The sequence below is a fragment of the Phyllobates terribilis genome, unplaced genomic scaffold, assembly GCF_046119375.1.
Source record: "Phyllobates terribilis strain yellow unplaced genomic scaffold, ASM4611937v1 Scaffold_7__3_contigs__length_470593459, whole genome shotgun sequence".
Lineage (NCBI taxonomy): Eukaryota > Metazoa > Chordata > Amphibia > Anura > Dendrobatidae > Phyllobates > Phyllobates terribilis.
This window is the reverse complement of record NW_027362767.1, coordinates 288,020,999-288,165,177: the sequence shown is the minus strand read 5'-3', so window position 1 is coordinate 288,165,177 and position 144,179 is coordinate 288,020,999. Positions and strand designations below refer to the sequence as shown.

Sequence of the window (144,179 nt, the reverse complement as noted above, 5' to 3'; positions counted from 1 at the left end):
TTCTTTAAATGTTTCTTTTAACAATAATTTGGATCAAAGAAATAGAAGAGATTAAAGAAGACATTACGGATATACAGTGCTCAAAAAATAAAGGGAACACTCAAATACCACATCCTAGATCTGAATGAATGAAATATTCTCATTGAATACTTTGTTCTGTACAAAGTTGAATGTGCTGACAACAAAATCACACAAAAATAATCAATGGAAATCAAATTTATTAACCAATGGAGGCCTGGATTTGGAGTCACCCCCAAAATTAAAGTGGAAAAACACACTACAGGCTGATCCAACCATGATGTAATGTCCTTAAAACAAGTCAAAATGAGTCTCAGTATTGTGTGTGGCCTCCACGTGCCTGTATGACCTCCCTACAACGCCTGGGCATGCTCCTGATGAGGTTGCGGATGGTCTCCTGTGGGATCTCCTCCCAGACCTGGACTAAAGCATCCGCCAACTCCTGGACAGTTTGTGGTGCAACGTGACGTTGGTGGATGGAGCGAGACATGATGTCCCAGATGTGCTCAATCGGATTCAGGTCTGGGGAACTGGCGGGCCAGTCCATAGCTTCAATGCCTTCATCTTGCAGGAACTGCTGACACACTCCAGCCACATGAGGTCTGGCATTGTCCTGCATTAGGAAGAACCCAGGGCCAACTGCACCAGCATATGGTCTCACAAGGGGTTTGAGGATCTCACCTCGGTACCTAATGGCAGTCAGGCTACCTCTGGTGAGCACATGGAGGGCTGCGCGGCCCTCCAAAGAAATTCCACCTCAGACTATTACTGACCCACTGCCAAACCGGTCATGCTGAAGGATGTTGCAGGCAGCAGTTCGCTCTCCACGGCATCCCCAGACTCTGTCACGTCTGTCACATGTGCTCAGTGTGAACCTGTTTTCATCTGTGAAGAGCACAGGGCGCCAGTGGCAACTTTGCCAATCCTGGTGTTCAGTGGCAAATGCCAAGTGTTCTGCATGGTGTTGGGCTGTGAGCACGACCCCCATCTGTGGACGTCGGGCCCTCATACCACCCTCATGGAGTCGGTTTCTAACCGTTTATGCAGACACATGCACATTTGTGGCCTGCTGGAGGTCATTTTCCAGGGCTCTGGCAGTGCTCCTCCTGTTCCTCCTTGCACAAAGGCGGAGGTAGCAGTCCTGCTGCTGGGTTGTTACCCTCCTACGGCCCCCTCCACGTCTCCTGGTGTACTGGCCTGTCTCCTGGTAGCGCCCCCAGCCTCTGGACACTACGCTGACAGACACAGTAAACCTTCTTGCCACAGCTCGCATTGATGTGCCATCCAGGATGAGCTGAACTTCCTGAGCAACTTCTGTGGGTTGTAGAGTCCGTCTCATGCTACCACGAGTGTGAAAGCACAACCAACATTCAAAAGTGACCAAAACATCAGCCAGAAAGCATTGATACTGAGATGTGGTCTGTGGTCCCCACCTGCAGAAACACTCCTTTATTGAGGGTGTCTTGATAATTGCCAATAATTTCCATCTATTGTCTATTCCATTTGCACAACAGCATGTGAAATTGATTGTCAATCAGTGTTGCTTCCTAAGTGGACAGTTTGATTTCACAGAAGTTTAATTTACTTGGAGTTATATTCTGTTGTTTAAGTGTTCCCTTTATTTTTTTGAGCAGTGTATTTTCACTTTTTTTTCCATTTTATGTGCTTACTGTTTTTTTAAAGATACAGAGTTTTCTACTATTTATATTTCTTGAAAAATGCTGTTCCTGAATTATCATTTACATTTTGTTTTATTAAGTGACTATTTTGTCTTGTGGCATTTATTGCAGTTTCTTTTGTGACATTCTTAAAAATGGTTCACACGGGTTCAGAAATGTTGCCCTACAATCAAACATGCTTTATCTTTTTTTTGTCTTTTTACCTTTCTTGCTTCTGTTTAGAGCAAAAAGTCGCATGATCCTTTAAAACGTCACAATAGACTCAAATATGCAAAATAAAATTTGACAGATTTTGTACTACTACTAAAAATGTTGTAACATTTCACAAAGTCAGAAATGATGAATTAGGCTAAAATATCTGGATAACGAAAAGCAAGCCCACGCTATTGAAGAAAAAAAAAAACACAAACAAAACCATGTAAAATTAACTTAAATTAAATAATGAAACGGCTCAAACACAAAAGTCACTATTAGAGCCATTTTAACTCCAGGGAAAAAAAAAACACAAAGACAATGATGAATCGCGGCTTCTGTTTTGCATAGAAATAACAGTAAAGATCATCAACATGTTTCACCTTCTTAAAATCCCTATATTATTAATAAAAGCAAGGTCCCCTAAACTTTCTGCCTCTCATACATTTTTATTATTCAGTTTATATAACTTTATAGACCGCATAAACCTCAACATACACCTCTCCCTCTCTTCCCCTTGACATTGACTAAATCCAATGATAACAGAGCTGTCATTGTGTTCTTCCTTCAAACACACATTTACAAAGAACAAGAACAACGTGCATCTTTGTTAATACCTATTAAAGGATCAATTCCTCAATGACACATAGTCAATAATTATACATTCAGAGGCAACCTAAACAGTGGAAGTCAATCTCATCCCCCTCTGAAGAATGCCCTTTGCTCTTCTTGTAGCATAACTTGTACTGCGGAGAGTGGTTGTAATTTCTGCAGTACGAAGCAGCGGTTACAAAATCATCTCGTTGACCTTTCCAAACAGTGAAACTTGAAAGTGCTCAACAATAATTGGGACACCGCTAAACACAACATTAGCATAATTGGGAAAAGTAACACAGAAAATTGTCTTATTAATGCTTCATTGTTCTCTGAAGAAAACAGCTTCTTATTAATGTGAACATCTTTACATAAGAAAATAACATCTAAGAGGAAGTCTCCTGACGAAGAAGTGGCGAAACGCAGATTGGGGAGCTGAGACAGTGTCTTTTAGCTTGTGCGGTGAGATGATCTTAGTTACATTTATCAGATGTGATTGCAGTTGGCTGAGAACATTTATACTATCTTATGTTATTCAGCTTGTTCTATTTGGAAACTACTGACAGGTTTATTCCTCTCCACTCCATGCGCCTTTTTACTTGAGTCATTAGCACCTATAGTCTTTATATTTAAGCTGTTACATGTGTATAGCTCTATGGTACATTTCTGAACCTCCCTGCTACTAACCTATCCTATTTTTTCTGGATTCATGTTGTCCACCATTTTTAATGAATATATCACATTTTGCTATGGTTTTTATATATTTAATATAATAAAATTATATGATTTATATGACTCAGTACCTCCATTTTTTGTTGGGTATATTTCGTAGGAGTGGTCTCCATTATATGTGTAATGTTTATGCTGACAACCCTTTTGTTTTTTTATTTTACTCGCTTATATAGCGCCATTAATTCCACAGCACTTTACAGACATTATCATCACTGTCCCCATTGGGGCTCACAATCTATATTCCCTACCATTATGTCTTTGGAGTGTGGGAGGAAACCGGAGAACCCGGAGGAAACCCACACAAACACGGGGAGAACATACAAACTCCTTGCAGATGTTGTCCTTGGTGGGATTTGAAGCTAGGACCCAGCGCTGCAAGCCTGTAGTGCTAACCACTGAGCCACCATGCTATATTATTAATGTGAGTAACCTGACATATGTAAAAAACACACTACGAGGAAGAAGTGTTCAGAATACAATAAAAAATATGATGAGAAGATGGGCCATGAGGTCAGACTATAAGCAATAGGTGACAAATCTACCAACACAAAGGCAGAATTGTGAGTCAAAGCGACGGTCACCTCAGAGTCAGGTGCTCACACACCTAAAGTGAATCAACTAAAAGTACCTAAATAAGCAGGCGATGGTGTCAGGCTAGAGAACTCTTTTAATAGGCCAACATATGCAGGTTGCTAGGACAGCCCCAACATGACTGTTGGTTGGGTAGAAGTTGGAGATCAATGCTAAAATGGGGAAAGGCAAGTAACACATTAAGTCATTGATGTTTGATCTGAATTGTAAGGTCTCCACTAATTGTATCACTGAATGGTCAAGGTCTGAGATATCAGACACAGCCACTACTACAAATGAGCAGCTGAACAGCTGTTAAAGGGGATGTGCTGCTTTTGGTAAAATGTATTTAAAGGGAACCTGCCACCAGGTTTGACCGATATGAGATATGGCCACCACCTTTCAGGCCTCATATATGGATATTCTATAATGCTGTATTTAAGCCCCCGATCCAACCTGCAAGCCAAGAAAAAGAGCTTTTATTATACTCATCTGGGGGGCGGTCCGGTCTGAGGAAGTGTCGCTGGTCCGGCACCTAATTTCGTCTTGCAATGCCATCCTCCTTCTGTGCTTCATGGTGGATGATGCGTCCCTACATCATCCACACAGTATCCCCAGGCTTTTGACCCTTTTCTGCACATGCGCACCTGCAGTACTTTACTCTGCCATCTTCACGGCAGAGAAGTACGCCTGTGCAGGAGCGCGATCCTGGGGAGACTGTGTGGATGGCGTAGGGAAGTGTCACTCATATGAAGCAAAAAGAAGGACGGCATCGCAAGAGGAAGGGAGGTACCAGCGACAACCCTTGGACTGGACCGCCCCCCAGGTGAGTATAATAAAAGCTCTTTTTCTTGTCTTGCAGGTCAGGTTGGGGGCAGATACATCATTATAGAATGCCGTATGTGAGGCCTGCAAGGTGCTGGCTGTATCTCATATGGGACAAACCTGATGAAAGGTTCGCTTTAAGGCCGCCTGTTGCTTGATTAAACATTGGGGTGAGACAATTGCCATGTACATAGAAATGAAGATGGCAGCAGTTACATGACTGCTTACCTTGCAGTCTCCTTGCTCCATCCACTCCTCAATACAAACAGGGCATTGTGGTGCTTGTATCTGCACATGAGTTGAAAGAGTTAAGCACAGAAGAGAACAGAGCATGGAGACGTCCAGAGAAGCAGTCAAGTGGTCATATCACATGAGTGCCACCATCACTATTACTATGGTCGGAGAGCGCCACATCCAATGTTTACACAGGCAGTATAGGGCCTTGAAATAAAGAGCTGGAGTAAGCACTGGTCGCATAGAGTTTCCTTGCATGAAGCCTAATTTATGGTAGTATACAAGTTTGAAAAAAAGTGGCCAAAAATTTGCGCAATGTTACCGCACCTTTGGCCCTGACTGACACTGGCTCTGCATTGGGGTCGGGGATGCAGCTACAGCCGCTATTCTGTATTCTCAGAGCGGTGACTGAATCTGCACCGGCGCCGACCCCGTGACTGAAACCTGCACGTTGCCAGGGGAATAAAGTTAATTTTCTCCCAGCATGGTTCAGCTAAGTGCAGGCGCCGGGCAGGTTAGTAACGCAATTAACCTGCAGATTAACCTCAAATCTGCAGGTTACTAGCGTTTTTATGGTGACAGGTTTCCTTTAAGAATAGTGTAATTTAAATAGCATCAACAAGAATATAGCAGAAAGTATATGTGAAAAATGTTCTGTTATCTTCGATATACATTATCCTGGAGCAGTATAATCTTGTTAACACAGCTGTGTCTGTACAAAGCGAGCAAGTAGATTCATGAGCCTGGGCGATTAACATTCATACTACAGCTACATGTGCAAGGTTAGTGAAAAGGTAAAGTCAAGTCGCATAGTAATGTATGTACAGACAAATTCTGTAATATTAGTGTATCGAAAAATTAAAATATGTGTGCCCCCCCCGATCAGTATAACTAATATGTACTATATGGACAAAATTATTGGGATTACCTACAGGGGATTTTATGATCTCCCATTCTAAATCCACAGGAATTAATAAGTAGTTGGTCCCTTTGCATTTAAAACAGCTTCCACTGTTCTGGAAAGGATTTCTACAATATTTTGGGGTGTATCTGTGGGAATTTCTGTCCAATCATCCAGAAGAGCATTTGTGAGGTCAGACACTGATGTTGGACGAGAGGGCCGAGCTCACAATCTCCATTCTAGTTCATCCCAAAGATGCTGGGATGGGACTGAGCTCAGGGCTCTGTGAGGACAGTCAACTTCTTCCACACCAAACTCACCCAACTCACCCAACTATGCCTTTATGGACCTTGCTTTGCGCACTGGAGACAGTCATGCTTTTTGATATAAAGTTGGAAGTATACAACTGTCAAAAAATATCTTGGTATGCAGCAGCATTAAAGAGGTTGTCCACTACTTTATCATTAGTGATCTATCCTTAGGATAGGCCATCAATGTCTGATTGGTCGGAGTCCGGCACCCGGCACCCTTGCCAATCATCTGCTCTCGGTGCCGGTGGCCGCTGGCTGGAAATGCTCAATTGTGGAGCTGCTCCATCTTCTGATAGTGGACAGAGCTGGGTACTGCACACCCGCCCCTAATGATTTAAATAGAAGGCGAAAGTGCAGTACCCAGCCACAGCCACTATCTGAAGACGGAGCACTCAACAGTTGAGTGGTGGGGGTGCTGGGTATCAGACCACAACCGATAAGACATTGAGGACCTACCCTAAGGATAGATCATAAGTGATAAAGTAGTGGGTGGACAACCCCTTTAAGATTTCCTTTGACTGGAACTTTGTTGTCTAGACCAACATCTGAAAAACATCCCCATAGAAATATCCCCCTTCTAAAATTTAAAGCGGGCACAATGCAGTCAGTCTTGGCATTTGCTAAACCCAAACAAGTCCATCAGGCTGCCAGACAGAGAAGTGTGATCCGTTGCTCCACAGAACACATTTTCACCGCTACAGAGTCTACTGGTGGCTTCACACCACTCCATCTGGCATTGTCCTTGACGATGTAAGGCTTGCATGCAGCTGGTCAGCCATGGAAACCCATAACATGAAGCTTCCGATGCACACAGTTTGTATGCTGATTAGCGTTGTGCGAACGTGCACTGATAAGGTTTTATCGGAGCACACTTGGGTGCTAACCGAGTATCTTCGGTGTGCTTGCAAAATATGTTTGCTGCATGATTCGTGGCTGTCTGACAGCAGCGAGACATGCAGGGATTGCCTGACAAACAGGCAATCCCTGCATGTGTTGCAGCTGTCTAACAGCCGGGAGACATGCAGCCGTGACGACGCAAACCTATTTTGAGAGCACGCCGAAGATACTCAGTTAGCACGCAAGCTAACACCTTATCCGAGCACGTTCGTGCAACACTAATGCTGATGTTAATACCAATGGAGGTCTGGACTCTGAAGTAGTTAACTGGTCCCATCGCATTCCTCTACATCCACTGATTTTTTATCTCTGGTCCTTCTTCCATGGGTAATAGTAATTTCCATACTCCCTCTCTGGATCCTTAGACAGCTCAGCGATTCCATCCCTTCATATCTGTATGAGTGGATTTTTCCTTTTTTAAGTCCCAGAGTGACATCCGGCACATATCCCATTCAAACCTGATGAAAGCTACATCAACCGAAACATTGCTATACTTCACCTTGTGGTGTAATTTTTTATTTATTTTTTTAAAACAAGGGAAGTAAAAAAAAAAAAACATTCAAGAAACATTCTTCTGTGTGCTTACTTTTGGTGTGCTATTCCTTTATACACTATTTCTTTTTTGAAGTGATTAAGCAGGCAGATTGTTGGTGACTGCACTTCAGCACTCGGTGACTTCGCTACATAACTTTATGTGGCTGCCACTTTATTGTTTGGTTGCTGTAGTTCCTAAATGCTTCCACTTTTCAGTAATGATACTGAATAGAGTTGATTGTGGAATATTTAAGTAGAGAAGAAATTTCCAAAACTGACTTGCCACATGGTGACATTATCGTACAGGACCACGCTCAAAAACAGAACAACCCACTGTTTCACAAATGTTAGTAAAGGCAGACTGCACGGCAAGGGGCTGGATTTTACAGTATATATCTGTGGCAATGGGACTGAATGAAAAACATTGATTGAATGATTAAAGGTCTGTCATGATACTTTTGTTCATATAGAGCAGGGATGTCAAATTTAAACACACAGAGGGCCAAATGAAAGACCAGAACAATGGGCCCCACATAGTCCTCCATACAGGATAATGGGCCCCACATAGTCCTCCATACAGAACAATGGGCCCCACATAGTCCTCCATACAGAATAATGGGCCCCACATAGTCCTCCATACAGAATAATGGCCCCACATAGTCCTCCACACAGAATAATGGGCCCCACATAGTCCCCCATACAGAATAATGGGCCCCACATAGTCCTCCATACAGAATAATGGGCCCCACATAGCCCTCCACACAGGAGAATGGGCCCCACATAGCCCTCCACACAGGAGAATGGGCCCCACATAGCCCTCCACACACAACAATGGGCCCCACATAGCCCTCCACACAGGAGAATGGGCCCCACATAGCCCTCCACACACAACAATGGGCCCCACATAGCCCTCCACACACAACAATGGGCCCCACATAGCCCTCCACACACAACAATGGGCCCCACATAGCCCTCCACACACAACAATGGGCCCCACATAGCCCTCCACACACAACAATGGGCCCCACATAGCCCTCCACACACAACAATGGGCCCCACATAGCCCTCCACACACAACAATGGGCCCCACATAGCCCTCCACACACAACAATGGGCCCCACATAGCCCTCCACACACAACAATGGGCCCCACATAGCCCTCCACACACAACAATGGGCCCCACATAGCCCTCCACACACAACAATGGGCCCCACATAGCCCTCCACACACAACAATGGGCCCCACATAGCCCTCCACACACAACAATGGGCCCCACATAGCCCTCCACACACAACAATGGGCCCCACATAGCCCTCCACACACAACAATGGGCCCCCCATAGCCCTCCACACAGAACAATGGGCCTCACATAGCCCTCCACACAGAACAATGGCCCCCATATAGCCCTCCACACAGAACAATGGGCCCAACATAGCCCTCCACACACAACAATGGGCCCCACATAGCCCTCCACACACAACAATGGGCCCCACATAGCCCTCCACACACAACAATGGGCCCCACATAGCCCTCCACACACAACAATGGGCCCCACATAGCCCTCCACACACAACAATGGGCCCCACATAGCCCTCCACACACAACAATGGGCCCCACATAGCCCTCCACACAGAACAATGGGCTCCACACAGAACAATGGGCCCCACACAGAACAATGGGCCCCACACAGAACAATGGGCCCCACATAGCCCTCCACACAGAACAATGGGCCCCACATAGCCCTCCACACAGAACAATGGGCCCCACATAGCCCTCCACACAGAACAATGGGCCCCACATAGCCCTCCACACAGAACAATGGGCCCCACATAGCCCTCCACACAGAACAATGGGCCCCACATAGCCCTCCACACAGAACAATGGGCCCCACATAGCCCTCCACACAGAACAATGGGCCTCACATAGCCCTCCACACAGAACAATGGCCCCCATATAGCCCTCCACACAGAACAATGGGCCCAACATAGCCCTCCACACAGAACAATGGGCCCCACATAGTCCTCTACACAGAATAATGGGCCTCACATAGTCCTCCATACAGAATAATGGACCCCACATAGTCCTCCATACAGAATAATGGGCCCCTCATAGTCCTCCATACAGAATAATGGGCCCCAGAGGATCCTTCCCATGATTTTCCTTCAAAGATTCATTTATAGAGTACCAGATCACAGTAATATTATTAACTGTCATTCTCCCTCAATTTGACGGAAGAATACTTGTGCGATCTATGGTCATGTAGTGAGACCCCTGCCCAGTCCTTCACTCTGCTGGGAATATTCATATTCATACAGTTCTCGGGTTGGGCCACCTCACATCCCACAACATAAAATCAGTGCCGCTATACATCAAAGATGAAGGGCAGCAATCCCCTCTCCCCCGTGCTCATGCGCAATTTTTGGCTCGGTCCGACAAATAAAAAAAATAAATCACTGAATGCACGAATTAGATCAAATTATCGGATGGCACGTGGCCATACAAGTCAACGAGTCCGTGGAAAACATTGGACTGCACTCAAATGTCATCCAGGTGCAGTCCAATGTTTTCCACAGACTCGTTGACTTGTATGGCCACGAGCGATGACCGAATGGAGAAGCGGGAGAATTTTTTTTTCCCCATCTCCTTCTCTTCCGAAAAAATTGGATCACACTCTGATCAGAGTTCGATCAACGTAATCAGCCCAATTCTCTTGGATGAGAGAATTTACGCTGGTGTAACCCTAGCCCTAAGCATTTAACTAGGTGTCTAGAAACAATTTATGTTATGGAGCCTCTTTTTTGTATTTGAGATATGTAGATGTCCATTATATGTCCAGATTTCCTAGAGGGGGTATCATTAACGTAGAAATGTGAGCAATATGTTACAGTAGATACAAAATTAAGGAAAAGTAACAGATGAAAGGCTTTTCTGAGATTATACATAATGACTATTATAAAAGAATCATGACTTAGGTCCACATGTGGGCCAGAGAACAGAGTCCACCACACCAACCGAACAGCACGAGAGTGATGGGTAATGAATTGGGATGGGGTGCTGTTGTATGTCAGCTCCGGCAGACTATGGCAGTTTAGGATCTGTGCAGCTCGCCTCCTTTCAGATGTCGCGGCTGTAATAGATTATGATCAGTCAGAGACACCCGTTCAGAGGGAAGCCGTTGGCAGATAAAAGGGCCACATTGGTAACAAGGGAGCTCTGTTTGTAAGTAAATGGGGTGTCTTACGAGAAACTCTAAGGATATGCAGGATAAGAGGTCAATACAAGAAAAATGGTTAACTGCGCACTTGGACAGCGTTCTTACTATAATGAGGTGACAGGATGGAAAATGGAGGTCCAAGATAAGAACCAAAGCCGAGCTTAGGAGACTTAGCTACATTCAGGTCATTCATTCTGGAGGAAATAATTCTAAACATAAACTAGAGATAAAGGTAAACTGATAACAGTAACCTGGAAAAAGAAATCTGCACTCCGGTATGTTACTGATTTCATCTCAGATTGCAATTATTACAGAGACGTGATTATGAGACGGGATTTATACATACAGGAAATGCCAATCACAGGCCAATATCAAAGAGCTTTCTTACCAAGTTTACCTCCCCGGCCTGAACGAAATTACTGTATGCTCCAGCCGTATTATCAAGGGTTGGAATAATGACGCTCGGCAACTGTAATTTTTGTCCAAAGCATTAGTAACTGTCAATACATTATGTAACACAACAGAAAAGTACATAAAAGTAAGCAGAATGAGTTGGCTTAAGGGAAAATTTGTAAAACGACATGATGTAAAATGTAATTCATATATAAAAAAATCTTTTAAAGGGGATATCTGGGACTTTATGGAAAAACCAAAAATGAGCCTAAGCACTAATAGTCAGGTAATTGCAACTTACCTGGCCTGTTGCCCACAGCGCTGTTCTTTCCCGGCACAGATTGGTCACAGAAGGTTCCTGCCGGGGATTCAGCTGCCCCTGCTGATGTGACGGGGCGTGATTTGCGATGTCATTCTGATTGACAGGTGGCTCCCCCAGTTAGGCAGCAGGAATCAGGCTGTTAATCAGAATGACGTCAGAAGTCCCAGCCTGTCAACAGGGCGAAAAGGAAAAGAAGCCTCCGCTCTGTCGACATGATGTAAGCAGAGGCAGTTGAACCCCTAGCAGGAGGCGTCTGTGACCACTCTGTGCCGGGAAAGAAAGGCGCCGTATACAACAGACGGGTAGGCACTAGGTAGCAACTACCTGCCTGTTGGTGCTTAGAAACATTTTTTGTTTTTCATAAAGTCCCGGATATCCTCTTTAATGGCCCAGTTCTTAAATACAAACTTAGCACCAGTAGCATTTATTTATTTTGTGATTATAAGCTTTTTACTAAATAAATCTCAGCGATTGCAGAGCAGTATGATATCCTTTGAGATTCTCTGCCATAAAATAATTTTTGATCCAGGTGGATAAATCACGGTGTGTGGGCTACGCTACTGGAACAAACGAATCTTCACCAGTAAAGAGTAAGGTTTTGCATTTCTACGCTTCTTTTTAGTGCCAGACTGGTGCCTTCTTCAAGGATAAAAAAAAAATAAAAACAATGTACAAATAAGTTTTGCCATAAAGTAGTATTCTAATAGTTAATAATTTACAATATACCCAATCCCAAGATTAGCTATGTTTTCATGCCATGGCCTTCTTTATTAACCTTCCTGCGCAATTACATTACATAAAAGAGCATTTTGTGTACAAATGTGTTGCAAAATTATATTTTTCTTAAAATATCTCTACATTTTTCCACTCAAAAAGCAAAGCAATTGAGAGGTTTTTGGCCTAAAATCAGTTTACATATAAACAATGATATGCCTCAAGATAAAATGGGCCATCTATAAGCTCAATTATTGTCTTACAGCTGTTTCAAATAAGTTCTGAATAGCCCACATATAAGCATGCTGAGCCGCTATAGTTTCAGAGATACAACTAGATGTTTAAGAATATCCCAAATTCCCCATTTAAAAAAATAATTAAACGATAAACCAATATTACTCAATGATCGTGATTTTATTAATACAAAAAAGAGGCTAAAAACAACACAACACGAAGACATTATTAATAATGTGGATGGCAAAGGGGAGCAAGAGGTCACCAAGTGATTGCAGGAAAATGAATACAACAATTATTATTATTATTATTATTATTAATAGTAATAACTGCATAAACCTGGATACGTCTGTGTGTGGTGACTCTTGAAGCAATGACTCCAGCAGCAGTCCACTCCTTGTGAATCTCACCCAAATTTTTGAATGGCCTTTCCTTAACAATCGTTTCAAGGCTGTGGTTATCCCGGTTGCTTGTGCACCTTTTTCTACCACACTTTTTCCTTCCACTCAACTTTCCATTAATATGCTTGGATACAGCACTCTGTGAACAACCAGCTTCTTTAGCAATGACCTTTTGTGGCTTACCCTCCTTGTGGAGTGTGTCAATGACGGCCTTCTGGACATCTGTCAAGTCCAGAATCTTCCCCATGATTGTGGAGAAAGGACTTTTTAAACAGACTAAGGGACCTTTTTAAATGCTTAGGAAGCCTTTGCAGGTGTTTTTTGTTAATTATTCTAATTTACTGAGATAATGCTCGTTGTGTTTTCATTGGCTGTAAGCCATAATCATCAACATTAACAGAAATAAACACTTGAAATAGATCACTCTGTTTGTAATGACTCTATATAATATATGAGTTTCACTTTTGGTATTGAAGAACTGAAGTAAATTAACTTTTTGATGATATTCTAATTTTGTGAGAAACACCTGTAGATGTTTGACTATTTCCCATGGATAGTGCTGGCCTGTATGTTAGAGTATATAACTCCTGGACTACTAACTTAAAGTAGATCTGTCACGACATTTTATAATACGACTGCATGCAATATTAAATTGATATCTTAGACCTGATGAGGCTGCTGTACTCAGTTTGAAAATCAATGTCAAAATGGCTGTATAATCCGGATAGTAAAATGAGCATTTTATGATTCAAATTGGACCTCCAGACTCATCAGATATCTTTATAAGAACGTATGCAGCTTGTACTGTATAATCTGGTGACATATTTCATTGTGCATGGAGTAAAAGTAGCCCCCCATACATGCCAATAATCCTCTTAAAATTTAGAATATTGTTGAAAAGCCTTGAAAATGCTCAAAGAACATGTTGCGACATAATTGCCAAAATACCCTTGGATATCTACAGGGATGACCATGAGTTTTCCATCCAACCTGGTCCTACTCAATAAGGCTGCGTGCCCACTATGCGTTTTTCAAGCGTTTTTGCCGCGGAATTTCCCCAGCGAAAACGTTTAAAAAACGCTTGGTAATATGTGCCCCATGGTCCCGAATGATAATCCGCATGTGCTGCGCACATGCTACGGAAGTTTCCGCTGCGGATTATCGTTGCGGAAAAATACGCAGCATGTCCATTAATTTTGCGAACACGCAGCGTAATTGCCGCCATTGACTTGCATTGAAACGCTTAATATCCATGTCAGCACATTATATAAGCGATTCTATGTGCGGATGGTACCTGGGTTTGGAGAAGATGAGACTCTCCTCAAGACCCGGGTACCATAGAACCTGTAAAAAAAAGAATTTAAAATAAAAAATAAAGATTATACTTACCTTCCGATGGCCCCCGTTGTTTTCTCCGCTCCGTCTGGTCTGCTGTATGGGTCGCGGTGTTGTGAAGGACCTGCCATGACGTCATTGAGTCATGTGACCTGACACATGACTCAATGACGTCACCGCAGGTCCTTCACACCACCGCGAGCCGCCCAAGACACCGGACAGAGCGGAGAAAACACCGGGAGGACATCGGAAGATAAGTATAATCTTTATTTTTTACCATTCTTTCTTATTCTTTTTTTTTAACTAACTTGGTCACACTATATAAATCCATGCCGGTTGCATGGATTTATATAGTGTGAACAAGTTGTCAAGCACTTTTCCAAGTGATGCTAAAATGGCTTGGAAAAGCACTTGATAACCCGCATGCAGAAATGCATGTGAAGAACGCTTGACAAACGCTTCTACCTGGCGGGAAAAACGCATGTAAAATCCGCATGCGTTTTTCCTGCCAGGAAGAAGCGGAAAAAATATGCAGCATTTCTGCATCGTGGGCACATAGCCTTAAGGAAAAGAAAATGAACAAAGAAACAATAAACTGTTAATTGAATATTCTGGAATCACTATCTGTAGGAGTATTTCAATTATACTGCAGGTGTCTGGGGGATAGAAATCTCCTGCAGCTTTACTATCAGTAGACTGCATGTTATTTGCATTCAGATGCCATTATATGGTGTCACATTCACAGGCTACGGGATGACAATACGATCAGCGTGCAGTCGGCCGGTGGATTTCCAGGGCAACAATGAAGAATTTGCAATTGCCTGCAACCCTACTTACTGAGGAAACCTGGAGAAAAAGGACTGGTCCTATTCATAGAAGTGTCATACTACATATCTGGGGTTTCCCCAACTTTTCAGCTATTCGCGCAATAGATAAGATTCTGATTGCTGGGGGTGTATGCAAACTATGCAAACTACTGCTTGATTTGCATAAAGGACTGGTGATCACCCTGCATGTGATCAATGGGGACAATTGGACCCTCAGGACTCAAACACTTATTACTTATTCTGTGGATAGGTGAAAATTGTGATTTTGGGAGGACTCCTTAATGAGAATCTCTAAGGAATTTATGTAGGTTGTACCAATGTTTCAAACCACTATTTTATGGATGTCTTATGATGGCTGTGCAAATATTCATGCAATGTGCATTTTTTATACTTTGTCTCAGATTTTAATTGCATTTTGATGTATCTTTAGTTTTTTTTTTATGTTGGAACACTTCTCTTCATATGAAATACAATTGCATGCAAAAAACTGAATCACTGTCAACTTTTCCCTAGAGATTTGGCGATACGATAAACTCCCGTAACGTGGAATAACACACACCACAGTGACTTCAAATTCAATAAGTTCTTGTGAATGTGGCCAGCCTTCCATATCACTGGGCAGCATACTGCCCGGGTCACTGGCTGCTCCCTGACCTCCCAAATGTGTCATTCACAAAACATGCCCCACAAGCGGCAACCACTGACGTGACTCTTTACTCCCCTCCCAAAGACCTGACCAACGAACTAGAACAGCAGTCCTGGCATACAATAGGTCCGAGAGAGTCGGGTAACGTAATGATTCAGGTGTCAGGAACCAAAGGCTCAAATGAGTGACATTCACAGATGGAAGACGATGGACTGAGTGATCCTCGCTGTCATAGATCGTACATCTTGATGTAATTAGGACTTGTGTCAATCCACTGAGATTTTAGAGACATCAGTGTGGAAGATCCATTGAAAGACTAATCCTGCCACCATCATATTCAAAGTATGTGTGAAGCTAAAGTGGATGAGATCTGGCATCTGTGACATCACCACGAGGCTTATTTCTGCAGTCTGACAAGGACTACGTGAATTTGTGATCGTGCACAAGAGACTAAAGGCCAGTATGCCCTTGCCAACAATGGCTGCTAAAGAAACGCTGATCGGTTGTGTACAAGTAGTGGTTGTTTAATGGTCTGATTAGACCGGCCGTCCAGAAGTCTCCGTGCACAGAACACTAGTTAATTCGATTCTCTGTGCTCACAGAAAATCACCATTATCAGCAATACATAATGATTTTATTTACACAGGATGATGTTAATGCTGGCATGAGTGGTTCAATCACCAGATGAAAGAGTGTTTTGCTTGTTCATCTGGTGATTGCCGACATGTTTATAATCCACAAACGCTCGTTTTTAATTCTCAGCATGTCTAAATGGGCCTATACTGCTAAATCATGCAGGGTATAATGATTAATCTCTTGTGATATAGTGTCAATTGTGCCTATAATAGTAAAATACTTTGGAAACTATAGATAAGTGGATTGATCCGCAGAAGTTAGAGTCAAATTTCCAGAAACTTGCTGTTTCACGCAAATTTAAACAATTCAAAATTCAATTAGCGGAAAAAAAAAAAAATCTTGCCTGGCACCATTCCCACACTGCTGAACCATCAGAGAGCAGGCTAACATAATTTTGCATCGTGCGCCTCCCCATAATGTCCTGCAGCCATGTCATCTTACAGATTATCACATCTTGTACAAAGGTGGTCACTACCTGGACCATAGTCGTAGAGCAGACAGCTCCAGTGCTGCCCCCAGACTACTCTTCCCAGTGATGCTGCAGCCAATTGCCACGTCTTTCCCTATGTACACGTGAGATAGAGAGCTGTCAATCAGCTGCTGTGGTGCTAGGAAAAGGTGGAGCCGGACTAGTCTGCTCCCCGTCTATGGTCTCCAGCCAGATCTTCAAACTAGATTTTGTGTCTGAAACACCGGAGCATTTCAGAGTGTAATATACCTGGCTACAATCGTGCTGCCAGGTTTTGATTCATGATGTCCACGTTTTGGGCAGCATGAACTGCCTGATAGGTTTCCTTTAAGAACATGACCACTAGTTTAATTGAATGCTAAACCATCTGCTTCTTGGTTTAAACCCTGGGCAAAGATAAGTGGCATATAGGCATGAAGTGGCAGGAGGCAGAAGAGCTTAGAGCAATTTTTAGATCTGTAGTTGCCAATGACAGATGATAGCAAAAGTCACACCAACAGGTTAAAGTTTGGTCAAATTTCTGCATACCCATAATGCTCTGTTTATGTTAACCCTAAGTGGCGAGGATCTCCCCATATATACCTCCATTGAAAGGCTGCCAAGTGTATCCTACTGTGTGCACTGGGATTAGTCACTAATAACCTCTCATTGCAAAAAATGTATACAGCCTAATATTTTTTTTTTCCAGTATACCTTTACATACTGGCTACATGAAAGCCTACAAGACATCTTTTTGACCTCTGTTGGATAAATGGAGCCCAGAAGATATATTTGGTGAATACGTCAGGAGCCTTTCCAAGCAAATGCGCCCAACCTGATATGAACAGAGTCTAACGCTATTTGTTTACTACATTTTCTTCAGTTTAGTTTAATGACAAGAAGTTTAATTGTATAAGACGATAAAGAAAAGTGTCAAGTTTGTATAGAGCAGTACACAGTAACTTTTGTATTAGAAGGAGTTAGGGAAGAGGGTGGAGGGTTAGATCTGTTCACAATGGCAACATATATGAATCTGTTGCTGTGATTAGAAACCCGTGGGTGCCGTACCTGATGGGGATTGCAGCTGACAGATAAAAACAAGGGTAGTTTCCTACCCAACCGACTGGATGAAAAGTGTAAGTTTATGGAAACATGTTAAAAGTCATTAAAAGTTAAAAAAAACGACGAGTTTCTGGCATACTAGGATGCCCTATGACTGAGGGCGTCCTAGTACGCCAGAAACGCGTCAGGTGTTGAGGTTTTTTAACTTTTAATGACTTTAAACTTGTTTCAATAAACTTACATTTTTTATCCAGTCGGTTGGGTCAGAAACTACCCTTGTTTTTCTCTCTAACTTTTGTATCACTGGAGATGAAGATCAGTGGATCAACTTCCTGGTATATGCCCTTATTATTAGTAAATGTATAAGCTGCATATTGTAAGGCATTTTTTTAGGTCCTATTATCTATACTTACACCACAGGATTTCTTTTAACCTAGTAGATAGCCAGTAGTGTTCAGTCGTACACCTACATCTAAGTGGGGTACCACAGGGGTCAGTATTGGGCCCCCTTCTTTATAACATATTTATTAATGACCTTGTAGGGGGCATACAGAGTAATATTTCAATATTTGCAGATGACACTAAACTCTGCAGGGTAATCAATACAGAGGAGGACAGTTTTATATTACAGGAAGATCTATGTAAAGTAGAAGCTTGGGCTGATAAATGGCAAATGAGCTTTAATGGGGATAAATGTAAGGTAATTCACTTGGGCAGAGGAAATAAAATGTATAATTATATGCTTAATTGTAAGACACTGGGCAAAACTGTAACTGAAAAAGACCTGGGTATATTGGTGGACGACAAGCTCACGTTTAGTGGCCAGTGTCAGGCTGCTGCTGCAAAGGCAAATAAAATAATGGGATGCATTAAAAGAGGCATAGATGCTCATGAGGAGAACATAATTTTACCTCTATACAAGTCATTAGTGCGACCACACTTAGAATACTGTGTACAGTTCTGGTCTCCGGTGTATAAGAAAGACATAGCTGAACTAGAGCGGGTGCAGAGAAGAGCGACCAAGGTTATTAGAGGACTGGGGGGTCTGCAATACCAAGACAGGTTATTACACTGTGGAAAAAAAGAAGGCTTAGGGGTGATCTTATTACTATGTACAAGTATATGAGGGGACAGTACAAAGACCTTTCTACTGATCTTTTTACTCTGAGGCCTGAGACGGGGACAAGGGGGCATCTTCTACGTCTGGAGGAAAGAAGGTTTAAACATAATCACAGACGGGGATTCTTTACTGTAAGAGCAGTGAGACTATGGAACTCTCTGCCGCATGATGTTGTAATGAGTGATTCACTGTTAAAAGTTAAGAAGGGCATGGATGCCTTTCTTGAAAAGTATAATATTACAGGTTATATATACTAGATTCCTTGATAGGGCGTTGATCCAGGGAACTAGTCTGATTGTCGTATGGAGTCGGGAAGGAATTTTTTTCCCCAATGTGGAGCTTAGTGTTTGCCACATGGGTTTTTTTGCCTTCCTCTGGATCAACAAGTTAGGCTATGGGTTGAACTAGATGGACTTAGTCTTCCTTCAACCTTAAAAACTATGTTACTATGTTACTATGTAATGGAAGATTAACAGAACAGTTACTATTTGTCATGTCCAAAAACTTTGTTCAACATCCTCAATTTCCAGTGGATACAAACCAAGGTATCAATATTGTTCCTACTGCCATTATGGCAAATTTCTATCACCACTTAAAAAAAAAGAAGCAAAGAAAAAATGCAGCTGAAAGCTCATAAAAGAAGCAAAATATGGTTAATGGGTAAGATGCGGTCTAAAAATAATAGACATTCTCTGGGAACTTTTATATAGAAGAGCAAAATCATTAGGAGCCTGTTCAGCTCAATCTATACTTCCATTGTCTTGGATCAGGGTGCTGTATCCAATATTGGATCTCCGTGACTTTTCCCCTTTGTTTTACATAGATGTTCTAAATGCTTTCACATTAGGAGACACATTAGTTTAATGGCAAACATTGTGGTTTTGGCTCAGTACACACACCAGCTGAAGACAGAGACAGAAAGAGGAGGAGGATACACATTAACTGCAAAGAATAAAAAAAGGGACGCTACACCAAAAACTATGGAATATAGGCGCACACACGGACTCCTGATCAAATATCACAGAGGCATCCATGGTGCTAAACTTCCTCTCCACGCCTCATCTCTCCCTCCCTTCTCAGGTGTCCTTTATTCTAGCAAATAACATGGTTTTAGGTTTCCTTGTCCTCTTTTTCTCTTTTCTTCAACCCCCACAGCTTCTGTCTGGCTATTCTGTTTGGTCCTGAGGGATAATCTGGATTTGAGTTAAGAAATGTAAATACCTTAATCTGGTTTGATGTGCCAGTAGGTAGGAGAACCATGGGATTCCTAGGTGTCAACTGGACATACCAGTAGCCATACATGTAATAGTATATCCAGCCATGGACAAAAAGCTTTTAGAAGTGTGGAGGGAAATGTGAAAGAACTTGTTGTTCAGAGGCATAAACAAGTAAAAAACAGGTCACAGTTACCTAATAAAAGGTGAACATGGGAACATTTACAGGAGCGAGGTCAAAGGGGTGTTCAAGGCAAAATATGGACCTTCAGACAAGTCAGAAATGAAGAGAGCAGAGGTCAGCAGTGGTGCCTACGAGGTCCCATTTATAGGTTAAAAAAGATACATAAAACCTTACGAGTAGAAGATGATAAACTCATCAATGTTGACGCCCCCGTGTTCACCAGCTGCACAAATTCTTGAAGATTATTGGTCATTTGGGCTTCTTTAACAGCAGCTATAAAGTCTATAGCTCCTGAGATCTTTAGCTTTATCTTAAAACGTGGCATAAATCAATGTATGCTATTGGCTTTTCAGACCAAATGTTATATTACATATACAGTTAGGTCCATATATATTTGGACAGAGACAACATTTTTCTAATTTTGGTTCTAGACATTACCACAATGAATTTTAAACAAAACAATTCAGATGCAGTTGAAGTTCAGACTTTCAGCTTTCATTTGAGGGTATCCACATTAAAATTGGATGAAGGGTTTAGGAGTTTCAGCTCCTTAACATGTGCCACCCTGTTTTTAAAGGGACCAAAAGTAATTGGACAGATTAAATAATTGTAAATAAAATGTTCATTTCTAGTACTTGGTTGAAAACCCTTTGCTGGCAATGACTGCCTGAAGTCTTGAACTCATGGACATCACCAGACGCTGCGTTTCCTCCATTTTGATGCTCTGCCAGGCCTTCACTGCGGTGGTTTTCAGTTGCTGTTTGTTTGTGGGCCTTTCTGTCTGAAGTTTAGTCTTTAACAAGTGAAATGCATGCTCAATTGGGTTGCGATCAGGTGACTGACTTGGCCATTCAAGAATATTCCACTTCTTTGCTTTAATAAACTCCTGGGTTGCTTTGGCTTTATGTTTTGGGTCATTGTCCATCTGTATTATGAAACGACCAATCAGTTTGGCTGCATTTGGCTGGATCTGAGCACACAGTATGGCTCTGAATACATCAGAATTCATTTGGCTGCTTCTGTCCTGTGTCACATCATCAATAAACACTAGTGACCCAGTGCCACTGGCAGTCATGCATGCCCAAGCCATCACACTGCCTCCGCCGTGTTTTACAGATGATGTGCTATGCTTTGGATCATGAGCTGTATCATGCCTTCGCCATACTTTTCTCTTTCCATCATTCTGGTAGAGGTTGATCTTGGTTTCATCTGTCCAAAGAATGTTCTTCCAGAACTGTGCTGGCTTTTTTAGATGTTTTTTTTTAGCAAAGTCCAGTCTAGCCTTTTTCTTCTTGATGCTTATGAGTGGCTTGCACCGTGCCGTGAACCCTCTGTATTTACTTTCATGCAGTCTTCTCTTTATGGTAGATTTGGATATTGATACGCCTACCTCCTGGAGAGTGTTGTTCACTTGGTTGGCTGTTGTGAAGGGGTTTCTCTTCACCATGGAGATTATTCTGCGATCATCCACCACTGTTGTCTTCTGTGGGCGCCCAGCTCTTTTTGCATTGATGAGTTTACCAGTGCTTTCTTTCTTTCTCAGGATGTAACAAAATGTAGATTTTGCCACTCCTAATATTGTAGCAATTTCTCGGATGGTTTTTTTCTGTTTTTGCAGCTTAAGGATGGCTTGTTTCACCTGCATGGAGAGCTCCTTTGACCGCATGTTTACTTCACAGCAAAACCTTCTAAATGCAAGCACCACACCTCAAATCAACTCCAGGCCTTTTATCTGCTTAATTGAGAATGACATAACGAAGGGATTGCCCACACCTGTCCAAGAAATAGCCTTGGAGTCAATTGTCCAATTACTTTTGGTCCCTTTAAAAACAGGGTGGCACATGTTAAGGAGCTGAAACTCCTAAACACTTCATCCAATTTTAATGTGGATACCCTCAAATGAAAGCTGAAAGTCTGAACTTCAACTGCATCTGAATTGTTTTGTTTAAAATTCATTGTGGTAATGTCTAGAACCAAAATTAGAAAAATGTTGTCTCTGTCCAAATATATATGGACCTAACTGTATATGACCTATTGTATTAGATATAACAGAACATAGTGACAAAACTTTCTCTGTGCCTGAATGAGAAAGCTGAACCTATGACATGCAGACTATGATAGGACTTCAATTGTGACCATAAAATAATGACAGACAGAAATGTGGAATATACGTGATCATAGTGTACTGATTCAAAAAGTGAAATAACTCCAATTGATGGCAGCAAATCTCTGATGTGCCTGTCTGAGGACATGCAATTCTTTTGGCAAGGTGGCCAATTGGGAATGCAGCCATTAGGTCCAGCTTCCAGTGCTACCCTTGCAGCTAATACACTGACATAATATCTTATATTTTCTGATTATATGGATACACAATATCTTTGATCTTCTTGCTCTATCCGGTGAACCATTTCTTAGTACTACTAGCACCGCAGCAGTACAGTACTTCAGCACTGTTTACCACCACTATGTACAGAAAAGTAGTACCGTAGGGTTTTATATTGTGACTTTCTTTGGTAATGTACATTGTGTTTTATTAAAGGGGTTGTTAAGTCATACAATATGGACGACCTATCCAGAGGACTTTGTGAGGATCCCAAACACGTGCACCCACCAATTAGCTGTTATTTGCTCAAGCAGCAGCTCCATTCAATGTGTAGTGTCCGCTATCATGTACTGCAGAACAGCTCCTAGATTTTGAGCTGTTCTGCTGTATCAAGATGCGACTGATACACATTGAATGAAGTGGGCTCCAAGGAGGTAGAATGGGGCAGCCATAACTATGCATGTAATCAAAAAGTATGAGTTACAATCTGTATGATTATGTAAAGCTGCTGTCACAATTCTACAGGATTCTGAGCTAAAATCTTCAAACATTTCTTGCTTTGTGAATTGCATTTGCAGGGTGCCCATACACCTTTAATTGTTGCCGGTTCAGCCACTAGCTATTCTTTTAGTGTCAACCACACACACACACGATCAGTTAGGCTGAGCGTGCATGTATTTTCAACAGAGAGAGGAGTAAGTAACGGCTAGATGCCTCTGGTGGTGGCTTATCTACCCTAAGAGCCAAAAAATTGGGTGTTGGAGTTCAACACATTCCATCCTTTTTTTGATGTTGGGGAGGGTAGATTGGTCCTGGCAAAATCAGCAACTTCGGACATCTTTTTATTGAAGTGTACAGGCATCCTTCTATTTTCATTAGCATTGTAGTAATTTTAGAAAGAAAAAAGGCTACTTTTTAAGAAGGGGATGTCCAGATAGAAAACCCCCTAAGGCAGTTTCCTAATATATTTGCTAAATTACCGAAGCAATAGAGGTCCTATTTAACATAAACCTAGTTTTCTAAAATCGATTTATAAAAATTCATAAAAAAATGGCACATGGTTGTAATGGTGATGTGTTCATATCATGGAAGTCACCTCTTTGGCCAGCGATTGCCTGCAGCAGTCACATGTCAAGACAACACAACACAGCTGAAGCTCGGTGAACTGAGACGTCGGCAAAGTAACAGCAAGGGGGTTGAGACAGTGAGATTTACTTATTATGAAATTTACATCCTTGGCTGTTTGTAAAATATGTATCAGGGATGAAAAATACTGATAACAGATGAATCCATTGCTGGATTAGGAACCAGTGGGTGCCGTACCTGCTGGTGATTGCGGCTGACAGAGAAAAACGAGGGTAGTTTCCGGCACAACCAACTGGATAAAGGGTATTTATCCAGTCGGTTGTGCAGGAAACAGCCCTCTCTAGATGCAGGTTACATAGATGGGAACCACGTCTAAAATTGGACGACCCCTCTAATCTACTTTATTTTATGATTTCCACTGACTGCATGCAGTACATACCCTGGTTCTTGTTTTGCACACACAGGGGCAGCACTCACGTAATAACTTTATTATAGACTCCATATCTTAGAGGAGTACAGGTGAAATATATATGCAGCTTAGTGCCGGTTTGCATTACAATCTCCCTGTGTTGTCCAGCTCTGCGTTCTCATTTCATGCTATCACATTAATATAAGTGTATTGGTTTGGGGTCATTAATTATTCATTTCTCATGTATCCCTTTTGTTTGCACATCTGTGCAGATTTCTTCTATTGAGCAAACTTGGCAAAGCAGTTAACATTGCACAATCTTATCTAGAAGCCCAGTAGCAGCATTTATCTTTTATTTAGAAATACCTGGGTATTCATGCATGAAGCCATTATTCCACATTAAAATAAAGATATTTAAGACTGACATTCCTGCAAGCTAAGACTGGTTACATATAATGTATGTCATCTGGGCATTTGGTGCGGAGTAAGTCAAATATGTGCACTCAGACCTCTTACATTTGGGATGTATGATGTCTAGTCAGCACTTCATTACTATGCCATCCGTTCACTTTCATTGAGAGGTCCCATGTCCTAACCTGTGTTGCCCTCCCCCTAACTCTTAATGGGTTGTTTTTCTGTTCAAAAGCACAAAATCCTGGGGACATGAAAACCCTGAAATTCATCACACATCTCTCTGGTTTCAACACCATTAATCAAGTCCTGATGAAGAAGTCACAGGTCTTGACCTACGACCCTGCAGAAAACTTTACAATGCCCAAGGTGTGGCAGGACTACTTCATGCCACCAAAACATTCCTCTGGTGTAATCTTGTTGGACTGTGGAAAAAGTGATCACTTTGTGTAGTTTATTTCCATCTATTCGTAATTTAGGATTTTAAACCTGAAACCAGAAGATCATGCGCTGATAATGCTGTGCTCAATTATAGTGCTTTCTCTATAATGCCAAAAATCACCAAGAAGTACAAATCAATAAAGTCTTCTTCTGCAGCTGCTTGTGAGAACTGATATCCCCCATTAAGGCTCATAGAGGGGCTGTCACTCAGCTTTCTCAGACTCCTGCCAAAATATGCAGTGATAAATCTTCTGCTCCAATATCACTGGATACATTGGACGCACCTCTTCCGACAAGCCTACAACCTGCAGTAACCAACGCTCCACCATACCGCTACACAACCAGCTCTACCCTCACCTACTGTACCCTCACCCATCCCTTGTAGATTGTGAGCCCTCGCGGGCAGGGTCCTCTCTCTTCCTGTACCAGTCGCTGACTTGTTCAAGATTATTGTAATTCTTTATTATTATGTATATCCCTTTTCCCATGTAAAGCGCCATGGAATAAATGGTGCTATAATAATAAATAATAATAATATTCATAAACTAATCAGAAGCATACTCAGAAAGCGACTCCAGTGGTCAGTGACTGCTCCAAAAGTGGTGGCTGTGCGATCTAGATGTCTCAGGACTGCTTGGGATTGGCTGCAGCAGGCAGGTGACTGGAACAATTCGTTTTTAGAGAAACATCTTAAGGCAAGCTATTCCATTAATCTGGCATCTGCACTATCTATAGGCTTAATTGGTCCTGTGACATGTAGAGGGTTCCGTCATTCCTTCTAGAGACAGCACCACCAGAGCGGCTTGTGCTGGATCCATCGGGGTACAGCAGGTGAGTATCCCTTTGTTTTCTATTGTTTCAATAATCCATGCACACACACACTGTATTTTTCAGACTATAAGACGCACTTCTTTCCTCCAAAATTTTTGAGGAAAGTGGGGGGTGCGTCTTATAGTCCGAACATATGTTCTGTGGCTGTGGGTCGTGGGGTGTGTGGGGGGAGGGGATCGGCAGCGGCGCACAGGAGGCAGCCGCCGCCTGCTGATAAAGAAAATGAATATTCCCTGCTCCCCATGCCCATGGGCGTGGAGAGCAATGAATATTAATTTTCCTTAATAGCACACACACAATATCCGCAATGCGGCTCCTGCGGCGGCCGGCAGTCAGTGTGCCTGCTATTAAAGCTCATGAATATTCGCTGCAACCCACTCCCATGGGTGCATTGCATACCAGGATGGGGGAATCAAGGGGTGCCATGCATACCAGGATCAAGGGGTGCCATGCATACTGGAAGAGAAAAGGTTTCAGCACCAGCATAGGAAGGGGTTCTTTACGGTAAGAGCAGTGAGAATATGGAATTCACTGAGTGAGGAGACGGTAATGTCGGATTCACTACACCAGTTCAAGCGGGGACTGGATGCATTTCTAGATACCAGGCAGATTTCAGCATATACTTAAAAATAGAACAAAATAGTAGGTTGATACAGGGATTTATTCTGACTGCTGGTTTCAGAGTCGGGAGGGAATTTTTCCTCAGGTGAGGATTGGCTAAATCATTTGGGGTTTTTGCCCTCCTCTGGATCAACTTTAGCAATTACAGAACTAATACGTCAAACTTGATGGACGCAAGTCTTTATTCGGCTTTACAAACTATGTTACTATGTTACCAGGATCAAGGGGTGTGCCATGCTTACCAGGATCAAGGGAGGTGCATGCATACCAGGATCAAGGGGTGCCATGCATACCAGGATCAAGGGGTGCCATGCATACCAGGATCAAGGGGTGCCATGCATACCAGGATGGGGATGAGGGCCACATATACCAGGATGGGATGAGGGCCACATATACCAGGATGGGGATGAGGGCCACATATACCAGGATGGGGATGAGGGCCACATATACCAGGATGGGGATGAGGGCCACGTATACCAGGATGGGGATGAGGGCCACGTATACAGGATGGGGGGCCATACATACCAGGATGGAAGGATATTAACAGAATTGGGGGACATTACCCCTATACCAGTGTCAGCAGCAGACCCCCTCCTCCATAACAGTGCATCATGACCACATTTTTTGCTTACATTTTTTTTCTATTTTCCTCCTCTAAAACCTAGGTGCGTCTTATGGTCCGGTGCATCTTATAGTCCGAAAAATACGGTATATATATTTTAACATTGGACAACCCATTTAAGCCAGTGAAATGAATAAGACATGGATATACTTCTTATAAATTGATTTGTTTATTAAAGGGGTTTTCTCACAAAGTTTTAATCAAATGTTCCTCTGCTGAGATAATGTTATGAATGTCCCCGGTATCTCGCTCCTGCGCAGGCGTACTTTTCTGCCCTATCGAGGGCAGGGTAAAGCACTGCAGTGCACTGCGCTGGCACTCTTTGGCCTTTTCCTGCACATGCGCACTGCAGTACTTTGCTCTGCCCTAGACAGGGTAGAAAAGTACGCCTGCACAGGAGTAAGAAGGGAAACAATGTGTGGATGACATAGGATGTGTCATCCACACGAAGCACAGAAGGAGGTCGGCGATCGCAAGAAGAGAGGAGGCGCCGGATCAATATTAGCAACACCCATTGGACTGGACCGCGCCGTTGGTGAGTATAATAAAAGGTCTTTTTCTTTTCTTGCAGGACGGATTCGGGGCATATATACATCATTATAAAATGCTGTATATGAGAGCTTACAGCTACTGGCTTTACCTCATATGGGAAAAACCTGGTGACAGGTTCGCTTTAACACCTTTACCCCCTTTAATCCGTTGACGACCTATGATGTATGTATATGTCATAGGTTGCCTCCCCCTTTTTGATGCAGTCTCCGGTGATGAGCCCGCAGTTTTTCAGGCACGACAGCTGATTTCATCAGCTGACACAAGCTCTAATCGCAGCTTCAAGTCTCATATGGAGACTATTGAAACATGTAAAAAGTAAAGAAAAAGTTTTTAAAAATATGAAAAAAATATATAAAAGTTCAAAACAATAAAAAAAAATACACATATTTGGTATCACTGCGTTCAGAATCGCCCGATCTATCAATATATAAAAAAATTAATCTGATCGGCGTAACAAGAAAAAAAATAAAAAGCCAGATTTACGTTTTTTTGGTCACCGCAACATTACAATAAAATGCAATAACGGGAGAGCTAAACATCATATCTATCTCAAAATGGTATCAATAAAAACGTCGGCGCGCAAAAAATAAGCTCTCACTCAGCCCCAGAAAAATGGAAACGCTACAGGTCTCAGAAAATGGTGCTTTTTTTTTTTTTTTTACAAACTTTGGATTTTTTTTTACCACATACTGTAAGTAAAAAAGAACCTATACATGTTTGGTATCTATGACCTGGAGAATCATAATGGCAGGTCAGTTTTAGCATTCAGTGAACGTGGTAAATAAAAAACATAGAAAACAGTTGTGTAATTATTTTGCAATTTCACCGCACTTGGAATTTTTTTCCAGTTATCCAGTACACGATATGGTAAAACCATGGCAATATTGATGGAAAAATAAAAAAGTTATGGCTCTGGGAAGAAGGGGAGCAAAAAGTGAAAACACAAAAATGGAAAAACACAAGGTGGTGAAGGGGTTAAGGCACTAGAATCCTTTGAAATCCTGTGATCTCTTTTAAGAAATTATTCTCTGGCTTAATTGACAGATCCCTATAAGGCCAAGGCCCCACTATCAGTATTCGGTCAGTATTTTTTTTCTCAGGAGTGGGAGCCAAAACCAAGAGTGGGTGATAAATGCAGAATTGGTGACTTGTTTCTATTATACCTTTTCTCTGATTGTTCCTCACCTGGTTTTGTCTCCCACTCCTGAGAAAAAATACTGACTGAATACGGATAGTGGGGCCGTGGCCTCATCCCTAATTTTGCAGCAGGATGTCAACTGTATATTGTAATTTTGTGGTGCGTTTGGAGTTTGTGGCATTTTTTTCATAATTCAGCATGCCCAGGATAAGGTGTTTTCCACAAATACTTTGATATAGGAACCGAAATTAAAAAAAGCAACAACCCCCTCCTATAGAAAACATTTCATGGTGCTTTTTTTTAATATGTTTAACAAAGCATAAAAAAATGATGTGTGTAAATGAGTCCGTATAATCCAGAGCTGTATTCATGATTCTGCAGGATTTCTGTAGAAATATCACAGCACATCTTTGCTGGCCACACAGAGCTTGCCAAACTGATTTGCATTCTGTAATTGTAATCTTTACACCAGGTTGTACAGTAATCCTTTAGAAAAGCTTACTGTCTTACAGCATTTATAGTAAATGAACACTAATAGGGAGTAGAGATGAGTGTTGTTCGACTAGAACTGTTCGTCAATCTCAAATTCGAGCTGTTTTGGGCGGTGTTAGAGTCGTTCGACGAACGCGAACGATTTGCAAAAAATTAGGCTGTTCGAGGTTATGTTCGATAACTGTTCGTGCACCAAAAGCGTAACTGGATTTTTTCACATCATGCAGGGATTGTCTGCCACTCACTGTAATGTCACAGCCATGGTGGTTGTGGCATTACAGTGATTGCCCAAATAGATGGGAACAGTGCTCACAGTGAAACATGAAAAGCCGGAAATTCAGCAGCGGCATACACCGGTACCCGACAATTTAGAACAGAAAGAATAGAGTATCACACATAGATTAAATAGATAGAAACATGTCAGTCACATATATATGAAGTACAGTGACAGTGTTGATTACTGTACTTGTCATTTAGTGTTAAAATAAAGGATTTATTAAAAAAAAATTGGCGTGGGGTTCCCCGTAATTTTAGTCTCTAGCGGAGGTTAAGCAGACAGCTGGGGCAGATGTTTGAAGCCTGGGAAGGGGGTAATACCCACGGAGCTTCCCAGGCTACTAATATCAGCCCCCAGCTGAATACCTAGCCTTTACTAGCTATTAAAATGGGGGACCCAAAAAAAAATGATGTGGGGTCCCCCCTATTTTAATAGCTAGCAAAGGCTAGGCAGACAGCTGGGAGCTGATATTAATAGCCCAGGAAGGGTGCCATGAATATTGGCCCCCTCCCAGGCTAGAAACACCAGCCGTCAGCCGCCCCAGAAATGGAGCATCCATAGGATGCGCCAATTCAGGCACTTAGCCTCACTCTTCCCACTGCCCTGTAGCGGTGGCAGTGGGGTAATAGGGCTGGGGTTGATGTCAGCTTATAATGCCAGCTGACATGAAGCCCAGGTTAGTAATGGAGAGGCGTCTATAAGACACCCCCATTACTAACCCCATAGTCAAAGTTAAACAAAAACAAAAACACCCAGAATAAAGTCCTTTAATTGAAATAAACACACAATTCTTTATTGTTCTAAATTAAACCATACTTACCGTCACACCCATTCCAGCTGAAGCCAATGTCTTCTGCAATAAAAGTAAAATAATAAACCAACCTCATCCTTACCTTTCCATGGTTCCCAGGACGGCTTCAGCTCTGCTACATCGAGATGACAGGCTGGACCGCAGCAGAACGCTGCCATCCAGCTTGCCATGCCGCAGACACTGAGAAGCTCCTCAGTGTCTCGCTGTGACAGCATCCAGATGAGTCGAGTTCATGTCCAATGAACTCAGCTCACCTCATGCACGTCACTGACAGTGTGGGAGAATTTTCCTGTGCATGCGGTGAGTGTAAGAGAATTCTCCTGCGCAGGAGAATTCTCTCATGCTCACCGCATGCGCAGGAAAATTCTCCCACGCTGTCAGTGACGTGCATGAGGTGAGCTGAGTTCATTGGACATGAACTCGGCTCATCTGGATGCCGTCACAGCGAGACACTGAAGAGCGCAAGCATGCCTGCGCTTCTCAGTGTCTGCGGCATGGCAAGCTGGATGGCAGCTTTCTGCTGCGATCCAGCCTGTCATGTGAAAGTAGCAGAGCTGGAGCCGTGCTGGGAACCATGGAAAGGTAAGGATGAGGTTGGTTTATTATTTTACTTTTATTGCAGAAGACATTGGCTTCAGCTGGAATGGGCGATACGGTAAGTATGGTTTAATTTAGAACATTAAAGAAAGGTGTCTTTATTTTAATTAAAGGACTTTATTCTGGGTGATTGTGTTTTTTTTAACTTTGACTATGGGATTAGTAATGGGGGTGTCTTATAGACGCCTCTCCATTACTAACCTGGGCTTGATGTTAGCTGGCATTATAAGCTGACATCAACCCCAGCCCTATTACCCCACTGCCACTGCTACAGGGTAGTGGGAAGAGCTAGGCTATGTGCCAGAATTGGTGCATCCTATGGATGCGCCATTTCTGGGGCGGCTGACGGCTGGTGTTTCAAGCCTGGGAGGGGGCCAGTATTCATGGCACCCTTCCTGGGCTATTAATATCAGCCCCCAGCTGTCTTCCTAGCCTTTGCTAGCTATTAAAATAGGGGGACCCCATGTCATTTTTTTTTGGGGTCCCCCATTTTAATATCTAGTAAAGGTTAGGTATTCAGCTGGGGCTGATATTAGTAGCCTGGGAAACTCCGTGGGTATTACCCCCTTCCCAGGCTTCAAACATCTGCCCCAGCCGTCTGCTTAACCTCCGCTAGAGACTAAAATTACAGAGAACCCCACGCCAATTTTTGTTTGAAATAAATCCTTTATTTTAACACTAAATGACAAGTACAGTAATCAACACTATCACTGTACTTATTATATATGTGACTGACATGTTTCTATCTATCTAATCTATGTGTGATGCTCTATTCTTTCTGTTCTAAATTGTCGGGTACCGATAATGAATTGCCGGCCGGCTTTTTTTAAAGAGAGTGTCTTCTGAGCAGTTTGTCAGCTTTTGGACACCTTTGAAGGTGTTTTCTATGTGTTTTTGTTTGCCTGCCATTGGTTTTAACGGTGTTCGACGGTGTTCTAAGGTGTTTGACGAACAGTTCCATGAACATCCCGGTGTTCGACGAACCGAACCGAACCCAAACACTACGGGGGTGGCTCAACACTAATAGGAAGCTTCACATTAATGCCAATTGAACTGTGAATGTAGCGCTGAACCATCAATCCATGTTCACATGTAGCCTAAATGCTGCTTTTTATTCTTCTGCTTTTGACAGCACGAGTCACCACCATATTACGCAATAGCAATCTTCTCTGATTATTGTGTTTTGGCTACGGGGAAGGTGGGAGATGTTTAGGTCTCCCCCTTATTTGAGGTATTTTTGATGCAGATCTGAAGCAGTGTTTTAATGCATTTTTTTAGTACAGAAAAGCATTGATTCTGCACTGTGTTTTTTTCAGACTCCTCAAAAAAGCCTATAGTGAAAAAATACACAGTTCAACAGCGTCTTTAAACACATAGTGGGTATGAGTTGTCATACAATCAAATCCACTTTTTCTTTAAAGCACCACTCCAGTCGGGTTTTTTCAGTGCTGGAGTGGCTCTTTAAATGTAAGCTCCCTGCACCCGTTCTTATACTAACCTTCTGGCAGCTTCAAATTTTACAGATGCCGCTCCGGTCCCGCAGCACCATCTTGTGCCCATAACCTCTGACTGGCCGGAAGTCGGAAGTTACATCACAAGAGCTCAATGCAAGTCTATGAGGCCAGTACGAGGCTCTCAGACTTGTATTGAAAAGTGACCTCCGCACAGCTCCATGAAACACTGGAGCTGCTGGCAAGTCACTTTTCGACAGAGACCGATGGGAGAGACACTAGAAAAGGATGAAGGCGGCGGCAGGTGAGTATGTGATCGGGGGCAGGGGAAAACTACATTTAAAGAAGCTGTCCTCTACTAGGACAACCCCTTCTGATACCCCAGATAAAATAAAGCTTATACTCACCTCCCGTGTAAGCGCCATTCCAGTGATGTTGGCACTCGCGGTCCCTTGGCTCTCGGTGTTATGATCCATGACCCCGGCGCCCAATTAGCACTGGTGTCACTGTCCCAGCCTTCGTGTGAATTCAACATGAAGAGGAAGAGGAAGTCAGAGATCAGCTGCAGCCCGGACTCCTCTTCATATTCGAAGGCGGGGACAGTGACGCCAGCTCTGATTGGGCGCTGAGGTCACATGTTACAACAACTGCACTAGAGCCCCGGGACCATGAGTGACAACACCGCAGGAAGGGCGCCAGCACGGGAGGGGAGCATAAACTTTATTTTATCGTCACCAAACATTTAGTTCAAAAAGGGGTTGGCCAAGTAGTTGACAACCAATTCAAAGCACCACTCCAACAGTGCAATAAAAAAAACGCTGGAGTGGTGCATTAATTGATGAAAGTAGCAGATTTTCTGCATCAAAAGACGCAGCAGAAGAAACACGACATTTATGCTACGTGGGAACATGGCCTAAATCCAGCTACAAGTGCTACATGTGTCTTCAATAGATGTAAGTTTATTATACCATACAAAAAAATCTAAAGTATTTACAAAGTCATGTGACTATTATATTGATTATAGCTATGTAAAAATTAAAATGGTTAGAAAATGTGGACATAAGATCCAGGATTAGAGGAACATTCTTATTTATGGGCAGAAAACAAAAACTGCCTTTTGTAATAAATTTTTCACAACCATTAACCCCTTTAAAGCCCATGATGTACTAATACACGTCTGTACCCTGGGACTTAAGAGCCTGACCCGTATTAGTACGTCATCGCGATCACGTGCGCACACAGGCTGTGCGGGCGTGATCGCCGCCGGGTGTCAGCTGATAGTACCGGGTGTCAGCTGTGACAATGTGCAGGGAGCGGTCCCACACCGCTCCCGGCACATTAACCCCCGCAATGCTCCGATCGAAGTCGATCGCAGCATTGCGGTGGCTAAGGGGAGGTGATCGGTATACTCACCTCCTCTTCCGGCCTTCAGCGCTGTCTGCCGCGGCTTCCCGGGTGTTGCCATGACGACCCGATGTCATCATGACAACATCCGGGTCACCAGACAGCAGGAAGATTTTTTGGTCATGCGCAGTGCATGACCAAACAATCTTCTCACTGTGCAGCGCTGACTGCCAGCATAGCACAGGGATGGTGCTCCATCCCTATGCTATGCAGGCGATCAGAGTAAAAAAAGTGAAAGTCTCATAGTGGGACAAAGTATAAAAGTAAAAAAACTCTCAGAAAGTGAAAAAAAAATTGTAAAAATATTAAAAAAATAAATAAATAATCCACCAAAAATAAAAATATAATGTACCGATCAATAAATATTATTATGAAAAAAAAACAAAAACCAATAAAAGTACACATATTTGGTATCGCCGCATCCGGAACGACCTGACCTATAAAACTGTCCCACTAGTTAACCCCTTCAGTGAACACGGTAAAAAATAAAAATAAAAAACGAAGCAAAAAACAATGCTTTATCATCATACCGCCAAACAAAAAATGGAAGAACACGCGATCAAAAAGACGAATATAAATAAAAATGGTACAGCTGAAAACGTCATCTTGTCCCGCAAAAAACAAGCCACCATACAACTCCATCATCCGAAAAATCAAAAAGTTATAGCTCTCAGAATAAAGCGATGCAAAAATTTTTTTTCTATAAAATAGCTTTTATTGTGTAAAAGAAACAAAACATAGAAAAACGATACAAATGTGGCACCGCTGTAAACATACTGACCCGAAGAATAAAGCTGCATTATCAATTTTACCACACGCAGAGCACAATAAAAAATATTTAAAAAAAAAAACAATTCCTGAATTGTTGTTTTTTGTTTATTCTGCCTCCTAAAAGCTGGAATAGAAAGCGATCAAAAAATGTCACGTGCCTGAAAATGGCACCAATAAAAACGTCAACTCATCCCGCAAAAAACAAGCCGTCACATGACTGTCGGCCAAAATATGGAAAAATTATAGCTGTCAAAATATGGCGAGGCAAAAACTAGATTTTGCGTTCAAAAAGTCACACAAGGCTCCTTCCCTTCTGAACTCTGCCGTGCGCCCAAACACTGTATTTTCCCCACATATGGGGTATTGGCATACTCAGGAGAAATTGCACAAAAGTTTTTGGGGTCCCAAAACATTGGGGCTAAAACATCATTTTTGTGGAAAAAGTTTGATTTTTTTATTTTCACGGCTCCATGTTATAAACTTCTGTAAAGGACTTGGGGGTTCAAGGTGCTTACCACACATCTAGATAAGTTCCCTGAGGGGTCTAGTTTCCAAAATGGTGTCACTTGTGGGGGGTTTCCACTGTTTAGGCACATCAGGGGCTCCCCAAATGCAACATGGCGTCCGCTAATTATTCAAGCAAATTTTACATTCAAAAAGTCAAATGGCGCTCCTTCCCTTCCGAACCCTGCCGTGCGCCCAAACAGTGGTTTTCCCCCACATATGGGGTATCTGCTAACTCAGGAGAAATTGCACAACAAACTGCATAGTGCAATTTCTTCTGTTACCCTTATGAAAATGCAAAAGTGGGGGCTGAAAAACATTTTTGTGGGAAAAATGTGAAAATTTTATTTTTACAGCTCAATGTTATAAACTTCTGTGAAGCACCTGGGGGTTCAAGGTGCTCACCACACATCTAGATAAGTTCCCTGAGGGGTCTAGTTTCCAAAATGGTGTCACATGTGGGGGGTTTCCACTGTTTAGGCACATCAGGGGCTCCCCAAATGCAACATGGCGTCCGCTAATTATTCAAGCAAATTTTACATTCAAAAAGTCAAATGGCGCTCCTTCCCTTCCGAACCCTGCCGTGCGCCCAAACAGTGGTTTTCCCCCACATATGGGGTATCGGCTTACTCAGGAGAAATTGCACAACAAATTTTGGGGTCCATTTTTTCCTGTTACCCCAGCGAAAATAAAAAAATTGGGTCTAAAGTAACATTTTTGTGAAAAAAGTTAAATGTTAATTTTTTTCTTCCACATTCCAAAAATTCCTGTGAAGCACCTGAAGGGTTAATAAAGTTCTTGAATGTGGTTTTTAGCACCTTGAGGGGTTCAGTTTTTTAGAATGGTGTCACTTTTGGGTATTTTCTGTCATAAAGACCCCTCAAAGTGACTTTAAATATGATGTGGTCCCTAAAAAAATGGTTTTGTAAATTTTGTTGGAAAAATGAGAAATCACTGGTCAACTTTTAACCCTTATAGCTCCCCAATAAAAAAAAAAATTTGGTTCTAAAATTGTGCTGATGTAAAGTAGACATGTGGGAAATGTTATTTTTTATTAACTATTTTGTGTGACATATCTGTCTGATTTAAGGGCATAAAAATTCAAATTTTGAAAATTGCAAAATTTTCACCAAATTTCCATTTTTTTCACAAATAAACGCAAGTGATATCGAAGAAATTTTACCACAATCATGAAGTACAATATGTCACGAAAAAACAGTCTCAGAATCAGGGGGATCCGTTGAAGCGTTCCAGAGTAATTAACTCATAAAGTGACAATGGTCAGAATTGTAAAAATTGGCCTGGTCATTAACGTGCAAACCACCTTGGGTTGTAAAGGGGTTAACATTCACACTGGCTATTGTAATGAACTTGATGATTATGATGATGCCTGTAAAGCGTGGAGGGTTTTGTACTCACTTGGCTGTGGTTGAGATAGGCACAGAAGCGTTTTCAGCGAAATCCAGGCCGGTTTATTAAACACCATAAACCGCTCAGCAAGCAAAACAAAAACAGCCTTTTTCGGCACAAAGTGGAAACACAAAGTAAAATGTCCATACAACGTTGTGGGTTCGCGCGCTCAGGTTAGTGTCCAGTCCTTAGGTTCTAACAGACCAACACTCTGGAGATCCACACATCTACAGACACAGACTGAGACATTTGGTCTCCATTTTATTTACACAAACCCCCGCCCCAGGGTGGGGATATGTGAGCAGTCATTCCCACCCATCTCTTATGACTGCTCATAAAAACCGGCCCTGAAACGCCCTATTAACCCTCTCAGCACTAAACGTGCTGGAGCATGCTATCCCGGTTTTACATCACCGAAGTTACCAACCTCGGTGACACATATCTCCCCTCAAGGACCTGTCCGGCAGCCATCTTACAAGAGCTATGGAACTAATGGTTTTATATAAATGAGTAAATGATAAAAAATAAAAAAACTTTTTCGATATTATTTTACTGACTTACATGCATAGTACAATTAGCCCTAAATTCTGTCACTAATGGTCATTAATTATGCGACAAATCAAAAATCATACTATTTTAAAGTTAAATGCACAAAGATACTAAAATATTGATAAATGTAGGCCAAAGTCTCTTTCACACAGTTTGTCACCACAGTAAAGACAAATGTTTCTCAAAGGAATCCAAACAGGTCATGTTTTGAGGATGTCCTATGAAGACCAATTTTCTGCCAAAGGCCTCACTCAGACATCAGTTTCTCTCACGCACGAGAAAAAAGGACCGATTATTTTGATCTGACTCTGATCAGAAGTTGATAAGAGTGTGGTCCAAGTGTCAACGGTTTTTCTTGTATGTGGAAAAAAACAAAAAGTTTCTCCACCTTCTCCTGTCAGAGACGGTCCTTTTGAGCATCAAAACTGGATTGCACTTGGATGTCATCGGAGTGAGGTCCGATTTCTTCACAGACCCATAGACTAGCATTACCAATTTTAATCTGAATGGCCCCATAGACTTTCACAGGTACAAGTGGTATACGAGAACACCACGGATGGCACACGTACATGACAATCAGATGTCTGAGTGAGGCCAAAGACTGATAACCAAACGGCTTTCCTGAAATTATCTGTCTCTAATGGGTGACCAATATTAATGATTACATGTCATTAAAAGTTCCCATGTTCTACCTCTGTGCCCCCCACATTGGAGCCTCAGCTCAGCCTCTACATTGCCTCCTTCCATACAATATATAGAAATGTATGTATAGAGCCTTACGTACAACGGCCACATGATGTAACGTCTTCTGTTCCCATTACTTATGATGAGCCCTTTTTAACAGATGATACGAAGACAGCATTGTGGGAATAGAAGTGCCCATACACATTAGTTGGGCGAAATCTAACAATAAACAATCATTTTAGGTGATTGATGACAGACTGTCATCACCTGGAAAGAAGTGAGACTTGAAATTCTCATTCGATGGTCCAATAAAGATCTTTCCATGACAGAATGTTTCTAGAACATTTCTAGAAAGCCAGCTTGTCCTTTGCCCGGTGGGACTAAAGAGACGAATTGATCGTTTACCAGATGACTGTTCATTCAATGATTGTTCCCCATCACCCTCCTCCTATCTAATGTGTATGGCCATCTTTGGGCCTTACCCTGTCACATTTGGCCCTGGGCTTTAAAATCTAATATATACTTATTTATTTTACAACTTCCTTTAACAGTTCTGCTCTCTGGCCGTTTCCCAGGGAGTGGCAGGACTTTCTCTGCTCTAATTGGCTGTGATTAATGATGGACCCAGTGATAAGTAGCAACTGGCAGACGGTGACACTGACAGATGGACTCCTTCTGGCCATTCAAGAGGGCAGGGCAAGCAAAGGGTCATAAATAACCAAAGACAAGAACCTAATATTAAATTAAATATCACAAAATTGTAAGTTCACAAAGTGCAGTTGGCCATGTGACAAGACAACAGAAGACTATAATGAAGTGATGACCATGACTAAAAAGATGATGATGGTCTTCAGCTTTTTTTTACTTTTCCTTCTGTTGCACATGTGTGATTATTATTATTTTACAGCATCATTGTTTCCATGTAAATGTGATAAGGGTTTACATACAAAATACAAATTACATTGAACAAAATAACAGTGCCGACTGGTACAGAGGTGAGAGGACCCTGCCCTCACAGGTTTACAGTCTACAGGATAATGGGGATAGAGACAGTGGGTTGGGGGGTTGCAGCATCTCTGGTGGTAGAGAGGTTACAGCGGGGCTATTGCAGGCTGGAAGCTTTCATGGAGATGGGTTTTCAAGTTCTGTCTGAAGGTTCCGAATGTTGGAGACAATCGGACATGTTTGATCATGGAATTCCAGAGGATGGGGGATGATCGGGAGAACTCTTGAAGGCGATTGGGTGAAGAACATACAAGATTTGAGGAGAGAAGGAGGTCTTGTGAAGGTCGGAGATTAATTGTGGGACGATATTGGGAAATTAGTTCAGAGATGTATGGAGGAAACATATTTGGGACGGCCTTGTAGGGTTAATCTGAGGAAGCAGACTTGTGATACAGAGGAAAGTGTGATGTCATTTATAATGACAGAAAGATCTGGTAGGGGAGATAAGTGAGATGGAGGAAAGATAATTTGTTTGGGCTTTGTCCACATTAAGTTTAAAGAAGCAGGATGAGAAGAAGAGGATTTGGCTGATAGACACTCTGGGATTATGTTCAGCAGAGAGGTGACATCTTGGCCAGAGAAAGAGATTTGAGTGTCATCGGCATATAGATGATACTGGAAGCCCAGGCCAAAGGTATAAATGGAAAAGAGTAGGAGTCCCAGTCCCTACACCTGGTGCTAATGTACCAAGCTGGCAGACAGCCGCGAGCCACACAACATGGGCCCACGAGCCACATATGGCTCAAGCTACAGGTTGATGACACCTGCTTTAAAGGAAGACCATAATGAATGAATTTTCAGCTATGCACAATCATTGCCTGCCATTCTAGAATAGACTGGTAACATGTAGTACAGAACAGTAAAAATCAGAGAGTTAACTGTTGGATTTGGGACTATCATTCTCTAACAACCTTGGAGGTCCAGTGATATCATCCAGGGCCCTTGCAGATTATGCTGGGTAGCATAGGTCCTTAATGCGGTTACCTGCATTTGTAAAGGAATTCGCTGATGCTATCTACCTTTCTTTATCAGGATAAAGGCCTTCACAGAGGAGATATAGAAAAAAAAAACATTCAAGAGTTTATTTCAAACATGATGAAAAGATAAAACACAACTAACTTCATAAGCAGTTGTCTATGACATTTCACCTACCGTACTACTCCAGTTATAAGGAAAATATGTTGTGTAAAAAAAAAATTATGTACCCTAAAACTCTTTCTGATCTTCTAGGGAAGAAGATAAATCATAAAAAGTAACAATAATCCAAAAATCTAAAAGACAAATTAAAAATAATAAACAATTAAAAAAATTGATCCCTTGATTCAAAGGCAATTCCACAAAGTAAGTCATGGTATATAGCAAATGAAAACATTGGCTGCTAGTGGACAAAATTATTTTTTAATATTTCTCTATGAGATTAAAAAAATGTTTTCAGTTCATTGTTTGTCAAATTGCAAACACCCAATAGTAAAAAAAATACAAAATGGAGGGAATTTATTGCAATATTATTGCAAACGTTTCAGAGTTGTTAAAAAAACTGAAAAAGAAAAGTCTGTCTCTCTCTCTCTCCTGGACTTCCCCAGGATCTCCAAACATTGCAATGGATTTCCAGGAGACACGAACTGTCCGGTATGAACCACGAACTTTTAAGTTCGGGTTCGCTCATCTCCGGTCATGAAGGAAATGCTGCAGATGCCGGACGCTGGAAGAAGCTGTAGATGCCAGGTGCCAGAAGATGATAAAGATGGCCCCGAGAAGACCACACCTATGACTGGACCAAAGAAGAAGACTGGACTGGAGAAGAGCTGCGCAGCCGGAAAGATGAGAGCTGGGTGAGTATAATGTTTTTTATTTAATCACTTTTTTTTTACATGTTTATTATGTTCTGGGGCCTGGAGAAACCTCAGCGTATAATAATTTACATGTAATTTGCATCAAACAAATATGGCGTATATTCATTTTCCTGTACAAATTAAAGTGAAGAACCAAATTTGAATTTCAGCAGATACGTCCATCACTACTTATTGTTTACAACAGGATGCTGGTTTATAATTGGTAATTAGACAGTATTATAGATATGTCTATGGCTCATTATTATTTAAAGAGGACCTGTCACTTAGGTCAAAAGTGGCTGTTACGGGTCCGGGAAGTGGAACCTCTGAGCTGCAATACAAGGGGGAAGTCCTTGTAAGGAAGCGGGTGACTCCCAGGGAGGGCAAGCAGGTAGTCACAGCAAGTGACGGGGGACAGTCTCTGGGAAGACAGGCAGGTGGTCACGGCAAGTGATGGGGGCAGTCTCTGGGTAGATAGGCAGGTGGTCACGGCAAGTGACCAGGGCAGTCTCTGGGTAGATAGGCAGGTGGTCACGGCAAGTGACCGGGGCAGTCTCTGGGTAGACAGGCGAGGCGGGTACCTGACAGGTAGCTGGCGGGCGCTCCCAGGTGAGCGGGCAGACTGAGACAGCAGGAAACAGTCAGGTAACTGGTGGACGCTCCCAGGTGAGCAGTCTGACAGACGAGGCAGGAGACAGGCAGGTGACTGGTGGGCGCTCCCAGGTGAGCAGTCAGCAGACAAGGCAGGTAACAGGCAAGTAACTGGTGTACGCTCCCAGGTGAGCGGTCTGACAGACGAGGCAGGTAACAGGCAGGTAACTGAAGGACGCTCCCAGGTGAGCAGACTGGCAGACAAGGCAGGTAAGTAGAAGATGCTCCCAGGTGAGCGGTCTGACGGACTAGGCAAGTAACAGGCTGGCATGCAGGACGGGAAGTCAGGCTAGCAGCGGAACCTGAGGGCTGAAGCACAGGTGAGACACAGTGCAAACAACATAGCTCGGGCACCTCCATTTTGGAGGAGGTGCCTTATAAATGGGAGGTCCTCCGGCAATTGGCCGGGGACTCCTTAGGACGGCGCGCGCGGTCCCTTTAAGAGCGGGGGAGCGCGCGCGCGCGTGCCCTAAGCACACTGCCGGGGAAGGAGCGCGTGCCGGAAGCAGCGGGGAGAGAAGCGCTGGAGGACGCCGCGCCAGGAGTGGGGAAGTGAGAGGGACGGCGTCTCTGCCTAGCACGGGGCAGAGACGCCGATGCTACAGTGGCTAGTACTTTATTATTAGTCCTTATTTATCCCTGTTGCTTCCTTGAGCACACAATCATTTTTTCTATGCAAATTGTCTCCTCGGGAAGGAAGAGGACATGAACTCTAGCGCCACCTGTTGGAAGTAGCGATCCTAAAAGTCAATATCGACCCTTTAACAAGCCTTGTCACATGACTTAGTATGAAAGTCAAACCAGAATCTCAATTTGCAGACACGTGTTTTGGGGTATTGCCTCTCATTAGTACAAAGCATGAGATCTGATTTGGTTGTATGAGAGGCCTCTGACTGGGATCTCTACTTGTGGAGAGTGACATGTGTGATGTGCCATGATATCTGCCACACAATTCCAGAGATATGGGCCTTTTAATTTAGTGATCAATTGTATGTTCTTTACAAGAGGGTGTTGCTTAGTGTTAAAAATGGAGATTAATCTAAAAACAAGCCCCTAGAAAATTCTGTAAGCTACGTCCTCTTTGTAAATACCATAAAAAATTAGCTCTAAGTAAAAAGGCTCATATCTCTGGAACCATATGGCGGATTTAAAATAGAAAAAAAAATAGATAAAATGAAAAACTGAATGCTCGGGTGTATTTTTGAGCTGATGATTGGTTCTCTTTAAGACTGGAGCTGCTACAAATGAAACCATTGCTACTCTTTTTCAAATAGTGACATTAATGGAGAATAAAGTGGAGAAAGTAAATGCCAGTAATGGTGAACGTTGGAGAAAACTGTGTGAACGTGGTAAGAGGAAAGTGCTTGGGGTGAGAAACCTCAGGGATGGGAGAAGCAGCCAGGTGAGAAGGGGCAGACCACACAGAATCCGCAGACAGTGACTGGAGTCAGATAACAGCGATGATGACACACACCCACACACCACAGTCCTCCCTCCGCCCGGGGGGCTCTGCGCTGCCAGGACAGGCACATGACAGCCGGAGAAAGCAGGGTGCGAGCAGGAAGCAAGGGCAGTGTAAGGGGTCAGCAAGTAATATGTGACCATGACCCATGCTGGTAGTTACCAGACCTCCATCATCTACTGTCACGGGGGGGGGGGGGGGGGGGGGTACAGGGGCCGTCATGATACAATCCTACTGGTCTATTCTTTACTAATAGAGTACTCTAAACAGCAGGTATATGCCACTCAGAGCCTGTCCCGGAGTCAGCCATAAAGGACAGTGTACCAGGGCACTTAGTAAATATCCTGTGTACTTCCCGGAGGTTCACCATCCTGGGCCGTCAGTGTCAGCAGTGATTGACAGCTGCACTCTTACACAATCACTGACAGCCAGTGCCACTGAGAGGGGAATTCACACAAAGGGATTTTTTTGGCGTTTGGTGTTTTTTCACGTGGTAGAATTTCTTCAACCTGTGGGTGCATTCATACAATAATAATTTATAGTCTGTGTTTGGACCATAGTGCTGGGCCTGACAACAGGGCTAATCAGAACTACTAGCCTCATAGGCAACTATAAGGCTGGTAGTTTAAAGGGGGTGTCCACTACTCGGACAACCCAGTATGTTTGCCCCCAGTAAAAAAACAACGCTGATACTCACCTCCGATGCTGCTCCAGTTATAGCAGGCCGCTCGCTTCCTATTAATGCCTGATTTGTTTGAAGGCGCAGAGAGTGAAGGCAGCGCTGACAAAACCAGGAGTGGGTGATAAATACAGAAGTGGTGACGTGTTTCTATTATACTTTTCCTCTGATTGTTCCAATCCTGATTTCAACTCACAAATATGTGAAATACTGACCAAATACTGAACGTGTGAATATGGCCTTATGGACAGCTCCGCAGAGCGCAGTGGCCCTCCTCCCTGCTGCGGTGTCACACTGATAAGTACAAGCTGCAACTTTCCGTCAGATAGGAAGGGTGGAGATTTAATACATTTGGGCTCATCTCTCTCACTCTCTAGCTGGACTCATCGTAATGTCAGGACTAAACGGTCATTCTGACAATACTTTTTCGAAGTAAGTACACTCGCCTCATCAGGTCTAGATATTTTTAATGATGAATATAATTTGCATTGTGAAATCTGGTGATAGATCCACTTTGTGATCATTTACAATCAGATGTATCAGCGCTGGCACAGCACAAGGAGTCATCATTCCAACATGGCAGCGCTGTGGCGACCCGAGTGTGCCCACAACTGTGCCAGGGTCCCCCAGCATTATGTCTCACCAGCCTAGATGTCCGATAGACTCTTAGGCTATGTTCACACACGCTGTGTTTTGCAGTGTATTTTGCTGGAGATTTTTATGCAGATTTTCAGCTGCGTTTTGCAGCACTTGCTATGAGAATCCAGAATTCTCTGTTCACACATCTTGGTTTTTTTTAGTTGTGTATTTTGTGCCTTGGTTGGGTTTTTGAATAATAGGGCAGGTCACGTTTTTTCACTCATAGGAAGTAATGGGTGGTGCAAAAAACGCTGAAAAAAACGCAAAATTTGCATCAGCGTTTTTGGTGGTGAAATAGAATGGGGCTCTTTTTTTTCACAGAACTTTATTGTACATAAATAGAGACAGGAGGACAGTGAAAAAAAAACGCTGAAAAAGCACAGCAAAACCGGAGGTTTTGACGCAGCTGATTTCCTGCCAGAGATTAGGTTTTGCTGCAGATTTGCAATGCCGAAAAAACCAACATGTGTGAACATAGCCTTCTAAGAAGAATGTCCATTCTCTGCAACAGTTGTGCGTCATCCTTCCACCATGTTGATGCGTTTTGTTGTGTATGTTTCCTCCGGGAGGGGAGGAGGAGGACGCTTTCCTGCTCTATAGATGGGCACATATAAGATCGCCCTTCCCCATCTGTAGGCGCTGTGCACACCTGAGCGGTGTCCGCAGTGTGCATCTTCATGCTTCTTCCTGACTCTTCAGGCTTTGACGTCGCATTTCCGGTCTGGACAGATCTAGAATCTGCTTTCTCGCGGCTGCTGTTCCTGCGGTTACCAGTAGGTGGAGCTGTTGCTCCACTAATAACAGAGAACTGAGTCCCTGCTCTGCACTGAACGCAGATGGCTGACAGTGATGTGCCTGGGCCTGGATCTGCTGGAAACACGGGGGCAGGGTGAGCCTCATCAAGACTGCTCACCTAGCAAGGCCTATAGGAGAAATCTCCAGCCCAATTCACACTGCATTACACCATAATAGACCAGTAATCTGCAGTATAAGGAGCACTGGGAAGACAGGGGGCCCTGCTCCAGACTGTGCATGGGATGAAGACGCCTAAAGTTCTGCCCTGCACCACCTTATTACCACAGGGGAGCCTGACATTTCCTGGGGACCCCCTGATCCTGGTGTGGGGAAGATTATTACACCAGCCCCATGCTATACCTCCTTTGTGTTCATATTACTGACCAATAGTCACCAAAATGTTCTATGTCCCAATAACATAGAATCATGGATTATCCAAGCAACCCAAGACACCCCCCTGGGCATATAAGGGGGCACATGTATGGTCTGTAGCCCCCCTCTGCGTAGCCTTACAGCGACGCCTTCACAATCAATGTTTTTTTAGGAAAAAAATGAGTTTTTGTAGCTTTTTTCCTTGTAAAGAAAAAAAAACAGCAATCAATAGAGAATCAGGAAACGCAATACAAATGTTGCCGTTTAGGGGGAATTTTTTTTCATCTTGGCTTTTTTTCTTTTAAAAAGCAGCATTCTAGATCTGGCTGTTTGTTTCAGTTTTATTTTCCATTGATATAGTAAAAAAAATAGATATAGTAAAAAAAAATATGGAAATGAAAAGTTAGTGAATAAAAAAAAATTCCCTGTTGTCACTCTTATCTCGGATAGGTAACTAGTTACTGGGGAACATACAATTGTCACTCGAATATTTCTGACAATGTAAGTCCCTAATGTGACCCGCAGCTCCGTGGTCAGACGTCATTTACATCCGCACCAAATCAGTCCAGGCCCTGAAGGAGGAGATAGGTTAGTACAAGTGTCATTAATGTGATTAGTCACCTTCATTCCTCATTTATACCAATACAATATAATATACAGAGCATCAAAACCTGTATATTAATGTATGCAAGAAATGGGAGCTGAGACCTGTGGGAGTAATGGTAATCATGGCCGTGCTGGGATGGTACATTGTGGGTGTAGTTTCGAGGTCTGTTTACATGAAGAAATTATTATTCAAGTGCAAACAATTACAAAGAATCATAAGAATAATATCCTAAGATAAAACATGAACGACGAGCGCTAAAGAGACCTCACCACTGACTCTATAGGGGCAGCATGCTGGCTCAGTGGTTAGTCCTGGGATCAAATCCCACCAAGGACAACATCTACAAGGAGTTTGCATGTTCTCCCCGTATTTGTGTGGGTTTCCTCCAGGTTCTCCGGTTTCCTCCCACACTCCAAAGACATAATGGTAGGGAATCTATATTGTGAGCCCCAATGGGGACAGCAATGACACAATGTAAAGTGCTGTGGAATATGATGGCGATATATAGGTGAGCATAATAAATAAGACTGCACAGCTGGTTTCTGCAAAGGAAGATGGAGATGTCAGAAGTAACTAGAACAGTGTTGCTATTGGGCAATCGCTTATTGGTAATCACTAAGAGTAAATAATGTGCTCTATAATATTTCCATCGTTATACTCTCAGCTGCCATAGAACAGGCATGGAATATAGTGCAAAGCTGGGAGTAAAAAGATAGAAATATTACCAACCACATTATTTCCCCCATTTATACTTAAGAAACAAAGTCTCCATTTTTGCTATCTGTATTTAAAAACTGAAGCAGGTATGAAGCGTCTGCACTTTTATTTATCAATGGATCAATGACAAACCGATGACACGTTGAAGTAACTCTGAATTATAAAGCACGTCTTCTGTGTTTAATGGATCCCCATAGGCTTTAATGGCCGAGTTTCTGATCCGCAAAACGGATGAGAAAAGGACATGCAAAGAGTTACACAGATCAGACACACAGATCCATTTTTATAGCCATGTGTGATGGATGGAGCTCTATGGGTCAGTGTTCCGTCCTGATGGTGCACAGTGTGAATACTGCCTTATGGAGGTCCTCTATGACGGGCTGTTCAGCAGGCCGGTGCCCATACACTGCCCATACACCCGGGCTTTATGCCATCTGTGTCTGCCCCTGACACGTGACTAGTGGACATGGAGAAGACACAGCATAGACAGGTAAGGTCAGGACTGGATAAGGGATACACTTATATACACAGAATAGTTGTTTCCCATTGTGTGCCTCTCCATCATTGCTCTGTAATCTAACTCCAACAAGTAGAGACTTAATCCGCATATTATCTACAAAAACTGTCCTTTTCTTGAGCTGTCACCTTCACACCTCACAATGGATCCTTATCTGCGGGCAGTAATGTACAGCTAGCTGGGGATCAGATAAGTACCAGGAGGAGCCCCATCACTCAGCACCTCCAGCCTCCATGGTCAGTGCCTGCAGTCCTTGGCCTCCTCTGTCTTCTCATTGCCTGAGGTGACTTCACAAGTGACAACAGTCTGCTAATCTGTTTATTCAGACTTCTCAGCACTTTCCTCCATCATTGCCTCCTCCACAGGAGAGCCGTGTGCATTAGTGACCTGTGGGCACACCGCCCATGCCTCCTCTTCTTCGCTGCCCACTCCATGACTCATAGACCCCATTACTCTCACATATCATTTACTGTCATTTCAGCCCCAATATTTGGGAGATTGATGTGCAGCTGTCGTTTAACTGTTTTCTATTCCCAGAGCAATAAAATAAGCGGTTTGTAAGGTTCTCCATATGACTCTGATTACAGATCTGAGTATGGCCGGAGGGAGCTGCTCATTGTATTAATTATATAAGGGGCGATAATCTTCATACAGACTGAGACAATGCAGTGTGCAAGTAGTGATTAATCATTACTATAACATCCTTCCTATAGAAAATCTCTTATTCTGACTTTTTAAATATTTCTTTTGGAAAAAATTAGTAAAAAAAAAGGTGCTAAAGCTTCGTTCCCACGATGAGTTTTTGATGTTGCAGTTTTTCTTCACTCATTAAGGAAAATAAGTTACTTATATTTTTTCAAAAAGACGCAGCGCAAAAAAACCTTTCCTTTTCAGGACTCTGGGAAAGCTGGGTGACATCTCTAGAATAATCGCCATTTTGACTGGTACGTGCCTTTTCTTTACTTTGGCTGTAAATTATTTAAAAAAAACAACAAAATACTGTTTTTTGCCAAACATGAAGTCTTCAGGTGCAATAGTCTAAGATTTTCTGGACAGGGGAGAACGGCGTAAAGACCCCACGTCTGTTTGTAATAAAAATACTTTCACTCAAACAAAACCGCACAAACAAAATCTGAAGAAACTTCAGGCACCTGGATTTCAGCTTATAAATCAGAGACATAAAACAGTCAGGCGGGCATCTTTTAATCCCTCTAATATGACCCAAAAATAAAGGAAGCCTTTAATATGCCCATAAACTTGTCATTATTAACCAGTGAAACTCAGACCTCACCTTGTGGCAGACGTGTTGCTGTACGTTCAAGCAGAAATACAAAATCTTGCCGAAAAATCAGAGTTCAGCAATGTCTCCAAACTGCACGGCTTTAACTAAATATTAAGAGAGTAATATAGGATTATGGTCTACGAGTACTGTGCGTTTCCTCTCCAAATTGTACAGAGCCACAAGGGAGCACCCGTAGACGTCCAGAGGACCCCGCTGTGCAAGAAGCAAGAGAGTGGGATCCAGGGTAGGGGATCCAGGGTAGGGGGATCCAGGGTAGGGGGATCCAGGGTAGGGGGATCCAGGGTAGGGGGATCCAGCTGGTTTTGGATAAAAATAATTAAAGAATTTCTTTCTTGGTAGAATTGAATAAAAACCAAACAGTCCCAGCACTACAGAAAAAATAATAAAGAAATATATATACTGTACATATATATCAGTCCTTACTTATGGATGAAAATGAGTAAGGACTGAGATTCAATCTGAAACATGTAGGAAAAGCTCTCTCACACACATTTTATATATATATATTGTATGTATATATAGAAAAAAAGCTCTCATATATATATATATATATATATATATATATATATATATATATATATATATATGTGAGAGCTTTTCCTACATGTTTCGGACTGAATCTCAGTCCTTACTCATTTTATCCATGAGTATATATGCGTATGTATGAGAGTTTTTCTACATGTTTCGGACTGATTTATATATATGTGTGTATATACACTATAACCCCTTAGTGACCAGACTAATTTTTTGAAATCTGACCATTTCACTTTCTGTGGTAATAACTCTGGAATGCTTCTACATATCTCATTGATTTTAAGATTGATTTTTTTTTGTGACACATGATACTTTATAATAATGGTAAATTTAGGTTGATATGTTTTGCGTTTATTTATAAAAAATATCAGAAATTTGACAAAAATGTTTTAAAAATTGCAATTTTCAAACTTTGAATGACTATCCCTTTAATCCCAATAGCCATACCACACAAAAACATGAATAAATAACATTTCCCTCATGTCTGCGTTACATCAGCACCATTTGTAAAGCGTTGTTTGATTTTGTTAGCATTTTAGAAGGTTTAAAAATGTAGCAGTAATTTTTTATTTTTTCAAGGAAATTTACAAAACTTATTTTTATAGGGATTCTGTTCAGTTTTGAAGTGACTTTGGGGGTCCTATATGTTGGAAAACAAGCCAAAAGTCATACCATTTTAAAACCCGCACCCCTCAACGTATTTAAAATGGCTTTCAGGTAGTTCATTAACCCTTCTGGTTCTTTTCAGGAAGTATTGGAAAGTGGCATGACAAGAATGAAAAAGTTTATTTTTACCACCTAAATTTTGATAACTTCTGAACAGGCCGCTATAGCCGGCAGAGGCTGTTTTTTGCCAAGGCAAACATCAGGACTACACAATCAAGATCTCAGGGTGCCAATGAGGTTAAAGAGGGAGCCCCCCACACACTCTGTTAACTATTTAGATGCTGTAGTCACTATTGACAGCAGAATCTAAGTTTGTGTTTTTGGGAAAACAGGTGACACTGCGTCCCTAGGAATTAATGCTGGAGATGAGCACAGTTTGTAAAATGCTGTATTATAAGGAGCTGACGCCTTTCAGGGTCTCTCCAGCATTTTTTTTTTCTAAAAGGAGGAAAAGTTTAACTAAAGTGAAGCTTCTCTTTAACCATTTATTAGGTCAATGGCGTTTTTTGCTCTTTTATCTCAATCATCCCTATTCACAATGGAGGTGATTTCTGTATATATTACTATAGTTATTGCATGTGGTTACTCCAAGGCAGAACATTGTGGATTGAAGAAGATTACTTTTTTTTAAGACTAATGATTATTGCCCAGTGTTTGGAGACAATGCCCTAAAATAGCAATATCCAGTGACTTAAGATGTTCTGCACAATGTGGCAAAGTGTGAACAATGTCAGAAAAGTGCATTGGCTTGTTCTGAGCACACATGGTAAGTGCAATACCAGAAAGACACAGACACTGGGTGGTTGTAATAAAATGTGAGAATTCTGGTTTCCTGGGAACTGAAAGGTGAGAGGACACATGAGAGAGATCACCGGTTGCCTATTTAGGGTGTAGAATAACAAGAAGCTAAACTAACAAGTTTACACAGAGCTGAAAAGAGCTTTCTCATTGTGCAAGAAGCAGAAAGGAGCGAGGCTGAGGGGGGGGGACAATGTGCACAAGTCAGGAGATGACCTGGCCATTGTCTTCTTCACACTGGGACCTCTGTGAGGGGGGAAATGGCTGAAATAATGTAGTGTCAGTGAAAAGAGGCGACTTCATAAACAGAGAGCGGCCCACCCCTTCCCCACTGCAAGTGAATGCACTGGTCCATAAATCAGATTATCGCCCTGGTCCCTGCAGCTCGGCTGTGCCCTTCTCCCACCATAAGCTTATGTATTAATGTGCTGTACAAAGACAACATTGTCCACCGACTCCTGCGGAGGTTCTGTGCGGATTTCGTGGAGAAGAATCCACAGTGAGGCCTCGGTCACACCGCCGTATTATCGGTCCGAGTGCTGTCCACGAAAAAAACTGACTTCACACAGCCGGCACTAGGACCAACGCTGTTCCGGTGGCTGCTCAGACTGAGCGGCAGCCTGAAAATAACCAGATTCTCCCATATGTCGTATCGGAGATTTCCCCATTCAAGACTATGGGTGTGAAAAAAATGGATTCTACACTGGTCATCTACATCACAGCCGATTCTTATACATTGCAATTATTAACATGGGAAATTGTATTTGTTCTTGTAAACGTTATTTGCTGATGAATATCCATCCGTTTTTTTCTGGATGAGAATCAGACAATCTTTCCAAACGCTCATGTGAACATCAATTTGCATTGTGGATTTCACCCTTTTGCGTCTGATTGTAATGCCCCGCAGACACCCCCTCTCCGCAGTGTATTATGTGTATGTACCGCAGACTTCCCCCTCTCCACAGTGTTTTATGTGTATGTGCTGCTGACTTTCCCCCTCTCCGCAGTGTGTCATGTGTATGTGCTGCAGACTTTCCCCGTCTCCGCAGTGTGTATGTGCTGCAGACTTTCCCCCTCTCCGCAGTGTGTCATGTGTAGGTGCCGCAGACTTTCTTCCTCTCCGCAGTGTTATGTGTATGTGCTACAGACTTTCCCCCTCTCCGCAGTGTGTATGTGCTGCAGACTTTCCCCCTCTCCGCAGTGTGTATGTGCTGCAGACTTTCCCCCTCTCCGCAGTGTGTATGTGCTGCAGACTTTCCCCGTCTCCGCAGTGTGTATGTGCTGCAGACTTTCCCCCTCTCCGCAGTGTGTCATGTGTAGGTGCCGCAGACTTTCTTCCTCTCCGCAGTGTTATGTGTATGTGCTACAGACTTTCCCCCTCTCCGCAGTGTGTATGTGCCACAGACTTTCCCCGTCTCCGCAGTGTGTATGTGCTGCAGACTTTCCCCCTCTCCGCAGTGTGTCATGTGTAGGTGCCGCAGACTTTCCCCCTCTCCGCAGTGTTATGTGTATGTGCTACAGACTTTCCCCCTCTCCGCAGTGTGTATGTGCCACAGACTTTCCCCCTCTCCGCAGTGTGTATGTGCTGCAGACTTTCCCCCTCTCCGCAGTGTGTCATGTGTATGGCTCCAGCCTCTACGACTCCGTTGATGTTTCCGGAGCTCATCCTTACTTGTGCTCAGTTTTTGAACCAAAGCTGGAAGTGGTTTCAAGCTGTACAAGTCCTCTCCTTACATTTCCCATTCCTTATGAAACAGACACTTTAAGGCTATGTTCACACATGTTGGTTTTTTTTACGTCACAAATCTGCAGCAAAACTGTTCTCTGGCAGGAAATCAGCTGCGTCAAAAACACAGGTTTTGATGCGTTTTGTTCAGCATTTTTTTCACTGTCCTGTCTCTATTTAGTCATGTACATAAAGTTCTGGGGAAAAAAAAGAACCCCATTCTATTTTACCATCAAAAATGCTGAAAAAACGCTGATGCAAATTTTTATGTTTTTTTCACCACCCATTACTTCCTATGGGTGAAAAACCGCTGAAGGAAGTGACACGCTCTATTCTCCAAAAACTCAACCAAGGCACAAAATACACAACAAAAAAAAAAAGTGTGAAGAGCATTCTGGATTCTCATAGACTTTGCTGGCACTGCAAAACGCAGCTGAAAATTTGCGTAAAAATCTGCAGCAAAAAATGCTGAAAAACCCAACATGTGTGAACACAGCCTTAGGCTTTGGTTCAAAATAAGCATTAAAAACCTGTGAACCTGCAGCAGGTCTTTACTGATACACAACCCCACAGTGTGTCCAGCCATTGAATCCCGGGCATTGGGTTTCGCTGTGTGTTACTGCAACCTAAGAGCGGTCGGATGACGGTACTGCCCTGGAGTGAGGCGGCCGCACTGTGAGCCGCTCTCCTGCAGCTCTCCGGCACCCTGAGATCAGCTCCTTTAAGGGGCGTGTCTTTATTACGGCCACGCCTCGCACTGATAACGGGGCGTGGTCTGGCAAGGGCACCTCATTAGATTATTGTCATTGGTTGACGCTAGCTTGTGCAGACCACGCCCCCAGGGGCGGGGGTGATGCGAGCGGCGGGTGCCCTGTGCCTCAGTCTGAGCCGGGCGGCTGCAGGAGAGAACATCGTGGCCGCTCGTCTGATACCGCGGAGTCTGTGCCCGGGAGCTCGCATAGGACGCGGGGACTGTGTACCAGTTGGACGCTACTGTGGGTGGAAAGTGGCATGGAGCCGTGACCTGCCCCGGGGACTAGGGGATTACAATTCATCGCTCCGGCACCAGGGGATGGGCAGCCTGGATACCTGACGGTGCTTTGGGCGGCTTCTCAGCTTGGACGGGAAAAGTTCGGATAGTCCGGGACTGGCACGGCGTCCCCAGCCGGGAGTTAGGATGGAGGGGCTCCGGCAGCTGCTCGGGCTCCTGCTCGCCCTGTGCCGGGTGTCTGCGGCGCTCAGCAAAACCTTGGAGTCGGTGACCTGGAACTCGCAGAACCCGCGGTAAGCCTGGAGTATCCGCGCTCAGCTACCGGGCACCTCACCCGCAGCATGCCCGCTCAGCTACCGGGCACCTCACCCGCAGCATGCCCGCTCAGCTACCGGGCACCTCACCCGCAGCATGCCCGCTCAGCTACCGGGCACCTCACCCGCAGCATGCCCGCTCAGCTACCGGGCACCTCACCCGCAGCATGCCCGCTCAGCTACCGGGCACCTCACCCGCAGCATGCCCGCTCAGCTACCGGGCACCTCACCCGCAGCATGCCCGCTCAGCTACCGGGCACCTCACCCGCAGCATGCCCGCTCAGCTACCGGGCACCTCACCCGCAGCATGCCCGCTCAGCTACCGGGCACCTCACCCGCAGCATGCCCGCTCAGCTACCGGGCACCTCACCGCTGCCTGCTCCAGTGACGGGCACAATAGTCAATGCTGCTCAACCATCGGGCATATCACTCATGTGTTGCCCTCTGTGCCTGCTCCATATCCTACCCTGTGCCTGCTCCATACTGGGCACATAACTCATTGCCTGTCCCAATATTGGGTACAATACCCATGCCCTGCCTCCTGTCTCTGCCCCCAATATTTGGCACATTACCTGTATCCTGCCCATTGTGCCCGCTCCAGTACTGGGCAGACACCTCACACATATCCTGATCTTGTTTATTACAGTATGGTGTGTCTGAGGTCATGATGCCCACTGAAGTCACGGGTTTGAAATGCCATCCTGTGTATGGTGGGGATCTCATGCACATATTTCTGTGGGTATTGTGTAGGTGGCACTGACATTATACCCATGGTTCAACACAGTTGCAGTTATCTGGAGGGGATTGTCAGGATTCCCTCCGGTGTGTGGGCACTGTATATTGGTACCTGCTGGTTAGTTATGTGCTGAGGTTGGCACCGTTGATTAGTGCATGCTGGTAATGTACCTGGCACTGTTAGCAATATGTGCTGGTCACTCACCTGGTACTGCTGTATAATACTTAGATGCTGTGTATAGTTCTGTATATCCAGGGTAGTTGCCTGGTACTGCTGTATAATACGTAGATGCTGTGTATAGTTCTGTATATCCAGGGTAGTTGCCTGGTACTGCTGTATAATATGTAGATGCTGTGTATAGTTCTGTATATCCAGGGTAGTTGCCTGGTACTGCTGTATAATACGTAGATGCTGTGTATAGTTCTGTATATCCAGGGTAGTTGCCTGGTACTGCTGTATAATATGTAGATGCTGTGTATAGTTCTGTATATCCAGGGTAGTTGCCTGGTACTGCTGTATAATACGTAGATGCTGTGTATAGTTCTGTATATCCAGGGTAGTTGCCTGGTACTGCTGTATAATACGTAGATGCTTCGTATAGTTCTGTATATCCAGGGTAGTTACCTGGTACTGCTCTATAATACATATCCACTGTGTGTAGTTCTGTATTTACAGGGTAGTTGCCTGGTACTGCTGTATAATATGTAGATGATGTGTATAGTTCTGTATATCCAGGGTAGTTGCCTGGTACTGCTGTATAATATGTAGATGCTGTGTATAGTTCTGTATATCCAGGGTAGTTGCCTGGTACTGCTGTATAATACGTAGATGCTGTGTATAGTTCTGTATATCCAGGGTAGTTGCCTGGTACTGCTGTATAATACGTAGATGCTTCGTATAGTTCTGTATATCCAGGGTAGTTACCTGGTACTGCTCTATAATACATATACACTGTGTGTAGTTCTGTATTTCCAGGGTAGTTGCCTGGTACTGCTGTATAATATGTAGATGCTGTGTATAGTTCTGTATATCCAGGGTAGTTGCCTGGTACTGCTGTATAATACGTAGATGCTGTGTATAGTTCTGTATATCCAGGGTAGTTGCCTGGTACTGCTGTATAATATGTAGATGCTGTGTATAGTTCTGTATATCCAGGGTAGTTGCCTGGTACTGCTGTATAATACGTAGATGCTTCGTATAGTTCTGTATATCCAGGGTAGTTACCTGGTACTGCTCTATAATACATATACACTGTGTGTAGTTCTGTATTTACAGGGTAGTTGCCTGGTACTGCTGTATAATATGTAGATGCTCTGTATATCCAGGGTAGTTGCCTGGTACTGCTGTATAATGCGTAGATGCTGCGTATAGTTCTGTATATCCAGGGTAGTTGCCTGGTACTGCTGTATAATACGTATACACTGTGTAGTTCTGTATTTACAGGGTAGTTACCTGGTACTGCTGTATAATACGTATACGCGGTGTTCTTGTGGGCACTGTATATTTTTATACTTGCAGGGTAGGTACCTGGCACTGTTGGTTATTAGCTTGACACTGTTTATTAGTACTGATTGTAGTGTACTATTGTCTTTTGTGTGGGTCCTTGCAGGGTACTATTGGACTGGTGCGCTGACATATCAGTGCGGTTGGCACTGTGTGTGGGGTAGCTTGTGTTGTGCCTCCTCTTCCAGGCCTCAGTCTCTAGAACCCTCCAGAGGTAACTTTGTGAGAGCCTGATGTGGTGGTGTCACTGAGCCTGTGTACGGGGCTCTTTGAATCAGGGACCAGCAGCAGGAGACATATTGGTGCCTGGATAAATATCTCCTAGTACAATGTGGACTGCGCTCTTCACAAGTAGAACACATAGAAGATAGAAGGACGTGCTGAGGGGTCACCATTGTCATTACCGGCCGCTGTCACCTAGTGAGCGCGGTCTTTGTCCTATCACTGAGGTTGTGATGGGCTAGTGAATACCAGCAGATAAGATCATCTTCTTCCCCTCATGTGAAGAGGCCTGTTCTTCATGTACTTTAGTGACACTTCATTGCTATCCACACTCCAGGGCTAACCTCAGCTGAAGATCTGGAGATTATTTCTTCATTATCTTATTTTGATTCCAGACTTTTGACTTTTATTTTCTAGACAGAGACCTTTCTAGGATACAAGATTGAGGTTTTCTCCAGATTTCTGTTATGGAAAGTCAGCAGAACATCAGCTCCTTGTAGTTTTTCTTTTGTATAATCCATTAAATCGCATTCAGAGGCTGAAATATAAACTTAGCCAGGCCTCAACCCAAACTGATTCTGGATGTGCTGACCTTCATGTGGTGGTGGTCTCCCCAGTCAGGCCTTTCCTCTGTAGATGACTGCCTGGGTAGAAGAGAAGCCACCACTCACCAGTCTACTATATGTGGCATTGACTGTATTGGTGGGCTTCGTTACTTCTGTTAGTTCCCTGGTCTTAGTTGACTTTGGTCACCAATAATGTTCTTTTCCAAAGCTTGTGAGAAAGCAGTGACCCATACTAAACCCATAGATGCATATATTATGCCGTACATCGTACACATCTGACTTCTCAGCCTTGAGAGGCTGCTCTGTGTAATGTGCAGGGTGCGGCAGGGGTTTCTCCTTGAAAAGGGTCTTTTTAAATAGCCTGCTTGAAAATAAACCTGTGTGCTGCCAGGTGGAGCTATATCCAGCCGTGAAAGTGCCGCTCTCTGGTATGTGCTGTGAGCTCGGGGGGCTAAAGAAGCTGGGCTTGTATCTACTGGGTTACTAGTTTCTGACTCCTCGGCTATAAAGAGAAGTTGTGTAGCTCCAATGTACCGTAGACAGCTGGATTTAGCCCTTGTGATTATCTGATGTTTGCTCCATCATGTCTCAGCGGAAATCTTACAACCTTACCACACACGACGCAATAAATCGTGATCTAAAGATGGTATTACAGAATAAAGCTAACGGCCGTCATTTATGGAATTAAGAATACAAATTGTACCTATAGGGACTTGTCTGATCGCTTCTCGGTATCTATAAGCGGTATAGGAGCAAGGAGATATAGAAATTCCGCATTCTGTCTATAATCTGCAATTCAAGGATTAGAACTGAAACCAGAGTTCCTTGGGTTATACCGAGGACCTTATATGGGGGGTGCTCTTCAGATTTTAGAATCAGGGTTGTTTATCGTGTTTTAGTATTTTTTTTATTTTTTTTAATCAGTTTGTTCTGCGTTTGCATTATTCCTGGCATTTCAGTAACGTAATGCGTCTCACGTGCCGAGAATTCTGGCTGTACATGACAATGGTAATTGGTCAGGCTGGGACTTGTTTGTTGCATTATCTCATAGGACAGGAGGATCTAATAGGCCATTCTTGTGTGTATGTGTTGGAAAGTAGCGTCTTTGTTTGATTATTTTATACATGGAGAACTTTCAGAAAATAAGATGTAAAGTTTAGCCAGAGCGGGAGCATCCAGATCGCAGCTGAGGCGTCCAGGCCGGTCTGTGCTTCGCTTCATTTCATCATCTTCAGTCATTTGACACGTGTTAACTCCTCGCCAAGTTTAGGTTCCCACTCTGTGCTGAATCTAATTGCCCCTTTTTACCTCTCGCTGCAAGCAAAGCCTATGATACAATCCACAGTACTGCCCTCTTCTGTCATTTATTAAAAAAATATATATTTAACTGCTTTTTTTTTTTTTTATAAGATTTTAAATTAAATTGCTGCTGTCCAGTTTTTATCAAATTGCCTTTATTTTGCAAGAACAATAGCGTAGTAATATCATGAGTCCGTCTATATTGGTATTTATGGTCATTAATGAAGCTTCATTATACCTAATTAAAGTGAAGGGCTCTGACAGCAGGAGAATCGGCCACAATTACCCCAGTGATCTTTACAAGACCGGGGACCCTCTTCCCATGACGAAAGTGAATGTAAAGTCACTCGCACAAGTTCTGAAAGGTTTCAGATTTATTCTGATCTGCTGTGCTCCACTCTTATTAATTATATAAATGTGATATATATTTGTGTATTAATGTGATTCAATTTTTTTTTTATATAGATCCTTGCTAAATTTTTTTCACTTTTTACTATTTTTAAGTCTGCCAATTCTCTATCCTTTTTAATTAAATTCTATGAAGTTCGTTAATTTCCAACCTTCTTGAAAACATTCTAAATTTGTGAATATTTTTATCCTCGTATTAGATATGTAATGCTCTAGATCATAATAGTTTAATATTAAACTTGTCTCCTTGTTCTAATTAAGAAAATCTGACATTTCAGAAAAGTTCCGAGTTCCTTTTTCTTTATTTTTCTATTTTTTTTCTCGTTGCTTATATTGCATTTTGCATATCTCTTGGCCTTTAAGCCTCCTCCCTGTATTCATGGACCAGCAATGTTCTTGTTGGTGCTGGTCTAGAATGGAAATTGCTCCACTTTGTGCTTTAGTGTTTGTCTGGAAGCTTTACTATGTGGTTTCAGAGCTCTGTTTAAGAGAACAAATACTTTATTTTCAGTTCTTCTTCTGTATCCTGTGGTTTTTTTTCCAAAACTTTAGGCGTGGCAGATTAACTCTCCCCTCCCCACGGGCATCCAGAGTTAGACCATCTTCAGTAATTGGTTGACAGCTGTAAACGGGGGTTGATATGTTGCATGTGGTTTTTTAAGAAGCGGTGACATTTCTGCTGCTTCAATGCTTTTGGTACACTTGTGGTAAATCAGACAATGGTTGTCTGGTAATTACACTGAAAGAATTGCGACAGGAGCGGATGGTTTTCCTAACAAGCCCTCGTTTGCAGCAGAGACAATGTGCCCACCGCCCCATCTCCTCCATTACTGTGCAGGTTTATACAGTGCTGTCTGTGTCTCTAAATGCTTTGCATAGCAGCCCAATCTAGTGCCTTTCAGGACAGACAGATTCCTATTCCGCATGTTCCTCTTGCAGGTACCATTTCTCACTCGTCTCCAGACGAAATGCAATAAGGCTCCTCGGGGCATGATGTGCCCACCTCCTGTAGAGCTCCGTCACTAAGAAGATGTGACAGGTCCTGCCAAGCAGACGCTCCATGTGGGTACAGTTCAGTGGCTTCTCATGGGGAATATTGTGATGTTTTTTGTTAAGGTTAGCACAATATATATATATTTTTATTGTACATAATTTTTAGGTTGGAGAAACTAAATCTCAACAAAATATCCCAAAACCTTAGGAATTGTTCTTCTACCCGTTCAGTTTGTAGACTTTTTGTTAGTAGTCAGAGGCCTTCACCACGCTGGCGGACATCTATGACTCTCTCGGTTTTAGCTTTTCTTGTAGTATTTTAGTTGTTCCTCTCCCTTGGCATTCATTCTATCTGTTTTACTTTCTGCTCTGCTGAGTAAGTAATTATACTGCTGGCCGTGTACACTATTTGGTGCTCGTCTTTCGCGTCTTATTTCCATTGGGTATTATCTCCTTCATGCCAGGGGGCCAGGATCACTTGCTGAAGTCTAAATTTGTGAAGCACCTTCTAGTCCGAGACATGTGGCCCAGCAAACATAAAGCAAAGAGCTCCTCCTGACGGTATAAATGGCTCCAGATATGTGTTGCCGAGCAGAGTAATCCCCTCTGAGAAGTTTGTCTACGTGCCCGCAATGCACCGTATGGTACCATTATGCAGTAAATACTGTTTTTACAGGGTCCCACATTGCTTCACAGCTTAATCTAGTCCCCTAAAAGCCTCTTTGCCGTGCCATGGTAGCCATTTTTCTGGCTGCTTTGTATGTGAACTTCCAGTGGAGCGTAAGTAACTGGCTCTTATGTGGGCACCGCTCTTAGGAATGTCCCTGTGTCTGGACCAGACATGACCTACAATCTAAAGACTCTTTTAGTTCCAGGTTCTCCTCTGTTAACCCTTGCAGTGTTCTGGTAATGTGGCACCTTTAATTCTTGTGCAGTGCCAGTATGGCTTTGTAGGCCTCTGGTTGCATTTTCTGGTCTGTTTATGGAATTTTGTAATGTACGTTAAAAAATAGTTTCTCTATTTTCTGGCACATTTTGTTGCATTTTTGGCTATTCTGCCCAGAATACCATGTTTTAAGAGTCAAACCATTTCCTCTCCTCTGGGAGATTCTTGTTTAAGAAGGTTTCACCCTTGTTAACCTAATGTCATCCCAGCATTTAAACAGTCATTTATCTTTTGGAGAACCTACAAGCCTTATCAGTGGTGGAGTGCATGTCCAAACATTGCCCTGAGATTCCTGCTCTTAATACCTTTCATACCCCTCCTTATCGGGAATCATTTACAAATTAAAATCAATGTATCTGGACTCTAGTCTTCAGCAAACCCTTCTGTACAGTCCTGTATTTAACCCTACTTCTGCTGAATTAAAGGCTCACTTCTATTTGACGTTATTCTTGGTTTTCAAGGTAGCTGAGATACATGGTGTTAGATGCGGTCCTAGTTTTTAGGCGCAAGATTCGGTGTCGCCAGACTACTGTGTATCTGTACGAAACAGAAGTAAATTAGTACTTGTGGAAATTTCTCAAGACCTAATTATATGCCACGTAGAGAATAAAATAATTGTTTATTTCCTTTTCCGAAGACAATTGTAATAAAGACACTAGCGATGAGATCCCGGCCCCGTTGAGCTGAGCAGCACACTCCCTGTAGCAGCTTGCCACCATAAAGTCCCTGCTGGAGCTTCCTCACCTGACTCTCCGTAGATCTGCCTAGAAGTCCTCCCTGCCATTTGGAGAATCCATTAGGAAGACAGAGCTTCTGCCAAGAAAGAAAACAATAAAACAAAGCTGCGACTTGTAAACGTGTTAATTAGTCTTGGGACTCTGCAAGCTGCACCATGGCAGATAACGAACTTTCCTGAAGAGTGTCTTGGAGGTGGCTCTGAAACAGTTAAAGTGCGTCTTTTGTTCGAGAGCCCAACACTAAGTGCATTTGTTCATCCGTGGTGCCTGAGGGAGCGGAGCTGTCTTGCAATACAGAATTTGTCACCGCAAAATATTAAACACATGAATGGAATTGGCTTTGCCCTCAGATACCCTTCATATTGTTTTTCTGCTAGCGAGATGTGCGTGGTCTGTACAGTATCTAATAAAGCCGATTATGAGGAACGCCGGCTCTTGGGTGGTGCCTCTGTGCAGACGTATAATATAAGCCTTTTACCTTCGGAGACGCCTTGTTTTCACATGGTCTCCTATGTGCAGCATTTGTTTTATCAAGAAGGTCTGAAATAGACTTCCAGCAAGTCTTGAATTTTTATACCTTTTTTAGAAATATTCCATGAACTGAGAATAGAAGTCATCAGTTAATAATTGGAGACTGCTTCATGTCCAAGAAGCTTTTGTATCAGGCTTTAACCCCCTCCTGAACCGGTTGTAGACCCACACCACCACCAACAGAGGTTAATAACGCTGCAGCTTTATGCAGTTTCCTAATCCACATCTATAAAGTCCCAAATCCATCCTTATAAAGCTAAACCCGAAAATAGGGATTATCTGCCAAGGCATGTTTAATAAACCGCTTGTAGCATTTCCACTGGAAGACTTTCTTGTACTGGGTGGAGAGGGTCACATTCACTTCAGGGTGGGTTCTTTTTTTTGTTTTTACTACAACTCTCATCAGGCGGTGAGCGCAGGCCTAAAGCGATCTACCTATAGCTTGTTGCTTGCTTCATGTGCCCTTCTGCTGGAAGGAAAGCCTCGTTGAGTGTTGGGTTGCATGAAATGATGGCATGTCTGCAGTAATGACTCCGGAGCAGGACGCAGATCTCTTCTCCTAAAATGCCCCTGATTGTTCATGGTAATTTGGTTGTAGATGATGTGCTGTCTTTGGTAATCCTGTTAAAACCTCATCATCTATCCCTGGTTAGGGATTGTACACTTAATCCCTTTGCTGAAGAAGGAGCCAAATGGCTGCTTGTCTTATTTCTGGGGTTTTTGCTCGGTGTACAGCCAGGCACAGGAGCTTTTATACGTTTCTGTCAATAAAAGCCATTTAATTAACGCACTGGAACTTGTCCTGAGCTGCGCGGTAACAAAGGCTTTCCTTTACATCCATTTGATAATAATTGGTACCTGTGACTTTCTAGAACGTCTCGGTTCTGTCCTGACGCGGGGCCGGATTGACGTCAGTGCTGCGCTGTAATGAGCTTCTGGGTCTCGCTGGGATCGATTACGGATTACGGGTTAGATGTCATTTGGTCCTGACCACTTTCTCATCACTCCATATTTTCACACCGCAAACATCTTGTCTGGTATTCTAACTTTTGTAGATGCTGCATATGTTGGGATCATTCAGTCCTAAAATAATGCACACTAGGGAGCTTTCCTTATTTTTTGGGGGAATAACTCTAGTCTTGAACCCTTTAAGATTTGGTTCTCTTCTCTATAGGCATGTACATGGCAAGATGTCTGCACAAAAGCTGAGCAAGAATGTGTTACTTCACTACTTGCACAGCTGTCTGGTCACTTGTCGCCCACATGGGCACCAGCCTGTGACCGGGAGATGACAAGCACCAGCTGGCTAGTAAGGGCTAGCAAGGTGTCATCCCCTGACCCACACAAGCTACCATCCATTCATGGACTTTATCATCTTTTATTTCCGTACATTCATTTTGAGGTCCTACAGAACTTTTGATGGACGCAGACCTAACAGTATAACTCCTCTCATCCTCTATGCTGCTGGGAAGTAGTCCATTGCAGCTGGCGGGCACATCTACCGCTGGATACTTTTAATTTGTTGCATGTTTGTTAAATTGGGGTCAGTGTTGTAATGGTACAAGAACGGTCACGGGATATTCCTCCTACTCTTCAGCTCCTAGATTTAATCCTTCCCAAGACTCTGCAGATGTCAGAGAAAATCCCCTGCTTGAAAGTGGAAATTGATCTGATGATCGGCGCTGAAAATGACCTCTTAATCTTCCCCTCACATGTCGGAATTATTTACATTGAAAGCAGAATTATTGTGCTTGTTCTGTGGGCAAACATCAGCCGTCTGGAGTTATGGGGACGCGCGTGAGGGGGTTCTGTGCTTCTATAGGAATGCTTCTGTTACTTTCGGGTATGTGACGTTTTAACCCTTGATCACATAACATAAATTTACTTTATGTGGTCGCAGCAGGTGTTTGGAGCGAACGCTGGAACTGAGCCTGCAGAATACCCATGAAGATGCTGGCTGTGTAACACAGGTGGCATCTGTACCACACCTTGCTCCTATCACTGCTGCTTAATCTTTTAAATGCTGTTGTCAATCACTGACAGTGGCATTTAAATGACTGCTCCTATTAGCCCTCTGCAAAGCGTTTGAGGAACCGCTTGGTTAATATGGCAGCCAGGGGCTTTATTTAGCCCCCCCCCCCCCAATAACTGCCATCTTAGTACTTCTGCGAAGCTCATAGATATATATATATTTTTTTTAAATGATTGTTCTATCTCATACAGTGGAGTTGCAGTATCTAGGATAAGCAATGAAACCTTTGCTGATTCAAGTCCCGAAAGTAAATAAAGTTTTACAATTATAACAGATTAAATTGTCCTCCCCATTTCCCATTTAAAAAATGAAAAGGTAAAAAAAAATTTGAATTGTCCTGTCCATAAAAGTCCCATCTGATATAGAATTATTTTAACTGTACGCTAAAGAACGGAAAAAAGTTAAAACACAGGAACCACTTTTTTTTTTGCATTGTTTGGTTCCCCACCAAAAACTGCAATCAAAAGAGATAAAAATGTCATTTATGCCAAAATATCAATAAAAATGTAAGCTCAGTGTGTGAAAATAAATCACAGCTCCATTGACTTAAGAAATAAGGTTGCAGGGCTATGAAAATGGCGACACACAAACTTTTTTTTATTTTTTCATTTTTTTGACCACTAATATAAAAAAAAAAAATAGTTTTCAAGTTTGGTATCGCCATAATCATACAAAACCCGAAAAATATTGGTAGGTCATTCTTGCCACCAATGAATTGCCATAAAAACAAAACCCCAAAAATACAATGGCAGAGTGTTGCGGGTGTTTTTTTTGTTTTTCATTTTTACTTTAACTCTTCCTGCTAAAACGAGTCTTTATATTGTTGGTCAATTAAAAAAAAAAGTTGGATTTTGGCATAAAATGGAGTTCAAAACCTGAGTTGTGAAGGGGTTAATCTAACTTCTAGGCCTCCAGAATGATAATGTAGAAGATATATAAAGTTATTAGGATGTGGGATTGTCAGCAGTGCGCGTCTCTGCTCTTAGGTAGGATACTTTGGTAATATCTAGGAGGGGTTGTATTTCATAGAAACGTCCTGAGTTGCACAATTTCTGCAATTCCATGATCCCTCCGCAGTGTCTGAGCCGCCAAAAGTTGCAGTGAGCTGCACCTTGTGTGATTCTATACTGGGGCTTCATAGAGGTCAATGGAAAATAACAGTTGTGCCATAAGTGATCAATTTCATTAAGAAAAAAATGACTTGCACCGCTCATGGCACGTAGACACGGCTCCTGCATGGATCTTGGGTCTAGTTTACAACTTGGATCCTACGAGTCCAAACTTTTTACTAAATATGGCTCCTTTTGACGGTCTGTGATGTGACCAAGGTTATAGGTGATCGATCAGCTGCTTTTCATTGAGGGAAAACTGGCATTAAGAAGCCTCTGATATTAATGTGTTTTGTATTCACCTTAGAAAAAACCCCATTCAGGCTTTCTCCTCAGTGTGGATTATGTACTCTGTATGCACAATTTCATCTGTAAAGAAGTGTTGTAGAACCATTAAAAGGTATTTAAAGCCATAACAAATCTGTGCCGCCTGATCCCTGCCTTGACACTCTCCTTTCGGACATTAATCAGACTACACTTCTCCTTTAAGTCTTGTATATCTTCCACTCCTAGAACAAGTGTGCCGACTCCTTTGTTCCCTCTTCCAATTCTTTGCCTCAATCCATGAGCCATGACAGGTGTTCACCTTGTTTCCATTATTCCAATGTACCCATTTCCATTACTGAGCTTCCCCGTTTAGTGTGTGCTTTAATTGATTTATTGGCTCATCATTTTTCTCTAATTGCCCTGATTCATTGCATCGGTAGGATGTGATCTGTGGTTACGAGACAGCAGCCATGTTAATATATCACATGCGGAGTGTGCACACCCGGTTACATCACACCTGACTCTGCTCTGTAGCTTCATATCCCCATGGCCATTGTTTCTGTGCTGATTGCTCATTGTTACTGGGCTCTGGCAGCAGCATTGTTCAGGGCCATCCTTACCGGTGAACCATGTTCTCACAATAGCTGTATGATGGCTAGTAGCCTGTTGTGGGAGGATTTGATTTTTTTACAATGTCATTTTGAGGCACTTGGTTAAAGGGAGCCTGTCATCAGATGCTGCATGAACCACGGACAGCATGAAATCACATGGCTGAGCTATTACGGCCAGGTATGTTTTTCTATGAAACACTATATGGCATTTAGAGTACGCCTACTTTCAAAAGCCGGCCAGGGACTCTCAGCTGACTAGTCCGAGGCTAGTCCCTGGTGGCTTCACCCTGTGTACTCCAGCTATGTCTCAGCTGTCTAGTCCGAGGCTGGTCCTCGGTGGCTTCACCCTGCCTGCTGCAGCTATGTCTCAGCTGATTAGTCTGAGGCTGGTCCCCGGTGGCTTCACCCTGCCTGCTCCAGCTATGTCTCAGCTGATTAGTCTGAGGCTGGTCCTCGGTGGCTTCACCCTGCCTGCTGCAGCTATGTCTCAGCTGACTAGTCTGAGGCTGGTCCCCGGTGGCTTCACCCTGCCTGCTCCAGCTATGTCTCAGCTGATTAGTCTGAGGCTGGTCCTCGGTGGCTTCACCCTGCCTGCTCCAGCTATGTCTCAGCTGATTAGTCTGAGGCTGGTCCCCGGTGGCTTCACCCTGCCTGCTCCAGCTATGTCTCAGCTGATTAGTCTGAGGCTGGTCCCCGGTGGCTTCACCCTGCCTGCTCCAGCTATGTCTCAGCTGACTAGTCTGAGGCTGGTCCCCGGTGGCTTCACCCTGCCTCCTCCAGCTGTCTCAGCTGACTAGTCTGAGGCTGGTCCCCGGTGGCTTCACCCTGCCTGCTCCAGCTATGTCTCAGCTGACTAGTCTGAGGCTGGTCCCCGGTGGCTTCACCCTGCCTCCTCCAGCCGTCTCAGCTGACTAGTCTGAGGCTGGTCCCCGGTGGCTTCACCCTGCCTGCTCCAGTTGACTGTCCAAATTAAATAAAATAAAAAAGCGGTCTATAGGGCGCTAAAAGAATGAACACTAGAGGTGAAAACATTTTTAGCCCTAAAAAAAATTTTCACCTCGTGTTCATTCTTTTAGCGCCCTATAGACCGCTTTTTTATTTAATTTGGACCACTTTCAGTCCCCCTTTGGGGGTTAGCTTCAGGAGCAGCTTCTAGTTAATCATTCTTAAACCCCCTCACTATAAAATTCCCCTTTGGTTGCTCAACTCGGGACCTGCGGCTGGGGGCTGCACTCTCCTAACTTTCAGGACCTGTGGTGATGCACATCAGATCCTGAGTCACGTGATCTGTGGGCAGACACGTGGCCTGCAATTTTGGAACCTGGAAGCGGTGAGCACGAGCTGCGGTCTGCAGCACACGGCACGTGGTGTGCCATGCTACCTGTACCTTGCGGTGAGACGTGCCTGCTCCTTCCATCCTCACACTAACTCCAATAGGTGAGTGGCCTTTTGGCTGTTTCCGTTACATCTACCTATCAGGTCTTTCACATAGCGTGCTTTTTCTCCCTTTCTCTTCCATGCTCCAGTTGACTGACAGGGGTCTTGCTATTCTTGTACATAGGAAGAGACCTGTCAATCAAAGTGATCTGGGTGGGGAGAAGCCACTAGAGCCTGTCCTTGGGTTACTCAGCTGAGACACATTTAGTCTCTAGCCGGCTTTTGAAAGTAGGGTTACTCTAACTTCCATTGCAGTATGTTTCTGTGAGTGCTTTCCGAGCTGTAGTTCCCGATCACACAAGTGACCTGCTATGACTGAAGACAGCCATTGTGCAGGGTTGTTTTCTACCTTCATCTGTGATCTTACAGTGAAACAAGCGTCCAAACTCTTGAGGCTGAGGCCAGCACACGACAGGAAAAGTGACATGAAGACACCCTTGTGTTTTCAAGTAGTAGGACAGGATGGGAGGCAACGCACGGGAAGACTCTCCTCATACAATAATAGGCTGCTCTCCAAAGATTACCACTTTCATCTTCTGACTCTTTGTTCTGCCTGCAAACCAGCATAGAATCAGTCACAGCATAGAAACAGTCTGGATCTGGGGAATCCTTTTGGCAAAATATTTAAATCTTTGTTGCTTTACTCGCACATCAATATTATTATGCCAAAACCATGAGTGTCTCCAAAACAGAGCAGGTGTCAATCCTTCGATTTATAGTTTCTCTGAATGTTCCACTCTTGGTTTGGGACACAAACTGATCAATACTGACATGTGAATGAGGCCTTTCCAAGATATTTCCACCTTGGACCAGAGCTGTTGAAGGCCTTGATCACATCACATTTGGACTGTATGCAGGAAATGCTCCTGACATACAAGCTAAACCTGGCCATAGGGTTACATTAACCTGATGCAGTCTGCCCGGCCTACTGCTAAGAAGAACTAGACTGCTATTCCATACAACAGTACCTGCTAAAACCTATACCACTTTTATTTTGGGTCCCTATAGCTGACGGGTGCCACTGTATGGCAGCTAACAAAAGCATACGTTTAATGGAGGCAACCAATATAATGTATAACACAGCAGCAAGCGCGTCTTCTAGGTCTGTGAGGTTCTGGTTTAATGTTTTTGCTCTGATATATACCAGGTTGTGGATTGTATTTAAAACCACGCAATGGCTCTTTAGGCAATGACCTGGTGGTTTAGTATCAGGACCTCCGTGTATACTGTGCAGAGATGGCTACCTGTCCTTCTCTTTGGGCAAATATCAGCTTGTGAAACGTTCATAGTTGGCCATATGCGTCGTGTTAACAGCACTGGAAATGTGATCTAGCCTTTATAGTCAGTAAAAGTCATTTTGTGTGAACCTACAGGACCTGATCTCTGAAGTCTGGGATTGACGCAGACCATCTGACAGAGGCTCCACCAAATCTGTGCTACCAAATGCTCCCGACAACTCGATTGACAAATTTTAGGTGTCACAACAAACTACTCAGTCTGCTACCGGTGTCTAATGTCAGGGGGTTCTCTTGGTGACTGCGCGCGGGCAGCTCGCTCTGGCTTCTCTTGGTGACTGCGCGCGGGCAGCTCGCTCTGGCTTCTCTTGGTGACTGCGCGCGGGCAGCTCGCTCTGGCTTCTCTTGGTGACTGCGCGCGGGCAGCTCGCTCTGGCTTCTCTTGGTGACTGCGCGCGGGCAGCTCGCTCTGGCTTCTCTTGGTGACTGCGCGCGGGCAGCTCGCTCTGGCTTCTCTTGGTGACTGCGCGCGGGCAGCTCGCTCTGGCTTCTCTTGGTGACTGCGCGCGGGCAGCTCGCTCTGGCTTCTCTTGGTGACTGCGCGCGGGCAGCTCGCTCTGGCTTCTCTTGGTGACTGCGCGCGGGCAGCTCGCTCTGGCTTCTCTTGGTGACTGCGCGCGGGCAGCTCGCTCTGGCTTCTCTTGGTGACTGCGCGCGGGCAGCTCGCTCTGGCTTCTCTTGGTGACTGCGCGCGGGCAGCTCGCTCTGGCTTCTCTTGGTGACTGCGCGCGGGCAGCTCGCTCTGGCTTCTCTTGGTGACTGCGCGCGGGCAGCTCGCTCTGGCTTCTCTTGGTGACTGCGCGCGGGCAGCTCGCTCTGGCTTCTCTTGGTGACTGCGCGCGGGCAGCTCGCTCTGGGTTCTCCAGGAGACAGCGCGTGGAGAGCTCGCTCTGGGTTCTCCAAGTGATGGATGGTGTGCAGGCAGCTCGCTCTGGGCACTCGAGCAGTGAACTGCCTGGGTTATTTTTAGGCCTCTTTGTCCTCCTGATCTGTAGACCACCAAATGTGTTCTGTGAAATTTGCTCTGCCCTTTATTCCTGGGCTCTCTGTTCTTGGAGCTTTAACCTCCAATGTTCTCTTCTGTCATCTTTTTTAATTGCAGTTTGACAAAATAATCTGTGACGCGCTGGACTAAATGCTGCCGCACTTGTGAACTCCTTTAGTCTCTGGTTGTCATAAATGCTTGTTACTTCCATTTACGCTCAAAGCACAATCTATGTAGGCTGGAGATGACGCATATGTATAGTCTCTAGATCCATCTTAGTTCTCCATCAGGACAGACCTCCATCAGATCTGTGCATGGCTGCAGCTCAGGGAAGTTTCTTTGCTGTAGCTCCGGAGTGGCGCTGGTCTGGTACGAGCAATGCTGGGTTTATCAGTGATTTCTCCAGCAGAGGGCTGTCTAGACATTTCTACACCGGCTCCTGCTCACAGCACCGCAATGGCCAGGCAGTCGCGGCTCAAATCATCTTGTGTTTTCTTCTTTTAGTTGTTTTATTTTGTCTTTGAAAAATTGCATTATTAAACTTTAAATATTTGTTTTGAAGGCAAAAGGTGATCTTACATTTCTCTTTTGTTCATTCACTCTGTTTTGTCCGTTAATAGTTTTTTTATCATCTCTCCTATATTTGAAGCCTTCTTTGCAGCCTTTTATTCCACAGTTTTGCAGTCATATCTGTGTGTGTATGTGAATATATAGCTAATGATTTTCCTTTTTCCTAGCGGTCTTTCGCTAGGGTCAGCACTTCTTACTTTTCATCTCTTTGAAGTAGGATACAATACAGATGAGTGGAACGTTCACAGCGGTTGGAGATGGCGGTGCTGACCTTGTGGGAGGCAGTGACCTGTCTACGCCATGAGTATATTAATGAAGGCAGGACTGTGTTTGACACATGCACTGGAGAGGAGGAGGGGAGCAAGTGAGAGATCAGATAAGGGCAGGGTCACATACAAATTCTCACATGGGTGCAGTAAAAAGATGTCAAAGCACCTCTGCCAGTGCTGAATGGGGTGTAATAAGCACTTTGTCCACTAGAGGGCCCCATGGATTGTTGTGCTCAGCGCTGAGGTTTCCTCCATTCACCTAGCTGGTCCTTGCTCACATCCTTCTCCTCCTCGCTGATCCATTTGTCTGGTTGTAGCCCAGCGTCCAGTCCTGGGAGAGGATCCAGGGAAGTGACAGAATGTTAGGACGGTGTTAGACAGACTACTTTCATGTTCCCTAATGGGCTTGCTGTATGTTAAACTCATTACTGCGACCCCCTCCAGCCTCCTCGCCCATTTCACTCCTTTACTTTCTTGACTTTTTCACTCCCTCTTTTCTTCCTTTTATGACCCCCTTTCGCCTTCTTTTTCTCCTGTAACAATAATTCTATGAGTTAGAAGTTGGAAATATTCGGCAGCTAATCAGCGCCAGGAATTTGTTTTCTTTCCTGCGTGCTTGGCCTGAGCGGCGAGATCTGTCTTCTGGGAGAACTCTAGTGTGGTCTGTAACTACAAAACCCAGAGTGCTTTGCTTTATTTTCATATGATCATTACCCGCAGAGGGTTTTGGGTTGGAGTGAGTGTACAAACCCCCCTTTTAGGTTGTAAACCGTTGGTTGCTGCTGTACGTTCTTCCTACGCCTCCTTCTGCCGGAGACTCTTATGAAGTCCGTGTCCGCTTTTCTTTTCATGGTAGATTTCATTAGCTTGAAGGCTTTCGTTTTTTGCACTGACTAATAGACTGTTGTGCTTCCTCGGTACAGATTTGGCCTAGCTGTGGTCCAGTTATGAAGGAAGCCTCCCTCTGGGCATGGGAGTGTCTTGGTCTTCCCAGGATTCATTCTTGGCCTTCTTTTATGTGTCTGGTAATCTATCCCAGCTGGGCTGCTGTGTGGAATCCAGCCTGCTGAGCCTCCTCGCCTTTCTCACTTTTGCCTCAGCTCTTTGTTCCTCTGCTTGCCGTTGCCTGACTCTCAACAGCTGAGGGGTTTCTGCTACAATGAGGGGGAGTCGTGTAACGGAGCACCCAAAGTGAACTCTCGAAATGTCTCCGTGGATCGTACAGGGGAAGGTCCAGTGTGCCTTCACATTTATCTGCCATCATCTAGTATTTGTAACCTTTACCTCCCATTTAGATTAAAGGTTAAGATGAGGCAGAAATTGCTCAGAGAAGTCTGTCATGTAGGTAATTGCCATCATGAGGTATATCCTCCTCGTCCATCCGGCACTCTCCGGTAAACTCTGCAGATAACGCCTTCTCCTCTGAATGCTCCATAATCCTGGTCTCCATACAAATTGCACATTTAATATCAAAATGGCTGACTTTAGGTTAAGTTTGTTCAACCATTTTTTAGGTCGGAGTAAGGAATAGACCAATTGTAACATGTCCTAATCGTGCACATGGGTAATTCTGCACCCGGACTTCAGGTCCAAGTGGACAAAATGGCAGCAGGCAGCTCTATAATTGAGCGCCCGGAGCTGGTCCACAAAGTTCACTCTGTACGTAGGAGCCTCTACTTGTGGCTGTGGTACAAATTGGTCATACACTGTAGTCTACTACCGGTTTACTTTAACAATGGCTGCCTATTCGGCCCTTAGTGTATTCATATACTAATAGTGGATGTAATTTGCTGGAAGCCAAGGATCTTGCATAGTGAGATGTTCAGTGGTTACAGAAATGCCTTGTGCTTGCTCTGCTTTCTCTATTCGCTGGCCTACCCAGTACACTGCAGATCACTATGAAACAGATTTGTGGCATGTTTAGTGTGGGAAATGGAGTCCCCCTTTAAAGCTGTTTTTTAAATAGTTTTGACACTGCATGTCATTACTGAGCGGCATTCACCTGTCCGCATGCCTCCTTGCACATGGAAGGCATGTTACGGCTGATAACTTGTGTGTAGAAGTCGCTTTATAATCAGGATGACCATGTCCAAGTACAATGCCCCCAGTGCACAAACTGCCGGATTTGCATCAGGCTTCTTCTCCAGACTTCTCAAGCACATTGGGGCCCCGATTCATCAGGACAGGTGACCTTCACACCAGTTTTGATGAGGGGACAGGCTGAAGTGCTTGGCTCCTGAGGTGCCTGCACAGGCGAGGCATAATGTGGTGTGCGCCTTGTCACAAATCTTACTCCTATTCCTACTGGAGTAAGGCTTGTGCCATAGTAAACTCTGCCGCTTGTCATGGATTTGCCGAGCGGGTGATTGACATGCCTATAGCCCACCTCCGCTCCACCCACTTTGTCGCAGCTGGGAAAAATGGCTTGATAATCACTAAAGTCACAAAACTTTATCACAACCTTGAGTTGCACCAAAATTTTGCGACTTTACAAAGCTTTTTAGGCCAGAATTCTGGCATAAAAGCTTTAATGAATTGACCTCAGATTTAAAAAAAAAAAAAAGTGTAATTTGAGGGACAAGTGTCTACACAGCCATACCACTACTTATATATGTAAATCGTGCTAACGGGTTCCTCTGAATACAGATGGAAACTAATACAAGATTCTGATGAAAGCATTAGAGGTTTGTTACAACCTTGGAAAACTTTGAAAAAGTTTTCCTTTAGTAATTGAGATGAAAGTTGTTTTTTTTTCCCTACATCATAAAAAGTTCTCCCTTAGTCTTTGTATGAAGTCTTGGTGGAAGCCCTGTAACGTGAGCCATTCCTCATGAGATCTTTACCAAATCAACCTTTAAACTCCGACCTTGGAATGGGCCTCGCTCCTGTGTCGACGACACAGGTGGGGAGCGTTGAAAGACACGGTCTCCCTAGAAACCCTAGCCATCTTGAGGATCAAAGGCGTGGAATGTGTTTGTTGGGGTAGTGCAGGGAGTGTTGACCCTCAGGACTGCACACACTGTTAATGATCTCAATTGGCCAGCCTGTAACACACACTCATTTTCTCTTCTTGCCGGTGATGAGAGGCTGAATATCTTCCATAACTTTGCTCCTCATTAGTCCTCTGCACCTCTGTAGTTTTTGTGCATTTATTTCTGGCAGTGCTCTTGCAGGACGCATTGGTGGAGGATATGTCACAGTTGTAGATGGTGGCATGTTTGTGTTTACTTTTTCTGCAAGTAGAGAGAGCCTGTTAATGAGTAAGGTACACTCTGTATAATTGGATTTAATTTCTGTATTTGTCCTTGGGGGTTTAAGAATTAAATGGATTGTTAAGCATTGAATAAAAAAATGTTCTATGAGATCAGACTGATTTAAAAAAAATAAATAAAATAAAATTGACTTTTTTTTTTTTTTTCTCCAAGTCCAAAACAGTTACCGCCTCCCCATCTTACCCTGGTCCTCTCTGGTCACACAGGAATGGGCTAGATCTGCCAGTCTGTGGCTGAGGTGGCTCATCCAGAAATTTCATGGATAATCTATCAATGGCATCTTGGATCCATTGTGTCTGCCTGTATAGAACCTCTGAATTTCCTTCATGGGTGCGGTGAAGGTTAAATGTGTCCTAGAAACAATTGCACATAGACTATACATTGGGCAACACTGTTTTAAAGAATCTGTCAGATTATCAGATGTCCAAACAGCGGTACAACGTTTCTCTCATTCCAGCATGTCTTAAGCCCATGATTTGATGAAAATGGTATTGTTTGCTCACCTGGCCCTTTCAGTCGGCGGTCATGCCTGTCTGCTACCAGTCAACACTACAACTACGTAGGGCACTTCTGTTTCTTCTTCGGGACTCCTGTCTAGTGCGCAGTAGTTGCTTTCCACACACACAATCCTGTAGTATTCCTGTGACATATTAAAGGAAAAATTTAACATTTGCCATAATTTAGAAAATAATTCAAAGAAACACTCGGCCTCCACTCTGTCTTTTCCCTATTCACTATCTTATTTGTCTATTGGAGTAAGCCATTTTTAGTTGGGGAGCGGCTGACTGCCTACACCTGTGATTACCATGGTCTCCCACATATAAGACCCTCCAAAAACAATACAGGGGTTTTCCAGTGCCATTCACGTTGGGGGTGAGCAGGTGTTACAACCACTCATACCTGCCGACCTAAGCACATTCGTCATGTATCCTGTAGGTGTCCTGTGGGTTCCTGCTGATTGTGGCTGTATGTGGGGTCATAACATGATTGGCACTGCTGCTCTCCAGTGTGGAAGTGCGCGGCGGCAGACAAACCCTTTAACTACTTTTCATGTATAATAGTTCCTGCTTTCTTTGAGTTTCTGCAACGGAAAAGCTGCACCAGTCATGTTGATATTGCAGGGGAAATTGACATTCTTCAGATTACGACCCACCATGCTAGTACAATGGTTTCCGCTCCAAAACCTAGGTCCGTATTTCTCTCGTGCACATGCCCTTAAAGGTGTTGTTTTTTATTTATTTTTTTTCTAAAACCTTTCACTTGTGTACATGGAAGCTGAATTCTCTTGCCCCAAACAACTGTCCATATTTTGTGCCCCTCTCGAGCTGTGGGAATACTTTTACATGCATGGCGGAGGAAGTGACCAATTATATTTCTGCAAATTAAAACAAGCACAGCTGTTGCTCACATCCACCCTCCTCCCCACCCATTATGTGACAGGTGCATGCTTCACACAAAGGGTTAATTAACAGGTGTCACTCCCTATTTACACACACTTAGCTTGTCTTCAGGCTCAGAAATGTCCTTTCTGGTGTAATTATGGCCTGCAAAACGCCAGATTTCATGAACGATCTGTCACTAAGTTTTGCCTGCAGAAGTTGCGTGTCCAGCAGTGTGCCGGCCTGTTGAGTCCTGACACCTGTCCCTCCCTCCACACCCCATACATGGTCCATTTTTGTTCCTTGTCTTCTGTTCTTACATTTTACATATTCCCTCTTTTATTTATGGTGACTGATGTAAAAAACCTCTGTCGTAAAGGCTTGTGGAGGTGTATGGTCATGTAGGGATTTATCTGTGTCGTAGACCTTTCTCCCCGAGCAGCATGGAGGCTCCATGGTTGGACATTTTATATTCCAATTAAGTAACTTTAGGCAAGAAAAGATGGCTCTCCACATGTGTACGTCCACTCAACAGTTTCACTTCAAGTAGTCTTATCCCTGATGTCCACAGCTGAAGAAGCCCTCCTGGTGTACAATGCCTGGACAGTAATCAGATTGGTAACGCTTCTTTTACTCTTAAAACAGCAGCACTCCAGTCACCCCCCCAAATAATTATCAGTGATACCTGTGGCCATTGAAAGGATTGGTGTATCTGGCTTTGGTATATAGCCCTCTAATTTTGAATAGTTTTTTTTTAATTGGTTTTAGACATTGTAGATATCCCCAACCATCACTGAGGCTATGTGCCCACGATGCAGAAATGAAGCAGAAAATTTCTGCAGCATTTCTGCATCTCCCTGGCAGAAAAAACGCATGCAGATTGTGCATGCGTTTTTCCTGCAGAATACATGCGGAATACATGCGGACTCGCATGCGTTTCCGCATGCAGATTGACAAGCACTTTCCAGGTGATAGCATCACTTGGAAAGTGCTTGACAACTAGGTCACACTATATAAATCCATGCAAACAGCATGGATTTATACAGTGTGAACCGTAAAAATTAAAACAAAGCTATACTCACCCCCGAGGCCCCGGCGTGGCTGCAGCTTTCGTTCCTGTCTGGTTCCTGGATGCCGGCATATCGCGAGACAGAGCGGTGAAGGGCCTGCGGTCACATGACTGTGACTTCACCGCAGGTCCTCAAGCGATGCCGGCATTCAGAGAAAAGCCTTCGGAAAGGTGAGTATAAACTTTATTTGTTATTTTATTCTTTCTTTTTTTACAGGTACAATGGTACTCAGGTCTGGATGAGAGTCTCCTCTCCTCCAGAACTGGGTACCATCCGCACATAGAGACACATAGAATCCGCTTGTACAAATGTACAGTCGCGGTTTCTATGCGTCTCAATGCAAGTCAATGGCGGCCATTCCGCTGCGCTTCCACAAAATTAAATGACATGCTGCAGATTTTTGTACGCAGCATAAACGCTTGAAAAACGCTACGTGGGCACCCAGCCTTAGGATTACATATTTCCATCCCTTATAGCTATCAGAATATCAAGTGCATGAACTCATGTCTAAGGCTGGGTGCCCACGTAGCGTTTTTCAAGCGTTTATGCTGCGGAATTTCCGCAGCATAAACGCTTGTGAAACGCTAGGTAATCCGCCCCCCATGGTCCCCAAGGGGATTCCGCATGTTCTATGCACATGCTGCGGATTTTTTCCGCAGCGTTTATGCTGCGTACAAAAATCTGCAGCATGTCATTTAATTTTGCGGAAGCGCAGCGGAATGGCCGCCATTGACTTGCATTGAGACGCATAGAAACCGCGACTGTACATTTGTACAAGCGGATTCTATGTGTCTCTATGTGCGGATGGTACCCAGTTCTGGAGGAGAGGAGACTCTCATCCAGACCTGAGTACCATTGTACCTGTAAAAAAAGAATAAAATAACAAAGTTTATACTCACCTTTCCGAAGGCTTCTCTCTGAATGCCGGCATCGCTTGAGTACCTGTGGTGACGTCAGTCATGTGACCGCAGGCCCTTCACCGCTCTGTCTCGCGATATGCCGGCATCCAGGAACCAGACAGGAACAAGCGCTGCAGCCACGCCGGGGCCTCGGGGGTGAGTATAGCTTTATTTGTTTTAATTTTTACGGTTCACACTGTATAAATCCATGCCGTTTGCATGGATTTATATAGTGTGACCTAGTTGTCAAGCACTTTCCAAGAGATGCTATCGCCTGGAAAGCGCTTGTCAATCTGCATGCGGAAACGCATGTAGATCCGCATGTATTCTGCAGGAAAAACGCATGCACAATCTGCATGCGTTTTTTTCTGCCAGGGAGATGCAGAAATGCTGCAGAAATTTTCTGCTTCATTTCTGCATCGTGGGCACATAGCCTTAGGGGTAAACTGGTGATAAATCTCTTCACTCAGTTTCCTGAATGTTTTCCATGCCAAATATATTTCTCACCTGTCCACAGTATAGGTGATAAATATCTGATTACTGGGGGTTCCAAGTGCTCAAACCCCCACAATCACTAAAACAGGTGTCCCGATCCCCAATTCTCCAAAGAGTAGATGTAGCAGAATGTACAATATTGCTCCATTGGTTTTGTGAGATCAGTAGAGAGGGCCTAGTACAGTGCTCCGATAGAAGTGAGCAAGATTGTGTGATCGAGACCACCTCCACTCCTGTACACAGACAGCTCACTCCTTGAGTTTAGTAGAAATGGTTCAATGCTTAATTTTCCAAACTCCTCCAAAAGGAACCTGAAGACCCACCTCTACTGACAAGCATACTCCTGCAGTAACCACCGCTCCACCATACTCCTGCAGTAAGCACCGCTCCACCATACCGCTGCGCGACCAGCTCTACCCTTACCTACTGTGAGGTGACAAGTCGGTGAATTGTATTGTTCAAAGATTTTTGTATTTGTTTTTTTATGTATCCCCTTTTTCACATGTAAAGTGTAATGGAATAAATGGCGCTATGAGTATATCACCCAAAAATTAAAGTGAATTTCTGGATAACCTGACCACTGATATCTGAAGACCTTTACAATAAAGTGAATCTCCAATGCAGACACCCCTGACATATCCATATACTTTAAACTTGTGCTCAAAAAGCCTTGTACACAGAGCCATACCTGTATCCATTAGATTTAATTCACCTGACAGAGGTCAAAGCTTTCTGTTTTGGCCTGCAATGAGGAGCAAGCTATGTCCGTATGTGGGCACCTTGCAGTTTATAAGTCGCCTGTTCAGAAGTCTGACGCAGGGCTGCGGCGAGCTACCTCCATGTGCGATGCTGTGCGCCTGTCATGCCGCTGCATCTGATATTAATGCATTATCAATGGCACACCGCCACAGTTGGCTTTGCTGCATGCCTGGGGTTATCTTGGCAGCCCCTGCTTGCTTATGACTTGGTACAAATGGTTTTGGGCCATTTACTTCATCATTGTTTCACTAATGTGTTTCCATCTCGGGAATCCATGGTCTGCTGATATACAACGCATTCCAAGTCAATTATATAGTGGGCGTCCATCATTAATGAAATTTCTACAACCGTGTAACCTTCATTTAGAGCTAGTTCTCGCTGTCTCGCCTTAACTGGTGTAGGAGGAACCTGGAGCGCAATTGGAACATTTAGATGTGCAATAATCTGTTTTCTAGCGCACAAAGTGCAGCATAGTGGAGGATTGCCTCATGTAACACAGATTATTGCTGTTCTATCGGTTTATTAACAAACGTAAAGTGATTTTTTTTTTTCTCATTAATTCCTCTGAAACGATATTTCTGTGATGGAAGGCTTCATATGTGCCGTGGAGTTCATTACTTTACACTTAAGCTGCCGTCTTGAAAATACTAAAGGGGCCTAATGAGAATTGGGTGGGAGTGGACGCTCTTCTACTGGGAATTGCTTCTTTCTAGATGTTTTTCATTAGAGGTCATGGCTTTATTGCTGCTTCTTTCATTCAGGTCAAGGAAAGATATTGTTTCTCAGAGCTCGGCTGACCTATTGTCTCACATTAAATCTTCTCTTGTCCTTTCCTGGTCCTTGGTTTTCTGTAGATGAAGACATAGAGGGATGGAGCTTGTTGCCAGCTAGTCCTTGATGTCACGTACCAGATTTGCTGGTGACCTCAGCAGTTTTTAGTAGGTGGCTTTTGCAGCAGACTGCTTTCCAGAGTGATATATATATTTTCTTACAAGGTGTCTCACTCAGCAATGGTTTTCTTCAACATATCTGCAAACTGTGTACTTTTCTAAAAGAAGATCCCTTGCCTAAATCATTCTTGGTTGTGTGAATTGTGATTAACTTCTGGCTCCATTAATTTGAGATTTTGAGGATTTCCTATGTTCCCAGCTGCAAATTAACTCTCCCATACACTTCTTAGCTGCCCTGGACCCAGCACCTCCCTTCCCAGATCCTTTTCAACAGCCCCCATCTTGTTCTCTTGAGAGGCTTGCTGAAGAAGGTGGGGGCTTTGAGAAATTTGTCATGGTCCCTGCACTTTATCCATCTTCTTGAAATAAAGAAATTGGAAGGGTACCGAGGGGGGTGGATAATGCTTTACTCCCTCCCCCTGTCACTCTTGTTCAGAGTCCTCTCACTCTCAAGGAGTTTGTGAATAGAAATCTGCAGTAATTGGATGCAAATTATACGGAGGGAGCCCGAGGCTGCCTGGAATTCCTTTGGGGGACAGGAGGCGAGGGTATAATTAAGATGGCAAGAATTAGGAAGAACTACTTTGTGAAGGGTGGGACAAGAATTCATTTGGGTTTTAATCCCCTTTATTGTTTGAGAGGAAAGGAGTACTTGATGGGCACTGGATACTGTTTTCTGGAAAGGGTTAAATGCCCGACCATCTGATTGTCACGCAGCTGGTAAACACTATCTGTTTCAGAATTTACATTTATTGGCCTGGGCACGTCACATCACATTTTCTTCAAGCCACTTGTAAATACATGAGGCCCATCAGGTTACTTGGAGATTGCAAAGAAAGTCGCCCCCCCCCCCCCCCCCATCCTGACCCCAAAACCCATACATATAAGATACATGGTGGTGACCACCTCGGTTGGGAGAAGCTCCATCTCGCTCTGCCTTTTAAGATGGTTTTTACACCTCTGTTCTCCAAGGTAAATCTTGCAGAACACCTTTTTAAGATTTGTTGTCTCTGTTTTCAAGGCTGTGTCAATGGACTAAAGAATGAAGTGTCCGTTTATTGCGGCCATCATGAGTGTAAGGCCTGTGACGTGCAATGGGCTTAATAAACTCGCTTTTATCATTCCCCAAATCCGCATTTTTCTTGTTTAAAACAAATACCATTGTTTCAATTCAGTCAGTGTGTTTCATGGCCATAAGCCTGATGTCTGGCTTTTCATAGTGGTGGTGGACCATTACCTGATGTCATATAGTGCTGCTCGGTCAATAAGTAATGCCGTCAAAGTTCGGTGGTCAGTATGAAGAAGCTGTCTGCATGAACAGTTATGCCATCCATGTATCTGCTGTAGTGGGAGGCTGGTGCTCCCTTGAAGAGTGAATTTTGCCCTTTAGGTTCCCTGGGAAAAGTAAACTAATTTCACTCTACTCAAACAATAAAGGCTCCCTCCCTTTCTGATAGGTTTTGTTTGTTCATTGTCCTGTACGAAGTCCATGAGCGTGGTCCTCTCCTATTGCAGTCTATGTAATTGATTACTTGTGGTCATTATGATTCATGAGTTTCCATTAGAAATGGAGGCCATGACACCATTGTGAACATGGAGAGTAAGGACCCTCAGACACATGCGATGGCTGAATGAGTGCTCGTCCATCGGCCATCTCTCCTGACTTCTTCATACACACGACGGCTGGGCTCAGATGAAAGTTAATGTGTTTTCCTAGTTGTGGATCTGGGAAAGTCTGTGCCGGACAGCTCTAGCACTGGTCTATCTCCTTATTAATAGTCTGGAAACTCCGATATGCATTAGACCCAATGATGATGGCTGTTTCGGACTATTAGTCTAATATATGGGCCTTTTTATATCTGCTTATCCAATTTTGTAGTTGATTTGGTTTAGATTTTCTCCATTTAATTCAACAGTGAAGAAGAAATACTCAAAATTGTCAATATCTTAGCGTTGTGTATTACCTGTGTTTATGCAGTTATGGATGTTCATTTTAAAAATCTGAGAAGGCTTGTATATAACTTGGCTGTCCCCTGGTGTCCACGTAGCGATGATCCATCATGCCTCCAGGCCTAGGTATAGAGACCAGCAGGGAAGCGGCTACTAGAGCTGCAGGAGACTAATGTCCATGTAGTCATCAGGATCAGCTTTTTCCTCATGAGAGAAATCTGCCACAAAAACTGCAAATTGGTCACATGCGACCCATAAATCTTGTAACCAAATATTCTACAATAATTCATTCTAGCATGTTCCTGGAAGCTGCCATTGCCCTTATGTCAAAGTGGTAAATAGTGGGCCACCATATGTCCTTTGTGAACCTCTTCCACAAGATGCTAGAATATCTGCAATGGTGTCTTGGCCTGATCTACCTGCAGGTCTAGTGGCTGTCTGGTTTCTGTCAGAAGAATTGCCTTTCCGCCCAGGAGCCTTGCACTCCTCGCTGTGGGACTTCATCTCCCATGCAGGGAATGAGGTAATAGGGTGGGTCGCCGCTAGTTCTTTTCATTGCCCAGAAGGAGGGAGACATGGGCAGAAAGAAGTTTACTTGACAGGAAATGACAGTAAAGGAACAAAAAAAAACCTGAACAATGTGAGTGACAGGCCCGGTTTTTAATTGGCGCTAGAAAGGAGACAATGAGCCTCAAGTTCTGTTGTCTGGTGCAGGCAGGAGATCCTGACGGAAAATGGTGCCTAATGGGCCTTAACCCTTTCAACTTTCTTACTTTAAGCACCTTGTGGAGAATATTGTCTTTTTGCCTTTATTTCAGGCAGTTTTATAGACCACCTATTAGCGGTAGCGTGCTACATTGGGTAGTTCTTGGAATAACGTTTGGGTGGGCAGCCTTTGCCAGCATGCACTGCTTGGCCCTTGTGATGGGCCTTTCTGGTATCCTTCAGCCCCATCCTGCCTTTGTTTTATACATGGTGTTGCCGAGCTATGAAGGAGGGGTCTTGTGTTCTGTTGGGTTTTGTGTAGGGTCGCCTTAACATGACTGGTGCTGTGTGGGCACGCCGAATTGTAAACCGTGCCCTGGGAATAGTTACATAGACTGTTATGAGCGCTTTTTCCATGTGGATCACGTGGAAGCCACCATGTCATGAGTAACTTGGTCACTTTGGTGAATGATGATAGTCATGAGCAACATGGGCCCAAGATCCTGCTGGTTTTTGTTTTTGGTCACATGCCACAATTCCTAAGGGATGTTCATGTTGTGTGGTTAACGTTGCCATGTTGTCCTAGCCAAAATCTGAGGGCTCTAACACAAACCATTAGTAGGGGGCTGAATGCCCCCCTGTGCGCTTGCCAGAGGCATTGAGTGATTTTTGCAGCCGCTTTCTCCTCTACCCGATTGTTAGAAGAGACGCATTGCTGTGGAGGTGTGTGTTTTTTGTTTTTTTTTTTGTATTTTTCATCCCTTCTCAACTCTGAGGTGAGAAGCCAGTGATCAGGAAGACATGGAGATATTGGGGAAGGAGGGGGAATAGGGTAGAGGAGAGGGTGAAAGAGCAAAGGTTGCTATAGAAACTGGTTTCTGCCTCACTGGTGAATCTTGTAAATCCATTTAGAGACCAGAAAGTGGGTGTGGAGAGCGCACATCAATGGGGGCCGGTGTGTGAGACAGAAGAGGGCTTAAGTGTGTCTGTAAGGGGGAAGCCACGTGAATAAGCAGAAGGAATAGAGGCACAAAGAGCTCTGCCTGTCCCTTGTCTTGGACAGTCCATTAAGAGTCACCCTTTAACCCCAGACAATAGAGCCATACTTGTCTCAAGTATATAGACTCGCTCATTTCCCCCATACTGGCCTCTGGGTGGAGTTTTTTTTAATTAGCAGGGCTGGGGGGTTTGGTTCTCACAGTAAGGATGCTCTCCGCCCCGGCTGTGTCCCTCTGCCACATGACTGTGGAGATCCAGTGTCTGCTCTTGCCCAGATCCTTTATGCCGCACTTTCTATAGTGGGCTCTGTGTTGTAGCCGTGCGCCCCTTGAACATGATCAGGATTACGTAATGATATAGAGCTCCGCTATTCATTCTTGGGCTCGCTGGGCAAGATCTCTTCCCGTGTGATTAACCCAAGCAGTGCTGAAGGAGGTGCACTTGGGGATCACCGGTACATTACCGCCTTACTATGTCGGCTTTTGTTCTTTTACTCTTTTTAGCAGTGTGACAACACTTAACATGTATTGTCATGTAGGAAAGCAAGCACTTGCTGTATGGACTAAGCATTATACCCACATTTTAGTGTATGACCTATTTTTAAGGTTTTGAGACTTTTAAAGCAACTCATTACGTGGCCTATTTTGATGACGTCCATCGTTAATGCCAGGTTACTTCACTGTTGAACATTGCATGACGTGATGGCGTACTTGATGATTGCACAGTAACTGTCAAGACTTTCTAAGAACAATTTCGAGAGATACTGCCTAATCTAATCACATTAGTGAATATAAGGACAAAGCCTAAAATGCAGTGGCAGCATCTTTTGCTGATATGTTGTGCACTGAGCAGCATGGTGGCTCGGTGGTTAGCATTGCAGCCTTGCAGCGCTGGGGTCCTGGGTTTAAATTCCACCAAGGACAACATCTACCAGGAGTTGTTCTCCCTGTGTTTGCGTCGGTTCCTTCCAGGTCCAGTTCCCCCCCATAATCCAAAGACCTAGTGATAGGACTCGGTCTACACACCCTAATGGGGACCATGAAAATTGCAGCATGTCACTACTTTCAGCGTTTTTCACCCATAGAAAGCAATGAGTAAGTGCAAAAACGCAAATATTTTGTTGCGTTTTCAGTAAAAAAAAAAAAAGGCGGGTACAGCAGTATGTGAAACCCATTTATTTTTGTGATTTGTTCCCTAGTTTAAACCATAATGTCTTGGTATCGTCACCTGAGATGTCAGTTTAGGATTAGTAGTTTTAATTTAAATTATCCAAGAAAAAGAATGGAGGCAGCACTCAAACTGATAATGAAAAAATTGTCTTTTAATAGCCCATGTGGCTGTAGCAACGTTTCGGTCCCAGGATATGGACCTTTTTCAAGCTTGAAAAAGGTCCATATCTTGGGACAAAGGCTTGAAAAAGGTCCATATCTTGGGACCGAAACGTTGCTACAGCCACATATGCTATTAAAAGACAATTTTTTCATTATCAGTTTGAGTGCTGCCTCTCTTCTTTTTCTTGGATATTTAAAGGACTGGTGTGTACCTGGGGGGCTTTGCACCTTTTTTTCAAAAAAATCTTTTTCTTGTGCTGCTTTTGATCTATTTTTTTTTTTATTTAAATTAGTGATGCGTGTAAAGTAAACATTGGCCGACCAAGGTGTGAGAGTAAACAATACCGATCTCTGACCAAGGTGTGAAATTTAACAATGCCTGAGCAAATCAAGGGCTGACCACAGTGTAAAAGTAAACAGTGTCCTACCAACTCAATGCTCTGCCAATGTGTTAGGTAAACTATTCCCGACCAATACGCCTTCACATTTGTAATGTGCATTTTTTTCATGAACATGTCTTACATTGGTGACCTGTGTTCATGCTTCTGTAGTAGAAGAAAGCTGAACTTCGGGATCCTAAACTCAGCAAAACATGCTTTTTGTAAGCAGCTTCTTTATTGCCAAGAGAGCAGGGTTTGCCTGCAGCAAAAACGCAACGTGTGAACATGGCCATAATGTCTGTAAAGTGCCGTGAAAAATGATGGTGCTATATAAGTTAAAATAAATGACTAAACTAGTCCTGTCCCACACAATTAGTGTAAATCCAAAATTCTCTCGGAAGCTCCCCACCTCCCAATCATCCATCTATTGTTTGTCTTGAATATCTAGAGCTAGAACGTGAAGAGGTTGCATGCCACAATGGCTAGTATGCAGATGACAGAGACGAGGAAAGGGGTCTTCTGAGCCATGGGCCTGTTATATTCCGTAATGAGGCATTTGCAAAGAAAATGACTAAGGCATTTAGCAACTTTAAAGGGCTATAGCGATTTGTCAAGTGCTGCGTCTCAATGATGTTTGCCAATAAAAGAGGCATTTCTGACACTGGGGAATGCTGATGGTGAACAGTTAATTCCCCTACAACATAACAATGTTGTAAAATGTGTTAGGAGTTGCCCTGCAGTTTGTAGACAATTGTGTCATAGTATTAGACCCTCATTTTACGTCTGGGCGTCTGTCTACAGAAAAGGGCATCTTCTATATGCCATTATGCTTAGGTTTTTTTTTTCTTTCCTTTTTTAAATACCTTTTTAGATGATGGAAATAGTGCATGCTTGGCACACCTTGCACAGGCTGCGTCCTGCCTTCACAAAGCTCATTAAACTATTTAATGATGCTTTTTTTGCTCTCCCCCCTTCAACAGTAGATTTAATAGTGGAGCTTTTTTTTTCCTATATTTTTTTTTGTGCATCAGCAAGATATTAAACTGCCTGTAACGTTGGCTATTTTATAAATTCAGTCTTCTAATAGATGAGTGAGATACGTTTCCAGGTTTTCAACCAATTATTTTATTGATTGTAAACTTGGCATTACATGCAGATGAAAATCAATGGAAAATAACCCAAAAAGGTGTACAAACCTGGCACCAGATTTTGTAAATCCCTCACATAGCGGGTCTGCAGAAGACCCAATAACACACTGATGTTTGAGAACTGCATGTTAATGCATATATTGTATTTAATAGTTTCCCATAGTCAGTGCATTATTTGGAGATGAAGTTACTAGAGGTCAGAAACTGGAAGCGACAAGACGCCATAATGCTATTTGCCAGGACTTGATTAAAAATAGTACTCCTAAAATATGGTGGTCTCAGAATTCTCCATGGTCTTGTTTACCTAGCCCCATTTGTTTGTCTAGCCCCATTTCTCCATGGTAATCTGATGTATCTTATGTAGAGAGAAATTTGTGGTTGACTGGCATCAAGTGACATTTTTTTTTACATAGTTCCAATTTAGCTGAACATTCAAGCAAGCCATGTTGCCCAGAGGGAATAAAAACTAGCCCGTGTTACTAAATATATTGATTGTCATTTCCTTTTGTCGTTTTAATGTTCTGCTTAGTGACTTTGCCCTCTGGAGAGTAATCGACAATAGTGTTACAAAAATATTCAATCCTGCCACTGAATTTCATCATAAGGGTTGAGAAAGCAAACTGAACTGAACGTCGTCTGATAGGTAATTTATTAGGTTAACTATATTAAATAGACGTAGAAGGCAAATTACTGTACAGGCCAATCTGGTAGCCAGCAATGAGACCTTCATAGCCATCAGTAGAAAACAACTGGAATTATGCAGGCACTTTGCAGAAAAATTAGTTCTGCCTTCTATAGACCGTGCAAAATGTATTTTCTGCAAACACTAGGCCATGTTGCCACGTAGTGTAATAATAATCCGTTTTTTTCAATGTGTTTTGTGCAGAAAATCTGTGTTTAGCTGTCAAAGAAAAATGGATGTGATTTCATGAAAACTTCTGATCACTGCAGTTTTAGTGCATTTCTCTATAAGCTTCTATGTGGAGCCTCAAAAAAAAAAAAAAAAGCATGTAAAAAATGCGGATTAAGTGCAAATAACTCCTGCATCAAATAATAGGGAAAATTCCGCAAAAACAAATTATTTTGTATTCTTGTATGCACACCTGCAGAAAATATGGAGATAAAAAGCCGCAAAAGTGCAGCATTTCCCCTCATTTGAGCACGGTCTTAGGCTACGTTCACATGTTGCATTTTTGCTGTGTTTTTTTTTTTTTTTTTTTCTACAGGCAAAACCTGCTCTCTTGGCAGTACAGAAGCAGCTTCAAAAATGCAGGTTGTGCTTAGTTTTTGCTGCCTTTTTTTGTCTCTTGTGCATGCTGATCGTTTATTGCCCCCCCCAAAAAAAATTATGCAACCATCCTTAAGGCTGTGGCACCAAAAAATGCAGCAAAACCTGATACCTGCATTTTTTCCAGTGTTTTTGCACAGCCCATTGCTTTCTATGGGTGAAAAAAAACGCTGCAAAAATACTGTTACATGCTGCAGTTTGCTTAACGCAGCAGTTTTCCAAATCGGTCAGTAAAAAAACAATGTGTATATGAGATTTCTGAAATCTGTTTTTGCTGGTACTGTAAATCCCAGCTTAAAATTTGCATAAAAAAATGCAGCAAAAATGAGCATAGCCTTAAACCTTTAGTTATGATTGAGTTGGACAATTTTTCCAGCACAGCTCGGTCTTCTTCCTTTTGAGTATTCCATATTTTGGCAGAGAATATTCAGCAGAACAACCGGGAATGAGATTTATTGGAAGCGTCAGAGCCGGAATATTCTCCATAACCTCTTGGGCGAGGTTTGTTACTGTTCATGCCTGTTCTGTTTGATACCTGATGAAATGGTGTCAGGTGAAGCAGATGGGGCTGGTGAATGATCACTCGCTATGAATTCTTGGAGATTTAGTGGCTTTTGTTCTACTCTTCTTGCCCTGTTGCCAACTGGCTTGGCAGTCCCACCCCCTCTGTGCCAGTCTTTATGCGGCTGAATGGAGGAGGAATGTAAGCCGCATTACACCGCTTTGATCGTTAACTTCCCCACTTCATGAGGGTAAGGGGCTGCTGTGGGGACTTGAGAGGGGGGCTTGTTTAGACTCTCTCATATGCAAATGAGCAGTTTTGAGAGCTGTGGAACGTAATGAGATAACACGGCTTTAGAGACCCCAGCACAATCGTGGAAATCCTAAAACAAAAGCCAAGCCGGGACATGAAAAGAATTTGTCAGGCAAAGACTGGGGGGATCCTTGTTCTCCCCCTCCCGACACACACACAACAGATTTCTTTCCCACCCCCAGTGGAGCCAAAAGCCTTAAGGATATGCAGATTTTCCCTTTTAATATTCATGAACTTGTCAGGCAGAGGTTCCAGCCTGGCAACTTCCTTCTAACTTTTTTTTAAACTCCTTCCCCAAAGGAGGAATTGAATGACAGCCTGAACCACAGCGAAACGTTCCTGCCCGTGAAATGGTCTTCTGTCTATAGATCATAGTATGGAAAGGTGCAGATCTGGGGCTTTTATGGCAGCGCCACCTTCCTTAGGGATGCGGTCTCTCCCCACGCGGTGCATGCAGGTCCACGCATGTCACCGTACACACATTAAACACATGCATTTATCACACAGCTTGTGAATCCGGCCTAGCAACAAAGCATTTCTTGTTTACCCAACTCGAAGGGATCATTTTTCAGACCTCACAAATCCCCTCTTCACCTTTCCCATCAGAAAACACCTCCCTGAACAATAAGAAAATTGGGGCCTGCCACCTGATAGCTCTCCCAAGGAACCGGGGAGAGAGGAATGTGCAGAGCTAACTGGCTCCTGTGAGACGGCCTTTGTGTTCCGTGTCTGAATTTGCTGGGGGACGCCCTGCCGAGGCTTTATGTCTTTCCCTGGAGACTGCAATATATATGTTTGTGTGTAGAAATATATCTTTTATATAAACCCAGAAGGGCTGAGACCTCCCCTGTATACTAAGTGACTCAAGCATTAACCACTTCATCCCCTTGACGGCAGTGGCTTTTGATGACTGCTGAAGAGTGCAGCATTGTCATAGATTCTGATATTCAACACTTTTTTTTTTGTCTCTAATGAAATGGGCATATGACATCCTATAGTGTGCTATGGAGTGGGCACCCAAAGGTAGATTTGACTCTTACGAGTCATGACCACTCGTTCGATTTTCATACATGTAAGGAGACCCGATGGCCACTGCAGAATCTAATGTTTGTGGCCTATGGAGACCATACAGGCTAGTTGCACATTAGGTCATTAGTTAGGTGTCAACTGATGGTAGGTGCTATTGGTCCTAGATATGTAATGCTTAATCATGATCAGTGATTCTCTGGAGATCATTTCGTCTAGTAAGATGTTAAATTTTAGTGGTCTTGTCCATGTTTTTGTACACACACATTCTTCTTGGTTTAAGAACCTGCTACTCTACTGAATGAAGACTTCCATGTAAATTGCTTTTCAGTGGTCTCTTGTAAGCAATTGTGTTTGTAATGAAAGTTATGTTATTTAAGTGAACAAGGGAATTTCCATGTCCTGAAATGTGCATCCGAGCATGAAGTACGTGTCTGCTCCCTCCCTCCGCTGGCCGGGCTGGAAACCTTCATTGTAAGGCTTCTGCTGGGACGAGTAATCAGATATGGCTGACTCTGGCAACCATGTGGTTAAATATTTAACGAGACTCGTTTTCATGGTAAACCTGTCTTTATTGTGCTATAAATAAGATTGCAGCCATTAGGCAAACAAACGTGCTGGTGACCGGGTAACGCTCTCCAGACAGAATAAAATTCTAATGGTATATCATTTTATTTCCCTCCCTGGCTATAAGCTTCTATTAATGCTGGAATCCCTTATTGACGTGTAGAAAGCTGGTTCTCCGGATGACCCGTAGGTCACCGAGACGTTGGCACTGCCCCTGGAGGGTTAGGAAGCAAAGCTCAGCCTTCCGTGCTTTATAATGCTTGTGCTTTTGTGAGGTTCATTGTGAGGTCTCCTCCCCAGGTAGATAAAATAAATTCATGGCAGTTCTTTACAGGTGTACAAATTGGTGGATTGGGCTGTTATCTCCTGTGTGAAGCCGCCTGGGGGTTCAGACAGACTCCAATGATTCACACATGTAGTCATCTACACCTACAGGCTTGGCCACCTGAGACTAGACACCCTTTCCTCCTTCATTCCTGCCATGTGCATGTCTGATATGATTGTGACTTTCTCTTTTGGGCTGTATACATTCTGCTACCTGGCCTTGTACGCCAATATCGAGTTTCCAGCCTTACCTGACCTACTTGGAGCAGCACAGAGGTGTCTCACGAATACTTTGTGTGATGCCAGCTGCCCGTAAGCCGGCAGCATGCACACTCCCGTCTCCCCACATGTTTTGTTAATGTTGGGTGAAGTCCAAATGCCAAACCCTGTTTTAAGCTCCAGCAGTGGCTTGGCTTCTGGGCTCCTGGCTCCTGCTTCCTTGCTACAGGCACTTGATGTTCTGATTACATATTTGATCTCATCTTTAATGTTTCCTCATTCTGCACCTTCTCTACATTTGTGCCTTCATGAAAGGACACAAAATTGACGATTCTGCAGGTTGGGGAGGTGAGATACATAATGAAAATGCCCGGCGAGGGGTGTGACGAATGTGGGAAATGTCTGAAGGTGTGGTTGTTTTGTAACAGATGATCCTTATAGGGTGTCTGCTGAAGAAACTGCCATAAATCTACAGTTCTAATCTATATTTTTGTTTCTTGCAGGTTTCTACCTGGAAAAGGCTTGGTTTTATACCCAGAGATTGGAGACCGTTTGGACATTATTTGCCCCAAAGGGGAGCCATCGCGGCCTTATGAGTATTACAAGTTGTACATGGTGCGCAGAGACCAGGCAGATTCATGTAGTACAGTTATGGACCCCAACGTCTTGGTCACCTGCAACATACCGGAGAAGGAATTCCGCTTCACCATCAAGTTCCAGGAATTTAGTCCAAACTACATGGGCCTAGAGTTCAAAAGAAACCAGGATTATTATATTACATGTAAGTCATTGCCCCATCAGGATGCCACCAGCTCAGACCTGGGGCAGAATTTATAAGCCCCAACCACAGTGTTTTATCAGCACTAATATGCTTTGTAAATCTGAACTTGTGTAAGTGTTGTAGTCAAGACGTTAGCAGGAGCGCTGCTGTCATAGCAGGTCCATGAGTGTTACGATGTGATCTACAAAGCAACCAAAGAAAAGTTTGAGGTTTGCACTCTTTAGTGAGCGTTTCCAGACAATTAGAGCGCGTTTTGCCTGAAATATGCATGCACAGCAGTACGAGCGCATCGCAAGCATTCCCGCTAGTGGGGCTTGTGGCCTGTTAAGTAGAAGGGTTTCTGGAGTTTAGGGTCATAGTAAGGTTTATTGCAGCCCAGGGCACTCCAATAATTGTACACTCTTCCCCCGCCCCGTGCAGTAGTAATTGTATTCCTTACACTGTGGGAACTGAATGAAAGGTGAATTTTTTTTTTTTTTTTTTCTATTTTTTTTTAGTGTAATTTCTTTTTTGCAACCTCATGTGGTTTGAGGTTCTTTTTTTATCTTGTGTAATGCTAGGGGAATTGTTAAATATCTTGCATCTCAATGTTTTTACATACACAATCCTGATCACTAGGGTGGAAATTTGTAGCTGTTGTAGGCTGGGCCTATGCACAAACTACTACTATTTTTCTAAAGGGGTTATCCATAACTTTTTTTTTTTTTTTTTCTTCTACAAGGTTAAGCATTTATCAGCTACCCTGCTCCGATCTCTCCCGGCTCGACTGCTCCTCCTTCCTGTGATGGCAGTTTTCTCTGCCACAATGCTCATTTGACGGGGCGTCACTGCTGACGTCATGTTGATTGACAGTCTGGCCTAATGCAGTGTTCAGCCGGCTGTCAATCAACAAGTAAGCAGTGACGATCCGTGGCTTCACAGGAAGCAGAAGAATGGCCGGCAGTATAAGTTTGTGACCACTTTTGAGGTGGATGTGATCGGAGCAGGGCAGCACAGGTAAGTAACTAGCTGCTAAGTGCTCAGTCCCATGGGAGGGGCGTGGGGGGAAAGGTTCCAGATAATGCCTTTTAAGTGGCGCTTGGTCCTTTTTAATAAAGTGTTTTGACATAAAAGTGTGTCCATAAATGAATGTCTTGCTGTGGCAAAATTTGGATCAATTGATGGAGATTTTTTTTCGGTAAATGCAACAGGTTTGCAGAACTTTTTGCTTTTCAAAGAGTGAAAGCCAGAGTTAAAATCTGCAGAATAAATTGCCTCATTGTGAATTACAAGCCCACGATGTAGAACGCTTTCCGTTGCTAATTTTAATATATTTTTATGCTCTGTAGCATGTAGATGTGATTGCCTAAAATATCCTGCACAATAGCATTCCTGTAATACGCAGTGCATTGTATACACAAATCTATAAAAGAAAATCCTCCAGGTATCTGTCCTCTGTGCATGTATGCTCAGGGCACAACTATTGACACTATAGTGTGAAATAAACTTTTCTCAACTTGTTGGCGTTGTTGAGTTATACAAGTTTTATCAAGTGTCAAAGTTAACCAGATCGATTTCAAGTCCCTTTTTTTTTTTTTCTGTTCTTAAAAGGGTTCTCCACCCCTGAGTAAATGGTCAGCAAGTCATGCAGTTTGCCAAATTCTAGCAGTATGTGATGTACACACCATTAGGATTTGGTTCCTCTTGCTGGCGGATATGTAGTACCCTGCGGCGGCCACTATTAGAAGACGGCCACAGCTCCTCAAGGGAGTACTTCTGGCCGGCAGCCACCGACACCGAAAACAGCTGATCAGTAGGAGTGCCGGGTGTCTGACCCCGACCGATCAGACATTGATGACCTATTCTAAGGATAGATGATCAGTGCTACACTAGCGAGCAACCTCTTTAAATATTTCTCGTGGAGGCATCCTGTCGTATAGACTGAAGGCATGCTGCCCCCTTTGTGTGGCGGCTATAAATAGGCAGCTCTTGCTTTTAATCCTGTGTTCGAAGAGCTCCTCGTGTTGCCTGGCAAGCACTACATTGTATGCATGAACATCCGCTATGTATTTCTTTTACTGCTTGACTGAGGAATGGAAAGACCCTTAAGGACTCGTTCGCTGCATGCGACACATTGTGCCCTATTTCTTGAAATAGTCAATACTTGGGCCAGATGGAGCGAGTAATGCAGCTCTGCTTATGAAGGAAGCATGTTCACTGACCCAGTCATGCCAGTCTCTTACCGCTGGGATTCAGAGCTCACGGAGCATGAAATGGCAGAGCATGGCTATGCAGAGATCTGGTGCTGGGCCCCGACATGGCTGAGGGTTTGACTATTTGAGCTAGATAGCTATTGGCCTTCAGTCTCCAGCCATTTCAAAGTGGTCTTGCAGCTTTCCTGTCACATCTTGCATTTCTCTAGAACATTACTTTATTTCCAGACTTTGCCCCCCCCCCCCACCACACTTTCCTCCATCTTTTTTTTTTCCTTGTATTTCTTTTTTTTTTTCCTTTCTCCAGCTGTAGTCCCTGGCACTGGTTGGCTGGCGGGTGTATGGGAGAGATCTTTCACAGCAGTTCACATCTGGAAGTATTCTGTCCTCTGCAGATACTGGAAACACTTCGGGTATGGAGGTCCAGAAAGTGTCTGTCTTCTGAATTCTCGTCCTGTGTCCATGTAGCATCATGCTGTCTATCCGCCTTTGTGCTGGTAGATCCAGCTCCAGTACACATCCACATATTGGATGTGGTCTGCTCTATCTACAGTCTGTTTGTGAGACTTGTAGTCTGGAGGACACAAGAAGAACATGCCTTTAGGATCACCATTCATTGCACTAGATTGGGTCAGGTCGTTTGGCAGCAATTATATATTGCAAATATACTTCCCTGTAGACCATTGAGCTTCTGGATGAGTTGTATGTAGTACTCGGTTGTCTCAAGATGGTTAATCAGCAGCATCAGGTTTATCAAAGTACTTTAAGTTGTGTGTCTGTTCTCCTTTCTCTGTGTCTGATTTCCTTCATGTTTCTGTATTATCTTGAGTGCTTTTTGTTCCTCTGGAATGGCCTCCTTTCTCCAGCATATCACCTTTCTGGTTGCCATACACTTATCTCACCAGCCTTTCTATGAGAACACAAAGCCGGGTTCAGCAGCTGATAAGCGAGTGTTGTAGGGTCCTGTGAAATGAAGCATTGACCTGCAAAATGGCATTTATGTGCCTGAGGAAGTGGTCAGGACACTACCTGACCATCAGGACCCTGCCACTGCTGTAATCCAGACTACTCAAGAGATCTCTGAACAAGCAGGATATAGACATAGGTCATCTGCATTTTCTGTCTCCCTGACTCTGGTCCGGGCATCGTCGTCTTTTCCACTTTCCAGTAGCTGTGTGCAGAATCACTTCTATTCATAGTGCCTCCAGTCATTCTTGTGCTGTATGACCCCCTCTACCCTCTCCCTCCGCAGACCTCACATTGTGTTTCTGCGGAAAGGAGGGTGAAAAATAACTTTCATTCCATTGGGGTTTGCTTTTCCATATTTGGGGCTTGGGTTGAAACTGTACGGTGAAGAGAGCTGCCATGCGTGGCCGTCTAGCTGGGAGGGCAATACTGATCAGACTGGAGCTGACTGTGTGCCATTTGTACGCTACAAATGTTTTATGCAAGTGAAAAGTGTTTGCAATGACTGTGGAGTTAATACTTGGATGTTTATAAACCTTCATACAGGAAGGTCTTTCACAAAGGCTTAAATATTAAAGAGGTATTCTCAAGTTCATAAATTGCTTCAGGTAGGCAGCATAAAAATAAGCAAGTTTGTAACGGACTTTCTTTTTTTCTATCTGCTGTCATTCTCCAGTAATGAGAGCTTTTATCTTTCACAGTGCAGAGCTAGTTTCCAAGTAACTCTGCCTCTAGTCCCTGTCCCAGTTTCCACAGTAGTTACATTCCAGGAGAGGGGTTAACTCTTAACATCGCAGTCGGCTCTCTCCAGTCCATTTATTTCTATACATCAGTTATCTGCTCACCACCTTTCCCCTATTGCTCATCTTCTGAACAGATAGTAGCTTTCACAGCAAGTCTCCTTCTCTCTGGACCATGTGCCCTATTATGTAAATATGGGAATAACAGTGTAGACTAATGCAATCTACTCATAACTAAATGTGTCATTGTCATTTCTGCAACTCTTTGCCATCCAGTGACAATCTCACTTCTCGTTTAAAGAGAAAATTTTGCCACTCTTTGCATGTTAGCATGCAAAGAGTGGTGAAAGTTTCTCTTTAAATGAGAGGCAAGACTGACTATTTCGCTTAAAACTTTGTTTTCCTGCCATTACAAGTGGAGGGAGAGGAGGAGAGCTGGCTATGTCTTCACATACAATGCTCTGGATCCATCCCAGGTATCTTAGAATAATGCACGATAACTGGGAGAGATCCTGAACATAATACAATTACATTATGAATGAATAGCTGTGCCGGGAGAGGAGAGCTGCAGCAGTAATGAAGTTGATCCATGTGAGCAGCATTTGTCACATACCTGGGATAGATCCAGAGCATTCTATCTTTGAGTAAATCACTATGACTGGGAGAGATCCTGAACATAATACAATGACATTATGAATGAACAGCTGTGCCGGGAGAGGAGAGCTGCAGCAGTGATGAAGTTGATCGTGTGACATAACAGCGCAGTCTGGGTTGATCTGTGTGATAAAGTTAGACACATCAGTCTGCCAATATAAGTGAGGAAAGCCAGTTCTAAGCTTATTTGTGGGCCCTTGTTTTTTGTTTTTTTACCCCTGTATGGCTTGCATGTTTTTCTGGATCTCGTTGGAGCTTTTGGGTTGAATCTCCTGAGTGTGCGGTGAAAATTTCTATATTCTAGTGATTGTGGAGTCTGCAACTCCCTTCCACCTGCACCTCACTCTATAGCTGTGTGCATGCAAATTTTTGTAACCACCACATCGCTGACCAGCTCTACCCTCACCTAGATTGTTTTTTCCTATGTATACTCCCTTTTTCACATGTAAAGCGCTGTGGAATAAATGGCAATAATAATAATGTTGACTTATGATTGGGCAATGTTATGCAGGCGAAAAAGAAACACCCACACAGAAGAAACTTTTACTGCTCCCTTGGTTGAAGGGGAAATTGACTTGCTAAGCCCACTAAACTCTAGAACCTATCTCTCTGAAATGGCGAGGAGAAATTTAAAAAAAAAAAAAGAGAAATTTACATTTTTTTTATCTGTTAAGCCTTTTTATCATGACGGAGCTAGATGAACTGTAAGCCTATTTGCCATGAATAATTCTGACCATTTTTCAAAAGTTTCTAGAAGGAACGTGACGATCAACACAAGATAGTTGTAAGAAATCATGCTCCAGATTTGTTATATTATTGGAAATAGAATAATGTAGTAAAACAGACATGACAGGAGAGCTGACACTTTCAGGCCTGATTACACATCACTTATGAATCACAAGCTTCTGATAATTACCGAGACAACAAAACCATAAATTATAAGTACACTACAGCCACAATTTTTGCATTACAAACGGTAGCAGATCTGACAGTAATCGGAGTCGTGTGTAAATGCAGCTTTAGTCTTGGCACATTTGTTGAGTGCCATGGTACCTGCAGGAACAATGGGATGAACTTTCTTGAAAATGTTTCCTTCATCCTCAGATTTTTTTTTTCTGACTTCTCACATATGAGACTGATCACCATTTGTACATTGAAGAACAAAAACAGAAGCATTGGACTTTAGGGAGGTCCGCTGCTTATTCTGCTCCCGCTGCTAATAATCCCCCTTCCATGGACTTGCTAGTTTTGCCTGGAGCCTTCCAATGCTTTAGATTTCTTTTTTCTGCAAACCCCATGATCCTGCTTCCCAGCCTGGGACAGAGGTTTAATTTCCTGTGTGGGGGGAATCCTGCAGTGATTGGGAGGAGACACTCCAGTTAACCCTCTGCGTGCTTGGATGCATTATAATAACGTGATGCATGGGCTTCTGCATGTAAAGAAACCGTTTGTAAAGGGATTGTGGTCGTGGCTTTACATGTAGGCCTCACTAGTAACTCTGGGGGGGGGCGTGACAGCTGACATAGGGTAACTATTTGCCACTTCATTCCTGTTGAAGGCAATCCTTTTTAATTTTTTTATTTTAAAACTGACTTTTTCTGTACACATGAATCCCACCTAAGGCCCTGTTCACACTGTATTTCTGCAGCGCGTCTAGGAGCACAGTCTGAATCTCATTTTTAGGGGGATTTGGACTGCTACTGCAGCCACAGTGTGAACAGGGCCTAAGGAGAATGGTTCCTAGTAACCAGTTACAGGTTTAGCTTTCATTTTTTTTAGCTATGCTGGTTGAATTCCCTGGGCACAAGACCAGTTTTTTTTTCTGGGGCTTGCAGGTCATAGAGCATTTGTTTTCTACCCGTTGATCTCGTTTCTCATTAAGCAGTTACAGTATATTGTGTGAGCGCTGTGCTCCTCTGGGCTGTATGGATTTGATGATCAGAAGTGAGTGTCCTTCATCACCCACCGCTTACTGGTCTGACAGCAGCGCCAGATCTGCCATCCAGGAAGACCACCGCCCCGAGGCTTCACCAGACACATGATTCTGCCCATTTCCCCCACATTTAATGTGGTGCATTAGAAGTTTTTTTTAAGAGTCTCTACTTAAATTGTATGGATATATGGGAATAAAACATGGTTGGTGGATGTTTCTTATGAACAAGCTTAAACGGAAGGGATCAGCAGAGAATTACCTATTGATTAAATCAACTTTGTGTGTTTAAATGTTTTTTGGGGGATTTTGTGCCTTTTTTTTTTTTTTTTTTTTTTTTTTTTCTTTTTACATATTACAATCTATATTAAAAATAAGAAATAGAAATCTTGCTATTTTCACACAAGCAACTGAAGGGTTTTTTAGACGTAAGTTTCCTGTTTCAGGAGCACATGTACATGGCCACAGGGGTCAGAACCCCGAACCTATAGTTTCTATTGAAGCATCTAATGTGAGCGTGAACAAAGGTGATTGTGAAGGGGCTTGAAGCTGTGACCTCACACTGTGAAGGGGCGGGAAGCTGTGACCTCACACTGTGAAGGGGCGGGAAGCTGTGACCTCACACTGTGAAGGGGCGGCAAGCTGTGACCTCACACGGTGAAGGGGCGGCAAGCTGTGACCTCACACGGTGAAGGGGCGGCAAGCTGTGACCTCACACGGTGAAGGGGCGGCAAGCTGTGACCTCACACGGTGAAGGGGCGGCAAGCTGTGACCTCACACGGTGAAGGGGCGGCAAGCTGTGACCTCACACGGTGAAGGGGCGGCAAGCTGTGACCTCACACGGTGAAGGGGCGGCAAGCTGTGACCTCACACGGTGAAGGGGCGGCAAGCTGTGACCTCACACGGTGAAGGGGCGGCAAGCTGTGACCTCACACGGTGAAGGGGCGGCAAGCTGTGACCTCACACGGTGAAGGGGCGGCAGGCTGTGACCTCACACGGTGAAGGGGCGGCAGGCTGTGACCTCACACGGTGAAGGGGCGGCAGGCTGTGACCTCACACGGTGAAGGGGCGGCAGGCTGTGACCTCACACGGTGAAGGGGCGGCAGGCTGTGACCTCACACGGTGAAGGGGCGGCAGGCTGTGACCTCACACGGTGAAGGGGCGGCAGGCTGTGGCCTCACACGGTGAAGGGGCGGCAGGCTGTGGCCTCACACGGTGAAGGGGCGGCAGGCTGTGGCCTCACACGGTGAAGGGGCGGCAGGCTGTGGCCTCACACGGTGAAGGGGCGGCAGGCTGTGGCCTCACACGGTGAAGGGGCGGCAGGCTGTGGCCTCACACGGTGAAGGGGCGGCAGGCTGTGGCCTCACACGGTGAAGGGGCGGCAGGCTGTGGCCTCACACGGTGAAGGGGCGGCAGGCTGTGGCCTCACACGGTGAAGGGGCGGCAGGCTGTGGCCTCACACGGTGAAGGGGCGGCAGGCTGTGGCCTCACACGGTGAAGGGGCGGCAGGCTGTGGCCTCACACGGTGAAGGGGCAATCCTGTGTAAACAGCTGTGTATAGAGGTGTTACCTGTCACTGTAATCCTGCCCCTGTAGAGAAGGAAACTGTTCCTGAAAGGATAGGATGTAGGAGTCAAAAAAAGCCCTTAGTGTCCAGTGTGAAAATTAGATTTATTTTATTTTTTTAAAATAAATTTCATAACCTGAAAAAAAAAATTGCCACATTTTAAATTAAAAATCCATGTCCTACAAAAGCCTGATTAAATAGGTAATTTCCTGATAACTTCCCTTTTTAAAGGCGTTTTCATAAACTATAATATTGATTACCGAGCCTTAGGAAAGGTTTTCAATATCCATGTAGTTCCTACACCTAGAACCTTGTAATTGAGGGTGCTGCCTAATTTATCCCCTCTTGTATAGTTTCTGGGCATGGTACTGTGCAAACACTCTTGCAAGCGCTATTGAGTCACTACACAATGACCGGAGCCGTTGACATCTCGGTTTTATTTTTGCAGTTTGTCATTGGAGGTTGTCTGCCTCCTTTTCTGACTCTGCACTCCTCCCATCAGCCCAAGGGTGCTTCTAATCAGTGCTGGATCCTACCTGCCCATTTAAAATTGTAGGCTTATAGCCCAAGTGTGGCATGAGGATAGGAACCCATCAGAAGGAGGTCACCTTGCCGTGGTTGATGGGCATACATGAATTGGCCAGTTTATGCGTTAAGAACCTTCATATTTTTTTTGTAGTTACTTTTTATTTAGCAACAATGTAGTTTTAGATCTCATGTTTCCAATGTTTGCATATATGTCGGCCCATACATATCTTGCTGTAAAGGTGCTGGGATTCGGACCCCTAATCACTTTATTTTTGACAAGCTATTGTAAAGTCCTGGAAAAATCCTTTAATTAGCGTCCATTTAAAGGACACAAAGTCCCTGTTCACACTAGCATTGTAACTTCTGATTTTACTGGAGCCAAGATTGTTCGTATAACTTATGTTCATGTTTTTCTGTTCAGTAAAATATGTACATGACTGAAAACGAGACGGTGTTTGCAGCCTTGGCAGCCCTAGTGCACCCAAAGTAACAGAGCATCCTTTTCCACATTGCGGCTGTACAAAGGTGACCATTCCTTGCAGGTGTGGCCATATAACTGCTTTTATAGAAGACCTGGCCCTAAAGTGGGGGATAACTAGTTAAACATTGCATTGCGGCATTTTATTCATAAAATGCTGAAGGACTGAAATCTCCTGGCGGATAAATGGCTGGCTTTATTGTACAAGCCGTTTAGACGCTGGCTTTAATATCCCTTTTGATGTGAATGAGCAGACTCCTTACAATATTGGCTAAGTCTATGCTCTTCCCAGGCCTGCAGGCACTTAGAGGGAGGGTCTCGCTCTGCTGAGATGACTTTTTTTGCTTTTCTAATCCAGTTACAAGCTCGAACACCAAGAAATATCTGAGTTCATAAATCTGAGTAATTGTTAATGTGGTAATGAACCCATTTCACTATTGGCTGTTTCTAGTAATGCACATTATTATATATTGCCTAGTAGTAATAGTCAGTCGGGGTGGATGTAGATGATTAGTAGAGGGTGCACAAAGCACAATGATCTATTTTGTCATTCCTTCTTTTTAAAACTTTTTTTTTTTTTTTTGAGACCAGCAACGCTGCTTGTAGAACCACAAGTTTAATATTGTCCTGTGCCTCCTGCCCCCTCAACCTATGTCTGACAGATTTAAGCAATGTGAAAACTGATTAGATCCTAAGAGGTGTTGGTCGTCATCTTTTACTTTCAGCGAGTCATAATTGTTTTAACGTAAGCCATTCTTTACACTGCAGCTACTTCCAATGGCACTCTACAGGGTCTGGAGAATCGGGAAGGAGGGGTATGCCAATCACGCTCCATGAAGATCATCATGAAAGTCGGACAAGGTATACAAAGCAACTTATCAATATTCTTGGCCAGGAACTATCTGTAACTTAGTTGAAATAAAATAATGAACATATCAGTGGGTTTTCACCCTTTTTAGTGGGGGGTACTGGTCAAGATGAAAGTGCTCCCCATCAGTAAGTGTTCAGTCCATCAGTTATCCCTTTCCCCATACACCTTCAGTTGGGGTTCTTTTATACAAGTAGGTAATCATTCAAACGATTAGATCGTAGCTCACAAATGGAAAAAAATGTTGAAGTGTTTACACAGGACCAGACTTGAATGAAATGGCTGAATAGCGTCCTTTCCACTCCTCCATTTTGCCGGTCTAATCGTTGAATGAGTGAACAATCTCCATTTACATTACACAATCTTTGTTCAATTTGTTCTCGCCTACATGATTTTCTCCACCATGAACAAGCGTTTTTGGACACCGTTCAGTCGCTAAACTCATTCACATTACACAATCCTCATGAACGATGGGTTATTGTCACTAGAATCTGACGGATTATCGGCCAATGTAAATGCCCCTTGAGGGTCAGTATGTACAGACCAACCGGCGACTCGAAACGACAGACGATCAGTAAACCTTTACCGATCACTTGAATGCATGTTTACACAGGCAGACCAAAGTAAAGGATGACCACTGAGTGATGTGTGGCACCCCAGGAGTACGGTTGCCACATTGGCATTGCCTCCCTCACAGGGGGTGATGCCATGCCTGGAAGCAAGGAGGGGTCCCCTTATCAGGTAACACCAGCAACCAACACTTTTCCTGGCTCCAGACCAGAAGGGGGAGCTCTAACCCGGTTTCAGGGGAGCTTCCTCTTTAAGTTGGACACAAGAGTGAGAATTGGAACAGAGCACTAGGTTACATAATATAGTTAAAAATATTGAATGGAAAATAAATATATCGTCCATACTGTAACCTGCCCACCAGATATGTGGAGGGCCTATCGTAAAAATATACTAACAAGGGGGTGCCGAGGCAAAAGGAAAACGATCATATGGCCCATTATAGTAACCAAAATGAAAACTTTTATTATAAATGTTACACAGAAAATTTGGAGGTAAGAGGAGCAAACAGTACATACATTTGCATTAAATAATACTTAAAAACAAACAGGTGACATGTCAGATGCAGGTATAGCACCTCTCTAGAGTCGTACTAAGACACAGCTATGATACACTAGAGAGTGCTACGAACGGAACAGAGGAGACATATTCACATGATATATACCATCAAATTACTTTTTTTACATCGATGTCCCTCATATCCCATATGGCCACCATCGGCAGTGATTACCTTTGTAGGAAAAACAAAACCTGCACCGCATGTATTTACCCCGACGCGCGTTTCGGCGCTTGTGCTTTTCTCAAGGGGACATGTCACCTGTTTGTTTTTAAGTATTTTTTAATGCAAATGTATGTACTTTTTGCTCCTCTTCCCTCCAAATTTTCTGTGTAATATTTATAATAAAGTTTTTTCATTTTTGTTACTGCAATGGGCCATATGATCGTTTTCCTTTTGCCTCAGCACCTCCTTGTTAGTGCCCTTTTAAATTGGAGCCTGAGGGCGGTGGTTAGAAAAGTCAGTTGGAGTGAGAAAAGTCAGTTGGGGAGGGAGGACAGCGAGTGGAAGACGAGGGAGAACCTGGGGAGGGAAGCTGTGACCAAGCTCGCCTCAGAGAAAAGCACCAGAAACCGGAGTCCGTGGTTGCTCGGGTACTGAAGTCCCGGCAGCTAAATCCGGAGGACAGGAGACTGCAGGTCTCCTGGCCCCACCAAACACCCGGCGGCTCAACAGTGTACTAGAGCCCGGAGCTGCCACGAAGGAGCGACACCTGTAAAAGGCTCGAGCTGCCTGCCATGCGGGCTAGGATTTAACGATCACCCAGGAAAGAGGGCCGCATAACTTTAGGCAGCAGGGCCATAGAGGACAGCGCAGAAGGAAGGCGTACAACCCCACCTGGCGAGGTGGATCCCAAATTGCTTCTAGGCTGCCCGGATGTCCATTACCTTCTGTTACCAGTGCACCGGTCTGCACCATCATACATCAAGTAAAGGTAGAGGAAACCACCATTCCTGTGTCGTCTGGTCATTACCGGTACCCTCAGTCCTGCACCCCAACATCCACATTCCCCTACATAAGCCATACTGGTAGCCCTGGGGCCCCGGCGGTCTCTTTCAGCAGCGGCGGCCACCTATAGCCGCATACCACTGATGGCGTCACAAAACTTTTCCCCTAAATAAACTGTCCTTTTTATTGACCGCCTAGGGCCCCGGACTGGGTCACACCCCCGTGACAATCCCAAGGAACCGACTGACCCGGTGGCAAGTACCCCACGATCCTAGGGGGGGGCGTCAAATGTAAACTAGATCGCTCTGCGCTTAGGCTGCCATGATTTTTGACAGTGGTGGGATCCCCATTTACACAGGACAATGAACCATCAGGAATGATCCTTTATGATGCACAAAAGATCATTTCACCTGATTGAATGAGCGCTTTGCTCATTTCAGTGATTGGCACCCTGAAAATCGTGAAACAAGCGTTTTCGATCAAAGCTCATTCACAATTATCTTGCAGTATAAATACACCTTAGGTGTACAGTCACTGTTCCTCCCGCTTCCACATACACGATCAGTGGCTGTATTTGCATGTGTGTTGATACGGAAAAAGCAATCTGCTGTCTGAGATTTCTCTACTCTGAACGAAAGAATACTGCATTGACTTAATATGACAGCCGACGTACACATTGGTCAGCTGGCCTTGCGGTGTGGTCGACTATTCTGTGTATTGGCACCAATACTATTTAATAATGCAAAATCAAGATAGGTACAACAACATAAAAAGCTTCTTTTGGCCGATAAACGCTTGATTTTCCATTACTCGTCAGTCAAGGTGCATTCAGTAGCACTAGATGACAATGGTGGAAGTTTGATTGTAGCCATGTGGACGGCATAAGCCCATGTTTAACCAAATTTTGAATGTTTTTGGCCAATTTTTTTGATTTTTTTTCTAAAAATTTGTTTACAGACCCCAATGCAGTATTACCAGAACAAGTCACCACTAGCCGGCCAGGCAAAGAAGCCGATAATACTGGAAAGATTGCAACGCCTGGTCCTAGGAATAATGGGTTTGAAGGAGAAGACCATGGAAAGCCAGGTGAGAAACTACCTTTTAAAGAGGACTTTTTCCCTGTTTTTTTTTTATTTAGACTGAGTAGCTCCTGTAATGAGCACTGCTTAATTTGCTGCTTTTTTTCTGTGCCCCTCTGTTCCAAATTTTTTTTTCATGGCAAAGAAGCAAAATTTTCCTTCAAGCAACTGGCCATATAGCACAGAACTACTTCTCTGTAGACTTTTGCTTGTCCTCCGCTGACAAAAGTTATGTGGCGTATGCCCAGTTGGGTTGAAGGGAACATTGGCATCTTTATTACTGGGGGACATAACTTTAGGATGGAAGTGCACAGAAGAAAAACTGTTCCACAATCGGAGGAGGCAATCAGTCCAGATTAACACAAGTGAAAGGTCCCCTTTAAATAGCCAAGTACATAGAAAGTATTGTTCCCAGTCCCTGTCAGAAAATTGTAGGGTAGAAGTAGCTGAATATTGATAGTCTCATGCTTGACCCCAACATCCTGACTCTGAAGCTTTGATGAACAGGTGGCCATGGGTTGACTGCTCCTTCCTCCCCTACGTCCCAGCTGTCCTCACAGCCAGATGACTTTATATTATTTGTGTATACCTGTCATAAGTAAGTTGTACAAACATGTCACCAGATCCACGTTCTACCACATCGTTGTGGGCCTCCTAAAGAGTTATAAAATGTAACTAATCATACACATGGGCCCAATATATTGCCCTTGGGTGTATTTAGGCCATCTTTTTCTGTGTGTAGTAGATGTCTTGTGAAGGTTGTCGGGTCGTTTTTGGTTCCCTTTTGTCCTCCTCACTCCAACCTTTGGGTGTTTTATATTTCAGATACTGTGAACCAGGACAATAAACCTTCCTCTGGAAGCGGCGTGGACAACTTCTTCAGCTCAAAAGTGGCCGTGTTTGCAGCCATTGGTGCAGGATGCGTCATCTTTATTCTCATCATCATCTTCCTAGTAGTTTTGCTTATCAAGATTAGAAAACGGCATCGCAAGCATACACAGCAGCGGGCCGCGGCCTTGTCCCTCAGCACATTGGCTAGCCCTAAATGCAGCGGAAATTCTGGCACTGAGCCAAGTGACATCATCATCCCGCTGCGGACTACAGAGAACAATTACTGCCCTCACTATGAGAAGGTGAGCGGGGATTACGGACACCCTGTGTACATTGTACAAGAGATGCCCCCTCAAAGCCCTGCAAACATTTATTACAAGGTCTGAGATGAACTGGGACAACTCCTTCTGCTCCCCATCGGTGGGATGGCCAACCGAGCGCCAGCAGCACAGGCCAAAGGTCACTCTGCATTACAGGACTCTGGGAGACGGAGCAATAAGACTAACTTTCCCTACGTTAGGTATTTTTATATAGTTTGCCCCATTGTTCTGCTCCCTTTCCTATCCAGGGGAGGGTGGTTTGGATATGCTCCTGTCTGCACTTTGCACATCTGCAGCGGTCAACCTTTACTTGACATGCAAGGGCAGTCTGAACGGTCTTCCACAGTTCTTGTTGTGGAGGCACAATGAAGCAGGTAGTTTCGATGGCTGTGACTTCAGTATTCAGCAAAGCAATGTCTTATATCCTCGTAGTAGAGGGACGACGTGTCCTTAGTAAGCTATGTAACATTGCGCTGGATGCCCTGATACTACATGTTCTGTGCCCGGTTATGAATGACAAATCTCGGCATGTATGGTGCTGGTGGTATAGTGCACAGTGATGTGAAGCCCTTCCAGGGCCCGGACATACGGATCCTGGGGTCTGTTTGGTTTCTGAGTGGTATAATTCTGCGTGTCTTGCTTTTCAGTCTGAACACACCTTTTTTTACCCAGTTGTACATTCTGGGTGAGCTGTAACCATGCAGCAGCATGCTGCCGGTGCCCTGGTACACGCTGCGCCAGCTACCTGTCTACACATATGCACTTAATTGCACACTCCTGTCAATAGGCCGCATCTCCACTGATGCCCACTGGCTTCATTACAGTGAAAATGGTGAAAACTATGGGCATCATGTGTAATAAAATTGGGATCACATGGATGCACCAGCTTGTATGTGCTGGATCCAGTTTTGCTGCAGTCACCTGATGATGCACAGAAAAATATTCAGGATAATGACCGACCTCTACTAGAGAAAGATTCCCAATGCAGCGTCTTGTGAAATCCAATTAAGCTCCGTAATCTCAATTTTATTCTTTTTATTTTTTTAATTTGAACCTGGTCCGAAATATTCTGTGAGTAGGTCTTTACTGGAGGCGCTAGAGGTGAGATTCGTGAGATTCATGATATACACAATGACCAATGAGTTAGCATTTTGCTACCTGATTACTGATTTATTATTTAACCTGCATAGTTAATTTCCCAGCAAGGAGACCTTCCCCCACCCGTAGAACCCTGGCGTTGCATTCACTCAGGAGCTTGCATCTTGCTGCTACGTTCTGAGGATGTTGATGCTAATATTGTGGTGACCCTGAGCTTCTTCAGTAGCCTCCCATTAATGGCACTTCTGCCACTTATTTCATGTACACCCGTACCGCAGGTTGGTACGCGTTCACATGCACAGTACATAGATCTGCACATACCTCTTTTTACATAGGGGAAAAAGTCAGGTTGGTATTAGTCTGCAGACCTGAAAGCTTGGCGCAGCATTTTAGCTGTGGCGTTTGAGAAGCATTTCTTCTTTTTGTACCTTTAGTAAGTATAGGGTTTTATTGCAAACTATTCCACTTTCCATCGGTGACTGTGCCAAGGTGCTACATGGCGCTAATGGGACCTGTGTAGAGGTCTTTGTCAGGGGTCGGCCCTGGCTGTGGATCTTTTTAGGACAATTTCAGCACTGAGACAACCAAGTAGAAGCAGGTAGGGTGCACACCTCGAAGGAAGCGCAGTATGGAACATACATGACCCATCCAGATATTACAAGGACCACCACTTCTCTAGAAATGTTTATGCAAAACCCCATCACATAGCGTCACATATTCGTCCGCCCCATGCAGCTCTGCACTAGGCTTACTCTTTACAGCCTTTGTCCTCTTTTATCCCTGGATCCATCGTTAGTCTTTCACCACTCAATAAAACATTTCCCACCTATATCGTTACATCCCCCACCTTTTCTCACCGTTCACTTCCTCCACTCTCGCTCCTGATTTTGGCCAATATGAAACCACTGCCTTATTCCTTGCCATGTATTAGTGGTTCTAGCTATTTTGCAGACATTTTTACACACACTTTTTGTATGCAGGACACATGCATATACTTGTTCACTCCTCCGCACTAACACACCCTGTTGTAAATCCTGTTGTGGAAGTAGTTTCCTACATGCTTGGCTGAGCGCAGCCTCCGAGTCCAGACATGTGCTGCATGTCTAACTCCATTACAGCATGTAGAACTTGTACGCCATTCCATAGATGACCGTCTCCTTCCAGTAACATTCACTCCGGGAACATCAGGTCCATCCTCTTCTGCCACGTCTTGCTTCTAGACCTCCTGCTCTTCTGTTGGTCATTCCCTCCCATATTGACTGTTAGCAAACCGGCACAACCCAAGTGTTCCGGTGTGTTTCCAGTCATCACTACCTGCCTTGCCGGTGTTGCCTCCAGCACATCTCCCTACCCTTCCCCTGGGCAGCTCCTGTGCCCGGTCTTACATGCTATGCAGAGTTGGATCTGGTGTCCTTTTTGTATTGAGGCGGCAGATTAAGGGCTTGTGTGCTGTAGGGCAGCTGCTGTCTGTCTGCTGAAGAGGGGCTATGAGACACTTGGTCTCTAGGGACAAGGAAAAAGGCCTTAAAATAGTCTCAGAAGCACCACACGCTCAACCCTCCACCTCATGTTTGCATCAAGCACCGTTTCCATGCTGATTTTAAGGTTTTATTTAATTTTTTATTTTTTTCCTGCGTGGAACCTGCTGGATTTTGCCGGCTAGTCCAAAGGTGCGAAGTGTTTTTAAGCACATGACATAAGTACTTCTATAAAGTTCAGCACTCTCGTCTCCTTTTATTTTAAGGTCTCTGTACATATGTATTCATTTTTACATTCTAAATCGCAAATCTTTAATTATTCCTATTTTATAATGTTTTGCAGATTGCTCCTGTACATTATCTAGGGAAGGAGCAGATCAGACGCTAAATAAATCTTTGGCTATAGATAAATAATTAAATATATATATAAATGTCCTGCCAGCCACCTTTTTTACGAGCCTCTTCATAGTTTGGTGGCTGGACTTTTTAACTTCTCATACCTGCAGTAGTGTGTTCTTACATGAGCCTGTTCATTCTCCTCCTGCCATAGGCACCATGTACATATGTGAAAATAAAAGGTGAAATTTTGAAATTTATTAGCACCTTTTTTTTTTTTTTTTTTTTTTTCAATTTTCCAATTTATTTTCCTTCTGTACCTTAAGAGATTAACTTTGATATTTTTTGTAAATAACGTGTTTTTGGAAAAAATACTGTAAAGCTGTTTTTGTATAAACTCCAAATTTATTTTCTTTTCTTAGTAAAAAAAATAGTTTTTTTTTAAAAAAAAAAAAAGCATAAATCCAATGCATATCTATTCAGATCATTCAAGCATCCATAAGTCACACTGACAATGTATTCACAGGATAAGAAGCGGCTTTATTAGTTCTTAAAAGTAACTCTGTAATAGCAGAGGAATTCCACCAAATTGTGGTTTTATTACTTGCATCAGTGGCAATGTATAATGCTGGCTGACCGCCCTACTGAAGGCTAAAACTTAGGCCTCTATTGATTGCATTTTTGAGATTTTGAGAATCCAAAACCTGCTGGACATTGGGGGTCATTAACAAATTACCCATACTGAAGAACCGAAGGGCAAATTCACATGATTAGTTTGCAGGCATATTTTCTGGTGCTTATTAACCGCGGGCACCATGGGTCTTAGGTCGTGTAACATCAGAGTTGTATATGATGCTGTCATTTCTGAAGATCTGTGGTCAGGCTGGAAGATACGGAGGCTACATTGTCATGTAAATGTGCCCGAAGGCTTTTATTCAGCACTTTCTTGCACATTTTTGGGAATAGTATTGGCTATACCACTAGCACGCCTGGTTGGTTGCGAATCTTAAAGCTAAGTAATATCGTTTGTGAATGACTCCCATGTTTCTGTACAAATATTATTCTGCATGCCAAGGCTGACGCTACACTGGGACTTTTGCCGGGGAAGGGAGCCAGCTCATTGTTGGCCCTCGAGCATTGCATAGGATCTTGCACTGCCGGATATCCCTCAGTAGTTATCACTTCTTTACACCATCTTGATGGATGTCATTAGACTGGCAGACTGCACCCTGAGCCGTGTTGATTAGTGTTGTATGCAAGTGCTCGTTACTCGAGTTGGCCTAGGGTGCTTGGGTATGCACAGAGTATCTTGGGTGCTCAAGTGACATGTTTGCATCCCCGCATCTGCATGTTTCTCAGCTGCTAAACAGCCACAAAACATGCAGGGTTTGCCCGTGTAGGTCAGGCAATCCCTGCATGTTTTGTGGCTGTCTAACAGCCTCGAACCATGCGACCACAGGGACTCAAAACATGTCACTTGAGCCCCCTCGATACTCGGTGCATACCCAAGCACCCTAGGCCAACTCAAGTAACGAGCACTTGCACTCATCACCTCTTTACACCATCTTGATGGCAGTCCATAGACTGCTAGACAGCACCCTGACGCGCGTGATGTCTACCCTGCTGGCCTACTCCCTGTGTAGCCTCTACCGCCAGCACTACAGACACCTTCTGAATGTACTGCAGGCTTTTGGATAGATTGAAAATGTAATTACCATTGATGACACTGATCTTCTATAAAAATGGCTTATCTTTTTACAGGGTTGCAGTATTGTTACCGTGACTGGGAGGGGTTAATAAAAAAAAAATATCCTTGGCAATAATTCTGAAAATATAAATAATCTAAACTTCCAAAGGTTTTAATCATGTAATACAGTTAAGCCACAGCCTCTTTTCTGAAGCCTGCAAAGGATTAATGCGTAATCTTATTCCTCTTGAGTAACACGGACTGTGCACAACAATCAGTTCCCTGTCCCCAATTTGATTCTTTCCCGTGTGTGTGTGTGTGTGTGTGTGTGTGTGTGTGTGTGTGTGTGTATATGTGCGTGTGTTCAGATAAGGGTTAAGATCAGGGCCAGACTCTAGTAAAGTGTCCTCCGGATACTCGCTGCGTCTCAGGCAGTGGAAGGTGGGCAGCATCCTTTAGTATCCTTGCCGTCTGTCTCCTCTGTACCCCCCCTACCTTTTAGCTTTGCAGAGTCACCAGTACCACAGAATAGGACACAGATAAACAATGGAAGGAGAAACACTTTTATAAATATATATTTTATTTTTTGTTTTTACTTTTTTGGACTGTGCCTTGTAAACCCTGGAAACTCGGACGGAGCTCGCGGCTCCACCTTGCTATGCACGCCATTTCATGTCCGAGGCCTCTCCGTCAGGAACGCTTGACTCATATCGCCTGGTGTGGGAGGCAGGGTCCCAATCCATCACACTTAGGGAAGAGATGTCCGTGCACACATTCAGTTCTCACTGTAATCCACGTACTCTGATAACACTTCTGTTCGCTTGTCATTCCTCAGGCACTCAATTTTTATATTTTCATGCCTCACCTGGGATTGAATAATTTTTCTTTGTTTCCTGTTGAATACATTTTCCCTGCTGTTTAAACTTCACCCCATGTCCACGTTTAATGCCTGGAACTCCAGATCCCTGGAGCTATGTTGGAATCCTGATATATTGTTAAATAAAGTTTTTTTCCTATGGAAATAGATGTGTGATGCTGCTTTATCTCCTGGTTGACATGACCTCACGGTTTCTTGAAGTACACCACTTTCCTGCACTCGCCTGAGGATCACAAATGATGATCTATGTCTGGGATTGCAAATTCATCTCGTCACCATTTAAAGGGAATCTCTCAGCTGGTTTTAGTTCTATAATCTGAGGAAGGCATGAGGTAGGGGTTAAAACACTGAATTTAGCAATGTCACTTAGGCTGTGTGCAGTTTACAGACAATGACGGTTTTATCACTAGGACATTATCATAGCTGAGACTAGCTGCCTCCTGCCAAGTGGTCTGACCACGCCCCCTCCTCTAATAAGCAGCTTACTGTCAATACACAATGTTTATAGAGCCTGGTGTGGACAGGGTTAGCTTTAATCCCTGTTGCATCCTTTATCTAAAAACTGTCAACTGCTGCACCTGGTAAAGTGATACATTGCTGGAATCAGGGTCTCTCTTCCTACATAAGGCCGCTCTCAGATAAGGTAGCAAAAACCTGATGACAGATTCCCTTTAAGAGAATGAGGTCTGTTTAGTGGTTAAAGTTGTAGCTTTTTTTTCAGGTAGAAACAGCTGAAGAATTGACTTTTTTTTTTTTTTTTTTAAGCCGGATCCAATAAATATTCATGCAACATAGCCAAACTCTGATGGACACTGCAAAAAAAAAAAGTGTGAATAAATAGTATTTATATCTAACATACCCTGCATTTATAAAACATACAATTGAGTATCTGTCTCTAGAAAATGTAGCTGCTTTTTATCGAGATAGTTTGCTGATCCATTTTTAAGTACCTACTAGATCTTTTCTAGGTGACGACAATTTCAATGTATGAGCCCACAAGTAGTCAGAATTATTGTTGGTTTCCCTAACTTGGACCAATAAAAATTTGCAAAAGAATCCTGCAGATTTATATAAAAATTGTAAGTTACACGCTACTGGCTCCATGAAGTTGTCCCTATCCTCCCTCTCCATAAGCAGACAGGCGCTTTAATTTTCAGAACCTGCAGAGTGTAATTGTGTAAGATACGGGTTTCCATTCCTGATACAAATCTCTGTGTTAATGTAGTTTAAATGAGAACTGAGCTTTCAACTAACCCTGCCTGAATCAATAGTACAAGCAAATATAAAAATTTTGTAATATATCTCATCAGAGAAAAGTTTCCTTCTCCACTTGGGAGCCACTTACTTCACTGCCCTCCTCACACGCTCTTGTAAAAGGAAAGTTTCTAAAATCTGTTTTGCACAAGACAAGATGGATTACGAGAGCTGAAGTGTCTGGATACCCCTCCTATTATATTTTATGGAAAGAGAAGTATGGTGAGACTGACCTATCAGGCTGAGCTTTCTTGCAAGTCTTCTATCCTGCACCAGAGCTGGGTGCACATCTATACTGCTCACCAGAGCTGGGTGCACATCTATACTGCTCACCAGAGCTGGGTGCACATCTATACTGCTCACCAGAGCTGGGTGCACATCTATACTGCTCACCAGAGCTGGGTGCACATCTATACTGCTCACCAGAGCTGGGTGCACATCTATACTGCTCACCAGAGCTGGGTGCACATCTATACTGCTCACCAGAGCTGGGTGCACATCTATACTGCTCACCAGAGCTGGATGCACATCTATACTGCTCACCAGAGCTGGATGCACATCTATACTGCTCACCAGAGCTGGATGCACATCTATACTGCTCACCAGAGCTGGATGCACATCTATACTGCTCACCAGAGCTGGATGCACATCTATACTGCTCACCAGAGCTGGATGCACATCTATACTGCTCACCAGACCTGGATGCACATCTATACTGCTCACCAGACCTGGGTGCACATCTATACTGCTCACCAGACCTGGGTGCACATCTATACTGCTCACCAGAGCTGGGTGCACATCTATACTGCTCACCAGAGCTGGATGCACATCTATACTGCTCACCAGAGCTGGATGCACATCTATACTGCTCACCAGAGCTGGGTGCACATCTATACTGCTCACCAGACCTGGGTGCACATCTATACTGCTCACCAGACCTGGGTGCACATCTATACTGCTCACCAGACCTGGGTGCACATCTATACTGCTCACCAGACCTGGGTGCACATCTATACTGCTCACCAGACCTGGATGCACATCTATACTGCTCAGTGCAGCTGTATGGCTTCCTCTTTTCTGCTGCTTCTGTCTGTACTCTAACTAAGGAATAGAAGAGCAGGTATCCTCAGTGTACTGTGCTGTGCATAGCAGACAATGTAGCTGCTCCTCTCCACCCACCAGTTCAGAGTAAGTTGCAAAAGAAGCAGAGCTTGCAGATTGGAAAACTGGTGAAAATGCAGGATACAAGTCATATAATGGCCAGAAAGCATATCGTTCCCCATGTACACACAGCGGCTTATTCTTAGGCTGCGTGCCCACTATGCATTTTTCAAATGTTTTTGCCTGGAATTTCCACAGTGAAAACGCTTGGTAATACGTGCCCCATGGTCTCCAATGCGGACAACTTCTGCGGATTATCATTGCGGAAAAATACCCAGCATGTCCATTAATTTTGCGGACACGCAGCGTAATCGCCACCATTGACTTGCATTGGACCGTGTGACATCCGCATCACTGCATCTGCACATGTGGATATCACACGGTTCAATGTGCGGATGGTACCCGGGTTTGGAGAAGAGGAAACTCTCCAGACCCAGGTACCATAGAACCTGTTAAAAAAAAAAAAAAAAAAAAAAAAAAAGAATTTTAAAATAAAAAATAAAGATTAAACTTGCCTTCTGATGTCCCCCGGTCTCCTCAGCGATGCGTCCGGTCTGTTGTATCGGTCGTGGTGCTGTGAGGACCTGCCATGATGTCATTTAGTCGTGTGACAGGTCACGCGACCGCTGACGTCGGCGGTCGCGTGACCTGTCACACGACTCAGACGTCATTGCAGGTCCTTTCACACCACCGCGACCGATACAACAGACCAGACGGAGTGGAGAAAATACCAGGGGCCATCAGAAGGGAAGTATAATCTTTATTTTTTTACCATTTTTATTATTATTTTTTTTTTTAACTATTACTTGGTCACACTATATAAATCCATGCTGGTTGCATGGATTTATATAGTGTGACCAAGTGTTCAAGCACTTTTCCAAGTGATGCTAAAATCTCTTGGAAAAGCGCTTGATAACCCGCATGTAGAAATGCAAGTGAAGAACGCTTGACAAACGCTTCTACCTGGCAGGAAAAACGCATGTACAATCCATATGCATTTTTCCTGCCAGGGAGATGCGGAAAAAATATGCAGCATTTCTGCATCGTGGGCACTTAGCCTTACTGTACTTTAAGGCTATGTTCCCACATGTTGTGTTTTGCTGCAGATTTTTATGCAAATTTCCAGCTGTATTTTGCAGTGCCAGCAAAGTCTGCGAAACCAGAATTCTCTTCACACATCTTGGTTTTTTTCTGCGTATTTTGTGCCTTGGTTGTGTTATTGTAAAATAGAGCATGTCACTTCTTTCACCGTTTTTGCAGTGTTTTTTTCACCCATAGGAAGTAATGAGTATTGAAAAAACGCACCAAAAAGTGCAGGTAAATTTTTTTTTCAGATTTTTGATGCCAAAATATTTTTTTTTTTCCACAGAACTTTATGTACAGGCATAAATAGAGACAGAAGGACAGTAAAAAAAAAACACAAATGCAGCAAAACCTGCTGATTTCCTGCCAGGGATCAGTTTTGCTGCAGATTTCTGACCGAAAAAAACCACATGTGGGAACATCGCCTAACTCTTTAGTGATAGGTTTAATCATTCTGTGTATGTATCTGACACTGCCTCATTGCTGGATTGGTGTAGACACTTCTGTTTGCTTTTGTTCTCCCCGCTTAGACTTGGTGGGCTTCTCAGTTGTTGGTTACACGTTGGAACAGCTGGGGTAAGTGACGTTTCACTATCCTGCTAACATACATGTGTTTGTTCCTGATTTAGGAACACTTAGAAAGCTTTTCAGAGCAATAAAACTCTGCGATGTGCTTCCAGACAGTCATGCCTTTCCCTGCTTTCTTTTCCATATTGAGGCATGAAAACATAACCATAAAAATTCAGGTTTCTGAGAGTGTCGACGCTCTAATCTCTTACCACTGCTATAAAGCCGAGAACAGCATTGACTAGAACCATTGTATGTTTTCAGATTGGGTCCATTTAGCAGGGAGAGATGAGGCATGGCCTGATTACAGTAGAGACTCCAGCGGGTCAAATCTTTTAAGTACCATGAAAGTGAAAATAAACTGAATATGTCTGTTTAATTTCAGTAAAGCATATGGCAATGCTACACTGCTAGGTTCTTATAAGAAGACGCTGTAAGACGGTCATCCATAAATATCGGTTTAGGGATCTTATAGTACAGCGCTCTAGACATTTACCACCTCCTGACAGTCTTCTGTTTTTGTATATTTGTTACAGTTGTATCAAATGTTAAGGACCCATTCATCAAGTTGTTTACGGCCATCCTCTCTTGTAAACTGCTTGAAATGTTGTAATTTTTTTTTTTTGCATAGCTCGTAGTTACGCAAAAAAACTTGTGACTTTTGCTGTTTTTTCGTTAGTACCTGCTGAGCCCTACAGGTTCATTAAAGAGGTTTTCCCACAAACAAAGTTAATTGACTTTAATCAATAGATCTTGGAATATTAATACATTCCACAATTGGATGTGTTCATAAACAATGTTTCTGTGCTGAAATAATCTTATAAATGTGCCCCTGCTGTGTACTGTGTAATGGCTGTGTCTGACTGTACAGGGACATGGTCTGATCATACCACAGCTCCTGGGCAGGAGAGTATACAGACATTACAGCAGGGGATCACAGCGGATTCTTTTGGGGTAAAACATTTCACTGCCAGTTTTTAAACATTGAGAAAAAACAAAGAATCAGCTGTGATTCCGTACTGTAATACCTGTATACTCTTTTGCGTCCTCCCCTGCCCAGGAGCTGTGGTATGATCAGACCATGTTCCTGCACGGTCAGACACAGCCATTACACAGTACACAGCAGGGGCACATTTATAAGATTATCTCAGCACGGGAACATTTTATTTAAATACATTCAATTGTGGAAATTATTATTATTCCATGATCTATTGATTAAAATCAATTTTGTTTGTGGGAAAACCCCTTTTTAATGTTTACTCCACAAAAGAAATGTAACCTACGACTGACGCACATTTATTGCGATGGCAGCTGGAAGAGGCATGAAATTTATTAGGAGGCGCACCATTTAATTAATTTGACACATCTTACTCAAGCGTACCCATCATTAAAGGGAACCTGTCCGATACTATTGGATTGTGGAATAAAAACCTGCTATGTTAGATTGCTGTAATGCTTATTAAATCCACATCTTTGTCTTAGCAATCCTTGTTTTCGTGACTTGTCCCTGCACTTGCAGCCCGCCAGCGCCTCTCCCTCTTTCACTGCCGGCTGATGGCCTCTGGTCACTGACTGACAGGTCACTCTTGTCTCCCCCGCCCAAGATCTTGCTCAAGTGTCGTCAGTCCTGATAAGGCGTAAGTGACCTGTGAGTCAGTGACTGGCACCGGGTGGGGAACGAGGGAGAGAGGCCTCCTACACTTGCGGCTCGTTAGTTTAAAAATTAGACCATAACACTCACACATTCAATTAAATGGGTGCGTGCAAAACATCGTACTGCACTCGGATGTTATCCGAGTGCAGTCCGATATACGCCGAGACAGGCAATGGAGAAGATTAATCTCTCCTTCTTCTCACCTGTGATCCAGTTCTCTTAGCAGAGCTGGAGTCAAGTGTCATTAGCATATCACAGCCAGTGCTATATACACTAATGTGACCTCGGCCATGGTCTGGTTTACAACGACCTAACATATTATTACTCCGCATAAACTGACCTACGCTGCGTGTTTCAGATTTCAACATGTCAATGTGTCTTGTGAATACGCTGAGTTTTATCTGCAGATTCTTCCCATAGTCTTGCATTATATCCAGAAAATCCACAGGTAAAAAACACACATGCGTTTTTAGTACTTTTCCATCGTGGAAAAGCAAAAAGACTGCATGTAACCCGCACACGACTATAGCAATAAAATTTTGTCAAATCCTTATCAGGAAGTATCAAAAACCAAGCAGCTTTATTTAAAATATGACATAAAAAGGAGACAAATTAAAAATGCAGTAAAATCTCATAAAAAAATGCATCCAAAGATGCATCAAAAAAACACAAGTAACCAAATTTATTTTATTTGGTGCAGACTTTTTTTATTTTTTTTTTGACACGATGGAGAAAAATGGATAACATGTGCTGGCTGTATTTTACTGCTTAATGGGAAGGAGAAGCTAAGATTTTGTTTTTTTCCTTCATACATGACAAATGGATGCAACTAGTATTGTAAAAACTGACACACGGACCAGTAACGGATTCAGCACAGCGAAAAACACACAGACCGGTTTTCACGTATGAGAAAAAAAAATGGATGTGTGAAAGCGGCCTCACAATGTGTTTTTTGTCTACCCGGTCATTAACAAATGTAACACCTGCTCCGTGCTGCCAAGTGAAAGCGCCCCAAGTAAATCAGCTAATCACCATGCAGCTGTGATGGGGGTTTTTTTTGTTGAAATTTATCGAAAAAACCTAACCAGAACAAAATGTAATCAAAAATCAATTAGACTGATCAGCTATAAGGGATGAGAAAGGAAGTTACTGACATACCAGTCCAGAAAGGGTTATAAAGCAGGGAAAATATATATCTTTGTACTGTGTTACCCAGTAGATAGAAAAATATTTAAATTTGCGAGTCCTCAGTGGTTGATACCTTTTAATGGCTAACTAAAAAGATGGTAACAAATTGTAAGCTTTCGGGACTACTCAGGTCTCTTGATCAGGCAGGCCACGCGACAGCTATGGGGCCCGTGAGCCGTGGGGGCCCGATAGCTGTCCAGGGGCGGACATACCGCCGCCGGTGCTGCTGCGCCGGGGCCCGCCGGCGCAGCTGCTCCCTGCACGTGGCGTGCGGGGAGCGACCACTGCTGCTCCGCTGCTGACAGGAGAAGAATAGCAGCAGAGCTGGAGGGATGAAGGGATCGTCCTCTGCTTCCTCCCTGACCCAGGCGTGCGCAGCTTGATGACGTCATCATGCAGCGCGTGCCTGGGTCAGGAAGAAAGCTGCCGGCAACCAGGAGGATGTTGCAGGGGAGCGAGCTGAGGTAAGTTGTTGTTTTTTTTAACTGAAACGCTGGGGAGGGGAAGTGGGGGAAAGCAATGATGGGATGGTGGGGCTGGGGAGAACAATAATGGGGCTGGGTAGAGGAATGATGGGATAGTGGGGCTGGGGAGAGCAATAATGGGGCTGGGGAGAGGAATGATGGGGCTGGGAATAGCAATAATGGAGCTCATGGGGCTGGGGAGAACAATGATGGATGGCGGGGCTGGGAAGTGCAATAATGGGGCTGATTGGGCTGGGGAGAACAATGATTGGGCTACAGAGAGCAATAATGGGGCTGATGGGGCTGAGGAGAGGAATGATGGGTTTGGGAAGAGCAATAATGGGAATCATGGGGGTGCTGGGACAGAGCAATGATAAGGGTGCTGGGAGAGAGCAATGATAGAGGTGCTGGGACAGAGCAATGACGGGGGTGCTGGGAGAGAGCAATGACGGGGGTGCTGGAACAGAGCTATGATGGGGATGGTGGCGATGGGTAGAGCAGTGATGGGGCTGGAGAGAGCAATGATGGGGATGGTGGGTCTGGGGAGAGCAATGATGGGGGTGCTTGGAGAGAGCAATGATGGGGGTGCTGGGAGAGAGAAATAACGGGGATGCTGGGACAGAGCAATGACAGGGGTGCTGGGAGAGAGCAATGATGGAGGTGCTCGGACAGAGCAATGACGAGGGTGCTGAGACAGAACAATGATGGGGGAGCTGGGACAGAGCAATGACGGGGGTGCTGGGACAGAGCTATGATGGAGGTGCTGGGACAGAGCAATGACAGGGGTGCTGGGACAGAGCAAAGACGGGGGTGGTGGGAGAGAGCAATGACGGGGGTGGTGGGACAGAGCAATGATGGGAGTGCTGGGAGAGACCAATGATGGGGGTGCTGGGAGAAAGCAATGATGGGGGTGCTGGGAGAGAGCAATGACGGGGGTGCTGGGAGTGAGCAATGATGGGGGTGCTGGGACAGAGCTATGATGGAGGTGCTGGGACAGAGCAATGACGGGAGTGCTGGGAGAGAGCAATGACTGGGGTGCTGGGACAGAGCATTGACGGGGGTGCTGGGAGAGATTATTATTTAATGGGAGCACAGTGCTGCTTATCACTTTACATTTTGATTACTAAGTGGCTAATAGTATATTAATGGTGGGGTACATATCTGCAGTCAGGGGCGCAGTGTGGGGGAGACACATGTATGTATACAATATATGTGACCTTGTTATTTTCTAGGATGGAGATCACCGTGACAAGACGAGTCGTGGCTGGGAGATGTCGACATGAAGGTCTGACCAGATGGAGAAGAAGCAGCAGAAACCGACTCTGATCAGCGGTAAGTTCCTGGATATAAATATTATTCTGTATCTGCACTGTGTGACTTGGACTTGGAGTGATAATGTTATCTGTAAAATCCCTTAGGCTGCATCCTCGCATTTGTGTGAAATGTCTGTGTGCTGCCAGATTTTTTTTATGGGATGGTCCACAGACTTGTAGAGTTTTATAGATCCATTCACACTTCCATGAAAATCACAGATCTGAGAATGTCATGTTCTGATCTGATTTTGAGGATTAGAATAGGACATGTAAAACAGGGCAACACACCGACACTGCATACAGATGCATGAATGTAGCCGTATTATGTATAGCATACTCCCTTAGTATATAGTGTACTAACTTATTATGTATAGCATACTCCCTTAGTATATAGTGTACTCACTTATTATGTATAGCATACTCCCTTAGTATATAGTGTACTCACTTATTATGTATAGCGTCATCCTTAGTTATATAGTTTCCTCTTTTATTATGTATAACACCCTCCCTTATTATATACCATCCTCTCTAGCTCTAAGGCTCACAGTTGGGGGATCATACTGTGTTGGGGTCACCATACTTTGCCCTGGGAGTTGAGGTGGGGTACAGTAGGGTCATTATACTGAGCATGTGGAGGAATTCACCATGGGGGTATCATACTGTATTTGTGGGACACTTTTGTTGGCATCACACTTTTTGGGGCAATGAAAGAAGAATCTAGGACTTCAGCAGGAGGAAAATTACTATGTAAATAATGGAAAGTTGTGACATGTGCTGTTCTGTGACCCTGACAATTATTTACATTTTTTGGGGGAGGGGCCCCAATTAGAACTTCTGCTATGGGGCCCCATGATTCCTATGTACGCCCCTGGTCACCAACCCTGTATTTATCACCCACTCCTGGTTTTAGCTTACAAATACTGAGGTAAAAAAAATTCACCAAATACTGAACGTGTGAACGTGGCCTAAGAAACTGGGTTTTTGACACAGCAAAAATATGCAGCGTCAAAACCTCATCATGGACCCACAGCCCAAGGGTATGTGCATACGTTGAGTATTTGCAGCAGATTTTTCTTCAGTAAAAACCAGATTGTTGTTAGGAAAAATACTATGTAAAATATGCACTTTCTGACATAGTTTTGCATGCGTTTTTATTTGCACCTTTTCCCATTTGAATGTGTGAAAAACGCTCCAAACACGCTGAAAGAATTGATATGCTGCAGATTTGACAAAACGCTTTAATGGTTCAAAGCCGTAATAAAAAAAAAATAAGCATTATGTGCACGAGGGTTCAGAAGTCTCATTCACTTTGCTGGTACTGTAAAACGCTGCATTTTATTCCACGGCAAAATTGCTGCCTGTGAACAAGCCCCGAGGCCGGATTCACACGGCCCAAACTCGACAGCGGTTCATGTTTGGGTCACAAAAGGGCAGTAAAAATGTCCGAATCCCTGACTGGGATTTTGGGCAGTGGTGCAAATACCTCTTGATGAATTTGGCGCATATTACTCCAGCAGACACTTTTACCAAGACTGGCGCACAAAACTCCAATCTCGATGAATCAGGGCTTACCTTTACTGCAGCAATGCAACTCTATGAAAATATCATTTGTTTCTATCGGTTCAAGCAATTACAGATCTTTAAAATGATTATTTTTCTGCTGCCTTCAGATTTTTTGGCTCACTTCCGGTAGCGTGCCTTGTGCAGTGTTGGTGGAGTGGGCTGCACACACCTCGGCCTACAGGACACTGGGCCAGCCGAGACCTGAGTCCAATCCATCAGATATGTGAATGTAGCTCAGAGGAGTAATCAGGACTTCCTTCATCCACGGCAAAGCTTCAGTTTGCTGCAGTAGCCTTTTATCTGAAACCCTGGCCACGGGAAAGCGGCTTTATCATTAAATGCATTTAAATGCAGAAAAGGTTTCTCTCAATGCTTTCTGGGGAGTTTTCACATAAAACCTGTTATAAAGCATAGTCTTGTAACCGCACCCAAAGCAAGGAAAAACAGTTTTTAATGCACATAACAGACTAATGTGTCCAGGATGTTTTCATTCTCATGTGCTGTATCTTACCATCCTGTGTTTATGTATAAAAGGTTCCTCATCATCAGCTTTCTGCCAGCACTAAAGTAGCTGGGACTTTCATTCCTTAACTTTCAAGAATGCGTGGCACAAGTCACTGTTATTTCATAGCTGGAAAAAATCCTAGCAATTTGTCTGCCCGAAAGAGAACGTGGTATTAGAGGAATAAGTGTAGAGTTTAGGGATGAGCGGACCTGTAGAAGTTTGGGTACCAGAACTGTACCCAAACTAGAACCTGAACCCCACAGAAATCAATGGGGACCCAAACTTTGGAGTTGGAAAATCTCTCTCTAAGGCCACGGCCCCACTATCAGTATTTGGTCAGTATTTTTTCTCAGGAGTGGGAGGCAAAACCAGGTGAGGAACAATCAGAGAAAAGGTATAATAGAAACAAGTCACCAATTCTGCATTTATCACCCACTCCTGGTTTTGGCTCCCACTCCTGAGAAAAAATACTGACCAAATACTAGTAGTGGGGCCGTGGCCTAGGTGTCCGGTACAAACCCCAAACTTTACACTTCGTGTTCTCTCATCTCTAGTAGATATACATCCATGCAGCTGATGATCTGCACTAGTGTGTGGCTCCACAGTACTATAGGAGTTAGTAAAATTGGTGGGATTTTATGCGATGGTTGCAACTTTCTGATCTCTTTCAACTGAAGCATTGAAATTGTGATATGGTTATTCAAAATTAAAGCAAATCTATCATTAAACATACAGACCCCGATTTATCAAAGCAGTTACACTAGAATTCTGGTGTAAAATGTTTGGTAAAGTTGCAAAAGTTTTGTGCAACACGGAGTTGCAAAACATTTTTGAAACTTTTGGCATTTTTGCAACAGTTCCAGCAAGCTCTGGCAAGATGGTCAGAGCTGGTGAGGGATCAGGGTGCAACAGAGTGTGGCAACGCTCGCCCGTCTAACTCATCATCAGCTATGGCATGCCTCACGATAGCTTTTCCCCTCATTAAGACACCGGCGTGAACAATGCTGGTCATGAAGAATCGGGGCCACAGTCTGATTTGCCAACAGCATATTATAGAGCATGAGAAGCTGATATACATACGTGTGGGAAGAGATTCAATGTGTTTTAGTCATTGAAATACCTGCTTAATCTGAGCTTAATAAGGCTATGTGCCCATGTAGCAGATTTGATGCAGAGCGTTTTTGCCTCTCTCTGGCAGAAAAACACGCATGCAGATTTACATGTGTTTTTTCTGCCAGAGAGAAGCGTTTTTTCAGCGTTTTTACATGCTTTTTCGCATGCGTTTTTTCAAGCTCTTTTCCAAGCGATTTTGAGCATCACTTGGAAAAGTGCTTGACAAGTTGGTCACACAATATAAATTCATGCAAACGGCAAGGATTTATATTGTGTGACCAACTTAGATGCTTTAAATGCAGCATCTATAGTATATAAAAAAAAAAAAGAATTAAGTTGTAGTCTCCTCTTCATCCTGGCTACCACACGCACCCCGATTACGCTGCAAATTTGCGGCCGTTGAATTTAATTGAAACACAGCAAATCCACATATACCTGCAGGTTTGCTGCATTTCAATGTTCCTCAATGGCCGCAAATTTGCAGCATAATCGCGGTAGAAATGGTCATGCTGCGTTTTGCAACACAATTCGGCGCGCTAATTAGCGCATCATGTGCACAGCACATCCGAATTCACATTGCTTTGCATGGCAGACAGTGTTACATGCGTTTTCGCGGCCGTAAAAACTCCACAAAAACGCTACTAAAACGCTATTTGGGCACATGGCTTAATAGTCAGAGGAGCGGTCCCAGTTAACAGTTGATAGTAGTGATGAGCGCAAGTGCTCGTTACTGGAGTTCGCCTAGGGTGCTCGGGTATGCACTGATTATAGCGGGTACTCGAGTGACAGGTTTGAGTTCCCGCGGCCGCATGTTTCATTGCTGTTAGACAACCACAAAACATGCAGGGATTGTATGTCAGGCAATCTCCGTATGTTTTGTGGCTATCTAACAGCTGTGAAACATGCGGCCGCAGGGACTCGAACATCTCTCTTGAGCACCCGTGATACTCGGTGCATACCTGAGCATCCTAGGTGAACTCCAGTAACGAGCACTTGCACTCATCACTAACTGACAGCTATCTCTAAATGCACACGTATACAGGGATGGCTGTCAATCAGTCAGTGATTAGGGCCGCCCATTGGACTCCTAACCCTAGAATTAGCAAGGGTTTAAGTGAATAAAACACAAGTTGTAGTGAACCTTTTCCCAGAAACCTATATATGTACGAGTCTTACTCTCTGGCATCCTGCACACAGATTGATAAAAGGTTCTTTTAAAAATAAAACATCAGATGCCTAATTAAATCATGAAAAGTCTGGTGATCCCTTGTCCCTTTATCTGGAACATCCACTAGTATGAGTTGAATCTACACTGCTTTCCAGCATCACTACTTAGAGACATGCGGGTTTTCCTGCGTAGTATATTTCTGGGTCTATGAAGTGTTCTCTGTACACCCGGGCAGCACTAGTTCTAGCTGTCAGGTTATATGAAGCTTGTGAATTCCTATGGCTTCACCTGTGTTCATCAGGCTGCTGCCCGCACTTCAGCTTAAATGCAGCATATGGTTATAATTCTGAACAGTTGGAGTGTCTGCCCCAAAGTGATGTTACTCAGTGACATATTTATTCTCCGCTCTGTTAGCAAATATTGCCTTATATTATTTTACTTGCTAACCAGCCAACATGTAAGAGGTTATATGCTTGTGATGATAAAAAAAACAACAACAGTATGCACTATATGAACTTAAAGGGGTTGTCATGATATATTTATTTTTACTTAAATGAATGTATTTTTGTCTAGAAATCATTTTTGTAATTAGGTTTCATTAAAAATTTTGCACTGTATATTTTTTATAGCCTATATGGGCACAGAATGGTTTTTAACAGGGAAAAATGCAAAGTACTACATCTGGGCAATAAAAATGAAAAAAGCATATACAGAATGTGAGGAATAGAGCTAAGCAACAGTACATGTGAAAAAGACTTAGGTATACTAATAGATCATAGACTGAACATGAGTCAACAGTGTGATGCAGCAGCAAAAAAGGCAAATACAATTCTGGGATGTATTAACAGAAGCATACAGTCTAGATCACGTGAAGTCATTATCGGACTTTACTCCTCTTTGGTCAGACCTCATCTGGAATACTGTGTACAGTTTTGGGCACCACATTTTAAAAAAGACATAGACAAACTGGAGCAAGTTCAGAGAAGAGCGACCAGAATGGTGACTGGTCTGCAAACCATGTCCTATGAGGAACGGTTGCAGGATTTGGGAATGTTTAGCTTGCAAAAAAGAAGACTGAGAGGAGACTTAATAGCTGTCTACAAATATGTCAAGGGCTGTCACATTGTAGAAGGATCATCTTTATTCTCATTTGCACAAGGAAAGACTAGAAGCAATGGGATGAAACTAAATGGGAGGAGACACAGATTAGATATTAGAAAAAACTTTTTGACAGTTAGGGTGATTAATGAGTGGAACAGGCTGCCACGAGAGGTGGTGAGTTCCCCTTCAATGGACGTCTTCAAACAGAGGCTGGACAGACATCTGTCTGAGATGATCTAGTGAATCCTGCTTTGAGCAGGGGGTTGGACCAGATGACCCAGGAGGTCCCTTCCAACTTTACCATTCTATGATTCTATGATTCTATGATTCTATGTCTGTTACTGGCAGCAGAATGTGTTAAATGAGAATCTGTCAGTGGGCTCGTTCTGATGGTCCAATCGGAGAGTTTCTAAGGGTCCGTTTGTACAGACCGACTGGCGGCATGATACGACCGGCAGTTTTTTGACTACCTGTTTAAACAGGCAGACCAATGTAGATATATTACATCACTCAGTGCACATAGGCTGCCATAGTTCTTGGCAGCGGGAGTCCTGGTTACACAGGATTACACACCGCTGAGAACAATGATCTGTTATGATCTGGTATCCTGTTTACACCGCAAGATAATCATTGAACAAGTGTTTTTAACAATGTTTATTCAAGATTATCTTGCACTCTTTTATCATGTTTTTTTTGCTCCCCTTGCTTATTTATAACCATAGACCACATCAAAGTTGAAAACGCAAGGAAACAAAGAAGCCTGAAAAAAACAAATAATACAAGATTTTTTATGAAGCCAAATAGAATTTTTTTAGCACCAAATACATGCATTTAAGGAAAAAGCATGTCTTTAGAGGTGGACAACCCCTTTAAGTGTAAAGTATTTCACCGTGGCGTAAGGTAGTTCACATAGGCTAACTACACAGAGATTTACTAAATGGGAGAATTCTTCATTTGTATCAATGTGAAAGTAGTATCTGTGAAGCTACGGGCCAGCCACGTCTGATTTATATTTTTGGATCATCCAGATGACATGAGGTTTGTGAATTTACAATTGCCATTTTTATGATCTTTAGCTGCTAAGTGCTATAAAAGGTGTCTATTACCACTAATCCTGTTAATCTGTATGAGCCTGGCCTCTTGGAAATTATACATCCTGAATGAAAGATTTCCATTTGGGAAAACCTGGAAGGCCTATTTAATACTCACTAACACAAAATGTTATGCAAGTAATCCCATTCGAGCTGTAGATCACCTAACAGAGCATTCTGTTCATTATAGTCCTCAGCTGCTTCTGGACGAGAGTCTTTAAATAACCCGCTTACAACAGATGAAACTGTAAAAAGATAGGAATTTACTCGGAATATAAATTAAGACTAATTAAGCCTAAACTGAAGCTCTCTCCAGAACACGGACAACAGAAATCAATTAACAGCAAGGACTCCGGCTTAATTGAATTAATCAGCAGTGGTGGAGATCGATGAGGGGATCGAAGTGTATAGATGGCAGCAGCGTCTGGCTCGTGATTCTCATCCAGCTTAGGTTTATCTGTGGTCTCCAGTGACATGGGCATGCATGCATTGACTGAGAAAATCACTAGTGAAATACAGATGTTGATAGTCCCCTGCCTCCCAAGCTAAAGCACCCACTCTAAAAACATGGCTATCAGATCATAGGACTGTCAATTGGGTGCTTTTTGACTCTTCTCATGTCAAACCCACCAGAACAATATCCAGCGGGAAGGTCTCATTTGCCATATATTATGTTTGGATTAAGTCAGTTTTTAATCTCTTCAAGCCATTTTTTACCAAACTTTTGTGTAGATGACTCAGTTTTTTTGCCCCATTTTATTTTGACTGCCATAACCTTTTTGGTTATAAAAATAGAAAATGTGTAGACATTAGTTACTGTTGTGACGGTTGTGATAACATTTTTAGATGTTTTATTATATATTTTTTTTAAACTCTCTTCACTATTTTTGTACATTTTTGTAGCCTATTCAAGGATTTTATGAGTGATTATTATTTTTTTATGTACAGTATTTATCTATAAGTATGCAACAATTTTTTTTTGGAACAAATCAAGACAGACATGTCACTCGAAGCAAGGATCACCAAGATACACTTTGCCTACTTTGGACACAACATACGAAGAGAGCAATCACTGGGTAAGGACATCATGGTCGGAAGAATAGAAGAAACAAGGCGAAGAGGAAGACCAGCGACACGATGGCTTGATACTATCAAGATAACGGCGGAGAAGACCCTGATGAACCTCTCCAGACTTGCACAAGATCAATCTTCCTACAGAGCGTTCATCCATCAAGTTGCCATGGCTCGAGATCAAGCTGAAGGCCATTAAAAAAAAACATAGCGCCACTCACAGGCAATAAAGACCAAGCAAGGTATTTACAAAGACTTGTTTCCACAATTTAAATCGATGGGGGCATTGTTAATAGTAGTGGACAACCTCTTTAACTAGTCAACTAGCAATCATCTGTGCTCAACCTACTCCGTTTGCAAAGTCCAATTATTAATGAGTTGGTCAAGTAAATTATTACAAAAATGTAGATTGGGCAATGCCCAAAAACCAAGCCACCCTCGAGGATATTTATAAGCAAGGAAACCAGTGACAACTATAATAACAACTACAAGAGTTCACTGAAGCTTCCTTGACTGAGGCAGGAGGAACTGTATATATAAATCCTGCCTGTTAGAGTATGTGCACACGTTAAGTATTTGGTGGAGAAATTTCTGCACTGTTTCTACATCTCTTGGCAGGAAAAACACAGCTGCAAAAATGCACGTTTTTGCTGCATTTTTAACCTGCATTTTTAGTGTAGATTTTCCCCCACTCATTAGGGTACGTGGCCACGATCAGTATTTGCAGCTTTGTGGATGCAGCTCTCCTGCGCTGCGTCCAAAACGTTACGTTGTACAGTAGAAGCACAGTGGATGGGAGTTAAAGGAACCCCATGCCCACTGTGCTTCTATTTGATGCCGTGTAAACTCTCTGGCGGTGCGGCTTTACGAGCCGCAGCATGGCAATTTCTGTTGTGGAGACGCTAGTCTCCGCAACAGAAATTTCCACAATAGAATGTATAGGGTGCAGTAACTCCGCATGTGTTCAATGAACACATGTGGATTTACATGCGGGATCGGACACAGCGCTTTGGACGCAGCGAAAATACTCTGCATCCAAAGCACTGCTATAGCCTGATCGTGGGCACATAACCTTAGTATGGGTGAAATCTGCAGGAAAAATGCTGAAAGAATTGACATTCTGCAGATTGAAATCTGCAAGGAAAAACTAAGCAACTTGTGCATGAGACTTCAGGATTCTCATTCACTTTGCTGGCACTAGGAAATCCTTCGGGTTTTGTCACAAATCTGCAGTGAAAAAAAGCAGCAAAAGCGCAGCAAAAACACAATGTGTGCACACAGCCTTAGGGCTCTTTCACAAGTCCGTGTTTCCAGTACGTGTGGTGACAGTTTCCACACGTACTGGAGACACTGACACACGCAGACACATTCAAATCTATGGGTCTGCACACATGTCAGTGTGTTTCCACGGACCGTGTGTCCGTGGGCTCCACACCCTGACATGTCCTTTTTTTTTGCGGATGCACAGTCCACAAAAGTGTCTCACGCTGAACACACATGGATGATATCTGTGTGTCATCAATGTGACACGTACCGGCGCCTGGGAATCAGTGTACAGTCAGCCTGTTCCCAAGTGCCGGCTACTGAACGCTGTCCTCATCATGTTTCTGCCGGCGCTGCGATCAGCATGAGCAAGAAACAATGTTGGGAGTAGTAGTGTCTAAAAATAAGATTAAAATAATAAAATCCATATACTCAAGCGGGTCCGGAGCTGCGCTGAGCTCGGGAGCGGTGTCCTGTCACTCACTGAGTGCAGCTTTGGAGCCGCTCGCTGCAGCGGCTCATTCTCCCCGGCTCCTCGGCGTCAGCAGTCAGAGGATTACAGATGGGGACACTTAGGACAGGTGAGTATATGGATTTTATTATTTTAATCTTATTTTTACACAGGGACACTGTGGGAGCAGACACTACTACTCCCAACATTGTCTCTTGCTCGTGCTGATCGCAGCGCCGGCAGGGAATCATGAGTGCAGTGTTCAGCACCTGGCACTTGGGAACAGCGCTAACTGTACACTGATTCCCAGGTGCAGGTACGTGTGATCCCGATGTGGCACATGGTTGGCACACGTGTGACGCACACGGACACACGGGACACGAATATCTACGGTACCGGTATTTCCAGTACCGGAAATATATGGATGTGTGAAACTGGCCTTACTGTTACTTCTCAAGACTTAGCTTTTTTGAGAAAATAGCATAAACTAGTTGAAAAAATGCTACTATGTGCTCTCATTTAGAGTATTCCAAGGTTCTGCTATTGAGCAACGTCAGTAGATGGCATGTTTGGATGTCCTGTAGACATCCACCAAGCACTGTGTTCCTTTGGCATTGAGTTCTGATGCCATCTGCTGATTAACTGGACCTACAATGATAGTATCATCCATAACTTTCTTAGTGTGGTGGCAAGTAGGTTAATGCTCCAAGAGATAATAGCAGATGGGACCATGTGGTTCTGTGATGTCTCATGTTCTACAGAAATCAGAAAAATACAAAATATAATGGGTCACGTTAAAAAGATAGTTTTTTGGAGTAGAAATGAGGTTGGAAATGGATCAAGCATGTTTGGAATATTTTCAAGACATCTGGCCATTGTTTTTCATGCTTTTATTTTGGGGCTGTTATCAACATTTCCTTTCCAATAAAAAGTAAAAAAAAATCCATACATTGGATCAGGCCTGGCAAGCAATATAAATGTGTGTTATAATGGGCAGTAGGTGAGCCTAATTTGCAAACATCTAAGCAACGTTTTTGTGAATTTGGAACAACATATGTCAGAAAAATTACACTTTTTTTTAAATGTGCCCCAATGAGTCATGGGATCTTGAAGACCTTTTTCATACAGCTTTGTATAGATCTACATGGTTAGATTTTTGCCGACCTTGGAGATGTCAATTTTTGATTGGAGTCAGGGATCATGATTACCCGTATAAGTCTATGAGTGCTTGAAAATGATGGACAGCACACAGGCGACATCAATGTACAGTCCGTGTGCTGCCTGTGGGTAACATTGGGATAGGTAGGAGAAGCTTTGTCATTTATTTGATTTTTCATATGGCAAAATTTCTGATGGCAGAGTGTGACACACTGACCAAACATTGATAAAACTCTGACAGTTTTTAGTGTATGTGAAAAATCAAGGCCGTCTGAATGAGAGCTTATAGCAGGGAATAGTGAATTTAGATAATAGGAAAGGGTATAATTTTTGGAAATTCTGCACAATTCTACCTACAATGCACGAAAAATGAGATAAAAGAATGACAAGAATCTTAATGTGTTAGAGAAAGGTAAGACAAGCCAGACTGGATTATGATCTCTGGCTGTCCAGGGGATGGAGTTCAATGAAGCACCTGAGCCTTTCATGTGCTCCGATCGGGCACCTGCAGACAAAGGCCAGCCAGCTCTGCCCCAATATCCTCATCTGGAAATGAACATTTCTGGGTCTGAAAATATTTAATTTACAACCCCAGGAAATGAGGCCAAATGTGTGTTTATAAATGGCTTTGCCGGTCGTCTCAAGTACTCGTTCATGGAAGCTGAATTGGCTCGGTATTTGCAATTTCATTAGAATTATGAAGTAACTTTAACCCCATAATAAACAGGTATTAAACTAACTTTTAATCCCCATTCTGCCTAGGTTAAATAGGTTTTCCTACCTACGCACTAACATATAAGAAGTTTGTTGTCTTAATAAGACAACGGGGCCGATTCATCAAAGCTTTATGCCAGAAAAGTGGTGTAAAAGCTTTGAAATTTTTTCACACCAGTCTGCTGAAATGTATGGACCTGGGGAGGAACCTGACTGCTGTGTGGTGTGGCCATGCCCACTTGTCCAATTCATTAAAAGTGATGGCGTTTTGTAAGCCACATATGCTACTCCAGTCCCCGATAAAAATAACATTTCTGATGCGGCGCAAAAAGGCGCACGCCATTTATAAATTGATTTAGTGGCATGCATCTTCTAATTAATTTGGCGCCTTGTACTTTATCAAGACTGGCATAACACGAGTGTGCGCTATGCCTCTCTTGATAAACCAACCCCAATCTCTTTAGGCTGCGTTCACACTCTGCTGCCAGTTCTTTCAGAGAAACATGGTCGGCACTACTAGAACAATTCATCAGATGGAACTTTAATTACAGGAGTCTGTGGCTTTACGCAAAGATTTGCTTGAGCTCAGCATTCAAAGTTAGTTTAATGATATGTTCCAGGAAAGAAATACAAGTATAAGTTTTTTTGATTTTTTTTACTTTTGATGGCCCTTTACGCCTATAAGAAAAATCTGCATGGAAGCAAATTGCGAATTGCAAAAATCTGCATTTTGGCGATTGCAGATTTTTGTAATATTTCAGTAGAATTCAGTTCCACTCAATTGAATTCGCTCATCTCTAATTCTGACAGCTGAATTAAATATAGAAACTCGTGGATTTTTAGGCAATTTGGTGAGTGCCACATTTGTACTTCTTTCTCGGAACACAATATGCAGCCAAAATGCGGAAAATTTTGGATTGAGGTTTTCCTAAATTGAAGCAAAAATGCTTTGTTTGTGCTATGATATCACTGCAATTGTGACAAAAACGCTGTGCTTTGACTTGAAATTTGAATATCACTGCAAAAACAATGCTTTTATTGCCGCAATATCAGAAAACCACAAGGAAAAAAAAGTACCTGCCGCTGCAACATGTCAGCACAGCTTTAAAGGCTTTGTCTGGGACTAACATATTGATGAATTATCTCTAGATTGGTGTGGATACAACATTCATCACCCCCATGATCCAGTGTTATCGGCTGTGGTGAGGGCAATACAATGGAGCCGGTACAGCTCAGCAGCATACATTGTTCGGCGATCACTCCTGAGTACTGCACCCTTTCTCCTATTCAAGCGTGTTAGAAAGGTGTAGTACTCAGGAGTGGCCACTAAACCATGTATGGCGCTGTTCTGCCTCTGTGCATTATTCACATCCAGCCGCTCTTTACATTGTTCACATCCAGATGGAACAGATAACAGCTGGACCTCCACTGATCTGATATTTATAAAATGTCCTACTGAATGGTCATCCCATTTGTTAGTTGCCATACAATGTCTTTAAAGTGTTCTAATAAAATGTAATGATTTTCAGTGATAATTCTTTAATAGTATATTCACAGAAGTTGCAGTGGGATTGAAAACTTCCTCTTAAAAACCATATACAGTACAGACCAAAAGTTTGGACACACCTTCTCATTTAAAGATTTTTCTGTATTTTCATGACTTTGAAAATTGTACATTCACACTGAAGGCATCAAAACTATGAATTAACACATGTGGAATTATATACTTAACAAAAAAGTGTGAAACAACTGAAAATATGTCTTATATTTTAGGTTCTTCAAAGTAGCCTTTTGCTTTGATGACAGCTTTGCACACTCTTGGCATTCTCTTGATGAGCTTCAAGAGGTAGTCACCGGAAATGGTTTTCACTTCACAGGTGTGCCCTGTCAGGTTTAATAAGTGGGATTTCTTGCCTTATTAAATGGGGTGGGGACCATCAGTTGTGTTGTGCAGAAGTCTGGTGGATACACAGCTGATAGTCCTACTGAATAGACTGTTAGAATTTGTATTATGGCAAGAAAAAAGCAGCTAAGTAAAGAAAAACGAGTGGCCATCATTACTTTAGGAAATGAAGGTCAGTCAGTCCGAAAAATTGGGAAAACTTTGAATGTGTCAACAAGTGCAGTTACAAAAACCATCAAGCGCTACAAAGAAACTGGCTCACATAATGACCACCCCAGGAAAGGAAGACCAAGAGTCACCTCTGCTTCTGAGGATAAGTTTATCCGAGTCACCAGCCTCAGAAATCGCAGGTTAACAGCAGCTCAGATTAGAGACCAGGTCAATGCCACACAGAGTTCTAGCAGCAGACACATCTCTTCAACAACAGTTAAGAGGAGACTTTGTGCAGCAGGCCTTCATGGTAAAATAGCTGCTATGAAACCACTGCTAAGGACAGGCAACAAGCAGAAGAGACTTGTTTGAGCTAAAGAACACAAGGAATGGACATTAGACCAGTGGAAATCTGTGCTTTGGTCTGATGAGTCCAAATTTGAGATCTTTGGTTCCAACCACCGTGTCTTTGTACGACGTAGAAAAGGTGAACGGATGGACTCTACATGCCTGGTTCCCACCGTGAAGCATGGAGGAGGAGATGTGATGGTGTGGGGGTGCTTTGCTGGTGACACTGTTGGGGATTTATTCAAAATTGAAGGCATACTGAACCAGCATGGCTACCACAGCATCTTGCAGCGGCATGCTATTCCATCCGGTTTGCGTTTAGTTGGACCATCATTTATTTTTCAATAGGACAAAGACCCCAAACACACCTCCAGGCTGTGTAAGGGCTATTTGACCAAGAAGGAGAGTGATGGGGTGCTACGCCAGATGACCTGGCCTCCACAGTCACCAGACCTGAACCCAATCGAGATGGTTTGGGGTGAGCTGGACCGCAGAGTGAAGGCAAAAGGGCCAACAAGTGGTAAGCATCTCTGGGAACTCCTTCAAGATTGTTGGAAGACCATTTCCGGTGACTACCTCTTGAAGCTCATCAAGAGAATGCCAAGAGTGTGCAAAGCAGTCATCAAAGCAAAAGATGGCTAATTTGAAGAACCTGGAATATAAGACATATTTTCAGTTGTTTCACACTTTTTTTGTTAAGTATATAATGCCACATGTGTTAATTCATAGTTTTGATGCCTTCAGTGTAAATGTACAATTTTCATAGTCATGAAAATACAGAAAAATCTTTAAATGAGAAGGTGTGTCTAAACTTCTGGTCTGTACTGTATGTACCCTTAAATGGAAACTGTCAGCAGGTTATTGCTATTTAATCTTCGAGCAGCATAATGTAGAGGCAGAGAGCCTGATTACAGAGATGTCACTGAGATGTGTGCTGTAGTTTTAATGCAATTAGTGTTTTATCAGCAGGAGATTATCACTGCAGGACTAGGTGTCACGTGCAGGCCAGTCCAGCTAATTTGTGTAACTCAGCCTCTACCACTGACCACTGATTGTCAGCTTGCTTACAGCGCACAGTGTACACAGGCAGCTGCCAATCACTGATGTGGGCTCAGCATTCTGACCACTGCTATATCTACAACAGAGAAAACAGGGATTTTATCAAAACTAGAACAAGCAGCCCAGTAAGTGACACATCACTGGGATCAGAGTCTTAGTACAGAAAATATTTATAATTTGAGAGTCCTCAGTGGTTGATACCTTTTCATGGCGAACTGAAAAGATGGTAACAAAGAGCAAGCTTTCCAGACTACTCAGGTCTCTTCATCAGGCATAGAAGAACACAATTTTTTGTTGGATTCCATAAGACTATGCCTCTATATATATGAGATCAGGAACATCCGGACTGCAGGTACAGTATGTCTCCATGTTATATGTGTGCCGTTTTATGGTGATATGTACTCACACCTTGTACAAAGCTGAAATACGCCAGTGACTGAGCACTTACTCTTCGAGCAGCATAATGTTATTGGCGGTATTATTATAATTATGAGGATTAGTAAAAGCATTTGTATGAATGTGATCCTCATTAGTAACAGGGTCACGGTGATGATTATTAGTAGTATTAGCAATATTAATGCCAGATGAGTTATCCGATTCAGCTTGCTATGATTTCTAATGATTTTTAATAGTGGTTGCATTAAGGTTATTTGAACAGAATGCCTTTTTGATAAAAGCAATGGTGCAGAAGAAGCTTCCAGATTAATATTGCTATTATTTCCATTTTCTTGCATTGCCTGTCCTTTCACTCCTATCACTCAGTGACACCTTCTGTTCCTTATTCCCCAGCAGACGATGTTAAGTGGTCTAGTCTTCCCGCAATGCCAGCATGTGGAAGCCGTGATTGCAGCACAAAGCCCTGTGTGTATTGTCGGAGCGGGCGCTGATGGAACGGGTCATGTGATCCTTTGTGTGATAAGCGAATGGTGGCTGGCATGCTTTCCTAACGTAGCATCTGATCATTTGCCAGAGAGGCATGCTGAGGTGTAATGTACCACCCACATGGGCAAATTATACTATTCGAGGAAAGCCATTCTGCCTCCTTGTTTTCTGCTTTTCACACTTTGCATCCATTCTTTCCCCATAACCCTGGTGCTTCCCTCGGCTGCACTGCCTCACACTTCATTTCTATTCACTCACACATTTCTGTTCCCTCATGTTCACAGCTCCGGTATGTCTCCCATCACACATAGCATCTAACACCACACTCATTTACTCAATTGCCATGCAGTCAAGTTACTGGAATCTCGACCATAGACCGTAGAGTCTGGAACCAAATGCATCATGTGTGGTTTAGCTGAAAACAATTTACAGTGCGGTTCAGTAATATGGATTTATAATAAGAGTTTGCTTTTAACTCAGCAGTTTCCAAAGCAAATGCCTGGAGTAAGCGACTAAAACAAGGAATGACACCGAGATGCACTTTTAAAGGAGCATGACTTCAAAAACAGAAGTATTGGCAATTATCTGTTCATATTTATACTAGGGTTGAGCGAGTATGTTCTGTCCGAGTATGCTCGGGCCGAGCTCCGAGTATTTACAGCTGCTCGGTGATATGGTTGAATCGCTCCGTGTGCATGATTTGCAACTGTTTGATAGTTTTATTACATGTGAGGAATGTGTAAGAAATAGACATTCCTCCCATGTAATAAAACTGTCAAACAGTCACAAATCATGCACACGGGAGCGATTCAACCATATCACCGAGCAGCTGTAACTACTCGGAGCTCGGCCCGAGCATACTCGGACAGAACATACTCGCTCAACCCTACTCAACACTAATTACCACTAGTGTATAAAAATGTTTCTGCATCAGATCATAAAGTAGTTGCGGTAAGGTAGGATTTTAATTTAAAAACAACACACACCTTGTTCAGCCGATTGTTCTGCCATAGATGGGAGCGCTCACTTGGCCGAGCTCCATGATAAAGTTACTGCTGGATATGCCTGGTGGCAGCTTGTCTCAGAGGAAACAAAAGGATCGGCAGTCCGAAATTGGAAATGCTGAATCCTTATTTCCTCCGACAATCATCTGCCTACAGCTCCCATACACATTAGACTGTTGGCCGAACCCGTTGATAGCAGCAGGTTAAGCTGACATTATTCTAATGTGTATGGGACTTTACAAGGTTTAGTACTTTTTCAATCAGACATAAAACAAAAAAATGACTAGACCCCACGATTAAATTATTAAGTGGGTCCCTCTTATGTTTTTTTCTACATCCCCAAACAAGGTAATGTTACTGCAGTAATGCTCCAGTATGGTTTCCAGTCAACCATGCTTCCAGGACTACATTATATGTTCCTTTAGAACTCAGAAGATTCTTAAATAAATATCCAAAGTGAAGAGGGTTTCGCCGAAACCGCAGAGGCGGAATGAACGTGTGCGCCCTATGTGCAGTCAAATATTTTCAAGAGAACAATCAGGATTAGGTTCAGTTTGTGGTTAGAAGAATGAAACTTGACCTAGACATATGTTGCATAGCCTGCGGTGATCACCCAATTACATGCCCATATACCTTGAATATTTCAATGATGAGAGGCATGAATGGCCACTTTCCAACTTTAGTTCCATTCATTTAGGATAAAGATGTACAACCTTTTTTTCGGCCAAGGGCCACATTGTCAGACTGAGCCATCTCTCGAGGGCTGCTTTAAGACTTAGAAGAGCATCACCTCTCAGACAGTTATGGCTTATCAAATTATTCCATAAATGTCAGAAAGAGGCTGGTTTCTATTTGAAGAATGACAACAAGGTTGAAGGCCCTCTTCTCCCCTATTAAATGAATCACCTAATTTCTGTAGTGTCTTATAGGGGGCAAGAGGACACCTCTATTCTGCCAATAAACGGCAGTCCCAAAGATGGCTACTCAGTGCTGCATTAGTATTCCTCATCTCTCTGACATGAAAAAAACAAACACACATCTGAGGCACCACCAAACATGTCTGTGACCAAATGGTTAAGAACTGCACAGAATGGCGTTGTGCGACACAAGTGACTGGACCTCAGATCAAGAAGATTTACCAATGGATCCAACATGGCTGATCAAGTTTTTCACCAACAAAAGTATTTGGTTAGAATAAAAGTTTCCTTTGTTTAGAATCTAAAGTTGGTGTAAGGTATGTTTGATGATGGGGAAGGAGGGCTGTAAGCCCCTTAGACTGGTAACATGGGATACGCAGCATATCACTCTTTCATTTCTAATTTTTATGGGATTCTTCTTTCATCCCAATGTTTTAAGTGTCCTAGAAATCTTTTGAACTCGTCAGGAAACAGTCTTCTAGTGTTCTGCTGATTGCTTTGCAGTATGTTGTCATATCCCTGGTCAGGGAAAGGGTTAATGAAAGCTGGGCTGGGATCTCCCTCATAAAATAAGGTCTGTGGGATTTAGCTGCAGATCTGTGCTCCCATGCCGGGTCTGAAAATATTCCCAGCCCCAGAGCCCAGCAAGGGGCACCTCCATTACCACACATTTTACGAGCTGCTTGTTACCGACAGCAGCTGAGAGAATCACTCAGATGTAGAGGAAGGTCTGGAAGATGCATTAGGGGTTATTAGAGGAGAAGAAAGGAAGACATAGGCTCATTAACTCACTCACAAAGAAGCAGCACATGTGAGAAGGAGACTCATGAGGTCTTAAAATTATGACTGTGAAGACAGATTATGTGAAGAAGAGACCCCACCAACACAGTAGTGTGGTCTTACCATGTGCATGCTTCTCGTGTTGACATGTGGCGGCCCGTGTTGTTTGGCTATTACTCATGTCGGTGTTTGGTGTCATGGGCAGGATGATGTGCATGCAGACAGATATTCCATGTAATTATGTATTCATTTCCAGCTAATAATATAGCATAAACATAATTTGACGCACTTATGCCTTGGCCCTGAAAATATACTTCTCTTATCTTGCCTACAATTAAAGGGTTTATGGACAAATCCACAGGAAGCCACTTCACCGGATATGCCAATTAAATCTGACATGGTTTCTTGATTTGCTATTGGACTGAAAAGAAAATGAGAAAGATCCACTAGAGGAGGTGATCTACATCTTGTGAAAGCTCAAATGGCTACTTAGGCTGTAATAAAGATCTAAAATTTAGCGTGATCCCAGGTTTGGATACTTGCAATGCATCATTGATTTTGGCCAGAAACAATGTGAGTTTTTATTTATATTTTTTCAAAACATAGAAGTGACCCTATAGAGAGGTAGAAGACTTTACACCACCGCCATTACTCCTGACAGCTCTGCTGAGTTCAGGCATTCCATCAGTGATGCGGTGAGAAGGTTCATGTGGCTCATCCTACAACAAATTCCAGGACTTCCATGGTTCATTGCAGGCAACACCCCCACCGTGACTGATCTATGCCTGTTCTGCACAATGATAACAGTGGGACTATTTATGTAATGGTCATTCTGATCTCTTAGCAGAGGCAGGTCATGATTAAATGTGGCCTCTGTGCATACTAACATTATTACACCTAGACTTTTGACCTCAAGCCCCAGGAATATCAGTATGACCATGTATGGATAAGTATAGAAGTAACATGGAGGACACTGTAAGGCCACGTTCACACGTTCAGTATTTGGTGAGTTTTTTACATCAGTATTTGTAAGCCAAAACCAGGAGTGGGTGATAAATACCGAAGTGGTGACGTGTTTCTATTAGACTTTTCCTCTGATTGTTCCTCACCTGGTTTAGATCTACAAATACTGAGGTAAAAAACTCACCAAATACTGAACGTGTGCACGTGGTCTAAAGGATTTGTGCCCCCTGTTTTCACTATTAACTAGTTATGGTTATTTTTTAAGATAAAATGCTCTATTCATCATTCAGGGATTTATAATGTCACTTTTTTTTGCCTTCTTGTATTGTTTGATTTTTTTTTGAGCCAAATTCTTCAAAATAACGCACATAGTTCATGACTTTTGCGCAAAATAAAAAAATGCTCATTATTTCTGTCTTTAACCCCTTTACCCCCGAGGGTGGTTTGCACGTTAATGACCGGGCCAATTTTTACAATTCTGACCACTGTCACTTTATGAGGTATAATTACTCTGGAACGCTTCAACGGATCCCCCTGATTCTGAGACTGTTTTTTCGTGACATATTGTACTTCATGATAGTGGTAAAATTTCTTTGATATCACTTGCGTTTATTTGTGAAAAAATCAGAAATTTGGCGAAAATTTAGAAAATTTAGCAATTTTCTAAATTTTAATTTTTATGCCCTTAAATCAGAGAGATATGTCACACAAAATAGTTAATAAATAACATTTCCCACATGTCTACTTTACATCAGCACAATTTTGGAACAAAAATTTTTTTTTAGTAGGGAGCTATAAGGGTTAAAAGTTGACCAGCGATTTCTCATTTTAACAACAACATTTACAAAACCATTTTTTTAGGGACCACATCACATTTGACGTACTTTGAGGGGCCTTTATGACAGAAATACCCAAAAGTGACACCATTCTAAAAACTGCACCCCTCAAGGTGCCCAAAACCACATTCAAGAACTTTATTAACCCTTCAGGTGCTTCACAGGAATTTTTGGAATGTGGAAGAAAAAAATGAACATTTAACTTTTTTCACAAAAATTTTACTTTAGACCCAAATTTTTTTATTTTCGCAGGGGTGACAGGAAAAAATGGACCCCAAAATTTGTTGTGCAATTTCTCCTGAGTAAGCCGATACCCCATATGTGGGGGAAAACCACTGTTTGGGGGCATGGCAGGGTTCGGAAGGGAAGGAGTGCCATTTGACTTTTTGAATGTAAAATTTGCTAGAATAATTAGCGGACACCATGTTGCGTTTGGGGAGCCCTTGATGTGCGTAAACAGTGGAAACCCCCAACAAGTGACACCATTTTGGAAACTAGACCCCTTATCGAACTTATCTAGATGCGTGGTGTGCACCTTGAACCCCCAGGTGCTTCACAGAAGTTTATAACATTGAGCCGTAAAAATAAAATTTTCACATTTTTCCAACAAAAATGTTTTTCAGCCCCCAATTTTGCATTTTCATAAGGGTAACAGGAGAAATTGCACCATGCAATTTGTTGTGCAATTTCTCCTGAGTATGCTGATACCCCATATGTGGGGGAAAACCACTGTTTGGGCGCATGGCAGGGTTTGGAAGGGAAGGAGCGCCATTTGACTTTTTGAATGTAAAATTTGCTTGAATAATTAGCGGACGCCATGTTGCGTTTGGGGAGCCCCTGATGTGCCTAAACAGTGGAAACTCCCCACAAGTGACACCATTTTGGAAACTAGACCCCTTAGGGAACTTATATAGATGTGTGGTGTGCACCTTGAACCCCCAGGTGCTTCACAGAAGTTTATAACATTGAGCCGTAAAAATAAAATTTTCACATTTTTCCAGCAAAAATGTTTTTCAGCCCCCACATTTGCATTTTCATAAGGGTAACAGGAGAAATTGCACCATGCAATTTGTTGTGCAATTTCTCCTGAGTAAGCCGATACCCCATATGTGGGGGAAAACCACTGTTTGGACGCACGGCAGAGTTCGGAAGGGAAGGAGCACCATTTGACTTTTTGAATGTAAAATTTGCTTGAATAATTAGTGGATGTGCCCCTGATGTGCCTAAACAGTGGAAACCCCCCACAAGTGACACCAGTTTGGAAACTAGACCCCTTAGGGAACTTATCTAGATGTGTGGTGAGCACTCTGAACCCCCAGGTGCTTCACAGAAGTTTATAACATTGAACCTTAAAAATAACATTTTCACATTTTTGCAACAAAAATGTTTTTCAGCCCCCAATTTTGCATTTTCACAAGGGTAGCAGGTTGCGTTTAGGGAGTCCCTGATGTGCCTAAATAGTGGAAACCACCCCACCCTCCCCCTAGTGACTCCATTTTGGAAGCTACACCCCTCCAGGATTTTATCAAGGGGTATAGTGAACATTTTGAACCCAGAGGTACGACACAGAATTTGATAACATTAAGTCATAACATTGAATAAGTTGTCATTAGTCTTGAGTGCAAGTTCTCGCTATTTGAGTTTGCATCAGGTACTAGGGTATGCACCAAGTATCGCGGGTGCTCAAGTGACATGCTCGAGTCCCTGCCCCGCATGTTTTTTGTATTAGACACCCAAAAAAAAACATGCGGGGATCGCTCGTGCATGGCAGGCAATCCCCGCAAGGTTTTTTTGGCTGTATAACAGCTGTAAAACATTTGGGGAGGAGACTCAAGCATGTCATTCGAGCACCCGCCATTCTCGGTGCATACCCAAGCACTCGATGCAAACTCAAGTAGCGAGTACTTGCGCTCACTAGTCGCCATATCGTCGTTTTTTTTTTTCTTTACTTCCGAAAAATTCCCAACCCCAACCCGAACCTTAGCCCAACCCTAACCCTAGCCTAACCCTAACCTTAGCCTAACCCTAACCTTAGCCTAACCCTAGCCCAACCCTAACCCTAGCCCAACCCCAACCCTAGCCCAACCCCAACCCTAGCCCAACCCTAACCCCAACCCAACGTTAACCCAAACCCTAGCACAACCCTAACCCTAAAGTTTATTTTTTACTCCGTTCCTCGTGCGGTATAAGTGATTAGACAACGTTATTCTTCGGGTCGGTGCAATTACAGCGATGCCAGATTCATATCGAGTTTTTATGATTGACAGCTGTCACACACTAAAAGACGCATTTTTTTGCAAAGACTAGTTTTTGCATCGCCATGTTTCGAGAGCTATAATTTTTACATATTTCGGCCGACAGAGTCATTTGACAGCTTGTTTTTTGCGGGACAAGTTGACGTTTTTATCTGTATCATTTTCGGGCAAATGACATTTTTTTGATCGCTTTCTATTCTGATTTTTGGGAGGCCGAATAAACAAAAGCCAACAATTCAGGAATTGTTTTTTAGTTTTTTTTTTATGCCTCTCTGCGTGTGGTAAAATTGATAAGGTAGCTTTATTCTTTGGGTCAGTACGTTTACAGCGGTACTTGATTTTTTTTTTTTATATTTTGGCGCTTTTACACGATAAAAACTATTTTATGGAAAAAAAGAATTGTTTTTGCATCGCTTTATTCTGAGAGCTATAACTTTATTATTTTTCTGTTGTTGGAGCTGTATTGCGGCTTGTTTTTTGCGGGACAAGACGTTTTCAGCGGTACCATTTTTATTTACATTCGTCTTTTTGATCGCGTTTTATTCCATTTTTTGTTTGGCGGTATGATGATAAAACATCGTTTCATGTTTCGTTTTTTTTTTTTTTACCGTGTTCACTAAAGGCGTTAACTAGTGGGACAGTTTTATAGGTCAGGTCATTCCGGATGCGGCAATACCAAATATGTGTACTTTTATTGGTTTATTTATTTTTTCATAAGATTATTTATTTATGGGTACAATATATATATTTTTTTATTATTATTATTTTCATTTTTTTAAAAAAATATTTTTACAATTTTTTTTTTTTTTCACTTTCTGACATTTTTATTTCTTTTACACATTGTCCCACTATGCCATGCAGCCTGTCAGCGCTGCACAGGGAGAAGTTACTTTGGTCATGCACTGCGCATGACCAAAGCAACTTCCTGCCTCCTGGTGACCCGGATGTTGTCATGATGACGTCGGGTCACCATGGCAATGACTCGCCCAGGGGGATATGGGGGACTCGGTACCCGGGCCTTTACCTTCTTGGGATGTCACGGCGGTCGGCTCCCGGGCCTGTACCCTGGGGTCACTCTTTAAAAAGGGGGGTTGTTACTTGAAGGGATGAATAACAGTTTTGTCTCATGACGCCACCTGTGGTTCCCGGTAATGGCTACCGGCGCTGCTGCAGACCTCTGGAGCAGATGTTAGGGCAGCTGGGTTGGTGCGGCTCCCCACAGGCAGAGCTCAGCTCCAGGGCAGTGTAGTTGCAGATGGTGATGCTGGGCGTTGCAGTGCAGGAGCGATAACGTGGTGGAAGTAACTGACAGAAACAGTGGGGTGCAGTCATCCGAGTTTACTCACAGTTATTAGGTTCCTCAGGTGGCACTATACAGGTGACTGTCTCCCACGTTACGCTGTGTTTACCAGGCAGGGGTTCAGCACTCCCTCAAGTATCTCAGAAGCACTTAACGGGACCCCTCTCTGTATGTTCCTTTCTTAGCCGACTTCCCGTGCTGGGTCTCTCCCTCCTGCCCTGTTCCCCGCCACACAAAGTCCCAATCGTGTACCTTGAGATCCCTCTGGGCAACTTGAAGTTCCCGGACCTTGCTTGGTGCCCTTTTCGGCTGCTTAGGTACGAATATGGCAACTGCACCTTGAAAGTGAAGAAGCCTCCGGTTTTCTAGCCGAGACCTAAAGTAACTCGGCTAGTCCAGGGACCGGTTCCCTTCTTGCGGCCTGATCCCTCTGACGCCTGGCAGATTCGGGCATACGGGTGCCGTCCTGCACTCACCGTACCCCCAAGGATCCCTTCAGTTTCTGGAGCCTTCCTCCCTTGCTCCCACTCCTCTCTCAGCCTTGGGCATGACAGGTCGAGCCTGCCTCCCGAGCAGAGCTCCTGCAGAGCCCCTGCTCCTTTCACTTCTCCTCCTCTCACTCGCTGACTGACTTCTCTAAGATGGCTTCACTATATATATATATATATATATATATATATATATCTTCTTTAAGTACTCCCCTGTTCTGCGTCCTCCACCCACACCCACTACTGGTTCCCCCTCACTTTTGGTTCCCCCACTCCAGCCAGGGACGGGGCAGCAATAGAAGTGCATATTGCCCTTCCAGCCGGCCTGGAGTAGTGTAGTGTTGAGTGCAGGTGTTAGGGTCCCCGGCAGTACTCCATCCTTACCTGAGAGAAGGAGATGCCACACCTCTGGGTGAGGTGCAGTACCTCTGTGGCAACTGAACCCTCAGGGGCGCCACAGCAACATCCGGGACTGGATTCAGACGCCGCTGGATGCAGGCAGAGAAGGTAAGTATAGCGCTTACCTCCTCTTGCCACCGGAATGCTGCGATCGATTTTGATCACAGCATTTCGGGGGTTAATGTGCCGGGAGCGGTGCGGGACCGCTCCCTGAACATAGCACAGGGTGTCAGCTGTGACAATCAGCTGACACCCGTCGGCGATCTCGCCCGCACTGCTTGTGTGCGGTCAAAATCGCCAAGGCGTATTTGTTATGAACTGCTACAAGCACTAAGGAAAGATAGGAAAACTGTCCCTACAATAGGACTGAGCTGATTCCCTACGATGCAGCGGGGGACCTGTTCCTTGTGAACAGACCCGCCTAAGTCCTCGGCTAGTCTGAACGCAGACCTATAGATTTAAGGGAGGGGACTAAGGACTGGGATATAGTTGGACACCTCCTAGCAGAAATTGTAGCCGAGCAAAGACAAACAAACAAAAAGTACTAGTGGTCCAAAGACCAAGCAAACTACAGAGTTAGGTACAAGGCACCTGGCTAGCTTAAGAGTAAACGTAACACTGAAGTCCAGCAAGGCCAGAAGGGCGGAGCTGGATTATATAGGCAGAAAGTCATGTGACCAACAAAATAGAAAAAGAACTAACAGGAGGGTTCTAACAGTACCCCCTCTTCTATGAGGATCCTCCGGATCCCCCAGGCCCAGGTCTATCAGGAAACCTCCTGTGAAACGCTCCGACAAGTCTAGGAGCAGAGACATCATCCGCCTTTACCCAGGAGTTATCCTCAGGACCGAAACCTTTCCAAGAGACGAGATACTGCAATCTCCCTCTATGCCATCTAGAATTAAGAATGCGAGAAATTTCATATTCACCGTCTTCCACCACCGGAGGAACAGAGACAGTGGCGTCCCTATCCGAAACCTCAGCTTTTTTCAATAAGGAAACATGAAACACCGGATTAATCTTCCAGGAGGTGGGAACCTCCAACCTAACAGCAGATTGGTTAACTACCTGAAGTACCTTAAACGGCCCTACAAATTTCGGGCCCAATTTCTTAGAAGGAATCCTCAACCGCAGATTCTTTGAGGACAACCAAACCATGTCACCAACCGTAAACAAAACCTCTTGACTTTTCCTGTCAAAGTACCTCTTAGA

The 144,179-nt window shown here is 43.5% G+C and overlaps 1 protein-coding gene across 1 annotated transcript; it reads left to right on the top strand.

Annotated features, from left to right (window-relative positions):
• Positions 1-52,778: 52,778 nt before the first annotated feature.
• EFNB1 (ephrin B1) lies at positions 52,779-109,946 on the top strand. Its single transcript, XM_073640926.1, has 5 exons — positions 52,779-53,208; positions 89,824-90,101; positions 99,925-100,017; positions 103,053-103,181; positions 104,000-109,946. The coding sequence occupies exons 1-5, from the start codon at positions 53,102-53,104 to the stop codon at positions 104,389-104,391; spliced, it is 999 nt and encodes a 332-aa protein (XP_073497027.1). The 5' UTR covers positions 52,779-53,101; the 3' UTR covers positions 104,392-109,946.
• Positions 109,947-144,179: the final 34,233 nt, after the last annotated feature.

What these genes read in the sequence shown, in the direction of transcription:
- EFNB1 (XM_073640926.1), top strand. Translation starts at nt 53,102, where the DNA reads ATGGAGGGGCTCCGGCAGCTGCTCGGGCTCCTGCTCGCCCTGTGCCGG. An exon ending in CCAGGATTATTATATTACAT is followed by an intron (nt 90,102 to 99,924) that starts GTAAGTCATTGC and finishes TTTACACTGCAG; the next exon opens with CTACTTCCAATGGCACTCTA. An exon ending in AGAAGACCATGGAAAGCCAG is followed by an intron (nt 103,182 to 103,999) that starts GTGAGAAACTAC and finishes TTTATATTTCAG; the next exon opens with ATACTGTGAACCAGGACAAT.